The sequence below is a fragment of the Borostomias antarcticus genome (genome assembly GCF_949987555.1).
Source record: "Borostomias antarcticus genome assembly, chromosome: 7".
Classification (NCBI taxonomy): Eukaryota; Metazoa; Chordata; class Actinopteri; order Stomiiformes; family Stomiidae; genus Borostomias; species Borostomias antarcticus.
In genome coordinates, this window is record NC_140240.1 from 5,592,790 (window position 1) to 5,736,968 (window position 144,179).

Consider the following 144,179-nt stretch of genomic DNA (forward strand, 5'->3'; position numbering starts at 1 on the left):
TCAATGTCTGATCATCCTCATAAAAGGTGCCAACATTGGCAACATATCCAAGATGTAGTGTGATTTTTTTCAGAATTTTATGTCAAAATTGTTTTTGTTTTTTTACAGTTTTCTGAATTATACCCTCAAACAGTCAATGGAAAAGAACATATCTAAATGTAACTCCTCCCACATTTTTTTTCAATTGCAACCAAAATGCATACACTGCATCATCAGACAGCCCACACCAAACGATCCAGACAGATTTTTGAAATATCAAAAACTGAGCGCATGATGCATTAAAATGTTTTACTATTAGCAATACTGTACATTTACTACAAATTCTTGCTCAATAAATGTCCAATGTTCATGAAAAATCAGGGCAAAATTGTCATGAAACGGTAGATGTAGTGTTTCTTTCAGAATTTTATCTCAAAAATTTAATTTTTAAAAATATGTTTAATTCTGTCCTCTGAAACCAACACTTCATACTGAGAAAACTACACTACCCACAATCCAACGCAAGCTCCACCAATCGGAGACATCGCTACCCTACCCAGCCCCCGCTGAGGATTACGACTAAATTAATTGATTGGCCACTGACTGAGCACACAGCTGCTAAAGTTAATGTTCAATTAAGCAAACAAAACCTGTAAAAATTAATAAACATATCTCATCCCACATTTTTCAATCAATTAACACCAAACTTGCTACACTGGATCTTCAGACTGTAATTCACAAACTCATTGACCGGATTGTTGAATTATCAAAATTGAGCTTACAATGCATCAAAATGTTTTACAAATGTTTTACGATGCAAAATGAACATTGGAATGTCAACTTTCTTGTTGTCTTCCTATTCTCTCGCTTATTGCTCCTAAACTTGTCTGAAATTGCCTGGCCCCGCCTCATCGCTGTGTAGCAGCTTTAATTTAGATTGCTATTCTTGCACTTTGCCTTCAGCACTACAGTAGATTATGCTCTTAGTCACTTGTTTTAGAAAGGAGATGCACTTGTGAGTTCTGGCAAGTACAGTAGTAGTAGGCTACATTAGCTTTTCCTACGTTAAATGCAATTATTGTAAGTCGCTTTGGATAAAAGTTAAAGCTAAATGACTGTAAAGTAATGTAAATGTAAGGTTCTATCAACCTAATGTGTAGTAATTATATCAAAAAATTTCTGTACACGTTGTACAGAATATGAAAACATAAACCACAGCTAGTGTTTTTATATTGACATTTGATCACGGATTATCAAAGGCAAAGGCAGAAAACTTTTAATGATGATTAAAAGAAGTTAAACCCCCCCTCCCGCCAAAAAAAAGGATCTTATCTTGGCTCATTGACGGGGAGATTAAACCGGAGTTTCAGACAGCCAAATGAAAGCAGACAGTTTCAAGCACAAACACATAAAAGATCCTCAGGCAATATAATGGAATACTTTGATCCCACTGTTACTATTTCTTGTGTATCCTCTGTATCCTGCATATAATGGCATAATGCCATACTGTAATTGTCTCATTGTATTGTACATAGGACTACATAGCACTGTAGTACGTAACAAAAGGCACATATTTGTACTGTATATAAAACTGTGCACATACACACATTGCACATATACCTACATTGCACATAATTTCGTAGCTGCCCTTTGCTCCCTCTATTAATATATATTTTCACAGTCCTGTCTCTGCACTGTCATTACCTCCGCCCCAGTGATAGCCTGCATTCATTCTCAATGGGTGGAACTGAAACAGTCATATCTTTACATGGGAAGGTCACTCATGTGCGAATGCACAGAGTCACAAAATGCATCCATGGGAGGAGGTCTCTCTGTGCACCATTTCTAGTTTACACTGTCCTGTCTAGTCCTTGCACCCTGTTGTCTATCAATCAGTGTTATGCACCTGACCAGAACAAAGTCCCAGTATGTGTGAAACCTACCTGGCAAATAAATCAGATTCTGATCAAATAAAGCCTTATTCTCTCTAGGGGAGATGCAGTATCACAGGTTGATGTGTATGAGGAAAGCTCACAGGAGGTCATTGTGTTCTTTGAGGTTTGTGTCCCAGCATCCTCAAGGATCGTGACCCCATAGCTTTGTCTGAGCCCCTCCCTGCTGACAAGTTTCCCAAACCCATGATCTCACCCTCTGGGTCCTTAGCAGCCTAGCCTTGGTGGAAGGGGGGCTCTGCATCTAGTGAATTCCTTCTCATACGAGTCAAATAAACTCATCACCCCAATGTGTGATACATGTGATAAATCATTCGTCATGAGTCAACGAGGCAATAAAGCTTCAAAGACCAACCAGCCATATCTAAACCTTTGCCAGCAAAGTATTTCAACTTGTTTCCTCCTCGTCAGGACAGAGTAGAGACAAAGACTAGCACATGATTTAGTACTTTGCTATGCAGGAATGTGGACTTGAACACAGGGGGTAAGTGCATTTTGTGAGGGACTGTAAACTAAGGCTGTATTCACATTTAAGTTTGTTTTGTTACACTTCAATTCACTTTGTTGGGTTTGCGAATTGTATGTTCACACCGCTCCCCGAACAAAATAAACCCCGCTCGACTTGAAATGAACGGTGCAGCGTGAACACACCCCGAGAGCTAATGCACAGGAGACAGTACTCAAACAATAGCCTTTCTCTTTATTGAGCCCTTCCTTTCTGGGGTATTTCTCAGCTGTCAACTCAAATGGTAGATAACAGTTATCCGATGCTTAACGGACTGGAGAAGAGTGAAGTGTTGCGCCGTAGCCCTGACTCTGTAGTGATATCCCCCTCGAGGCCGTTTACCAGTGACACAGCTTAGTGTTGTGAGCTGACCCAGTCCATCATAATTATGTGTGATATTGACCCACTGAAGAGTGATTTCCTACATCAGCAGGCTGTATTGCTCATTCATAAGCTGAACAGACCAGCACTGTTTCTAAACAAAGGTCATCATATTTTAATCATCTCTAACACAAAATCAAATTTCAAATGGGTCTAATCACCACAAGCAATAGTGGCACAATCCTGCTATTGAGGCTGGTTAGATAACTAGTAGGCCCTTGGCCAAGTTATCCAATGTCCACATCTGCTACTTGTTTTCACCTGCACATAGATATCTATGGACTAGTAGTGCTAAGCAGCCTGGCAGGAAGACTGCAGAGATGCCATAAAGATACAGCACACAGTAAACCAACGAAGCCCGGCTGAGCTCCGCGCTGCCTGCCAGGGTCGCGGAGGTTACAGTACAGTAGTGCATTATGATCAGTCATCTGCAGAAGCAAGGACGGGCGTTCTGTAGGAAAGATGCATGGCTCTTCTAGTGTTTGGACTATAATGCTCCTCCTCTTTTCGTTCCCCCGAGTGATGATTACAGGGAGTAGATTGTTCCCTCCAGTAGAGGCCTCTGCTCGCTCTCTCCGTCGTCTCCTGGTCCCCCGGATCGGATGGAGACCCATAAATCTCTTCCCCTTCAAGCTAACGCACTAAAAAAAAGCATAGATACAACCAAGTTATATATAGAACAGTCACAGAACAGTCAATAGCACAAAGTCAAACATGCCTGGACTCGATTTCACTAAAACAACTTTCTCTGTCAGACTGACAGTCATCTACTGTATAGTTCGTGGAGCTCCGCTCCACAGGGGAAGCTCCCATTGGCTTGTGAAACGTAGCCAACTACATTGTACTGAAGAAAAAAAAACATACCAACTGTCCTACTAGGTCCGGTTCACCACTGAATAAGCGGGCTTCGCCTGCACAACTGCTCCTAGAAACTTTCAGCTCACAAGAAGACTGAGAAGTAAGAAGAAAGAAAAATGACTACACTGCGACTCACCGTAGAGCCGGCGGCGTCCCTCAGGGCTCCCAGGCCAGCGCCGCCTAGTCTACCTGAGGGATTCTGTGGTTGCGGCGCCATCAACAGCGACGCGAGACATCCACTCTGCTTCCGCTGCAAGGGGCCGCAGCACGCCAAGCCGGGTCTGGTTCCATCTCCCGACTGCCAGGCCTGCCTTCTTCCCGAGCCTATGGAAAGGCTCCACAGAGCGCACTTCTTCGAGGGTCTGCCGCCGCCGCCGGGGAACAAAGATCCTGTACCCACGGAGCGCGTGGTAAGACGAGGGTGATGACGTTGGCGTACCCCTCCAACAGCCGGCGCCGATGCTGTCCCTCCCACCGTCTGATGAAGAAGAAGATGAATCTGAGGCCGACGAAGACTCCGCCTCAGAAGCCCCAGGTGCAAGCGGTTCATCCTCCCGGAAGCGGTTCTTCCTCCCAGGCCTGGGTACTTCGACCGTGGCCTCCCGAAGCTGCTGGAGAGAGACGCGCATCATCTTGATGTTCCCCTCTCGGAGGCTGTAGCTGCGACGGGGACTGCCTCTCTGGAGCTCCGTCTGCTACGGGACGTCCTCCAAGCCTGCACCTCATCTCCTTCCGGCGATGCCTGACCTGGAGACCTTCGTGGAGGCGGGATGGGTGGGCTCACCGCTATCCAAACAGCGTCTCTCCCAGTGGATTTGTGAGGGCATCTCCAAGTCTTACAAGAATGCGGGTCGCCCTCTGCCTGGGACTGTTTGGGCATATTCTCCGAGGGGCGTGGCCATGTCGGTTACCCTGTTCAATGGTGTGTCGGAGGAGGACATTTGTGCGGTGGCGACTTGGTCGTCACTGTCTCCTTTTGTCCGCTATTATCTTTGTCCATGTCGTCTGTCTCTCTGGCGTCGTCTGTGCTGGGCACAGCTGCAACGGGAGTCAGCGTTAGACATGATGGTTCGGGGCAGAACCGCCAGGTGAGTGGTGGTCTGCTCCTGTCCTTTTGCGGCTCTCCCCTCACGTGCCTTTCCTGGCCCTCAGCTGAGATAACTTAAGTGCGGCAGGTAAGGGCCAGTGCTCGGGTTGGGCCAACATTTGGTATGGTCACACCTTGGAGCCCTGGCTTGTGTCCTGGCTGGCCAGTTTTGTTAACTGGTCCAGCAAGAGTGTATGGTGCGGTCGTGTAGCTCCGCTTATGCCAATAGGAGCTAGCCCTGTGGGGCGGAGCTCCATGAAATACAACGACGGTTACGTATTGTAACTCTAGTTCTATGAGTGGAGTGGAGCCCCTCAGGGCGCAGACTTTGCTGAGCCCACAGTCTGGTGGCTGAAAGTTTTGGCTAGGAGCAGTTGTGCAGGCGAAGCCCGCTTAAATACAGTGGTGCACCGGACCTTACAATAGCCAAAACATCATCATCTCTTAATAATTTCAAGCATGGACTAAGAAAACCTCCCAATAGATTTCTCTGTTACTACAGTATGTAGCCTAGTCTTACAGTATCATGTGCACACGCACGCACACGCGCGCGCACGCACACACACACGCACACACACACACACACACACACACACACACACACACACACACACACACCACTCCATTGTATGGTGTACATGTATAACATTGCATATTGTATTGTACTCTACAGTATATGCCATATACTATGGGTTATTATATTATTCACGGTGAAGTACTATTATAAGCCCTTTGGGATTTCAAATCTCTCAGCACCTACAGTACTTCAATAGAACTGTCATTCCGTGTTAAGGTATGCGAAAAAGACTTACTGTATAACTGCAATGCTGGCAATTGTGTTGCATTGACACAGTGGTCTACTACTGTAATGTACACCTTGAGTGCATTTGCCTTTTTCCTATATTCATAACCTATGAAGCAAAGCTTCTCTGCACTGCAGATTACAGGGAACAGTGACACAATGATTCAGGTCTATCTGACAGTATGTCATAGGAAGTGACAATGACACATTAAAGGGCTCTTCCTGGCTTCATCTGAATAAACATGGTCATCCCTGTTGGACATGCATTGAGAGAAACAGGTATTTAGAAAACATATGACTGATCATGGGAGCAATGACTGCAATTGAGGAATAAAGAAATATGGATATCAACCTCTTTTAAACTCTGGCCAACTCATCTATGCAGTTATTTGCATTTTCAACAAAGTGCCCACTTAAGGATACAAGTGTGAATACACACTGAGGCGGCTTGTACTGAACATGTGCTTACCGCCGTTGTACTCTCAACAAATGCTCTGTTCGTGAGAAGAAAATATGAAAATGTGAAACAACCATTGGTATTTAAATCAGGACCCAGCTCACCACAGCTCTCTGCTCTCATCCACTTCTCACAAAATAGTGGATTCCAGATTCAAAAAAGGAAAACATTGAAAAAGAGACATTGTGGAATGATCATTTACAGATGATTTGTCTCTTTAAAATGTCCAGAGCAGAGGGAAGCCATTAATGGCATAATGTTATTCACGTCTGTCACTGCACTCAACAGTGATATAGTGTCATTTGATTGGCAGCGGGACTTGAGCAGGAGGATCCAGAGATGATTATCTGTCCTTATCTGAATCTCCTGCATCTAACAGTCGCTCAAAGAGAGCTGTGCTGACACTTCTCTTTCTCTTTCCCTCTCTCTCTCATTCACATACACATACAAGCACACACACACACACACACACACACACACACACACACACACAGTCGCTATAGGTCACATAGTACTGTGAGCAGTTCAGATGTGTCTTTGAAAACAACTTAACCACATGTACATTATGACAGTGAAAGTGCAATTGCAAAGACAAACATGGGCTGCGTGTCTGTGGTTTACGAGACACTCTCAGTGAAACGTTCCCTGTCTGACAGTTGCACAAAAGCCGCACTGTTCTAAACAGACCAGAAAAATTTGTGCGAGGCCCCAAGATTTCACTTGGCTTCTCCCCAGCCCTCCAGTAGCTCATCAAACGGAGAACAAGGAAGGACCTCCGCTGTGATTCCACGGCAAGCTGCAACACAGATCTTTCGTTTTCATGTGAGGATTACAATCTAAAATGGCTAAGTCAAAAATACATATCAAGGAGGGGTCAAAGCCCGAGGTCTTCAGGTTCAGCCCACACTGAAACCTTTGAAAGCCACAATTAAACAGGAGAGATTACCAACATGTCAATGACGTCGCATCCGTCTGCGAGGCTCAGTTCTCAAACCCTATCTGACCTCACCCCCCCCCCCCCCCCCCAGTATATCGCGTTTGAGTTGAGTTCGCTACTGATAGTGTGGAAACTGAGTGTTTCAGCAGACTGGCTATCTACAGTACTGTTGCTCGCAAAGGTGGAGCTGATGAAGACGGACTGCCGCGCTGCCCCGTGCTGATGTATACGCCTCGCCACAGGGAGGAGCAGGGTCAGGCGTGCGGGTCAAGGCCTCGGGCGTTGTGACGCGGGGGTGTGGGGGTGGGGGTGGGGGTAGAGGGGTTGGGCTGAGCTGCATGGGAACGCTGGTCAGAGAGGATGACAGCTCTAGAAGTCGGACCCCGATAAACCAGTCAGGAGTGACAATCTCCGGACCCCAGCCAGCGCAGCGTCCGTCCTGCTCAGATAATCCCAGACAGGCCATCCATCAGGCCGGCCAGGGAGACCCGGACCCGCACCGCCTAGGAATGCATGGAACCTCTCACTCTCGAGAGCCAGCGGGAGGGAGGGGCAAAGATGACAGCACACGCTCTCAGAGCACGGGGAGATTAATGAAGGAGCGGTGGTGCGAGAGATGAACCCTGCTATGTGGAGTGGACAAAGAGGAGAGACGCCATGTCTCAGGGTGAAGGGTGAGGGCGAGGATTGACAATGGGAGCTGGAGAGACCACCACCAGCGCAGACAGCAGACAAACGCTACTGAAACACATGGGTAATGAGAATGTGATCAGCCCAGCCAAACACATTACAATCACACAATACATTCCACATGTCAGGTCCATGAAAAAAAACAAACAGACAAAGCCGGCATAGTCACAATCTGGTCACGTTAATTGGCCTTCTGGCATGATTCAGAAGGGCGATTAATTCCAATTTTGTTGCCTCTTGAAATCTTACTGGTTCAAAAGACACCCTACAACTATAATAAGTGAATTCAGTAGTTCAACTCTGTGAACAGAAACGGTAACTTTGTCCAAGGGCAGCCTGCCCATCTGTCTCTGTTTTCTCTCAGTGCCACAGGATGGTCAGAGGCCAGGAACATGTCTGAGAGTCGTTCCAAGCGAAACGTAACTCCTGTAAGAAAACAACAATTCCCCTTATGGTGTTTGTCCTTTGGAGGTGAACCCGACATAACTCTGTGATATCTTCCACTTCTACAGTAGTTAGCCGGAAGGGGGGAAGAAGCACAAGTGGGGCTCAGGAGGAGGAGGTACAGTACTACTGTAGGTACGGAATCATACATCAGAGAGATCAGTTACTTGAAGCATTTTAAATGTCCCAGAATTACTTGGCAAATCAATTATTTTGTAATATCTGTCCACTAACGTAGGGACTTAGCCTTCTTAGCTAGCCTCCTCTAATGGGCAGCGATCTTATCTTAAAGAATTCATTGTTTATATTTGACATTCCACAATATTCATATCACATGCGTTTCCAGTGGCTGGTGAATATTTCCTGTCCCATACCGAGTGGTGTGCTGAGAGATGTTGGTGTAACGTGTACTCAGCGCTGCCTGGGGTCCTGTCCCTGGCATCTGGCCTGTGTCACAAAAGCCCCGGGTAGTGTGGCCTGGCACCGAGCTCACACTGACTCCACAGAAATAGATCATTTGCCCTCAGGTTGTGAGCTTATGCCAAGACAATAGCATTCCTGTCACGCCATAACAGTGTTCTCACTGTGCAGTATGATGTTCTGTTAACAGAGGAGTAGGCTACTGTACTATACACACACACACACATATTGATCTTAAACTCTCTTTCACTCACGATGTGTATCTTATCAGCAATTATGGATGGAATTAATTTTGCCATCCATTATTTATCCTCAGCTGCGCATTGTACAATAGCCTGGTCCCTGGTCAGATCTGGTGGAAATATTCTCCAATTGGCCTGTACGGCCATAGAGGCAGTTGAACAGGCTATTCCACACTTTGCAACAGAATGAATGAGTGGAAAGTATTGCTTTGGAAACGCCTCAAATACAACATGCAAGATAGAAACTGTTGCCTAGAAACCTCTGCCATTAATTTGGTGCAACTTAAATGAACAGCTCATTAAACCTGCACACTATGGAGAGCGTGGATGTGAGATGGAGGGAAAAAGAACATCACATCAAATGAAACTCAATATCTCTCTGTTCATAAGAGCTATGAGTTAATTGCCTCTATCCCTTTAGGCGGACACCGATTAGATTTGCCAAATGTGTGTATTGAAAGGCAGACAGGTGCTTGAAACTGTGGCCAAAGATCATGGGCAGATTATGAGATAATGGGCCCTTGGGCACGGACGCGCAGAAAAAAAGAAAGAAAAAAAAAAGTTATGTAATGTGTGTGTGTGTGTGTGTTTGTATATATATATATATATATATATATATACACACACAGACACACTACACTATAAGACAAAAGTATTGGGACACTTACACATTACACCTAAAGAGCTTTTATGACATCCCATTCTTAATTCAGATTCCACCATTCTTCTATACACACACACACACACACACACACACACACACACACACACACACACACACACACATTATTTAAAAAAGGCACAGATCTCAACTTCAAATTAATTTATCATATCAATCAAATTTGACAATGTCTGACAATGTCTTCCATGTTTTAGCACAATAACTAAAAGCTGTTTTTCCCTGCTCGGTTTTGAATTGAGACCTCAACTTGGGAGAAATCCAAAAAGCACTTGCTTTTTAGTTGAAGGGCCCATATTGCATGAAGTACTCAGCCCCTCTAAAGTAAACACTCACTTTAAAGGTATCCTGATGGTTTCTTTCTAGTGACATCGTCAAAGTGAATGTTCAGGCTATTCCTTCAGTTTTTCAGCAGGACTTTTGGAGATCTGTTATTGACATGAATGATTACGCCATTTCACTACAGTATGCAACAAGAAATGCAGAGTCTTTAACAGTGACTTCACGCAGAGGCACTATCTTAGGGGGCCCCTGAGCTCTTGGGCCCCAGGGCCTGAGCCCGGTAGGCCCGTTCGGTAATATAGGCTAACCCTGCCAAGATGGGTATTCCTGTTTCAGTGTGGAAGGGAAGGAGGACAGAGCGATGAACAACAGCTGTTTCTCATTAGAAAACGTCATTTACAGAGAATAGCAGACCCCATAAGAGTGAGAGTAAAGTTGGATGATGGTGTTCTATTGATAAGGCTGGGAACATTTCTTCACTAGATAAATCAGTCAGAACATTTCATTTCTACAATCAATAAGAACGACCACATAGGGCCTACAGTAACTGTTCAGCAGGCCCGAGACATTTTTCAAGTGACATGATCGATACGACACTTTTTATCTGGAAGAGTAATACTGTAAATTGGCTGCACACGCTGCGTGATGTTTGGCTGAGTGGAATATCTTCTCTTTAGCTGCCTCTAGGCTAGCTACAGGACGCGAGCGACCTGGCAGGACGAGCGGTTGGCTCGGAGAGCGCCTTCATGTTCACAGCTATTGACGAGGCAGAGGAGAAATCAGAGGTGCGGCAGAGAGCAGACGGGTTTTCAGCTCTGGCCCCAGGGAGCATCTGTCCCTCTCTTCAACTGATGCCAGACCTTCATCGAGAGCCCATTCACGGGACGATGTGGGCCTGTAACCCTCTCCGGGGGTCAGGCTCGTCACGACAAAGATAACGCGCCGATTTAGTGAGAAGTGTCTCAATCGCTGCCTATAGCAGCGCGATCAAAGACCGTTCGATCTTTTTCATCTAAAGCTTCTTATTTCGAAAGGAACACCAATAGAACCTGTCTGCTAAATGACATATCAATGGAAAATGCTTGAGGTACAAAAACTAAACGCTCGGTCCAAAACTATGCTCCTGTGAAACCTCTCAATCTCCGCTCAAGGGCTGTTGTGTGACGGTAGATTGCCTCATTGTTTGCATTACATTATTTTGCACATCTTCTCACAGGCCTCCCTATTGTTAATCATTTTTCTAACATTCCATCCTCTAGTGCACCGTTTATCCTGTCAGACCCTCTATTCATGGCCCACAGGGAATTCAGCCATTGTCAACCTGTAGCCACGGCGACTGGGGAATAAAGAATGCATAGGCTATGGCCCCTACAGATTCTTTTCTCACATTCATACCTGATGCTGCACCCAAACAATGACCCACATATTCTCTAGCATGCTTCGCAGCATGGAGCACATACTTATTGAGGGCTTCTAGTGCATATTACATTACATCAGTGCAAAACAATTCATGACAATATTCCAATATTTTTAAGCAGTCGATTCTATTTGCGGTAGCCTCGCGAGACCATCCCGATCTCGTGAGCTCAGATTCTGTTTCTCTCCACAGATAGTCTGGAAAGTCTCCGTAGAGATCCGTGAATTTGGTCGGGCCAATCAACGTCCTGTGAGGAGGAACTTCTGGCAGCTGTGTGGTTTAGGCATGCATGGATGTATTGGTTTAGGTATGACGACAGTGAGAAGTCTGTGATAGATGGCGATAGACCTGCCTTTTTTTCCCTTTTTTTTTGTGCCACCATCTTCACTTCACCACCTGGGTGTGATTCTTTTACATACAGTAGGTCCTGATTTTCCCCTCCCTAGAGACTAAATACCAGTGGAGGAATCTAGTCCAGGTTGGGAATGTGGAGACGGGGGGTCCAGCAGGAGCGTTTCAGAGGCTGTCTCCTGCAGAGACACTGCTAAAGTCTGAATGGGGGAGACGTGGTAGGAGACCTGAGGGATTGGCCAATTAATCAAGCCTGTTCTAACTAGCTCTCCTCAGGGATGGCTGACTGCTTACCTCACCAGCAGCTCCTCCAGGGCTTCATTTTACAAGCCTCATCATGAGATTGCCTTCAACCACACAAACCAGTCCTCCAGGGAAGCTGGCTGGTGACATCATAGAGGTGGGGATGTACTTACTGTAGGTGGGGACTCATTGTGAAGGTCGATTGCAAAGCATTCTGACAGAGACCCTGGATTTACTGTGTTACTCTCATCATATTATCTCATGCCTTTGTCTGTCTAAAATCAGACCCACCTCTTTCCTGAGGGGAGGTCTAAAGCACAGAGCAGTGCAAAGCTGACACTAGCATTATGACAACATTATGATAACAAGTTATGGTGTCTGATGGCCTATCAGCTTCTGCTTTTCGCTTCTTCAACATCAGATTGTCTGAGAAACCACATTGTTGTACACATCCAAATCTGACCAAGCGACACTCAACAAACTTCTATTTTCACTTCAGAAGTTAAAATGTCCATGACTCCAAAATTACTATTCTGCTCACACTCCGTGTACACCAATGTTCAAAGAATTACACTTTCTACATGTATTCTCATTACGTAAATCCCAAATGGTCCAATTGAAGGGACTATAGTCGATCTACATTAAACGCAGACTCACTGATAAATACTCAATCTATATGTAAATAAGGGGAACGTGGGAAATATCAAAAAGCAAGAAAATGCATTACCGTCCTATTTGATCAGAGCCCCAGGAGCTAAAGTTATGACTTTTAATGGAATCGGAGGACCAGCGAGTGTCTGAGGGAGAGGAGGTGGAGGTATGAAAGCATTCACAGGGGAGCTGGCTATCTGAAATAACACAGGATAACAGAATGGCCCTAAAAAGATTACACCTTCTGGGGCGAAATGGAATTATTGCGTTTGGAAGGCTCAGCAGCTTTTCTCAGAGCATTTTTGAAAATGTTGATTTAACCTGGAGTTGAGTGGTCAGCTCTTTCATTTTTCCAAACTATAGCTGTGTTCGGAATCGCTCCCTCGTTCCCTCACTCCCTATTCCCTATATAGGGTTCACCATAGTGAACTACCTAGGGAACGGAGAAAATGTAGGGTACATGCACTGTTCCCTGCAAATCAAGGTGAATTGTGGGTAATAAATAGTGGACTATAGAGGGAACGAAAATTCCGTGGAGAATTCGGACACTACAAACAAAATGGCTGACGCCCTATATAGTGCACTATATAGTGAATAGGGAGCGATTCCGAACACAGCTTATTTAGTCATAAATGTATTCACTTAAATACGCAACACAGTTGTTCATGCAGGGCCTCATTAAGCATGCTGGCAACATCATGGTAACTATGCATGCAACCATGTGTATTTTATAGGGTGTAAAGCAATAAAACATGGTGATGTGTAGCATGCGTCTCCATGTTAGTCATGTGGCATTCCACACATAGCGATTAGCCAAATTATGGACCAGGCTGGGATATGAATGAGGTGTTAGCAGATGCCTGTCAAGGTTGGGATTTCAAACCTCTAATCCCAAAACTATAATTGAACAACTTTGGAACAAGTTTTGCTACAGGTACTAAAGCAAAGCAATCACCACCTTTTGGATCCGGGCACAACTTACTCTATGATTAGAGCAGCCAAAAACAGAGGCATTCTGATTTCATATCTGTGAAAGTAGTAAGGTACAGTACAGTGAGTCAGACCAGTAACAATAACAGTGTAAATTGGCAACATTACTGTTTGTGATGGCAGACAATGAAACCCTTCATGATCTCTTAAAATATTCTACTCTTTATTGTCCCTCTAGGGATAAATGCAAAAGTTTATTCATATTACATGTTATTCCTCCAAAAACATAATTAGATTGGAAGCCGGTTTGAAGAAAGTTTACTAATTTCCTCATTTTCATGCACCACCAACTTCACGCACGGGAACTATGACTAAACTTGTCATCAAGTGTAGAGAGACTAATGCTCTCCTCCCTTGAGGAGAGTTCCCTGGCTCGCTAGACCTCCATTAAGCTCAAGAGAAAACATAAGCTTGATGGGGAAACATAACAATAAAAAAACAGAGGCCCCACACCCTTGCTCTTTTTCCAAATGAATGGAAAACAGGACAAGTAGAGTCACACTGTTCCACTCCTGCTGTATTTGAAATGGCATTACAGTATCTCAGGTTGAACTGGCTGTATGGTTTAAAAAGCTAAACACAGCTGCTCAAACAGCGGAGCAATTCTGAGTCCGGTAAAAGTAATAGCATACTAGAATCGAGGATAGATAGCCTAACAGCTCTGTGAACTATTGTTCCTTGTAAGCACCTTTAAGGACAAACTGGAGATAGTTTTATAGATAGCTTTATAGATAGCCTACAGTAGTTACTACTATTCATCCATGAAACAACTGTCTGGCTGGAGTGGGAAGGTAAGAGAGAGAGAGAAAGAGAGAGAGAAGGGGAGATCTAGGGGGATTTGTTTCAGACAGTTGAGAAGGAGAAAGATGAATTGGCAGTGTTGGTGATAATGCTTCAGAGGCCGGAGAGACCCGGAGGAAGAACGTTCTGTCCTCCACACAAAGGCACATGGGAGAATTGAGCTCCACTTTTAAGTGTATCAAAGTGGAACATCGTGTCTGCCATGGCAGACAAAAAGAATGTTTTATAAACGCGTTTCACACTGGAATAAAAATAAATAAATAAATAAAATCGGCAAATTTGCAGGTAACCTGAACACTTAGGTTACGGTTGTTTGACTTTTCTGCTTCACACTACTGTAGAGACGGACTATGGGTGGAATGGATTACAGGGTTGAAATTGAGACTTGTTACACAGTACATTCTGGAGGTGGAGTCATCTTTTGCCTCTCAGAAGGCAAGTTTCCCATATTAGGTCCCCTGCCTGCAAGTGTTACGGATATTGTCCAGTGGCATGAAGACAGTAAGCCGCAGCAGACCCAGATGGAACAAAACGTTTATGGAGGGCTTACCGTATCCCTGATGTTCACTCTGTCAGGGTGCATGCTGGTCATCTTCAATCCTCAGAGGTCAACAGCAGACACGAGGGCAGGGCAGGAGCGTATTCATCCTCCAGCCTCATCCTAAACACAATGCACTGAAACCTGTAAAGTAAAAAGAAAAGAAAAGAAAAAAAGTTTAGTAATGAAGCTTGCTTTGTATGATGAATTGCTCCTGTTGTTCTCATTATCCGGGACATGAGTACCGTGGCAGCCCCATGGAAAGCTGATTTATACCTCATCCCTTCTCTAATTACCGCAGACACCATCAGTCAAGTTGCTTCCCCAGCATCTCGACTGTCCGATGGACCGGATTACCTGTGATAAAGCACTTAGCAGTTACCCAGCTCAACAACTGTTCTCTCTGCCTTGCCTCGATGGTAGTGTGCCATATAGTTCTAGGAGTTGGTCAAAGTGGTGAAACAAGTGGAACAGGGTATGCTAGAAGTGAGCTGGAAACGGTCCCCATCATTTAGGAAATGTTTGACAAGACTAGCATTTTGAAGGAAACCTCAAACCAAACTTGTGCCACCAGGGAGATTGAAGCCAAGCACGAACCATTACATTACTAGTGTGACTGGCTTCATTAATAGTATAGTCATGCAAATGGAGTACATGAATTACATGTTATACCTGAAGGTCAAGCCCACAACCTCATCTGTTAATAAAGTCGTAAACCCTTGTTTACACTGTAATTGTAACCCAAATGTCCCCACTAAATGACCCCCCCCCCTCAACACACACACACACACACACATATATATATATACACAGCAAGAGAGGGGGAGAGAGGGGGAGAGAGAGAGAGAGAGAGAGAGAGAGAGAGAGAAGGGGAGTTCTTGGATTGATCTGGGGGAGATCTTGAGTTGTTGAGGTCCAAAACACTCATGGAATTCATCAAGAACACCTGGATCCATCCACACATCAACTACTACCCAGCCATAAAATAAAACCCACCAGCTGTTCATTAAAACCTGTGTTTAAGAAATTAGATTAATTAAGCCGGTTAGGTTCTGGTTTAACAGGCCGGCCCTTTCTCTAAGGGCTCTCTACTTTTCCAGCTGTGAGAACACGGTTGGCTTTATAACCCCCTAGCTCTCTGTCCCACGTTAGCCCTCATTCCCTTCCTTCAGTATTGGGCTAACAATGATTTTCTTCTAAGGAACACTGCCATGTTGCATTGTGGGCTCCATGAGCTGGCTAACCGTTGATAGAAATATGTAGGCTGATAACCTACCTACCAGAATGTTATACTAATATTTCTATATTTCAAACACCCTAGTTAAGGAACACCCTTGGATAGAAGGGACTGCTTAGTTTAAGGAGAGCAGGTTAGACAGTGGGGACACTGGCATGCTTGTGGTTGGAACCTACAGCTGGCGTGTTAAAACCAACACAAAAGCTGATTAAAACCACAGGAATTCAAGGTGAATGGCAGAATCATACTTAGCATGACTTCCACACACATCACACATAGGACTATAGGTGAAAAAGACATGTTGAGAGTTACAGTATACATTAAACTTAAACCATATCCTTTCGAAGCATGTTCAAATCTGTAGTTTTTAACTGAATTTAAACAGGAAAGTTGTTTAAGTTACACTGACAAATTAGAATAAATAATTATATAATTCTTCAAAGACTGAGCAACAAAATAATGTGCTAGAAAATACTTAGGAAAGTGGGCTTGTATGTACCTTAACAAGACTGAGGGATCCAGACATAAGGGAGACACCACAAGGCACAAATCTCTCACCGAGACTTTCACAGCACTCTACTACCACCTTGTGGACATATAGGCCAAGATTTTCACAGGAAATTCCATATACTAATTCTCAATAATTAAAAATAAAAACACATTTATTAGCAGTCGCAGAAAATTATACAAGAGACACGTACAACACAATTCCCCTGAATAAAAAAATGTGAATTTCTTATTTACATATTCTGCAATTGAATGTGAATCTGTTTAGCACATGCAGATACAAATTCACATTAGGGAAAAGCTTGCTCTTCCACATATAGCCTAATGCTTAAGTATCAAGTAACATAGGTAACAGCCTTAACACAGCCAACACTATAGCCCCTCAATATGACTTGGCCCTGACATGCTGTGTAGATGAGATAAGCGGAAGAAAACATGTTGTGTAGATGAGAGTAAGAAAACAACAAGAAAACATGAAGCACTTTCAGGCTGGTGACAGCACATTCCAGATACAAGTCCCATAATAATAATAATAATAATAATAATAATAATAATAATAATGGTTCATAATAAGCTCTGTACATGATCAACATTGATATTTTAGAACCTCCCCCACCTCAGAAGTCACAAGTCCAGATTAAAGGACATCAAATGCACAATTGGATGTCATTGTCTTTTCGCAGATAATAATTGATGACTGGGGCTCAGTAGGTCTACATCACCATGGATTAGTAAGGCATTGCAATAGACAACATAATTCAAACCAAGGCTTTTAGCTGACAAGCCATCCTTGTTCTGAAAACTCAAGACACCAGAAGAGGGACTGGCTTTAGAAGTGCATTAAATAATATGGGGTCCAGAGTCCAGGTTATATGACAAAGGGTCACATTCCGCCCAAAGACTGCAAATATGAATTGAAATACTGTACCATCACATTAAAATGATCCATGCCTGCTTGGTGATCATATTCTCTCTAAAACACAATTTTGCTTAAAAAAGCAAAATTAGACTAGATTTTGCAGAAGGCACTTAAAACACTGCTGACCCCTCTTAGGATTTAGCTCTTATAAAACAATGTATATCACTTTCCATTTGTCACCATGCATGTTAACTTTTAAACAAAAGTAATTTTGTTACATAAACGGTAATTAAATAATTCCACTTACTAGCAAAACAACAGACTCATGCCTGTCAGTCTGTCAGGATATGAAGCTATTCACACACGGATTATTTTGGCTAAATCCAAAATAAATTACATTCAATCAACATCTGATTAACACCAAAAATGCAGTGCAGACAAAGAGAGTGGACTGGTTCCTGGATGAGCAGTTTGAAGGTTCCCCTCAGAACATACACGGGGGGGAAGGTTGATATGGTGGGAATGTAAATTTTGATCGTTTAATTTCATAACAGCACTGTTTTCAGGGGTCTGAAGACACGACAGAAACACAGGGAGTCATCAAATAAGTTCACAGAAGGTGGTACACAGCGGTGAAGACTAGACTGATTGGTTATAGTTTACTGTGTGCAGGAGGGACTGGAAGGTGAATGGAGAAATGGGCAGAGAGGCCAATGGAGGATTACTGCACAGAGGCAACGAGGAGGACTCAGCAGGACTGATGACCACGGAAGTTGAGGCCGGAGCTAGGACTGGGACTGGAGCTAGGACTGCAGTTAGGACTGGGATTGCAGCTGGGACTAGGACCTCACTCTCAGCTCCTCCGGGACTTGGAGTGCTGGATTAGCCATTGCAGTGTGATATCTGAGGAGTAGAAAGCAGAATATTTGCTTTTTAGTGGGTTTTCTGAAACAGAAAGAGCTGGATACTTTGATTGGGAAACATACGTTTTATGTACACCCTTCAGGCCTGGGTTACACGGCAACGTTTCGAGAACGAGAATGACAACGGAACGAGAATGACCTCCAAACGTTTCCTCATCGTTGCCAGAAGTGGTCAGGTTACGTTATCGCAACACCATTCACAACACTGAGCATGCACGTGCCTGTTGTAAACAGACCCTGACAGTTAGCTATGAAAATGTATTTCAAATGCATTTATTTAGGGCTGCCTGTCTTCAACCAAAGGAAATCTTGGTCAGTCTGTTCTCAGGCCTACATTTCCAAATTAGGGTGATCCCATTCCTTAGTTAGTAATTAACTAGTAAGCTTAATTCATTATTCAGCACAAGTTGTATTACTATTCTTCTTATTGTTTTTATTATTATTATTGTTGTTGTTTCTTTTGAAGTAGGTCTGCTAGACCAGGCGCTTCCACTTGTTCTACCCTGGATCATATTCCATAATAACCTCTCATTTTGTCAATCCATCCAAATGATCTAAATAAATGCACTTTCCAATGTCTGAATAAAATCATGAGTTTTGCTAGACTTCTATTGTACTCACCGTGTGAGGTGGCAATATGAGTCTTAAATCAGTGTTTTTCTCTTGAAGTTCTGGTAAAATCAAACATGTTTAATAGTATCTGAAGTTTTTAGTCTTAATGCAAATGACCTGTATGATCCCAGTCTTTGCAAAATTGTACAGTCTGTGACTAAAAAATAGTAGAAGAACTCTAGTGTTTGGAGATTGCACTTTGTCTAAATTATATAATGCTGCTGTGTCTTTGGAGACTGCGTTTTGACTATTATAATGCATAAAATAATAACACAGAACAGATTACAATAGCAGAACATAATCAAATCAAACAAAATGTATAACAAAATGGAATAAATATACGCCTACTTTTTACAACGCGCAACCATGCATTTTAGAGATTGGGCAGGACTACACACTTTTGTCAGCAGCACCCTGCTCAAAATACGCTCCCGCGGCTATGTATGGAAGCAAAACAGTCTTAACATAAATCATATAATTAGGAAACATCTAGTCTATTTCATTAATGTTATAGCCTATAGCCTATTTTTTGTATAACAAGCTTTATTGCTATAGACTATAGATTTTGAGAATCTTGGTCGGACAAGAGTAGCCTATTTCGACTAAGCAATCACATTGAATCCTACACACATTCTGGGATTTAAAATGATGTTGTGTTATAATTTAACTGTACAATAGCCGAACGTCCTTCATCATTATCAAAACGAGATCGCCTTCGCCTGTTTATACGAGAACGGAATACAAGAAAATTAGAACGAAAACACCCCTCGCGGCGTTCTCTAAATTTCACAGGTTTTCACAACGCTGACGCCGTTTCCGTGTAACTGTGAGGTGCAAACGGGACGGAAAGTCCCGTAAACGGGGGTGAAACGTTGCCATGGAATCCAGACCTAAGCTTTGTATCTCTCCTCACCTATATTATCTTTCTCTTTGCAGGAGACCGAGTAGCAGCAGATCTCTCTGTCCTGGATGGAGGACAAGCTCCTACAGAGACAGAGGAGTTTGTGAAAAATAAAGCAAGTTGATTAGTAGTAATGGGCAACATAAGTTAAGCTAAGGACAGCAGAGTCACAGTTTAAGATATTTAACTCAGGAAGATGTACTACACTGTCAAAATCATCCAATTACAATTTATAGTTTACTCTATGTGCTGTCAACACAAGCATATGGTTTAATGTCATTGTCCTCATGATCCGTATTACTAAGCTTCTGTTCCCGCTCTAATCTGATATAAGGAGATCAAAGAGACTATGATTGGTACTGTATAACCAATTATGAGACAGGGAAAATGCATCCATCTTACATTTTTTCAATGAGCTGCTTTTCATCAAGGGCATTAGGAAGATCTCTTTTGTTGCCCAAAACTAGAACCTGTGGAAAGATAGAGAGACAGAAAGAGAGAGAAAGAGAGGGAGAGATAGAAAGAAAGAGAGAGAGAGGGGGGGAGGGGAGAACGAGGGGAACATGTTTATCAGTGACTCAGATCTATCAGGACAATCCTTACAAGCTGCAGGTGAAAGAAAGAGAAGAAGCGTCCAGGGCTGGAGATGCATCGCACCTCTGGACTGATAATCTAGTGTTACCGTTGTGCATTACTATTTGGGAACATCATTGGGAAAAGAAGACGGACAGCCTTTGGCACTGTCCCAGCAGCCGGAACACTGTCATTTCAATTATGCTGGGAATTGAAGTTGAATTAAAATCTAATTAAAATCTTGAATCTAACCTTAAAAGGTCACATGAACACTAATGCAATGCCATCAAGTCTGAGTCATTTCAACCCATTAGTGACCGTCTGTGAAATATAAATATAAAACATTTTGGTCAGTAGAAGTCAAGGAACAGTGGTGCCAGCTGTACCAATGTTCATGCACTGTCTGGCACTGTATCATTGTCACAGAAGCACTGCCTTACAGCGATTCCTTGAAGCTGAGGTTTGTCCAGAAGATTATGGAGCTCATTTCTGGAGGCTTCTATCTTTTCCCGGTCTGCTGCATCCACCATGTAGCTGAAAAAGACAAACAGTTCTGAACGCATGGTTTTTCAAATCATTGTCATAATCGGTGACACAGAAGAAAGCCAAGCCAAATGGAGAAAAGTCTGTGAGTCTGTGTGTCAGAGGAAGGTCTCAGTGTAAAGGCAATATGGAGTTAAAATGTTTTTGCCATACATCCGATCACAAAGATGTAAATAATGCCTCAAACACCAGTCTTTTGAAACTATTTTTTTTATATAATTTTCTGTTCATGTGGTCCAGTTCAATTGAAGAGAGTGTACTCACACAATAGCGTTCACTCCTCGACAGTAGCGCTCCCACATGCTTCTGAACCGAGGCTGGCCGCCAATGTCCCAAATCTGCACGGAAACAACAAAGTCAGATACGAACACTTGCCCTATTGGTATTGCTCATATCAGCTAGAATATATACTGTTGTGACATCACTGTTCCAGAGAACACATCAATAACAGACAGTTCAAAGAGTAACTGATTTTGACCATATCATCATAGGCCTACCTTTATGGTGACATTGCCTTTGGTAACCTTTCGCATGTTGAAGCCAACAGTGGGGATCATGTCTTCACTGAACTGGCCAGACTGAGAAATAAAAGCAAGAGAGAATGCATGTGAGTGTGGTCCACACACACACACACAGTAGGCTACATGAAGGCATGACAAACACATAAAAACTGCAGCAAGAGTAGGGCAAAGCTGGTAGCCTCGTAGTAGCCCAATACTGTAAAAAATCTAAGAAAGTCGCACACTAAAATATTCTCATTTGCTGTGTTTAATAGACCAATGTTTCAGCACATTGTACACCATGACGAAGACGTATTAAACACAGCAAAAGAGAATGTTTGAGTGGTGACTTTCTTGCTTTTTAATGTTGATGTTCAGCTAGTCTGCACCTCAGAAAACGTTGCACCCATGTACCGTAGGCTATATAGCTATATACAGTAGTAGGCTAATTCTTCCAAATGTAGCCTAGATAGGTTCACAGAGTGTAGAGAAAGCTACTGTGATACAAGCTAAGTATTCTGAAACTGTTAAAGGTAAAAAATAATAATAATAATAATTAGGCCATGATTTAATTATTGGCTAAAGTAAAAAGCAGCACTGCCTTAGTTAAATAATGCTCCATTGAAGTAGAAAAAGAAAATTAAAAAAGCAACATGGCCCTAGTTAAATATAGCAAAATGAATGATACTAACTCACAAAATATGTAATAGCATAGTACTAGCATATTTATATGTGGCACACAAATAACTGCCATGGTAGGGTGGGGCCTATCTAAGAACAGACAGTAGAACAATACGGATAGCCTACATCTAAGATAATTTCATGAGCGGTCTACAGTTGCTCTAGTGTCTAGAGGGCTGTTTCAAAGTCACCGAAATATTTTATGATAATGCAAAGTTCTAATGCATATAAGCTATATGTAAACCGACTAACTTTGGCATTAGGTTGACCAACTGTATCATCAGACCATATCAAATATTTTCCAGAGTTCAATGAGCCAGGTAAAAACAACAACAAAGAAACGGTCATGTTTAATACTGTCTGTAGTCCAGAGTAGACGAATTCAAGGTTTGGTGAGCATGGCTATTGTTGCTGAATCATACACAGCTGTCAACAAAAGGTGCTGACTCACTAGGGTGGGTGTTTCGACATCATGATCATCTATAGGCTCTGTGCACCAGCTCCACTACTTCCTGAAAGTCACTTTGCATCTTTATTTCCTGTTCTATATGATTGGATGAAGTGATTAATCAGGTGTGCGGCAGACCCAGCGCACACCTAATTAATCACTTAATCCAATCATATAAGACAGGAAATAAAGATGCCAAGTGACTTTCCGGAAGTAGTGGAGCTGGTGCACAGAGCCTATTGGATGAATTCATACATTGCCATTATTGACTACTAGCTATACACATGGCAAAACTGATGTCATCACGTAAACAGGTTGTTTACGCTACTTGCCATGATGTAGAACGTTATCAGGAAGCACACAATACCGGGTGGTGAAGCAGCTAGCCAAACCCAAACCTCTCTACGTTGAGAGCATCGTTGAAATTGCCATAATTGTCGCTAAAGACAAGTGTTACCTGTATGTTGTCTATGTGCCAGTGCTACGTATTGAAATCCAGACAAACATTAGCAAACATTCACTAACTCTAGCTGTCTAACCCGAAGCTAACTTACCGCTATCACGTTGACGAATGTGGTTTTTCCGGAGTATTGTAGCCCTACTAATGTAAGCTCCATCTCCTCTTTCCAAAAAAGAGACCTAAACCAGTCCAACAGCCGATTTAGAAGCGCCAGCATCTTGGATGACACTTAAAACGTCGCTAGCTATGTAGCACACTTGCTGTAGTCTGGTTTGCCTGGTCTCTGCAGATTCCACCCGTGTGACTGTAGAGCTGGGCTACCGGAAGTGGCTGGTTGTCATCCGCAATGACCCATCTCCCAAAAGGGTAGTGGCTAGTTCCCATAAACGCAGAGACCGTTTCAGGGTTAAGTTTTTTTAGGGTTAAGATTAGGGTTAGGTTTAAGGCTGGGGTTACTTTTAGGGCTGGGGTTGCTTTTCATACACACAAGGAAACACATATGTGATTGTGTTGTCAGACAGGTTAAGTCAGACATGTACAGTACCTATAGTTCGAGGCCAGATCAGAATCAGTAAATCAAATACAAGACACGTCTGCATGGATAACCATACAGTCTGGCTACACCACAGGGTCAAAGTACTCAATAAGCCTCATGACATCCCTTAAAATAAACAAAAGAAACAACAAACACAATGCAGATAAGTAAGTAATCAGAAATACAGATTCATGATATTATTCTATGTATGATAAAACCTTACCTCTGGTCTGACAACTGAGGTGTAGTGTCTACACTCGTTGTTGTTGTGTATATACGTAGTGTTTCTGGAACACAAGCACAACACGTCACACACTGGCACACAATACGGACATTCAAGTTGTTATGAGACCTATGAATTATATATATATACTGTATATCAATGTATCAGTAAACGTGACATGCACAAATCAGATATCATATTCAGGTTATTATGTTCACCATACTGTAAACATATGCAATTGTTGAATTGTGCTGTGGGGGCAGGTGGGTAGCCCAGAGAGGGGTCCACAGCCCCTGACCCAATATGATGCGAGGGGGGGAGTCTTGCCACCACGCAACTGTCCACGCCACGGACCCCACAAATCAGCCCCTGAGAGGGCTAGAGAAATACTGTCTTCACCGGTGGGGGCAGGTGGGTAGCCCGCAGAGGGCTCCACTGCCCCTGACCCAATATGAACCGAGGGGGAGGAGTCTTGCCACCATGCCACTGTCCACGCCATGGACCCCACAACTCAGCCCTTGAGTGGGATGGAGACACAGGGTCCTCACTGGTGGGGGCAGGTGGGTGGCCCGGAGAGAGGTACACTGTCCACGACCAGCTCTGACCCGAGGGGGCGGAGTCTCGCCATCACACCACTATCCACGCCACGGATCCCACAACTCAGCCCCTGAGTGGTCTGGTGAGTGCATGCTGCTGTGAAACTGGTCAGGAACATGCACAATGACCAACACCCTCTGCATGACCTGTTGCCACCAACGTGAGGCAGCTGCTCTGCCAGGACACTGAGGAACCAGGACAAGCTGGCTGAACCCAGGGCCAAGACTAACAGGCTGAACCCAGGGCCAAGACCAACAGGCTGAAAAACTAAACTCTGCACACTGCAGTTAGACTGTATAATAAAACACAAATAGCATAGCATAGCTACAGTGATTGCTACCTTTCCTTGCTTTTGTTTTTACCCTGAAATATTTTAAACCTTTATAGTTGTTTGTATATGCTAAGTTATTGTCTGTTTTCTATGCATTGTAAAATTCTGCTATTTTTCAGTGGGCCTTTGGCTCCACTGCAAGCATGAATTTAATCAAATCAAATGGAGATTTCCCAGAGGGCTCTGCACTGCGCCTGACCCATTCGGTCCCAAGGGGGCGGAGTCTCACCACCACTCCACTATCCATGCCACGGACCCCATGACTCAGCCCCTGAGTGGGGTAGAGACACAGGGTCTTCACCCCTGGGTGCAGGTCGGTGTCTCAGAGAGGTCTAATTGCTTAAAGCATCATCCTTTTGCCATTCTACTTAATATGCATGCTCTCTAAGGGTAAGCGGAATTTAAACAACTTGATCATCTTTTAAGCTATAGGCTCAGTTCAAAGCTTAAACTACTCAGGCTGAAAAGTTTTTAAATGTATTAAAGTTCTTAGCTTCTTTAAGTAATGCAGTTCCAATTCTTCCAGTTTCACATTTCAGCTAAGCTATAGAAAAAAAATGATGATTTTTTCTTAAAATATTGATATAAAATAGAAATGGCCCTAAAATCCAATAAAATTAGCTGTGTCGTATTGGCCAATGTAGGCCAATATCTGGTAGGTGATTTGGAGTGACTGGGTACTATGCTGAACAAAACTCTTCCAGTCTAAATGTAGCTAAACAAACACTATTGTTTACATTTTATGGTGTGAAGTTATCTCATCTCACACAAATGCAGATCAGATGTTCCACTTGGCTACTGGCACAAACGGGAAACCTGTGTACACCTACCTCTCCTATGTGCTGGATTAGCATTGAAAGCATTGGAACTGATGTGTCCAGGCGACAAGACCTATCTTAATTTATCAGACATCATTTCATATAATTAAAATTCACAGCTATTTCAGTGGCATGACTAGCTTCCGTCCTACCAGTCCTGAACAGAAACAAGCCAGCCACGCACAACAGCCAGTCTGGACCTGGTTATTCTCTTATTTTTATCTACTATTTTAACTGTTTTTAATTTTTCTGTAAAGCACTGTGTGCTACATTTGTTTGTATGAACAGTGCTATATAAATAAAGTTGACTTGACTTTAAAGAGTAGAGGGAAAAGAACACAGCCTTGGTGGGAGCCTTTGCTGATGGTCCTGGAGTCACATGCTTGCCCAGTTTCACGTGCTGCTTCCTGTCAGACAGTGATCCACCTGCATGGAGGGGGAGAGAGAGTCTGGTCTGGCCGCTTTCTGGCGGTTCTGTCTCTTGAACAGACGGTTCACATCCTTCTCTAGGATGGTGAGAGGTTGTGTTGCCATGGGGAGGTAGCCTGGTATGACCATCCCGATCTAGCGAGCAGAATGTGAGCTTGCGAGAACGTGATGGTCGTACCAGGCTAATAGGCTTAACACAAGGCTTAATGCTAATCGGTGAAGTGCCCATTTAAGTACACCCACCAGGCCTACAGTTGGGTGATAGTAAATTCACCACCTGGGTCGTCCTGACCCCGCTTGGCCTGGAACTCACAAATCTGGTGATCGTACCAAGGACAACTGGACCAGAGGCGCTCAGTCCTTAGATAAGGTGTCCCTCAGGAATGGAGCCTCCTGGTCTGCCATTCTCTCAGGAACAGACCAGAATGTCTGCCCTAATCATTAGAAGATGTTAACTCGCAGGGACGCAGGAAGAGGTGGAAAATGACTATTATCCAAAGACATGTAGGCCTATTGTGTTTATAATTAGTGAGTCACTCACCTCTGATGACCCCTTGTGGGGGAAGGAAGCCAGTGGTCAAAGTTTGTTTCAACTCTATACCACGTAAAATAGGAAGTGAAATTACCTTAACCCTAACCCTAACCCAAAGACCAGCCAAAATGTTGAGTCTCAATAATCACAGAGACACAGAGACATATCACAGCATAGCCTACCCTCCGTTCAAAGCATGCAAAGGCCAAATATCAGCTGTTCCTGCCCTGTTCCTGGTGACCACCACACTTTCGCCTGCCCGAACTCCAGCAACAATGTAGTACACTCCTGTGATGATGGGGATTTTGGAAAGTCCCATCACCGCATCCTGAAAGTCTGCTACTTCCTCCAAAGTCTGAGGGAATAAATGTTGTTACTGTATAGTTGCTTTGTCTCTATGGATGTTACAGTCTGCACACCCCTTTCACCTTCTTCACATTTTATTATGTTTCAGACTTACTCAATAGATTGAGTTCATTTTTTGTCTCAAGATTCTACACAAAATAGCCCATAATGACAAAGTGAAAACTGTTTTTTAGACATTTGTGTTAATTTATTTAAAATCCAAATGTAAAATATAATATGCACACCCTTTTATATGACACCAAAAAGTGAACTTTGGTGAAATGTATTTCCACTGATACTGCTTGAGATGTTTCTACAACTTAATTGGAGTCCACCTGTGGTAAATTCAATTGAATGGACATAATTGGGGATTGCCAACACCTGCCTATATAAGGTCCACACAGTGGAAAGTGCATGTTAGAGCAAACACCAAGCAATGGGCTCAAATTAATTACCTACAGACCTCAGAAACAGGATTGTGTCCAGGCATAGATCTGGAGAAGGGTATGGAAACATTTCTGCAGCTTTACAGGTTTCAAAGAACAAAGTGTCCACCATCATTCGTAAACGGAAGAAGTTTAGAACCACCAAGACTCTTCCTAGACCTGGCCGCCCGGCCAAACTGAGAAATCAGGGCCTTGGCCAGGGAAGTGACTAGTCCTGATAGAGGGAAAGATTAATGCAGATAAGTACACCAAGATCCTTGAAGAAAACCTGTTCCCCTGTTCCAGAGCGCTCTGGAACTCAGACTGGGGCGAAGGTTCACCTTCCAACATGACAACGATCCGAAGAACACAGCCAAGAGAACAAAGGAGTGGCTTCAGGCCACGTCTATGAATGTCCTTGAGTGGCCCAGCCAGAGCCAAGACTTGAACCCGATTTAACATCTCTGGAGAGACCTGAAAATGGCTGTGCCGATCCAACTTGATAGAGCTTGACAGAATCTTCAGAGAAGAATGGGAGAAACTGCCCAAAAAGAATTGTGCCAAGCTTGTAGCGTCATACCCAAGAAGATTTGTAGATATCATTTCATACATACACAGATACTTCATAGGCAAAGTTGAGTGCAATGACATCTGAGGGGGTTGCTCCAAAGTGTGAGGCCATTCCATGGATCTCGCCTGCATAGGGTTGGAATGGATCCTCCCAAAGCCGCTGGAGCAAGAGCAGGATCCACCCATTTTGGAACAGTACAGCTGTAAAAGACAAATAAATAAATAACAATGTAATGCTCCTGAATCATGTGTGGGCCTAAACAGAGGTCTATCCCTCATAATCTGAAATAATAGATTATTAGAGCAGCCTATAATAACTGTATAGACATCTTTTTGGCAAACTGAATTAAAAAATGTGCAGTCTTGGCACTCAAAATCAAATTTAAAACTTCTATATTTCAGGGGTAGGCTTGAATAATCATCATCCAACGTTTTCTGACTAGTTTCCATTAGCCTATTCATCACATACAGTACTAGGCTACAATAGCCTACCCTAATATCACAGCTCTGATATGAATTATCAGGTTTTATCATAGACAAAATGCTATAAATAGCCTATGTGTGCATATTGCTTATTGTTTCACCATAAGATGAATTAAAATAGCTGATTCCTGCAATAAGCAAGCCATCATTTGCAACAACAATCATTTGCCTCAAATTCAAAGTTTTACGCTGCGCCACTGGACCATCCTTCAAATCACGACCGAAATTAGTGTAAATGGCTCATAACGGCCTGTGACATACCAGCATTCACTTAGCCTACTCAATCACTTGCGCACCCGCTTTATTCAGGTAGACTTGAAGTGTCAAAGACTTTCAACAGAGACGCCCATCGCAACTCTGGGGGATCGTCCCAGCTGACCAGGTACCAGGTGGGGCGAAGCCTTCTACACATGACACTAGACTAAAGGAAATCAGTGCGTGAAACATGGCATCCCCATGGCAAGAGTCTGAAGTTCAGTAGGCTACGGTCGGGACATTGGTACCAATGGAACTTCTCGAAACTTTTGCGACAACTTCCGTTTCTGCTTAGCCAGCAGTAGCCTACTAAATCGCCTGACCACCGTATCTGTGTAGCCCATATTAAGTAGGCTATGGATGTAGGCTAATAATCAAGAGAACCTGTCAGTTTATCCCGTAGCCAATTAAGCTATTTGTGTCCAAAATGTAAGGCCAAATCCTACACTGTTTGTCTTAATCTGCTGTTTGCAGCAAAATATTTCATACAACCATTTATAGATTATGAAACATTTCGGATCTTGAATGTCCCTAAATAATTAATTTTGCCCAATTTCACCTGTGATGATAGTCTGCTACGCAGAATGCACTAGCAAGATTGAAACAAAAACAATATTACCACAAGGTGGCGCGCGTGTACTGAAGTTTGTGTCATATAACCTACAACGACGCAATTAACATGGTTAGGGTCCCTGTAGAGATTAAGGTTATGGAATGTGAACCAGGATACTTTTTTAATCCTATGAATATTGTAATCAAAAGAATCATGTTAAAAATATTCAGCATTAAATGTGTTTTTCCACAGCATAAAAGGCATACCATTTCCATCCAGTGGTGTGCTATAACATCTAGAAAAAACATTGTCTTTCTGCTACTCAAAGTGGTTTGATAGCTGATATAAACCCTTACACAAATTGTACTCTCTATTGGTTAAGATTGTTAGGTAGCCTAACATAAGTAGTCTAAACCAAACCCCAACATCTCAAATCCTAAAGCTGGACAATATAAATAACTATAAGTCTCTATAAGCACATTTCTCATTTAAATCCTGTAGAGGAGTACCTCTGCCAGAGAAATAGAGGAGATCATGTCTTATAGGCCTATGACTGACAAATACTATGAGTCAAGCGCAACTAAGAATAGCTCAGAAATCAAATCAGTAACTGCATTGCCTAAAGTTGATAAGATTTTGTTTGGGATGTCTGTTAACCATTACACTTGTTCAAAAAAACTCAGACCCCCAAATGCAATGTCAAGTGTGCTTTCTAAATCATCCAAATTAATGTTTAATAGATTTTAAAGAATGATTCACCATCTTGAAATCCAAGATGGCCTCTTGATTTACAGGGGCACTGCTGCTTTATGGGTTACGTAAGTGTTATGTAAGGGTGTGTATGGTATGACGAGCAGTCAGGTTGACTGGCTATGCCATGCAACATGCTTGAGCTGTCTACACAGAAACACATATTTCCACAGGAAAAAAAAAACTTTATTAATATTTTTTTAATGTATCAACAATACTTTATAGACAAAATATGTACAACAAGCAACCTTCTGTTAGGTCCCAAAATACAAATCCCAAGTACCTCGTCCTATACAAAACTTATAGGCCTATATTTTTTAAAATATTACATTCACTCTCCTCTTTGTCACATAGTCAATAATTAATACAAATACATACACATGTCTGTTTTAAATGAGTAAAGGCAACAGCATGAACTAAGATCAGACTTTACTTGAAAGAAATTAATAAAGAGCATGATGCAAATCAGGTCTAGCACAATGCTATGTACACGTTCTCTTGGTATATAGCAAATCACCATCTAAAACTCCCTCTAGTCGCAATGCAAATACACTCAGTGGGTCATGTATCAAAAATAGAGATGTACGAGTAGTATAAACAAAATAATTACAAGTTTACTTCACAGGAACTCAAACTACTTGCACAATATGGTAACGAGTTACAAACTCAAATCTAGAATGCATATCACTCTGCTGTTCACATGAGTGGTACATACTAGGTGTGGTGACACCACCCTGACTGGTAAAAGAACAATATTCAGTGGAGTCCATTTAGCTGCCAGGCTGGTGGATGAAGGAGTAATGGATTTTGTGTCAACTCTGGCCAATGTAAACCAGACACTTATTTGGTTGCGTTCTAGTCTTAAGGACGGTCTCTTGTCTCTCTCTAGTTTTAAGGAGCTACAGATGCAGAAAATATAGATCCTCCCAGTCACAGGTCTATAGCACGTAGAAACTAAAGCAGCATCTACAGGGGTTTGTTCAATCTTTACATTCATTACAGACAGTTGTGTGTGCAAAGGGCAGGTCGAATGGCTGGTTGCTGTCTGTATATCACATTCTGGGCTCAACTATGACACTCAGCACTTTTGACAAGTGCACAGAAGCCATTCAGTGAAATCCCACTTTCAACCATTGACTTGTATTCTTGTCCTTATATTGACCATCTTAACAGTATATCAGAACTGTGCAACAGGTAATCAGAGCTACAGGGTTTGCTTCCTCTCAGTGTAGTCAGTGTATGCTGACAATGGAGGATGGCGAGTTCTTGTGTGTGAGTCGCCGTTTGCCATTGCAGGGAGGACGCTTGCGGGGGGTCTGAACACCTGTCTCTCCAAGGGAGGAGAGAGTTCCTGGCGCTCTCATTTTAGTCTTCCATCCCTCGGACGCTTTCCAGCAGGCGATCTATTCAACACCAAAACATTCTGAGGAAAATATGCGACCGACACTAAAGTTCTTCAGTCTTTGGTTTCCAAGTTCAATGGCGGGACTTGCTTTAAGGCTTGGAGGAGCGCTGGCGAGTCCATGGGAGTCTGGTGGTGGGACACTGGAGAGCTCGCCCTGGGAGACATGACCAGGGACTGGGGTAGCTTCTCTGGAGACATGCTGGCTGCAGAGCCACTCATCCCTGGGTACATGATGGACATACTCCCCGGGTACCAGCACTTCTCCAGGAGGGGCAGGTAGGCGGCGGCGGCCGCTGCTGTGGGTGGGAGGAGGTAGAAGGGCATGCAGAGCGGGGATTGGTGGGAAGGGAAGCTCATGTAGCTGCCATGGGTGCCAGCCACCTGGCCGGAGAGGGACTCGTCCTCCGAGAACTCGGATCTGGGCCTCTTGGCCCGGGGCTCGTCGCACTCCTGCTTGATGGCGCCCGCCATCCTGTCCGCCAGCGTGTACTTCAGCTCTCCCTGTTTTCCGTACTGGCTGGGGTGCTGGGCTTTGGAGTCCCGTTTCTCATGCTCCCCTCCGTAGCCACTGTCAGTGTCTGTGTCGCTGCCACTCTGCTCCCCGTTGAGTTGGGGGTAAGTCCTCTGAATGACAGGTACACAGTTCCGGAACTGGCCCTCGGAGGCCTTAGCAGGCTGCCAGACGGGCTTCTCCGATTTCTCAGGAGCTTTGGGGGCAGGCTCCTCTACCTGCGAGCTGGCCGGACGCTCCAGCACTTCAGATGCTACTTTGTGGATGTGGCTGATCATGTGTGAGGGGGTCAGGTCTCGGCTGCTCTCCTGAGTGGCCAGGTACTGAAGGACCTCCTTGGCACATTTGTGAAAGCCAAAGCGGAACATCTCCTCACTGTTCTCTGAGCTAACACTGCTCTGATCACCTGTGGGGATAGAAGGAAAATTAGTTATTAAGTTGATATTTAGTGATACTACTAACATCACATGGGACTTTTAGATATATTTATGTTAAGGAAAAATAGCTTTGATTGAGCAGACATGCCGCTTGGTCTATTGATAATCAATACGTTGGGCATGGAAAATGTATCAAATAAATACATTTTTTAAAAGTGTAAAAACTTGAATGTAATGGTATCAAACTCACTAATTTGCATGCCATTCTGCAGTGCGATGATTTTCTGCTGCTGCTGTTCCAGGAGAATACCCAGGGCTTTCACGTGCTTGAGGGTGAGTTCCAACACCACCGCTTTCTCCAAATGGCCAAGCGTCTAAAACAGGAAGACCTCCGATAAGCATGTTGATCTTTCTTATGTAACACTGGCAGCAGCTGAACAGAGGACAAGCCTGCATAAAGCGGGAAGCCAGGCAAACAGCACACAAACACTAAAACCCAATGACTCAATGTGTACAATACAATCGATTTTGACTGATTAGGTCAATGTGATTTAACAACTTTAAGATCCATATCAAAACGACAGATAAGCCGTAACATTTGGAAAGTACAATGAAAGTCCATTTTCTGAGGTCAAGAAATCATTACGTTAAAAGTTAACTTCGAAGACACTTGAGTCAAATGAGCGACAAATTATAATCAAGCGGTTGGCGCTTTAGACTTTGCTGTAGGCTATGCGTTCCATATCGAAAACAAAAAAGGCTACTCACTGTGAGTTTCAGATGTTCAGGCAATAAATCCTTCAACTGGGAAATGCATTCGTTGATTCTGTCACGTCTTTTCTTTTCGATCAGTCGGTGAGGTAACTTGTATGTCTCCTGAGGGAACAATTAACATAGCCTATTAATAAACGACAAACCCAAAGAAAATTGTCTAATAATAAGTAAATTATTTAATCAAATCACAGATAGTTTAAATACGATGATATCAGAATCAGAATCCTATCATATAGCACGGGTAAATTCATTAATGAAAAAGTGAATGAAAGGAATATTGCACCTTACCTTGCTTTCATCCCCGCGCTTCATGCCCCTGCGTGGTTTGTACATGTACATGGGGAAATCCATTCTGTAGCAAAACACAATATCGATCAGGTTAGTCATCATGAGACATTTCACTAGGCTATAGCCAGACAATTAACCTTTTTTTTCCAAAAGCAAAACGAGTTGAAGTTGGAAATAAATCCTGAAAAAACTGCCCAAGTCGACTTACCCTTGCATGTCAGCTATCTCAAGCGACGGGTGTTTTGCCAGACAAGGAGGAGGTTGCGCACTTGTTATCCTCTCCATTCCGCGTCTTTTTGAATTCCGAAAATAAATCTCCAAGTAAATTCAATTTTAAAGTCTTCTTCGGTTGTTCTTCAATGTTCAGCGGCACTTGTCCTCTGTCTGTAGATTATTTTTCATGAATTATGTTTATTTATCTTCTATTAAATTTGTATTCGTCGTTTTTGTATATTATTCTCTCAGTATAGCGTAGAGCACAGTCCAGTTTGATGTTGTCACCGAGCGATCTAAGCACGGCAATGGTTTGGTGTAGCTCCACTCCCGAATAAATGTGTGAGAGGAGTGGTATTGACTACGTGTTAAATAAACCCTGTGACTACAGACACGTCTCTCGGTTGGAGACTGGCCTACCTCCGTCACTTGAGCCTCACGTGTTGGACGGCGCTTTCAACCCATCTGGTGTACAACCCATTGCTGTAGTTGAGGAGGATCCGCACGAGAACTGCCCTCCCTCTCACTCTAACAGGCTGTGTCCCGTGTACCACCATGCTCCAGCTACGAGCACATCAAATAACTCGACACACAACGTGCAAGTCCACCATGTTTATTGAAACAGAATTCCCATTCACATGCTGCTTGATAAAATATAACAATAATAATGATATAATAACAATTATCATAAGAACCCTTTATATTAGCCTAACTATTATAGCCTACTCGTTTACTATTATAGTCGTTGTTGTTGTTATTATTATTATTATTATTATTATTGGTAGTAGTATCCTAGTAGTAGTAGTTTTATACTATTACATTATCCTATAGCTTTAAGGTAAGCCTAATTAGGTTATTGGAATGTAATAATCCAAGTAAATAACCAGGTTATGGCTGCATTCACTGGTAAACAAGTGGAATTATGCTCCTAATTTGGTTATGGACATAATTTTGTTTATTTTAGCTGAGGCTATGATCCTAAATTGTGCCATTACAAGCCATCAAGCCCTGCGACAGTAGCCTAAATTGTTAGCCTAACGTTATAGGCTTAGGCTACTGCATGATTATTCTGTCACGCTGTTTGTGTTGTGCTCAAATGTGTCATAGGGCTCAGACTGGACACTGATTTCATACTAAGCGCATTCGCACGTGCGAAGGTCTGCGAGGGATGAGTCGGTTGATAGAGCCGGTCGGTGTGTTTGTGCCGGCTGTACCGGGCTGTCACGTTGAGCTCCTCATGGCAGCGCTAACCGAGGACAAGGAGCATAGCCCTACCAGTGACGTCATCCACTCATCCATAGCGTCTGGCAACACACGCCGATGTCCCGACAGGCAAAAGCAATTCTCATGGCCTCTATTAGCGCTATTACAGGCTTCCTCCCTTAGGCTACATGTACTTCCTGATATTAAAAAAACTTGCATAATGTAGCCTATCATTTACCGCTATTGTATGGCATTCACTGCAGAGCTGTCTTTGTGGCACTATGGACCTGAGCCAGTTTGGGGGGAGCTAAGACGGTTTGTTCTGGTGCCGCTCGTTTCTTGGGACAGGACAGTTATTATTAGGGGTTCTACTGTACGCTGCGTGGACCCTATTGTTCTTGTCAATATTCGTACAGTTATTCCTGTCAATTTTTGATAAAAAAAAAAAGTCTTGAAGTCCTGGACCAAAAACGCTCTACATCACCAGGTCAAAATAGACCATGAGTAACTGGAAATGGTGCTAGGGCAGATCTCCGCTCATGAATGCATGCCGCGGCTCTGCGCACGCGCACGTGGCTTAGCTCAAAGTTTAGTTTTGGCTCTGTGCACGTGCCTGCGAGCAGGACATGTTTGATATTGCTGCATTCATTAGGTCGAGAGCTTTATGCCAGTCCAAAACCTGTCTCCATGGTCTTCCCATGTCGAGATATGGCTGTTTCAATTATTCCTATTGACAATGAATAGGGGGGATTTGAATGAATGGAGGTGAATGGGTGGCCGTGTTTGAGTGGCTCTGTGGTGCCCCCCTCTGGTTACTGCCGCTGGGGGCAGTTTGGTGCACTCCGGGCTCACCCACCTCACCCCCCAGTCCAAACCTCCTGTCTCTAGCGCCCCACATGGGGGGCTGGCTTCGTTCAAAGTTTTATTTTAATTCATGGATCTGCCTCGTGATTTGAATCCCTTCCAACATTTTATGGTTTCTAAGTTGGCCCATGCTACAACCCTCCACCAAGTTTCATGAAAATCGGTCTGGTAGTGTTTGCCTAATCCCGCTAACAAACAAACCAATAAATAAACAAACAAGCCACCAAAAACATTACCTCTCGCCTTGCACTGTCGCTGGGGAGAAGGTACTACAGCAAAAAGAGTCACCACGATTCACCCATAGGTGGCACTATAATAAGCAATTTAGTACACAATGCTGGCATTTTCACTCTGTTTGACGAAAACATATGAAACTTGGTACACATTCCTCATGACAACAAATTTGCCTTTTTACCCCATAATGTCTGTCTTGATGGATTTTTTCTGCAGGTTGAAAATTTTGCAAAACCATCAAAAAGTTTCTTCTCATAAACCGTAAGTCTGATCCATCTGACATTTCACACGTATGGGTGTGGGGCATGTCTCCCTATAGAGTGCCTAGGCAGAAGCAGGAAGCACAGACCCCCATGGACTTCAAATTGGAAAATATATGTAGCCTACAGTAGTCAACGACTAATAAATATTGAACTGAATTTAATTGTGCCATGCATACACATACCATATGATGTTTGTCATATCGCACTATATGCTAAATTTGGCAATTTCTTCTAATAAACTGTAAGTCGAATTAGTCCGAAACTCGTACGTGTATGGTGCATTTCTCCCTATAGGGGAGCTAAGAGATGCATTCCAAGATCAAGGAGAAACTGGTATTTTAATGTCAAGCTAATGCTAATATAGTGCTTTAAAACTTCTCATGAACACTTTACCTGATTCAGTCACCATCGCACACGTGCACACTTGGGTATTCTGTCCATCAATGGTGATAGCGACAAGTTGTTTTGTTAAAAATTGCATGATTTGTGGTGTGACTAAGTTAGCACTTTATGCTATGTACTGCAGTGCACGTTCATAAGGTGCACACAGCGCCCTCTGGCTGCATTGAGCCCGTGGTAAATGTGTGACAAAATCTGCTGGGTTAAGAGATGATCACAACCTCAGTCATTCCTCAGTTTATCTGACTCCTTCAGTTCATCAGTCCTTTAGTTTATCTGATGACTTTATTTTATCACTCGTTCAGTCCATCTAACTCTTTTGGTTCATCACTTCTTCAGTTCATCTAACTCTTTTGGTTCATCACTCCTTCAGTTCATCTGACACTTTCAGTTCATCTGACTAGCCTACTTCAGTTTATCACTCCTAACTCTTTTGGTTCATCACTTCTTCAGTTCATCTAACTCTTTTGGTTCATCACTCCTTCAGTTCATCTGACACTTTCAGTTCATCTGACTAGCCTACTTCAGTTTATCACTCCTTCCGTTCATCTGACTCCTTCAGTTCATCACTCCATCAGTTCATCTGACTCCTTCAGTTCATCACTCCATCAGTTCATCTGACTCCTTCAGTTCATCACTCCTTCAGTTCATCTGACTCCTTCAGTTCATCTGACTCCTTGTCCCTCTGTCTGTCAGTCTGATCCTTGTCTCGTATGATCCCATCTTATTGCTGCTTGCAGCTATATTCATTCTTAGTTATTGTGAATAGTCAATAGCTTACAGTTCACTTATTATTCATTAACATGGCTTACTCCTGATTTGACTTGGAATTGTCCCTGGTACAACTTGAGATTGCAGACTTTGTTGCATAATATTCATAGGCCTATATCTTTCATAGGCCTATCTAAAGTAGCTACTGTAGTTCCCGAATGTGCCTTTTATTGTCCAACCTGAGATTGTAGAATTTATTGTGTATGTTTGTACATTGTTTGCCTTTTTGTGCTGACCTTTTGTGAATTGTTGTGCTTACTCTGCCTTTTTTTGTGTGTGTATTGTTGCTGTTATTACCACCATCCCAGAGAAAGCGCAGGGCAAGAGGTAATGTTTTCGGTGGTGTGTGCATGCGTGTGTTTGTCTGTTAGCAGGATTACACAAAAACTGCTAGAGTGATTTTCACAAAACTCAGTGGAAGGGTTTAGCATGGGCCAACTTAGAACCTATTAAATTCTGGGGCGGATCTGAATCACGGGGCGGGTCCACGAACCACCCATACATGGCAAGCCATTCACCTCCATTCATTTTTTGGACTTGGGGAGCGAAAAATTCTCCCCATTTATTGCCAATAGGGGGAATTGAAACAGCCATATCTCGACATGGGAAGGTCACAGACAGTGATTGGACTCGCATAAAGCTCTCGACCTAATGAATGCAGCAATACCAAACATGCACGCGCACACAGCCATGAAATGCATTCATGGGCAGAGGTCTATGCTCTCTCTCCTTTTTGCTCAGATTGCAATTGCATGCACCACACTAAGGATTCTCAATATGGCTAGTTCACTAATGTGCCTGTTCACTGAGATTGGCAGTTTTTATTCAACCATTTTGTTCATATTTCCCCAGACATCTAATTATAATTTTGAGATGATAGCATATTTACAGTCTGTAGGTAACTGAATTTGAATATTTATGTAAACATCTTACTCCTCATAAAAGTGCACCAAGCATTCTGAAATCAATAGGTCATTATGGCAGTTATTGTGATGACTATACTGTAGTTCTATGGCCTGCAGCAGAACAGATGGCCTGACAGAACAAATAAATGAAGGCAACCTGTATGGACTGAGCCATCAAAAAATGTGTCCGCTTTATTGCAGTACGGAAAGAGACAAAGATACAGCACATGTAAAGGAGAATTAAATTTATTTTATTAAACAATTCTACGTTAATTTACAGTTTTGACAGTGCTTAATTCTTTAAATCAATCATTTTAACATTCATTTTCAGTAACTATCTGCTTTTTAAATCCCTATTGCCTTTCAGAAAATGTAGGTCCGTAAACACAAACAATGATACAAGCAACATGCCATACTGTATGTACAGTACACATTAAAAAAGGGAAACAAAAGAAAAACAATATATTTTGACAGAAAAATGAGAAAACAGCTGTTCTGAACAATAACACAAAAAGTAGCTTTGTTACAAGCAATATATCAGTACTAAACTATAAGTCTTATAGGACAAACATTCTTACAGGCACATAACAGGTGTATATTACAACAAAACCAGGTATACAGTAAATGGATGCAAAGTTATATGCAATTTCAAAATCGGACTAATTATGAACAAAATGTTTGAATGAAATACAAATGTCCTAAAAGTTTAATGTCTCAACTATTTAAGAGAGCCAATATAAAATAAGTTAACAAGATATGACATAATAGTTGCGCAGGGGGAAAAACACAAGACCCATCTTGCTTTCAGACAATACACTTTCTCTATTAAGCACATTTAAAAACTGTACGCAACATGTTCAGATAAATAAACCAAGTAAAATAAAGAAGGCCCACTTACCCATGTAAGTTAATTTGTCCAAGTCCTATCCTACATTGCCTTATGTGAAAATTACCAACAGGTGTGTGTCTATTTTACTTGAAGCAAAAGTTTGAAAAAAACAACATTAAAACATTCCCATTTTGACTCCATTTTAAGTAGACTTACAGTAAGCCTACTTTTATAACTTAAATCCACACACCAAAGAGGTTGCATATTTTTAAGTATTGATATTGCACAAGATACAAAAATAGGACATTAAATACTGCTTGCTATACCAGTAGTAAATACAAAAAGATGTTCCATGTCTGTCAGTGCCTTCTTCATGTGGGGCTACATCTTCCTGTCCAGTACAGCACTGCTGTGTTTCAAGTTCACCCAGTAAAGGCCATGTAACAAGAATTCACTTTCATTCCTACATAGAAAACATTTGGCACCAATCTCAACTGGACTGAGAAAAGGATTGGGTGTTTTCCCTCCATTTGAGTTATACCTTTGTGGGCTATCCTACAGTACATAGCACAGTATCACAATTATATAGCTGTTTCAGAGTGTTTGCTGCTTTTACAGTGTTGACACTCACACTCAGTAGCTATGGGATATGCGGGACCTCTAAGCAAAGACTCTTGAAATCGGTTCTCTATACAAACACAAGGCTGGTACTGAGATGGCTTGTCGGACCTTGGGGTGGGGTGGGGGGGGGGGCCTTATGCAGGTTGTTGGGGGTTGACATTCATGTGCTGAGGATGACCCAAGAGTCCGATGCGCTGTTTCTGTTTCCTCTGCTCTGTCATCTGAGGAGATCAAAAAACACGCTGTGTTAGTTGCTCTTGGCCTCGTGATGGTCATCACGTCCGATGGACTAGAGGTCATCTGTACATGAGGCTGACCCCTCGAGACGCTGCACAACATGTCTTATTCAAAGAAACAAAAGTAGAAGTGCTCTGTCTGCCGATTAATGAACAGAGAATAGTGACTTGGAAAGATAGTTTCGTCTGAAACACCCTCCTACAATACTAAGGTCATCTCCTTTCACAAGCTACAGTATACAAACAAACAACAAATACTGAAACTTCAAATTAATATAAATTAATAAGCTAAGTCATTATGAAAGAGGTTTGTCATCATGTGTCGATGTGTCACCATGTTTGTGCTATCCTTGTTTCAACAAGAACAAATACATTGTTTTAAGGATTTGAAGTAGCAAAATAATCCACAGAATCTACAGAATATCAAACTCGTAATATGACAAAGATATCAAATACCCTTAATAAGAGAACTTTCGCCAAAATATTTTGGTCATAAGATGCTGTATTACACGGCAACAATTACATGGAAGGAGGTACTAGAAAGAACAGCCTTATACTCTTAAAACGGTGAGTGGGTGGACACTGATTAAATTCAGCTGCAGTATAATGTGGGCCTTATTTGTGCTCCTGCAAAATAATTAAGTGAATTTTCTTTGGTATAGTGTAACAGAGGGGGCTGTTGTTTGGCTTAGTTGTTTGTCAAACAAATTTCTTGTTTGTGCATTGCTGTTGAGTGCCGTGGAGCCAGTACAACAGCCTCAGGGGCAGGGAGAGGGTAAGGGGACTGCCCTGACCTCTGGATGAGCAAAGGAATCATGTGTAAGAAACACGTTTAGTCTTTCTGTAGAATCTGTATGCTTATTACATTCTATCATTGAGGCAAACTATAGGGATATTCTATCACCAAATACATGTGGCTGATACTACTGTGTGCCCTCTTCCAAACATTTTAGCAACCACTTCCTCATAGACACTTCTCATTTTATCTCTAGTTTTACAACACTATTAAGACACAATGTACAGTGTCTGAAACATACTTTAACCTACTGTAACCTACTGTAACCAAAATCGATAACAATTAAAACAAAATCTGCGAAAAATATAAATAAATACTGGCAACACTAATGAAAATACTAATATAAATACTAGGGTATTAACTGAAAAGATAGTTAATGGATTAATAATAGGTTAATTGATACATTTTCTTCATTACTTACATAAAAGAAGTAGCAGGATGAATACTTGTGACAATTCTACAATCATTAACATAGTGATTTTGATGCTTAACTTGTGCCCTGGTTATGTTTGTCCCCAAGAAGGTGCAAGCAAACTCATTGTGGAACAAATCCTGTCTTAATGACGCAAATAAGATCAGGTTGAGGACCACATGAGGCGTGTTGTGAACTATGACTCACTGCCTTCTGCTTTCAGTAAGCTCTACATCTACAGTAAAGGGCAAGGAAATGCAAACCCTCAGAGCTAAGCCTAGTTTTTTAATTCATTGCCTCAAAGCATTTCCATGTTTATTCACTTCTAAATCGATTCCATCACCCGGTGGCATCAACAAATAAGATGCAAACCTCACCTGCTCTTTGAGCTCCGTCAGCTGGCCAGAGAGGTTTGACACCAGCTTCATGGTGGATTCCAGTTTCTCCTGCAGGTTCCTGATCTCATTCTGCTCCCCATCTGCATCGCTGCTGACCAGGGACATAGCTCGCATCCGTGGAAACCAGTCCAGGTTGTGCTCCTGATGAACAGAGGGAAAACTCATCTCTCAGAACAAATCCGTAGATGGTTAAAGCTTATGTACTGTATAAGATGTTGGTGTTTAAACAATGAATTGGCCTACAATTCAAACTCTTCCTGTGTTTGATGATCTAGAAGAACCATTTCCTAATTCAATTCCCCCAATAATATGCAAATGTCTTTCAATTCAGAACACAATGCATTAGCAATTACTACTACAACTACTTATAACAATAAAATAATAATAATAATAATAATAATAATAACACACTTTATTTGTCTAAATTTTTTTTTTTACCTGCATTCATACAACAAAGAAATTGAAGCACAGAGTGCTTCACATATAAACAGACATACAAGGAACAGGGAAAATAAGATGGAAGATAAAACCCAATAAAAATAAGATTTAAAAAGCTATACAAATATAGAAATCAAGCAAAATATGACATTTTAAAAAGAAGCGCAAAAGTGAGGAAATGCAAAATTATAATCACAATCCCAAGGCAGGTGGTAATTCCCTTCGCCTCTCTTTAATATAATTACACAAGGCAGATTGTACCTTCGTATCCTTTAGTATAATTTAATAATCAGTGGAAACAGTACTTCCCCTGCTATGCCCTTTTAATATTATATGGGACCAAGGCAGAGTCTACATAATTCATGTAGCCACAGTTTTTAGTCTATGTCTTCTGATGTTTTCATTCCATGTCTTCTATGTAGCTACTATGTGTGGTGGACAGGGTTGCAAATAGTGCTGGCGTTCAAGTTAGATAACTAGCTAGCTAGCTAAGACACAGCAGCAGCAGACAAGCTAATCCAGCACCAATTGGCACATAAGGATCAGGATGGCGAAGTCAGGCTAACATAAAGCCAGGACCTCAGACATCTAGCTAAACGCGTCCCCCACCCAGGTATGGACCACCAGGCCTGAAAACATTTCTAGGAGGAACACTGCAGATGATAATTCCCATTGCCTCCTTTAATAAAATTACATTTTAAAGGAAGCGAAGCAGTCAGCGAGTGCAAAATCATAAGTAAAACCATTACAGTTTAAAAAAGAAAAGAAAAAAATAAATCAAGTAAAATTTAACATTTTTAAAAGAAGTGCAGCAGAAAGCAAGTGCAAAAGAGTTTCAGGCCTGTATCAGGAAAGTCATAACTAGTTAAAGGCTAACATGAATAGATACGGTTTTAGCTTTCTTTAAAAATGTATATAGGCCTAGCAAGCTGGCTTCCCTGATGTGTTTAGGTAATGTGTTCGATAGCTTTGGGGTGTAATTGATAAAGACTGCGTTCTTCCGGCTGTTGCTGGGAACCTCCAATAAGCCAGCAGCATATGGTTGCAGTGTTCTTTTTTTATTTTTTATTATCACCTTTATTTAAACTCGAAGATCAACTCATTGACAGTAGTAGTAGTAGTACAGTAGTAGTAGTAGTTTATTCACATTGCCAAACAACATACAACAACAATTCAAATACAAAGAGGTAGACATGAATGATGGCCTGTGAAAGTGTCCCCCCAAATAAGCTAGATCCGCTCCTTTTGGGAGGGGGCCCAAGGAGAAGTCATGTTTCTCAGACACATGATCACCAAGCGTGACGTAACATTTTCTCTTTGATGGATGTTCTGAACCAGTTTAATACACCGTCAGAGAGACCAACCCAATTTTCTAGAAAATTGATTAGGATATCATGGTTAATCATATCAAATGCTGTGTTTAGGTCCAAGAGGACAAGAACTGAGACCTTATTCGCATCTGAGGTCGCTGATTATTTTAGTAAGAGCAGTTTCAGTACTGTGGTATGTTCTAAAGCCTGATTGAAATTCTTCTAAGATGTTGTTTTATTTAAGAAAGGAGTTTATTTGCCCTGAAACTATCTAATAATGTGCTACATTCTGCACCTCAGACTGACAACAAATGTGTAAGCTACTGTCCCACTTGGCAGCCCAAGGCCTCTTTGACTTCTGTTTCTAACCAATACCCTCTTTGTTTCTTTGTCTATGAGCACATTGACAACAAGCCTACTTTCAAAACCTAATCTAACTAATCTCTGGGACTTTCCATGTCAAAATCACATGGGACCTAAGAGCAATCTTACTAACACTGCATCCTTTTAGGAGATCTTCAGCAACTGTATAGTGTCATTATTTCCATAGACATGGTCAGTCTAGCCCTATTACCCTCATATTGGCTTAAGGGTTAAAGAGAGGGCATGGGCGCTAGTACAGAAAATTGATACACAAGTCAGACGGAGATGAAACGAACATCTCTTTTCAGAATGTGCTGTGCTAGACTTCAGAGTCTAAGGGCCCGCATATGGTCACGCAAAAACACTGGCACAGAGTTCAAAGGCTAAGGCAATAGATGTTTTGGAATTTTCTGTGCCCCCTAAAGGTGCGTTTACCAAGACTGCGCACATTTTGCCTTGTTCATGGGAGTGTCAGGAGACAAAGCTCAACCGTTCTTGCCATCATGAAAGATGAGTAGAAAGGGACTTATGAACTATTTTTTCACAGGGGGTGCAGGAAAATAAATAAATAACATTAATTAAATAAAACATTCCTGAGAACGTTTGCATAGGTCACTGTGACCACTGTTGTTATGATATCCAAAAATCATATTAAAGGACCATACCGTGATAATATGAGTTGATCTCCTTAAACTAATCACCCAAAGTATCACATTACCAAAATCAATTTTCCGAAGCAAAGCTCACGTTAAAAGATATTTGCATTTTCGCGTTTTACTAGCCTACATTTCAAAAGTTGAACGTGATGGCTTTAAAACGTTTTGATGACAGCTCTTTGCATGCCAGAAGCTTAAAGGACCATACCGGTATAAATATGATTTGATCTCCTAAAACTAGTCACCAGACATATATCACATTACCGCATCCATTTTCCAAAGTAAAGCTCATGTTATAAAGATATTCGCCTTTTCGCGTTTTGTCATGTTATTTAATAAAGTGTTGAAACAACTCAATAGACTCGAATTTCAAGAGGACGATTTATGCTGTCTGGAAGAGGGGGCAATGTATGGCATAATAACTGAAGTCTTTAATGATAACTACTGTCTCCTATACGCCACCCATCCAGAGCCAGTAGGAAGAGAATAATTCCTATAATTCTCTCATATTAATGAATCATGCACTGAGCCAAGATCATTTGCGTCACCAACCACCTAAACATTTATGGAGTGGAAACCCTTGGCAGCTATGGTACCATTATGAGTGGAGCGCATGCAACTTGAGTGTACTATACAGTATACAAGTAATGTAACCCAGCCATCACCATGTCTTAAGACATCTTGTAACTGACATTTGAAACTGTGGATCAACAAAACACAATTGCCAAAGAACATGGAGATTTCTTGCTAATTCCAGATGTACAGTATATGCAGCCGCTTAGCAAATGGTACCATACTGTTCCTGCTGCTGTTACGAGCGACCGTAGCATCAAAGCCGTCAGCCAGCGTAAGGGTTGCTGCGTTCATCCAGACAGCAGCCAAGGGTCACTCTGTTCACTGCATTCTTTCACCCTCTGTCTCTTCCAGCACTGGGCCACCACATACCGATGTTATTGTGTGCCGTCTAAACCTGCCGTCAAACAAGCCAGCCGTGTCTGTCTGGAGTTCCCTTCAAACACACACAGACACATGCACACACCAAATAACAGAAATGCACTCCCTCAGCTGCGTACTAATGCATACTGTAGTGCATTCGTAATTATACTGCTAATGTATTTGACAGACCCAGCTGAAGCATATCAAGCATTGTAAGAGTGAATGAATTGGAAGGTGCTGCAGGCCCACCGGCCTGTAGCTCGCAGCTGATGTCAGCACAGCTGCGGAGCTGAAAAAGTCCCTGGGTTTCAGTGGTGTAGTCTGAGACACGGGGGCGTGAGCGGCAGCCACAACGGGCCACAGGCTGGCCCTGGGTCTGACAGCGGGGCAGGGGAATCACACAGCGCATAGATGATCAGATAAGACACTCATTCTGAAAGGAGGAAAGGACTGCTGCGTGCGTGTGTGTGTGTGTGTGTGCGCTACCCTTCTACCTGCTCCACCATCCACAATCGATATGCTTAGATCACCTTGCAAACAAATGTGAGTAGGCCTATCATTTTACAAGATTCTGTAACTTTCAATTTGACAAAAAGGAGTAGGTCTAGTCAATATGTTTGTTTTATGGTATAGAATAGATGCATTCTGGAGCAGGTAACCAGGAGGGCCAATGGGCAAAGTTGCTGCTGCCAGTGGTCTCTTTCCAGTGGTGATGCAGTGTTTTGTTGGGCGTCAGTTTGACAGGCTTACGATTCAGCTCCCCACGCACCTTCCTCAGTGTTTACAAGTGAAAACACTTCCAGTAAGTCAGAGACAGCCGTCACGCCTTTAAACTGAGCCTCGCGCTACTTCAATGGAAACGGCGGAAGTACATTTTTCATTATTAAAACCACAGAGGGCCACGACAGAGAAACAGGATGCACTGCGGCTTTAACAGCAGCACAGACGTCACAGTGAGACCACAGGCCTCCTGACATCCTGACAACCCACCTCCTCTAGAACCCGTGCATGCTAATGATAGAAAAAAAGAAAAAAAACCAGCTCAAAATACACCAGATGAACATCAAACGGTGATCCCCCCCCCCAGACATAGAATATGTAATATAAAGCTCTCTCATTGACACATGCACTGATGTCCTCCCATCAGCTGATTTGAATTAAATTCAGTAATAGTAGGCAACTTGAGTCGGAGTGTGTTGGTTGCAATAATAATGAGGGCAACAGAGATCAGTGACTTTACACCCTCATCCTGACACATCCAAAGCCTTCTGCCACGTCAGTCCCAGTCATTGTTAGAGTAGTCTGACTTCTACTCCCCCTCCTCCAGTCATCTCCTCAACTCCAATTAAATACACTATATGGCAAGAGTGCTGCGTGGACCGAGAGAGAAATGGAGACTGAGAAATAAGCAGAGGTAGGAGGTTGATGTTTCACAAAAAGAGTAATATCACTTATTTATTTATACCTTAGCCTACCTTAAAAACTGTTTATTGCCGAATGGCTACAGCAATCAAAGTGTTGGTTTGTGTTCATACAGCCAATGCTGCCAGTCAGACATAGCCAACTGGGGGTGGGGGGTTGGCTGCGAGAGGACTTGTTTGATTGATTTGATTTGTATGATGTCTTGCTCAGCCCCACGGTTGTAAACCTCAAAACCTTAATAAAAATATTGTTGAAAAAAAAAGACATAGCCAACTGGACTGTATTTTACCCCTGCCTATAAACTTTCAAAGTTTTCATTGTAAGGAAATTGTCATTTAAATATTTGGGTGAATTATTCCTTTAACATTGAGCAGCTTCATAATACAGTTAATGAGCGTAAAGCTGTTAAATTAAAGACTTGACACAGCTTGACACATTCACTCAATCGATATTATCGAGTAGTCGAGAAGTAATGTTGCCATCTAGCAGAAAAAAAAACCTTTATGCTCACATTAGGATACTGGGTATATTCCACATTGTGAATTTGAAGTGCATAAATAAAGAATAAGTCATTAACCACTTTAATCAGAGCGTAAACGAATGTGTCTCATGGACATCCTAAACAGCTAGGGCTACGTTCTCTGAACTGAGCTGCTCGTGACAGACAAAGCATGCGAGATTGGTGAGACCTGCAGACACCACGTTTGGTCTTTGCATGTGGAGCAGAGGGGTGGCATTCCGGCTGGCTGGGTCCATCGATGGGTCAGTGAGATCTTACCAGGGGGTCACCAAAAACCTGTTGGCCACAACGTGTCCCTGACGAGCTCTGTTTGCTTTATGAGGGTGGAGACTAATCAAAGGGGGTGTAGGGGTTAATCCTGAATCGGGTGGTTCCTCACAAGACCCAGCAGCTTGCACCAGCACAGACAAAGAGCTGGGGCTAGGAACTGGGCCAAATTGCAACTGTTTAGAAAGTGTGTCGGCAGAAGAACTACGTCAAGAAAGTAACCGTCTCGGAAGCGGGGCTTTCCTTTTGACGGTTACAATTCTCTGTCTAATTGCTCAAAGGCAACGGATGGATACTGCCTTTTAAGAAGCATACCAAGCGCACCTACAGTATGAAATCCATATTGATGCATTTTGACTTACCCTCAAACTTACTAACAGCCAATTGATATTTGTTGTGTGTGTGTGTGTGTGTGTGTGTATGTATGTGTGTGTGTGCATGTGTTTGTGCGTGTGTATGTGTTTGTGTGGAATGACTACGGCAAGATAGGGCTGATTTGGGGGATTAACACATTCCATGCCAAGGGCAAGGGGCGTTCTGAATCTTAAATCTCCATTCACAAAGCTGACAGATGTGATAATACTTTTGGGGGGATAGAAGGTCACAGAGGCCGGGATAACTCTATAATGCTGTGCTGGTGCTTGGGGGCTGAGTAACAGATTTACTGCCAAATAATTGGAGGAGAAAAGTCTCCACTCATGTAGTCAACCTCACTCGACCCACATAACCCCACTGCAGAGGTCATTCAGATTAGTGAAATCTAGACTGGGCAATTCTACTAAGCTGTAAAGGTTCCATAAAATACAATATACAATGGTGCTTAGATAGTGTCCTCAGCAGAAGGGAAATGTTAAAATACTTTCCTACCATCGAGTATGCAGAACAGAGTACAACTGTTTTCTCGGGAGATTAAATTGAAGCCCAGCTAATAAAGTCAGACTGTGATGTGATGCGTGACTGTCAACTCCCTGACCGAACCTATTAATAACCACATCCTGGCTGCTCTCATTCGCACGGCAAAGAAAGGGACTGAATGCAACACTTCGTGTCTGCAGCTGACGCGGACATGGCCCTCTTACCCGGATCATCTCGGCCACGTAGCTCTCTGGTCCTGTGTACTCGGTGGAGTCCTTCACCTTCACCAGCACGATGAAGAACAGGTAGTGCCACATGTTGTGCTCGACCTTGATGTGCTCCTCGAACGTCACGGTCTTGTTGTCAAACTTGTCCCGCTCCAAGCCTGCGCACGAACAGGACAAAACAAATGTGACTGTTGAATAAAGAGACACACGCGACTATTGTTACATTTGGTAGTTATGTTAAGCCTCTCGTTTCAAACTTCCAACCAGTGAACGCATGAGTGAACGTAATGGATCATTCATTCTCATTAGTCAGTGATCGTCATGGCCTTAGTCCGGATGGCTAAATACCAGCAGAGGGAAAGCAGGTTCACAGCACACTTCAGAGAACAAGGCCTTTAAATGTTCTACATGGTCTCAATGTTCTCTTTATCTGATACAATTAAGGTCAATTCCCACAAACATTTACGACTAAGAATAGCCCACAGTATAATAGCAGTGCACAAGAGGAATTGTGTCGACGTGAGTTTTCGTGCGAGTTAGTACATTAACCTGGTCAAGTCCAGCATGGTTCAGTAACCGGAAGAACTCCCCCACAGTGCAGCCATGACTAACCAACCTTTCTGGGAAGAGGAGGCGTTGCGTCGTTTATTCTAGCGAGCGAAACGGCCCCCATTTTGCAACGAGCCAAACATGAGGCGTGCGTCGCTGCAGCTGCCAACTCTAGACGCCGTTTCAGACCCTTCCTCTGAGCTTCTCATCGTCGTCAAACATTCTCTGCGCTGCAGACAAGGCATGTGATATGGCTTGACTTTCTATTCACCTACTGTAAGTTTCGTTCTGACTGTTGTGACCCTGCCACATACTTGTCAGTCATTTCAGTCTCCTAGGAACACAGCGATAGGTGCGATAGGATCCAAGGACACATTCTCTGTTGGGGAGCAGAAATCCCACAGGACATGACAGCTAGTTTAGCCCGGCACGGCACCGCGCAGGTCAACTGAGTTCGGCCAGACCGACTCACCACAAATGAAGCACGTGGTTTTCAGCACCTCCTCCTTCTTCTGCTTCTCGCTCCTCAGGTCGGCGAAGGTGTCGATGATGACTCCAAAGATGAGGTTGAGGACGATGATGATGACCATGAAGAAGAAGAGCAGGTCGTAGATCACCCTGGCTGCAAACAGAGGCTCCTACCCAATTCAAACATACACAATTCAAATCATTTAGTAATATACAGAGAGCCATCCAGTAGCTAAGCGAAGTCGTCTTTAATTTCACAGAAATTATCACAGTGTGGCGGGTGGTAAAAATAGTTATCGCTTAGTGTTGAAACTGAAATAGCAGTTGTTTCCGCCCCCTGTTGAGGTCCAGTTTATAACTGGATGGGTTCCAGCTGGACCATTTCTAAGTGACGTTCCACGTCCAAACCTCTTTTGACGGCTTCCGCAGGACGTCTCCAACGCCACCTCCGCTCCTCAGGCCGTGACTCAGCACGGTGACGATGCACATGAGCAGAGAATCGCACACCCGCTCTTTGTCCTCGATCACCACGGCCGACGGCTGGGTGGCGACAGCAGCTATGGAGGGACACACACCAGAGAGGATATCTAGCACATAAAACCAGAGCGATTTGTCATTCTATTCAATATTCTAATTCATAGTAACTGTTCAGGGCTGAGTTTCCCAGAGGCATCGTAGCGCTACGTTCATCGTAAGCTATGGCGTTCATCATAGGGCTACGATGAACGTAGCGCTACGATGCCTCTGGGAAACTCATCCCAGTGTGAGCTGTATGACTAACATCCCCTACAGATCAACAATAAGACTTGGCCTGATCTTAGTGACCATAATGTCCATGTACAGTCAAGGTGGAAGTGTGCACACCCCTTTCACCTTCTCCACGTTTTATTATGTTACAGACTTACTCAATAGATTGAGTTCATTTTTACTTTACACAAAATATCCCATGATTACAAAGTGAAAACAGGTTTTTTGACATTTGTGCTAATTTATTAGAAATCAAAATGTAAAATATCATATGTACACAAGTGTGCACACCCTTTAATATGACAGTCAAAAGTGATCTGAGGTGCATTTTGTTTCCTCTAATACTGCTTGAGATGTTTCTACAACTTAATTGGAGTCCACCTGTGGTAAATTTGATTTATTGGACATGGTTGGGGATTGCCAAAACCTCAGAAACAGGATTGCGTCAAGGCATAGATCTGGAGAAGGGTACGGAAAAATGTTTGCAGCTTTACAGGTCCCAAAGTGTTCACCATCATTCGTAAATGGAAGAAGTCTAGAACCACCAAGACTCTTCCTAGACCTGCCCACCCGGCCACACTGAGCAATCGGGGAAACGGGCCTTGGCCAGGGAGGTGAGCAGGAACCCGAGGGTCACTCTGACAGAGCTCCAGCATATCCTTGTAGAGATGGGAGAACCTTTCACAAGATCAACCATCCAGGCAGCACTCCACCAATCAGGCCTTCATGGTAGAGTGGCCAGATGGAAGCCACTCCTTAGTAAAAGGCACATGACAGCCCGCTTGGAGTTTGCCAAAATGCACCTAGAGGACTCTAAAACCATGAGAATCAAGATTCTCTGGTCTGATGAAACCAAAATTGAACTTTTTGGATTTCTGAATACCAAGCGTCATGTCTGGAGGAAACCAGGCACTGCTCATCACCAGGCTGATACCATCCCTACAGTGAAGCATGGTGGTGGCAGCATCATGATATAGGGGTTTTTCAGCAGCAGGAACGGGGCGACTAGTCCTGATAGAGGGAAAGATGAATGCAGCTAAGTACACCGAGATCCTTGAAGAAAACCTGCTCCAGAGCGCTCTGGAACTCGGGACTGGGATGAAGTTTTACCTTCCAACATGACAACGATCCGAAGCACACAGCCAAGAGAACAAAGCAGTGGCTTCAGAGAAAGTCTGTGAATGTCCTTGAGTGGCCCAGCCAGAGCCCAGACCTGAATCCAACTGAACATCTGTGGAAAGAGCTGAAGATGGCCGTGTACCGATGCTCTCTATCCAACCTGATGGAGCCTGCAAGGATATGCCAAGAAGAATGGGCAAAAATCTCCAGAAAAAAAGTGTGCCAAGTTCGTAGCTTCTTTCCCAAGACGCCTTGAAGATGTAATCGCTGCCAAAGGTGCATCAACCAAGTATTAGGCTAAGGGTGTGTACAGATATGTAACCCCTAAATGACATACTGTATTTTTGTCAGTAAAATACAATTGCATCTTTTCTAAAAACCTGTTTTCACTTTGTCATTATTGGCTATTGTGTGTAGATGTTTGAGGCAAAAATGAACTCAATCAATTGTAGAATAATTCTGTAATGTAATACAAAGTGGAGAAGATGAAAGGGGTGTGCATACTTTCTGGCTTGACTGTAACTTTTGAACTGGTATTGGAAGGCTTGAAATATATAAAAATTATAGTATATAATTTGAAGGCCTGAAATATTCTCTATGTGGATGACGTCAAAGTTCCTTCAGTTTTAACTTCACTCAAAAAACGAAATCTGAACCATTCTCAGCTGCTTTCCGTCCATCAGAGACGACCATGTCAGTACTAGCATGCCTCAAACCACCCCAAAACGCTTCCCACAAAAAAATCAAGTCACCAGACAAGCATCATTAAGGTGAATAATTGCGATGGTGAATGAGGAAAGCTATGCGAGGCTTTGGAACCCAGACGGCCGAAGGATGTGATAGGCCGCTCAGCTGATCTCATTAAAGCCGGTGGTCGGGTTCCTCTTTGAAAGGGGACAAGCTGAACGGGGTCAGTTGGGTTCGTTAGAATCTCGTGGATCCTGGTGAGCTGCCCCCTACGCCCTCCTGGAGTGGACGCGTTTACTCGCTAGGGTCTGGCGGCAATTAACCTCTGACCTCCCTTCCCTCCAGCAGACACACATGCAGTCTAAGCCCCTGTATGCTGTGCTCCCCTTCCCCCCAGCCAGTCAGCCAGGTCTAATCTGGTGACCTCTGAACCCAGCGCCCTGCTGATGCTGATTTACAGCTCAGTGCAACGCTGGGATGCAACAAGGAGAAGCCCTTGACTCAGGGGTTTTATGTGAACCCGGAGGAACCCATTGACACACTTATTGATGAACCCATTGACACACATATTGAGGAACCCATTGACACACATAGACGCACGCGTGCGCGCACTCCCACACACACACACACACACACACACACACACACACACACACACACACACACACACACACACACACACACACACACACACACACACACACACAACCACACACAATGTAGCCCGTACCTTCCACCATAGCCTCTCCAGAGCAGTTCTCCCCACTCTCCTTCCGACACCCTCTAGCAGAGAAGAACTCTCCCACCATGCTGGCTCCGGTCTCTGCCGGAGGAGAAAGGAGGGGTTGGAAGGAATGACCCTCGGACATATGGAGGCCTATGAAGACATGCCACTGAAGAAGGCTCACGAGGTGTTTTTTCAAAGTGTGACATGTGAGGGTGGGGAGGGCACAGAAGGCAATTCTGCTGGGTGAATGTCACCGGCCAAAGGCCAGTAGTGCTTGCTCTTTGACCCCTACCTAGAGTTTTATTAGGTATTCTGTCCACGGCCAGGATGAAGTCGTCCTTGAAGAAGATGTAGCCGACGATAGAGAAGAGGTAGACCAGGATGAGGGCCAGCACGGCGGTCAGCACGATAGAGCGCCCGTTGCGGGTCACACTCTTTATGACGTTCAGTAGCGTTTCCTCCCTGTACACCAGGTCAAAGAGCTGCCGGGGGGGTTAAGGTGAGACAAAGAGAAGTCGAGTGTGTGAGAGCGTGTTCAAGATAAGATACGCTTGACCGTTTGACTGAGTACACGTAGCTGTCGGTGTGTGATCACTGTATGTGTGTGTGTGTGTGTGTCTTACCAGCAGACTGTAGAAGAAGACGTGCACAAACACCCCCAGGCTGCAGATGATGAGATAGAGGAGGTGGTAGAGGAACTCCACGTCCATGATCATGGCCTTGTAGCCCCGCGTGAACGTTCCCCGGTTCCCCACGAAACTCATCAGGAAGATGATCTTATTACACACCTGGGAGACAGACAAGACCAGGCATCTTAGCTATTAACCACAACGGGACTTCGTTTTTCCAGCCTTGCGTCTCTTTCTTTTCACACACACCTAGTGTGCGCTGACTGCGTAACTATTTCAGTCATGTCAGATCTCATTGTCATTAGCGGATCAGATAGGCAGCCGGCCGGTCTCACAGGACAGGCGAGTGTTCATTTGGCCTGGTCCACACAGGAGTAGCGCAGCCGTGCGGAATCTCACGGCGACGCTCTCCATACCTAACGTCTATGAGTGACAGGGTGGGTGAGGGGATATGAGGGCACGGGGGCTACTGGGGCGAGACCCAGTGACCACAAACCCACTTACCCGTCATGCGCGCTCACGGCGTCACATGCTCACTCTTAGCATGCACTCATGCACGCACCTACAGATAATACTACTGGGCAATAACTATGTCATTTTAAGATTCTTCTCCTTCTTAATATAGTACTTATTGTATATGCTCTATATATATATATTTCTTTTATATGTGTATTTATTTGAATTATAGGAGCTTGCTCGCGTAGTGTGCCTGCATTTTGTTGTATACACCTGTGCAATGACACACACACACACACACACACACACACACACACACACACTCTCTCACACACACACACGCACACACACACACACACACACACACACACACACACACACACACACACACACACACATCCAGAAGAACACACACACACACCAACATGCTCCTAGACTCACGTTGAACGCCCCTAACAGGAAGAGAGTGGGCTCCAGACCCACAGAGAATATGAGGCGCAAGATGGTGGAGGCGATGAGGGCCCTGATACCGTGGGGCTGGGGCAGGACGATGACGATGGCCAGGGACACCAACATGGCCACCCACAGCAGGGCAGACAGATGGGGCTCCAGGGTACCTGAGGGAGAGGAGAGGAAGGCATGAGGGGAGTGGGTAAGAGAGGGGAAGAGGGAGAATGGCACTGGAATACGACAACATTCAACACACTGAACATCCGTCTCAGGAGAGACACTACTTCTGCCTGATCGAGTCATATCGATGTGACAACATAAAGGGCCACGTTGCAAAGCGAACAGTACTTCCTGGTCCTCTGGTGCAGGGCTTTCCCTCTGCTCTGTAGCAGTGTGAGCTGTGGAACATGCTCAGGTGCAGCCGCTCCTCTGGGAGCCCAGCCCCAGCCAGAGAGCCCAGCCCCAGCCAGAGAGCCCAGCCCCAGCCAGAGATACCAGCCCCAGCCAGAGATCCCAGCCCCAGCCAGAGATCCCAGCCAGAGAGCCCAGCCCCAGGCAGAGAGCCCAGCCTCAGCCAGAGATACCAGCCCCAGCTAGAGATCCCAGCCCCAGGCAGAGAGCCCAGCCCCAGCTAGAGATCCCAGCCCCAGCCAGAGATACCAGCCCCAGCCAGAGATCCCAGCCCCAGCCAGAGATCCCAGCCCCAGCCAGAGATCCCAGCCCCAGCCAGAGATACCAGCCCCAGCCAGAGATCCCAGCCCCAGCCAGAGATACCAGCCCCAGCCAGAGATCCCAGCCCCAGCCAGAGAGCCCAGCCCCAGCCAGAGATACCAGCCCCAGCCAGAGATACCAGCCCCAGCCAGAGATCCCAGCCCCAGCCAGAGATCCCAGCCCCAGGCAGAGAGCCCAGCCCCAGCCAGAGATCCCAGCCCCAGCCAGAGATACCAGCCCCAGCCAGAGAGCCCAGCCCCAGGTAGAGATCCCAGCCCCAGCCAGAGATACCAGCCCCAGGCAGAGATCCCAGCCCAAGCCAGAGATACCAGCCCCAGCTAGAGAGCCCAGCCCCAGCTAGAGATCTCAGCCCCAGGTAGAGAGCCCAGCCCCAGTCAGAGATCCCAGCCCCAGGCAGAGATACCAGCCCAAAGCAGAGAGCCCAGTCAGAGATCCCAGCCCCAGCCAGAGATCCCAGCCCCAGGCAGAGATCCCAGCCCCAGCCAGAGATACCAGCCCCAGCTAGAGATCCCAGCCCCAGGCAGAGATCCCAGCCCCAGCCAGAGATCCCAGCCCCAGCCAGAGATCCTCGCCCCAGGTAGAGAGCCCAGCCCCAGCCAGAGATCCTCATCTGTACTGTGGCCGTTACGTAATACTGTACAGAACGTGTGACACATCTGAATGTGTTATGGCTCAGTGGAGCGCTATCAGGAGCTTAGCTGGCACAAAACCCAGCTCTATGGGTAATGTAAGGGCACGAGTTGCTTGTGTGTGTGTGTGTGTGTGTGTGTAGGTGTGGTTGTGTGTACAGTATGCATGTGTGTGTGTACTGTATGTGTGTACCGTATGTATGCGTGTGTGTGTGTGTGTGTCTGTGTGTGTGTGTGTGTGTGTGTGGTGTGTTTTTGTGTATATGTGTATGTATGTGTGTGTGTACTGTATGTGTGTGTGTATGTGTGTGTATGTGTGTGTTTGTGTACAGCATGTGCTTTTCGAGAATATGACTTGACCATGTGTTCGCCAAGTCAGTCGGGTTTACCGGATCCCCTCGGAGGCCCCGAAAGGCGAAATCTCAGACGCCTCCGTGCAATCCCTCCCGCCAGCTCCCTCCCCTCTCCGTGTACAGATCACATGACAGGTGCTCGTGACATAACACCGCCCGCTAAAAATACCGCTGGCTCCTGAGAAATTCATGGGAGCTGGTCTGGGAGTGATCTCAGGTCTGCCGGCCAACGGCACACCGGGAGAGCTGGATCCTCCGGACGCGTCGGGCTGGATGTCACGCTCTCGCTCTCCTGACCCATTCATCTCTCCAGGAGACTCCGCTAGCGAGCTGCTGTACCCCAGGAGCGAGCGGGATTCCGCACACCTCCTCCGTGCGCGGGAATGTCTCCCTGGTTTTAAGGGTGAGAGAGACTGGTCTGCGGGAACACTCCTAGATGGCTCTACCATGCGGGGGGGATCTCGTCAGGAACGTGCTAAGATGTGATGCTAGCTACTCCCCTGTGCATTGACATGCAGCACACAATGGCCTGCTTCCTCTTATCTCGTTCCCATGATCCCATTCCGGCAGTGCCTGTGATGGGGGGTGAAACGGGATGCAGTCAAAATGTTGCAGGTCCATAAACACACTTCTAACTGACAGACTGGGACCAGCCCACGCCAGAACGCCTGGCTTCCTACCAGGTCCCTTTATAGGACCGCAAATGTGCCGAGCTGGCAGCACTGGGCCAAACAACCAACTGTCAACACTTTTATCTGCTGTGCTGAGGGGGTCTCTCACAGATGAGTCACCTGCTCTGTACCTTCTACAATAACAACCACTTACCACTAGTTTTTATGTCAAATTTCCATACGACGCCTTGAGAAACAGTAAAGGTTTCCAAGACCAAGTGAGCTCCTGGTTTAGAAGCAGTTGGCTTGATTATTAACAACGAGCATATGACGGACATCCAGACGAGAGCAATAACGTCTTTGTGTAAAGATTTACAACTGGGCAATAACATTGCCTGAGGGGTTTCATCCCTGTGATAGCTAGCTAGCTACATTGTTAGCCAAACTTCCCCTCCATTCCAACACACATGCCCTCACACACACACACACATACGCACGCGCGCACACACACGCACACGCACACAGACGTGTCCTGGAATGAACTCACTGAAGCAGATGCTAAGGTTTCTGGAGACCTTTGACACTCGAAACCACATGAAAGTCTCTCACATTAAGCCAACAACTTTTTCTTTTTCTTTCTATCTCCATCTCTGAGGAAGTTCAAACAAAAGGGACTGCGCCGCTTGACCCCAGGCAGAACAATAGACGCCGGCGACAATGTGGGTCTTCTCTCTGCAACTCTGACTGGGAACAATGGGGGCCTTAATGGCCATGGCTTTCCACATCACCACAAACACTGGCCTTTAACACAAAAGAGAGAGAAGGGGGTGAGACAGAACAGACAATCGATATGTAGTGTGTGTCTCCGTACAAATATTCACATTTCAACCTCTGTCTCGGCGGTAACAGTCACTTCCCTTTGCTGTGAGCGTGCCTCCTCAACTACACAGATTACAACAGCGAGCGCCGGGCCTTCTTTGACTCAGGGCAGAGTCTACGCCTTGCGCTTTGCACACGACAGCTTTTGTCTACCTGGGGCGGCGCTGGAGCCTCATGGCGTCCAGGGTGACGGGGGCCGGGTCAACTGTGAGGGTCGATATATTCCGACCCTATCAAAGTGGCCCTGTGAGGTTCTTCACTCATGAATCAACTGGTTTGGTTTAAAAAGTAAGAGGAACACTAATGGATTCCTCAACTATCATACAATTGTTTTCTGCATTTATCATATTTATTAAACTGTGTGCAGTTGAGAAGAGCGAGACGTGCTGGAATGATGTAATGATGAGCTGTGAAATAAGAGGTTTGACGACGGGGCCCCACCCCGGGCTTGGTGGTTTGTTATCGGCTAGGTGTCACTTTTCAGGGTAGGCCAAAGACCCGGGCCAACGCACCAGCGTCATGTTTCCTGCCTGCTGACACCGCGATGACCGCAGCGAGGCAAGCACACACACACACACACACACACACACACACACACCCACCAGCACGCGCACAATCATTTACAGGGGTGACAGTGACAAGAGTGACAGGGCAAGGCAGGGCAAGGCCATCGCCGGTGCGGTGAATGGAGTCTGGTAACGTGAATCAAGTCATGCGTGCGTATCGGACTCGCACAGTGAGTATCAATAATCAGGTCACGGCCTGATTGTGGCCCACATCCGATCTGTCACTTGCTGACAGCAGTGAGAGAAAGAGAGATCCGGACGATGAGATTAGATTCCTTATAATCGCTGCTCTAGGTGTGATGAAACCTGACTGTGAAACCACTCCTTTTGAGAGGGTGTGATGGTACACCCGAACCACAGGCGTATAGAACTCCAGTCGTAGATTTCCTTCTCTCTTAGAAAGCTCAGCTAACTGGTAATACAGTACAGAGATGAACATGTTTAGGTTATGAGCACTGGGGTCCACTCACATTTTATCATGGAGTTACCTACAGTACATAATCTGGATTAGATTACCTCATAGAAAATACAGTAGCTGTGGGTCTAGCAGTCATGAACATGAGTAAACAGGACTGAATGTGGTCACCGACTGTGATTCTCGGTACAGTATGACCCAGCGGTATCACAAGACCTTTGGGAAAGAATAACATTTCAAAACACTGGTGACCCAGTTAATACTCCTTCCAGTTTTCTCAAACTGCCTCTGGCGGGTAATGTGCATTGTATCATAGTGCCCCCTCCCCTTCACGGTCCCTGCTGGTGTCATTTTCTCCTGTTTCCTGTTTTGTAACAGTCACACTCACAACATTAAAAACAGTCACATCACACCGAGATCAGGCCCTGCCCCTCACAGACCGCAGGCCGGTCAGCTGAGCGGCGCCGGCGGAGGCGGAGAGGCGGGTGAGGCGTGGGGGAGGTGGAGAGGAGGGTGAGGTGGAGGGTGAGGTGTGGGGGAGGTGGAGAGGAGGGTGAGGTGGAGGGTGAGGCATGGGTGAGGCGTAGAGGAGGGAGAGGTGGAGGGTGAGGTGTGGGGGATCTGGAGAGGAGGGAGAGGTGGAGGGTGAGGCGTGGGGGAGGTGGAGAGGAGAGAGAGGTGGAGGGTGAGGCGTAGAGGCAGGTGAGGTGGAGGGTGAGGTGTGGGGGAGGTGGAGAGGAGGGTGAGGTGGAGGGTGAGGTGTGGGGGAGGTGGAGAGGAGAGAGAGGTGGAGGGTGAGGCGTAGAGGCAGGTGAGGTGGAGGGTGAGGTGTGGGGGAGGTGGAGAGGAGGGTGAGGTGGAGGGTGAGGTGTGGGGGAGGTGGAGAGGAGGGTGAGGTGGAGGTGGAGGGTGAGGTGTGGGGGAGGCGTAGAGGAGGGTGAGGTGTGGGGGAGGCGTAGAGGAGGGTGAGGTGTGGGGTAGGTGGAGAGGAGGGGGAGGTGGAGGAGGGTGAGACAGAGGTGGGAGAGGTATAAATGCACTGACCTCCGCGGATTCCCTCCAGGGGGTAGAAGAAGGCCACCAGCAGGTTCATGAGCACGGCCAGGTTGAAGGAGATGCTGCTCCAGAAGGACATGTTGCGGGAGCACCAGTACAGGACGGGCTGAGCTGTAGGGGACGGGAGGGGACGGGAGGGGAGGGGAGGGGGGGGTTGCCGGCACAACAGCTGTCAGTAAACAGTAAACACGGCATCATGAACACGTCTGCACCAGAAACGGAATCATGCATTCGCAAACCACGACGGCACCACAAGACACTGCATTCCTGCAACTCTCGACGAGGATCACAAGAGCGCATCACAGTATACAGTACAGCTACAGTACTGACGATGTACAGTAGCAGGAAATGCACTCTGCAAGGGTTTGTTCCACTAATGCCAAAATGCAGAGATTCTAAACAGTCTACCTGCGGAATCTGTGTCTAACGCTAGACAGAAAGACATGAACCACCAGGTGTTAAATATATCTCAGAAATGTCTTGAGTGTTGAGTTGAGTGTTTGACATTGGGGGGGGGGGGGTAGTTGCAAGATAAGGCAAAGATTGTCTTATCAGGGACCAAAATGAACATTTTACTTTCACTTAATCTGTGGTGTGTACAGGTACATTGCTAGCAGCCTAGTGGTAAATGTCTACTGCTGACTTAACTACTTTCTACTGTTGCAGGAAGTCATTCAGTTTTTGCCTTGTTTTGCCTGTTCTTGAAGTCAATTTCCGATCGCATGCCATTTTGTCAGTGTCTTAATACTGCACATGTATCCAAATTGAGCAGAGAGCCAACTATAGTATACTGTAACACTGACCCTAAAAAGTCTCTCTGCTCTTAAATACCACATAAGGGGGTGAGGCAATACACCCAGAAGGGTCAAATGCAGGCCAGTTAACAAAGCAAAAACCAATCAGCATGCCTATCTGGCATGAAACAATCCTGTGGGAAGAGTGATGTCCAGAGCTGGGAGGGGAACTGATCTCCTGACCCCCCCTCACACACACACACACACACGCACACGCACACGCACACGCACACGCACACGCACACGCACACTCATACTCTCACTCTCTCTCTCACACACACACGCACACGCGCACACACGCACACGCACACTCATACACTCTCTCTCTCTCTCACACGCACACGCACACGCGCACACGCACACGCACACTCACACTCACACTCACACTCACACTCACACTCACACTCACACTCGCTCACTAACCACATGGCTGTTGGTCAGCGGGCCGGATGTCATGGTCTCTGCTACTCTCAAAGTGCATTTTTACATTGTAAAAGAGGAACTGAGGTTGGAGGACTTTTAGATAGAGAAGCTCCTGCACTCATGACTTGGGGTTAGTGCCAACGGAACAAACATGGCCCCCCTCTCTCACAGTGCTGATTCATTCAGATAAGAGGCAGGCTGTCACGTGTCGACAAAGTGCACAGCACGGACCACCTCCTGCAGCACTCGCACAAGGACAGGCCCAAACACGCTCCCAGAGCGGGAACAAAGACGGCAGTCACACTGCACCCCACAGGACGAGAGAGGGAGAGGGAGCTACTGCAGGGACACGCCTTTAAAAACAGGGAGAGGATACGAGTGGACTGAGGGCCGCTGGCCTTTCTGATCAAAACACGAGAAGGCATCACCTCACATTTGGGATTTCAAATCGGTTTCCAAAAAATGCCTTCTGAAAAAAAAAAGCTCACTTTCATCAAATACCTGAACAGGATCAATATCCCACAGCTCCCTTGTCATGGCTTCAGATCCCACGCTACTATTATTACTATTACTACTACTACTACAGGTACTACTACTACTACCCATCACTACTACCCACCCCTCCTCCATAGCTCCCTGCCCTCTCTCTGACCTATCTTTGCCCGCCCTGGCCTCCTCTCCTGTGGGCTTGGAGCCAGCGGGGGCTGCGCCCCCCATGGGGGCGGCGTTGCGGACTGTCGGACGTTCAGCCTAGCGGACAGAGCCGCCGGAACGTAGCCTCGTGGGACCATCCCGACCTAGCGAGCTCACTTTGGTCTCTCTCCACAGATCAGTCTGACCTTCCCTCCGTCTCAGACGATTCCGGCCGGAGGGAGTACTTGCCTCGACAGACTAACTCCCCACGCTCAAACCCTCCTCGAACCTCAAAGAGACAGGTCGCGCGGGGTCAGCTCAGGGAAGTAAACAAGTCAACGGCTCTCCCTCTCGCGTGCGTGTGGGTTCGTGTTCTTTTTGATGGTTACAGTTCTCAACTCTTCTAACCCTTACAACAAAGTCCCAGAGCCAAAGGCGTGTGGACTGACATGGCTGGTGAGAGAGAGAGAGAGAGAGAGAGAGAGAGAGAGAGAGTACAGTATCTGCTTTTACATTCCTGACCTCCCGGCGTCTTGTGCTCGGGCCTGAAGGCATCAGTCAATCAGACATCATCTTGATTATAGGTTCTCTACGTTCTCACGTACTGCATCTGACATCCTGCCAACACGTCATACCAGTCTTACAGTGTTTAAAACTTAGCCTTAAATCACCTTATGTCATGAAGTCTAACTTATCAGGTTTACAGGCCCTCTCTCCTGCCCTCCCTCCAGGCGTCAGGGTTAGGTCGGGGTCGTACCCTCCCACCAGGCCTTGAGCCTTGCCCTGAGGGGCCTGGGGGGGTCGGGGAGGGGCGAGGGTGTGTAAATCAGGTCGCTAAGGTAGAGAGGAAGGGAAAAGGACGCACAGGGAACCGTGTTTGCGTTACCAGTAGCCTCTTGAGTACCTCGCAGCTTCTTCTGCCAGTTCATCTCGTTGAAGAGGTCCTCGGAGCGCAGGAAGAAGTCATTGATCTTGCTGCCCTGCTCGTCGCGCTCGGTGGTGTAGTACACACGCAGCTTGGACTCGTTGGTGAGGAACTCGCAGATGTTTGGCACGGGGAAGACTATCTGCTCCATGGTGCGATCCAGCCGCACGATCTGGACACAACCACAGCACCACCTGTCACAGACACTCTCTCTCTGGGAGGAATAGGCTACTCTAGGCCTTGGTCTGACTAGGCCCAATACTTTATAATCAGCTAGTGTCACTTGGCTGTGTAAAGAGGTAGCCAACCCTCACCAAGTGTAAGGGCTACCGTATTAACTGGCTTCTATTTGTATTTATTTTTGTATTTTTTAAGTCTGATAAACTTTTATAGATATGTAGAGCTGGGATAGTTTGTTTTTTTGCGGCACATGACACTTCAGTCAAAAGGTTTGGAGCATTGTAAACCAACAGCATTCTTCCAGATCCCTGATCACACACCAGGACACGTGCAAGCATGCCATGTCTCCAAATGCAACAACAACGAAAAAAAGTCTCACATAGCAGGCCAAGAATAACAGCATGACTGTCCACATGCTGAATGGGAAACAAAATGTCAAAAACATTCTAACGGTGCAACTGCGGTTTACTCAAGAGATAATCAAACAGATATTACAGTAGATCATAAAAAAATATATTAAAAAAAAATAGCACGCCAGTCAGAATTGCACAGAAAAACAGTGCAGAGATAGGCGACTGGCGGGAGCAGAGCCAAGATGGCCGGGTCCACGGCCGAGGCCAAAGGGCTGAAGGGACTGACCTCGATCTGAGCCGTGTGCTTGGCGTAGAACTCCAGGGCCTCGTCTCCCTCTCCGTACGTCCCCCCGGGCTTCAGCATGGCCTGCAGCTCCTTGTTGTGACGGGCCAACTGAAACAAACCCGCAACGACACGTTCGCTCACAACAACCAATGATATCGACAGCTCGGCGGGGCACAGACGCCAGACGCCGCCGCCGGGAGGGGGGGGGGGGGGGCGCTCCTCTCCCAGTGGGGGGCCCAAAAAAAAAAAAGACCCCGGCTCACCTGATGGGCCAGGATGTAGATGTTGTGGCCGACGTTGCGGGGGGAGGCTGCGTGCTCCTCCTCACGGTCCTCGTCTTCCTCTGGCTCCTCCACCTCCACCTCGCCCTGCATGTAGGCCTTTTTGATCACCTCCACCTGTCGGAGAGCGGACAGTCAGCCCTGCGTCACCGCCGCGGGCGGTGGTAGGCCGTCGCGCCCGGCTGAGACTCACCAGCTCTTTGGGTCTCATGTTGTACAGTATCCTCTCGGCGTTCTCGCTGTCGTGGCGACTCTCCATGATGGCCAGCAGCAGTTTGGAGGCATTATTCTGGGATGGATGAGGAAAAAAGAGAGAGCAGGGGAGTTGGGATAGTAGGACAGGAAGGCCAGTGACAGTGAAATAAAGAAAAACAAACTATGTACTGTATGTTATTCGACCAGGAATAAGGACTCAATGTTACCTTGAGCTCCAGCACCAAGTCCATCCTCTTCTTTCCCAGAGGGTTGATGTCATTGAGGATCAGAGCAATGATGATGTCGATACCGTTGCATTCATGGGTGGCAATGCAGTTCTAACGGAAACATAACCGGCGTTGAGTTTGTGGTGGTTATGGAGTTGAGTCAGAACATCTCGGCAAACCTGACAACTGTGACAAACTAGGGGCTTTTGTTTAGTCTGATATGATCCTACGGTATTTGTGGCATTCCATCTATGGAGCGTTTGCTGAGGCATTTTCCCTCACAGCCTCAGAGCCAGGAGCCTGTGAGACCAGCCGGCTTCACACTTACAGTAGCCGGAATGACCCTGCTGCAACAGGAACAGAGGGTGCCACCATCATGTGTAAACAACGCTAATCCACCCAAAAGAACAAACACAGGCATGGTGCCATGAGTAGAAATGGCGGTGTCAACGGAGGCGCGAGGCCTGGACATCCTGCTCTGGGTGTGCGGGGCTGTGTGCTGTTGTAAAGAGCATGAACCGTAGTTACAGCACTGCATCAACGCCAACCCAGCAATGACTGAAACAGCGACGCTGCTTTCAATTTCATTTAAAGTAATCTGATACAATCTTTCATTATTCTGTGTCCTGTATGTGAAAACATGCCTATCCACAAGAGGAAGTGTGTGTGTGTGTGCGCGCGTGTGTGTGTTTGTGTCAGGTGTGTGTGTGTGTGTGTGTGTTTATGTCAGGTGTGTGTGTGTGTGTGTGTGTGTGGGTGTGTGTGCGTGTGTGTGTGTCAGGTGTGTGTGTGTTTGTGTCAGGTGTGTTTGTGTGTGTGTATTTGTGTCAGGTGTGTGTGTGTGTGTGTGCGTGTGTGTGTGTGTGTCAGGTGTGTGTGTGTGTTTCTCTACCTGGTTCTCATGGCAGGGCCCCTGGCAGTACTCGGTCAGGCTCTCCACGGTCTGGTTGATGAGGCCCACGTTCTTCTCGTTGATGTAGAGGCCCAGCAGGCCCAGCCCCCCTGTGGTGCTGCCGCAGATGCAGTCCAGGAACTGCAGCGTCTCGCACACCAGGTTGTAGTTGTTCTTGTTGTTCTGACAGCGCAGGAAGTTCTGGAGGGCGAAGGAGGGGAAAGACGGACATGCTGTGACATTATCCCTCACACTGTCATCCTATCATCCTAAATATCCTAAAAATGTAGTCTTTTTATACTGTTTTTTTTTTTTTTTTTTACTGTTAGTAGAAAGGCCTTGACCTACATACAGGTCTAGGTCTCTGTGACTGAATGAGATATATGTGTGTGAGTGTGTGTGTGTGTGTGTGTGTGTGTGTGTGTGTGTATCAAGTCATGCAGTATTGGCAACTGTTCTTCCACACTTTTACAATAGCGCGCAACTACATTTCTCTTGCTGTCCTGTTTACCAGAACGAGAGCAGGATGACCGGGACGCACTGTGAGAGAAAACAACCACATAACAAAATTAGTTGAATTGGACGCCGGTTGGCGCTGTCCTCTCTTGAGGGCTTTAGTTCAGAATCCGTCTGTGTTATCAGGTGACGAGTCAGGGCTTCGGCCATGTTTCTAAACATCTCGATGAGATTGGATTAGATTATATGCTTTGAGGGTGGATCGGGGTCAATTGGGCCCATCCTTGGTGGCCAAGACTGATAAGTCAAAGTGATTCAACTATCTGCCATCTAACAACAAGGCCCGTACACAGGAAACTCTGGAGGGAAGTTGACTGAGACATTAGACCATGCCACCTCCAGACACCACCACATCCATCATAGTGAAACTAGACCCAACACCACCACATGGAAAGACTTGCATCATGCTGTTCCACTAGAGATGCCATTCGGCAGACATCTGGTTTCATTTCTGTATTACATGTCTGGTGATGAAATTCTACAGAATTACATGGAACTACAGTAAACGGGTAAAGTTCAACTGAAACAAAGGAAACCGGCTTGCGTGTGGAGCGGGGCGCAGCGCCCCCTGGTGCGGCGACTGACCTGCAGCTCCCGGTTGTGGTTCTCGCAGAGCAGCTGCATGAGGCGCAGGATGGGCTGCATGATGGTGATGATGACGCTCATCTCGCCCTCCTCCTGGCCCTTGTCGGCCGCCGTGGCGGCGGGGCCGTCGACGCCCGCCAGGTGCTCGTCTGACTCCGCCTCGCGCCGGTAGGCGGTGAAGGCCTTCTTGGTGACCGCCGACGCCTCCGCCAGCTGCTCCTTGGCCTCCTCGGTCACCACTGCTGCCGCCGCGACCGCCGCGTCTTTAGCTGCGAAGCACGTACGCAAATGAGTCGGACACACTCGCAGAGGAAGACGGACATCGCATGCACGCGAGAGAGGACCCCGCCGGACTAGGCTGTAGCTCCTAAGACCTTTACCATGGTAAACGGGAAATGGTAAATGGACTGCACTTATATAGCGCTTTGATCCAAAGCGCTTTACAATGGCCTCTCATTCACCAATTCACACACACACACACACACACACACATTCACACACCAATAGAGGCAGCTGCCATGCAAGCAATTTGGGGTTTGGTGTCTTGCCCATGCACACTTCCGACATGTTGACGGGGATGTGATGGGAGGAGGCGGAATTCAAACCGTCGACCCTACGATCATTGGACGACCCGCTCTTCCTCCTGAGCCACAGGCGCCCCACAATGGGGCCCTGACCTGCACCGGCGTGTGAAGCTACTGCGATATGTGTAAATGTGCATGCCTACGCAACAGTACATGATTGGTGTTTATTTTGTGAACAGCTGTGAGCAGGACTAATCCTGGCGGGTGGCGGGGTGACCCTACTGCCCACCCCCCCCGCGCGGCCAATCAGGCCTGACCTTTCTTGCGGGCGGGCGCGTCTTTGTCGGGCGGCTCCTCGTCCTTCTTCTTGGTGCCCAGGTCGCTGGTGTTGACCGTCACCGTGGACTTGATCTCCTGCTGCGCCAGCTTCATCCTCTCGTAGAAGACCTTGAAGAACTTCTCCGACTTGTCTCCGGTCAGCCGGCAGAAGAACGAGCGCTGCGGACGGACAGGGGACACACAGAGGACAGTGGACACACAGAGGACAGGGGGACACACAGAGGACAGTGGACACACAGAGGACAGGGGGACACACAGAGTACAGGGGACAGACACGGACACCTTTACCCGAGGTTCTGAAACTGGCTGACCCGCCGGCCCTCTATGACCGACTATGACTGCGTCGTTTGCCCCCCGCGCTACAGGGGAGCACGCTGCTACAGGGGAACGCGCTGCTACAGGGGAACGCGCTGCTACAGGGGAACGCGCTGCTACAGGGGAACGCGCTGCTACAGGGGAACGCGCTGCTACAGGGGAACGCGCTGCTACAGGGGAGCGCGCTGCTACAGGGGAGCGCGCTGCTACGGGGGAACGCGCTGCTACGGGGGAACGCGCTGCTTCGGGGGAACGCGCTGCTACAGGGGAACGCGGTGCTACAGGGGAAGGCGCTGCTACAGGGGAACGCGCTGCTACAGGGGAACGCGCTGCTACAGGGGAACGCGCTGCTACAGGGGAGCACGCTGCTACAGGGAACGCGCTGCTACAGGGGAACGCGCTGCTACAGGGGAACGCGCCGCTACAGGGGAACGCGCTGCTACAGGGGAACGCGCTGCTACAGGGGAACGCGCCGCTACAGGGGAACGCGCCGCTACAGGGGAACGCGCTGCTACAGGGGAACACGCTGCCCCGTGTTAGTTGGCAGTCTGTCCACGTCTCAGCGGCGCCCGCTGCCAGAGGCCCTTCCTGCGGAGTTGCATAACTCAGCTCACTGCCAAGAAAACAACCTGGAGAAGCTCTCTCCCTCTCTCACCTGGCTTCACCCCCTCGCCTCTTTGCACTTCGGGCACCACAACACACTGGCACTCTTCAGTACCCCGTGTGCACACGACACACCCACACACACGCACGCGCACACAACCACAAACACACACACGCCGTCTGCCAACGTAACTCAAAGCAAAGTTCACTTTCCGCAATTCTACTAGAGATGTCTGACAGAAGCAAAGTTTGTGACTAGTCTGAGCAAGCAGCAACCTAAAAGTACATTTCATTCGTAGAGTGGGTCTACAAAACCAGGACTTGGGGACAACCGGCTAACTTTGCAGTCCCGTACAGGCTATACGGTCTCGTGTGAAAGGCCTGGGGTGCATGCGTGGAACCGTTGTTTTTTTCCAGCCTGGTATATCCTGTCCCATTCCTTTGACAATCCTCCTTACATAAGAGCTGTAATCAACAGAGTGGTTACATGGAGGGCATACTGTAGCACCTCAGCTCAAACACTGTTACATCAGCCTGGGGGAGGGGAGGGGAGGGAGAGGGGGGGGCGTCCTGCCCTATTTTTCTTCGCCAGACCAGAATTAAGTAAGTGTGTGGTGTGAGAGGGAGGGGAGGACCAGGGGGGAGGGGGGGGTTATCGCATACTGTAGATTCTATGGCGGTTTTGAAAGCCTGTTACATAAACAGCCTTCTTTCAAGGCTGAGCTCATTGAAGTTGAGTTGCTGGGAACAGCGGGGCGTGCACACACGCAGCTCACACACATAGTAGTGGTACTGTACACACACACACACACACGCACACACACACACACACAATAGATAAAGAACACTGATTATGCAAACTCTACATGCATGGAAAAGTGGACCCTAGACGATCACCTGTCGCACGCTCAAGATATGAATCTTAAGGAGCAGGTTAAATCAAAGCGAGTATTGTCGTCTTTCTATGTAACTTCCCTGAGAACCCGACGGGGAAACGCACAAGAAAACAGGCGGCGCGCAGAACCGAGATGAAAACAACATCCAGCGATGGTGATCTGATAAGCAGAAAGCAACGCTTATGTAAGCAGGCCGACCAAACAGCCTCGGGGTTCAGCTCCACGAAAGCAACTTTATAACATTAGCGGATTCCAATGAGAAGCCCTCATGACCGTGGCCATAAACAAGCAAATTTCCCCTTGCCGACCAGTAGGATGACGGTAATTATGTCGACACCTGACTGCCATATGACAATATGGAGAAAACAACCTCCTTTGCAGAAGAGCAGCAGGCTGGCCCAGGGGTTTATCAAGGCTTCCCCCCCCACACCTTTAGTCTCTCATGTCTGGCTTTAAGGGACTTCTCTGTGCTTGTTCTTTATATAGTCTAAGCCGCCAAGACACGGTGTACAAATAGTGTCCTACTTCTCGCGTGCTAGGTATGCACAGTAATTGTGTCTGCGGTTCAGAAACTCCCACAATGCCTCGCATTGGAAACGCACTCCTCTCTTTGTTTTCGCCGCCTTTTCTGTCCGATAGCCAACGGCTTGTAATCTCCTCGCAGACTTAGCGTTATGATGGAATATAATCATTTAAAGACGTGTTATGGGTGAGTGAGAGCGGTCACCGTCACCTGGAAACCATCTCGCGCTCAGCGCCGCACACTCATAAGCCCCGCGGGGCTCGGCGCTGCTGATTCATCCCAGGAAGTGGCCAGCCTGTCCTTCTGAGGGAGCTTAGTTCCCGTAGGGCCCACTACAGACCGTAGCAGGACCCTTAAGCCCCCCCCCCCCGGTACGGCAGCCAGAGGCCCCCTCTGACCCAGGGAGCATCCGTCACATACAGTACAGTACAGCAGGCAGCAGCCCAGTCCTGGGCCTCTCTCGGAGGGGGGGGCACAGCCGGGGGGGCAGGAGGGCTGTACGCTAGGAAAACAAGGTCATTCTGCATTCCTCTTTCTCTCCCCGCCCCCCCCAACCAACCCCCCGCCCCCCCACCCCTCAGCTGCTGTCCCGGCTCTTGGCATCAACAAGGTTCGGTTATGTAAGATCTATTTATACCGCTATACTCTCCCTCCCTCCCCCCTCCTCTCCCTCCCTCGCCCCTTCTCTCTCTCCCTCCCTTCCTCCCCACTTCTCTCTCTCCCTCCCTCCTCTCCCCAGACACCCCGGCGAGCGACGGAGCCATCGCTGTGATCAGAGTAGGGCTGGTAACCACGGAGACCCGCGGCAGTCGCAGATGGGATCTGCGGGGGTGTGTGGGGGGGGGAGGGGGTGACACCTCTCTGTGCCGCTCTCACGCGCAAGCGCGTCAACACGGGCCAACCGGCGGACCGCCAAACCGCCCGCCGCTGCCATCCACAGAGCGGAGTCGCGGAAGGGCGACAGAGAGACCGCTTAATAACAGCGACCGGGGCGTCAGAAGTGTCTGATAGCAGTGGAACTAGGCGAGAGCCTGAGGGGCGGAAATCAAACGTGCAATCATGATGCGGAAAAAAACACACACACAAAGACAAGCAGTCTTTCCGGAGGAGCCAGAGAGTGACAGCTGAAGTGTGATCAGGGTGCAAAGGGAGGGAGGAGTGCGCGTGTGTGTGTGTGTGCGCGTGTGCCTGTGTGTGTATGCGTGCGTCTGTTTTATAATGGTGCTCCTGGTTAAGACCACACGAGAAAGACCGGGTCTATGAGCTTTCAGGAGTTGACTGAAAGTAAACCTTAGGTATGAGCAGAGGTATCAATCAAGGCCGAGCAGCCGTGGATGACGGTGTGCTGCAGCGTGCCTGCGATGAGTAACAGGGTTGACACCTGCTCCACTCCGTGACATGAAAGAGTCAGGGGTCACGGGGAGGCTGGGGGAGGTAGAGCTGCCATGGCAACGTCCACTGTCATTACATAACACAGAAAATACCCCCCTGTGGCTTTGAGGAGGCAACGTGTGTGTGTGTGTGTGTGTGCGTGTGCGTGTGCGCGCGCGTGTGCACGTGCATGCAAATGTGTGTGTGGGTGTGTGCGTGCGTGCAAACGTGTATATGCGTGTGTGCTCGACTTATACATTATCTATTCTGCAAAGATACCTCACACCATCCTATTTCTGTTAAGTTATGTAGGCCACAAGCTAATGTTTAATACAGTTGTGAGCTCACACAGCAGAGATAGCGCAGTAACAGGTGCGGAGCCACCAGAGCTCTGTGAAGAAGGACAGGCCGGTCCGAGAGGTGGAGACATTCATCATTAGAGGATTCTTCCTTTTCATCAGAACAAAGCATATCCTCAGAGCACAGCACACATTTGAGATCTCCCAACGCTGGGCATCCATTCGTTCATCCTTATCTCATGAACAGACTTGAGCTCACATACAAGAGCCAAGACAAGACTCTAGTTTTAAAAAATGTCTACAGTACGTTTGAAATTGCCAGTCACAAACAATTAAATGTTATTAAGCTGCTAAAAAAAACGCCTTGGCTGTTTTGATGTGAAACTAGCTAAAAGTGGTCCCCCCCCCCAATCCTGTCCGGGGAGTGTGCAGTAAAAATCTGACAGCAAGTGAATGATTTCCAGGTAACCTGATCAAATCAGATCCTTCTCCCTCTCAACCTTTCTGGTACTGGTTAAAGTTTCCCAAAAAACTGACCCTGACCGCCTTCTTGAAACCAGAGGCAGCCAGGCGTAGCTGGCCCGATATAAAAAGCTTTTGTTTTTGAAGAGTTCTGATTCCAAGGAGCACAATGAGCATCGATTGGACCGTCTTCAAGGGAAATCTCTAGCATGCGTCACACGCACCGGATAAAGGGCGGAGCGCTGTCGAATCAGAGCCAGGAATTAAGTTATGCTTCCATACAAGAGTCTGATGTCAGCCCACTTTACCCACTGCCAGTGGTGCGCTGGCCAACAGCGTGGGCACCGGCGCCACTGGCTGAAAAGCTGCCAGGAACGCTAGCAGGCAGACAGAGGCAACCGATTGGCTCTTCCCACTAAGCTGAGTTACCAGAGTCGCACTGGTAATGCCGCTGGAGCGTTTCCACACAGGTGACATCATCAGGAACATCCTGTTGTTTCTGAAGACTTGCTCAGAGCTTCGGCCTGTTTGCTTAGAAGCAGGTACAGTACGTTGTGTACGGATGCCTAAAAACATAAAGGAACTTTGTTTCGTTTTTTTTCCATCATGAAGCTTTTCTTTGTGTGTTTGGTCACAGTGTTCCAGAGACTGGGGAGCCTAAGACAAGGCTACTGTAATTCAGTCTAGCAGAATATCTTGTGTTCACAAAGAGTGGGACTACTTCAAAAAATATATAGAAAGAAAAGGGAATTCAAGTGGATCTTAAGTGATATGGAACCTAATTCCAGCTTCATTAGCCAAGGAGAGGAGAGGAGAGGAGAGGAGAGGAGAGGAGAGGAGAGGAGAGGAGAGGAGAGGAGAGGAGAGGAGAGGAGAGGAGAGGAGAGGAGAGGAGAGGAGAGGAGAGAGGAGGAGAGAGGGGACTGGAGAGGAGGACTGTGACCTGGCTCACTTGTCTCTGTGTTCAATAACAAACTTATCTTTCTCACCAACGCTCCCTGGCACATCCAGCCTGTCCCTTCATTACCCATCGTTATTTAATCCTGTTGGCGTAGCTACGCCAATGGATTACCTGGAAAAACAAACAAAGTCCAAGGGGAACTCTGGGGCTATGTTTTTGTCCTGTTTTTCATTTCGACAACAAGAGCCCCTCTGTCCCAGAAGAGGGCCAGCAGGCCTGCAGTTATGTAAGAGGGAGAAATGTGATGCGTCTGCTGATACGTCTTCGATTCACTCAGCACCATACGTGATCCTGCTACAAAGCTCACTTGTCTCCCTCAATAGAGAAGAATAGAGCTGATGGGAATTATGAGCTCCACACCCAATAACACACTTTCCTTCTATGAGCGGATAGTGGCTGACGTGTAACTTCCTGCCAGAAGCAGGTTTTCCGACATGGGGTGGCATAATGTTACGGATTGGGAAGAAATTGTTCTTGTCATTCGTGGACAAAACTAAGCTTGGAAAAAATAAAATAAAATAAAATGTAGCTGCCAGCAGCAATAACGGGGGGCAAGCGCAACGAACGCCTCAAAGGCAAAAAGCGAAACATGCCATGGCCACTTTTGAGCTATGTGGCCAATGAAAATGTCAATGAAAATGCCATAAAAACACAACGGGTGCTTATATCTACATAAAAATCTGGCGATTTCGAGTCCAATTACTCAGTTGCAGAGCAGGCCATGACCTACCCTTACAAGCAATAACCCCATTTGGCCACAGGGTGCTACAGCAATAGATTGTGTTTTATCTACTTTTAAGAATTTTAGGTTGTTATAGCGCCACCCTATGGCCAATCAACTTCCTCTTTCTCCCGTGACCATTAGGCATGGCCCTCTACCACTGTACAAAGTTTCAGAAAAAACGGCATGGTGGTTAGGCCTATACCGGAAATTAGCTCTCTAGCTCCCCAATTTTATTTGATTGGGCCAATAATGGAGCTTTATCCTCCCTTTATGGGCGGTGATATACTTACAAAGTCTTGTGGTGTTCTATCAAATCGTTCAGAAGTCATAATGTGAAAAGCCACGCCCTCAGCAATTTTCATTAGCGGATAGTGGCTCTGTCTTTTTACTTTTCAAACCTTTGCCGAAATGTAACTTTAGATATTGGTCCCTATATTGTGTGAACCCAGGTTCATGCAGATTGGTGAAACATACTAGGAGGAGATAGATTTTAAGCGTTTGAAATATTAAAAATGGCGGAAAATTATTTCCATGAGGAGAGACATCAGTATGCAAAGTTCCATGACTCTATAGGTTAAAGAGCATGCCTGTTCAAAGTTCGCAATTTCATTCGGTGTCAGATGTGTTCCAAGACTTCCAAGTGTTCCAAGCACAAGCCTCTACCATTCTGCCAAGTTTATAAGAGACCAGTCGGATATACTGTATTGTAGGTGCTGCCAAAGACTTCCATTGTGGAAAAATAATAAGAAAACTACCAATTAAAATAGGGTGCCTCGCACGTCAGTGGCGGTGGCTGCCAAATCTCCCAGGAGGGGCAATTCATCTACAATGAATGAATATGAATGAAAAACGAAGGAAAATTTCACAGTGATCATCAACAATATGGGTTGACATTCATCAGTTCACCCTCAAAGACACCTTTGGATGTTAAGGCAACTACTTTACATTAATTAAAAATAAACTGACTCTCACTCTCAGTTATCACATACAGTAGGCCTACATTTTATTTAGGTGTAGGAAATCTTGAATAAAGAGCAGTGACACTGGGGCTGATAATGTGCAATGGATGAAACTATTTAGGCTACTTATTACATTTACATCTAAAAGTGGGGAGTATTTTTTGTGTAGGCTACTTTTATCTTTCTATTTCATTTGATTTGACATAGCCTACTGCTACATTTGGTCAGGCACTGTCAGAGGTAGGCTGTAATTGACGCATGTGAATAACCTGCCTGTACAGTAGCTAGTTGTCCATGCAAGTTGTTTTTCCGCAATATAGGAAACGGCTACATTGACGGTGATTTCTTAAAAGGCCTACACATGTGATTTAAGCATTTAATCCAAATAATTAATGACTGAATTGAGTTTGAGTTGCTCTTAAAGTCGCACTGAAACGGACATTTGAGATCATCCAACTTCCCTAGTTTGACGTATTTCCGACACAAACAAGCTATGAGGGTGGGACATATGTTTAGAGGAATTTGATTGGAACATTGACAAGTGGACGGGTTTTAAGAACTTTAGACAGATTTGATAGATGGATAGCGTTGATTGATGGGTAAATGTCGTGAGATTATTGGCCTAAAATCTAAGGTACCTGTTGTCGTCATTGCACGTGACCTACCGTTTTCCAGGAAGTAAGAAATTATATACTTTGATATAAGATGACAACAAAAGTAGAATTTTGTAATTTTTTTGGCATACATCGTTGAATAGGTGAACACTATGACCAATTATGTGAACCAAAATGGGACAGAATGCTTTTTTCATTTCAGTGCGACTTTAAAGCTAGCCATGTTGAATATGACTCTAGCTTGGAGCGAGCTGTGTTATTGTATGTACTGTATGACATAAACACGTTAGTGCTGCACCTCCAGAACCCATAGAGATACATTACAGGGCCTATAATACGAAATAAAATATTTTACATAAGTCTGTCAGAACAAGCTGGACAATTTTCAACAAGACTGCAATCAAAAGGGGCGGCTCTCCACAGAACACCACTTGACGCTGATTGGACAATAATATTCAGAAGCAGGACAAACTAGAAGCTACTAGTGTAACCAGTAGAATGTGACAAATGTGAATGTGAAAAATTCCTCTCTCTTTTCCCAGTGACATCCGTCACTGTCGCACGTTCGTGCTCGGCCCTCTAATGAACAGTTCCTTCACAGAAGAGAAATATGAGTAATAGAGGTGGTTTCCCCGCTCAAACACACACACACACACACACACACGCACGCACGCACACACACACACGCACACACACACGCACACACACGCACACACACGCACACACACGCACACACACGCACACACACGCACACACACGCACACACACACACTTGTGAGAAACTGCAGACTTGGCATCAACACCCGGGCTGGGCCACCACCGAACAAACACATGACTTTGCAAACATTACCAACTAGTGACCAGGGTGCAAAGAGAAGGCACACCCATGAAACCCACAGTGTTTATGCTGGATTCAGCACACCGGAGCTCATGCCTCTTGTGCAGTGTTGGGCAAGTTACCGAAAATTACCGTTACTAGTTACTGCTTTCAAAGGTAATTGAGTCGGGTCTTTAGATTTAGATTCTCTTTGTAGAAGCGTGAAGTGGTTTTACTAGGTGCTTGTAAAGATTATAATTACTATTCTTTGATGTGGATAAAGTTCTCACACCTGCACATGGACTACACTTCTCTGTAGGCTAGAGATTGAGTAATTCATGGTGCTACAGTACCTCAAGGTGCCACCCCTTAAGCTCGGGTGACGTTAGAACATACAGGAAATCTGTTGTCTGCAGTTGTCGTGGCTGTCCATTTCACAACGCCAAATTAACTAGTAACTAGCCCATTTAAAATTTGGTAACTGTAACTGTGTTACTAATTTGGAAGAGTAACAAGTTACATTACTAGTTGCTGCCAAAAGTAGTGGAGTTACTAGTTCCTTTGTAACCTAGTTACTCCCGACGCTGCTCTTGTGTAATACCGAACAGAGGTGGGGAGGGAGTGGTGGGCTGTGGCCATCTCGAAAGGTGACCCCAGGGGATACGGGAGGCTCTGTGTCACCTTGGGGCCCCTCTGTACCCTCTGTCCCCCAGCACAGCCTGAACCCGTCCAAAAGCCCCGGAGGTAGATTTGGAGGCTCACTGCCCTCGGGCATGTTCACCCAGGCGAGATCTTGTGTAACAGCAGTCATGTGTGTGCTCCTCTCCACCCCAGGACTGCCCAGGTAGGGCAAACACCAGGCCATTAAGAAACGGACCTTTTTGTGCAAAACACGATCACACACAATCACACGCTTACACATGTAATTGCCCTACAATCAGCCCATGCCGTTCTCTCCCTCCTCCTCCTCCTCACCCCGTCCCGCTCTCAACCTCGCCAAGGGGTTAGCAAAGTGCTGCGTTGCCGTAGCAACCCCCGGGCTGGCTGGCTGTCGGGGAGGGGCGATGGCGTGTGATGTGGCTGGCTGCAGACGGCGGACACGTGACTGGACTGGTTCTCGCTCCACCCCCCCCCCCCCCCCCCCATAACCCCCACCCCTCTCCTTCTCTCACACCTGGGAACAGTGAAAGGAACTGGGACAGGCGGGGCGTGAGCGTTCACACAGTCTTCTCATCTGCTCTGTGTTTTTCCAGTCACTGTTTGCTTCAATTTGAATGAACACTTAAGAAAACTGTCTCGGTAATAATAAAAGCTCATTCTTTTTTTAGCCGGCCATTTTACTGGCCCTCGGCAGATGCTTGCATAGCTCCAATGCCATGAATACATGTGCAGCTTTAAAAAGGCACAGATAACATCCACCTGTTGAAATTCCAACCATCCAGTCACATTCATCAAACCTGGGGGCTTTTGCTCGCGAGGCTCTGGTTGACCTGACCCTGCCCCTGACCCTGCCCCTGGCCCTGCCCCCATTGGGCGTACTCCCTCACCTGGATGACCGTGTTCCCGCCCTCCAGCAGGGCGATGGCCAGCAGGATGCTCTCCTGGAAGATGCGGTCGCTGGTGGCGTTCATGATGAGGTCGATGACCAGGTCGGAGGCGCCCTCCCTGTCCAGGTGGCACTGGACCTCGGCCAGGGTCATGTCGCCTTTCCCCGCCACGCCAGAGCTGACCACCACTGGGGAAGAGGAGGAGAGAGAGGTCTGTCACAGAGCCACCGACGTGATCCGCTATCCGGAAGCCCTCGAATGAGTGAGTGAAATATGAATGACAATGTGAGGGTTCAAGAGGGGACGCGGTTCATGGACAGGGCCCGGGTATTGGACACTATAATAGGGATCGTCAGTCACCCTCCCCTGAAATGCGTTTCCTGTCTGTTTCTAGACCCCCTCCACACCTCCAGTCCACCCCGCCACCCAGGCAGGTGCTGTAGGAAGCTGTGGAACAATGGCCCCCAGAGGAGCTCTCTGCCTGGCTGAGCAGGTGTGTCCACAGCCCTCTCTAATCGGGAGCCGCTGCCGGTCGCCTGGCAACAGCACGGTCGGCTCTCGCCTGAGGCTGGAGGAGGGGGGGGGGGGGGGGGGGGGGAGGCCGGGTCTGGCGGTCCGAGGGCTCAGAGGAGAACGAGGCCAGGAACGTGAACAGGGGCTGCTGGGAAAGAGCCGTGACTCATCCCTGCTGTTCGAGCGAATGGCAAGTGTATTTTTATCCCCCGAGGCACCGACTCGTGTCCGTCAGTCTGGGTCGACGAACACTCAGACGGACAGACAAGGCACAAAAAACATGCACACGTGCACATACAGTACACACACACACACACACACACACACCTGCAGGAGTCTTCCCTTGTCCTCCGGGGCTGAGGGGGCCATTGCTGAAAGTCGTCAGGCTGTCTCTCCTCCCTCCGATCTTGAAGTTCCCGTAGTATCGATTCACCAGAATCTGCCGCAGGGCTTCCCCCTGATGGAGACAGGGGCCGTCAGTCCAGATTCCACACACACTTATCACGACACAAGGAGCTCCGATATCCGTGTTCTTGTGACACCTTAGTGGTAACAGGGCTATTTGGATATACCCGACATGTCGAGAATATTTGTGAACCACCAACATTATGGATGTATGCCAACTGTGACAAAACATAACAGAACAGCGACATGAAAGTTGGAGACAGGCAGAGAGATAGGCATCTGAGATAATACTGACAAAAAAAAACACATTCAGCTTATTTGGGATTTCTCCCAAAAATCTGTTTGTTGAAAAGCAGAGCAGGATCAATCCTGAACTTTGCCCCCCTGCTCCGAGCTGCTAGCCTAAAGAGATGTTCCTCTGAGAGAGGCAGCGGGGTTAAACCCAGCCGGACCTTCCTCATATTCAACCTTTGACCCGGGGCCTTGCTGAGCTCATCTGCCCCACCGATCTGACCCCTCTCTCTCTCTCTACAGTATGCACGCTCACGCTAAGTGGACTCATCTTTGACCCTGCACTGGTGACGTCCACGTGCTGCCCCATGCTAGTCGGTCATGTGAGGCCGTGTGCTCTCTTCTCCTCGCCACCGCGTGGGTCTGAACCGGCTGGGTGACCGAATGCAGGGCCTCTGAACGGGCCATCCCCCGCAAGTCGCCGGTCCCCTGTGCCCAGTGGCTGCTTAGTGGGAGAGTGACCCCCAGGAAAGGACGGGGGGGGGGGTGCACCAGCGCATCAGAGCAGCCGGTCATGGCCCAGAGAGAGAGAGAGAGAGAGAGAGAGAGAGAGAGGGAGGGAGGGAGAGAGAGAGAGAGAGAGAGCTTGGCAGGGACTCCCTCTGGCAGTCCAGACCAGGCTGTACTATACCTACCCTTCTCTGATCCTCCAGCTGCTTCTGTGGTTGGTTGGGATCAAGCTCCTGAGGGTGAGGTGAGTTAGCAGATGCAAATAATAAAAAATAAATTAGGAAAACAAAACAGAAAACAAAAAGGGAGGTGTGTTAATGTTAATACTGTGCAAATTAGTCACTTTCTTAGCATGCAGGGAACTGGGGCAAATTACATCATGCTGTTAACAGTGGGTGGCTGTAATGTTGGGGTGGGAGCAGGGTAGGAACATAATCATGCAAGGCTTAGTGGAGGAGAAATGGTTTAAGAACCCATTAAAGAAGTCTGAAAACGAAATGAAAACCGATTTGCTGGAATAAATAAATACCCTCTCAATATGTTTGCATTTCAAAATCCAGTCAAAATTGGACTTTCCTGCCCAGACTTGGCGTTTGGACGGTTTCAGTCCACAAACCTCTCGGTGCAAGCGGACTCCCTCGTTACTTTGCAGTCGCAGCGAAAATGAAACCATGTTAATTACGTAACAGAGTGACAGGCTGCCAGAGGGGAGAAACGCAAGCCACGGGAGAAAACACGCAGGCCGACCCAGGTTACATAATGGAACCGGCGCGCTACTGACACAGTGTTCCCATCTGCCGTGGAAAAACACCCTGCCTGCATCACCAGCAAAACCGCTACAAAGACCGTCAGGAAACTGGAGTTCACTCATAAAAAAAACGGAGGGTGTACAAAGGGTTGAATAGCAGGAGAAGGAGGGATGGATGAATGGAGGGCGGTGCAGTAAGGTGGGATGAACGAGGGTCAGTTCACAGCAAAACAAAAGGTCCACGAGGGGAAATATTCAGTGTTTTGGTAAGAGGAACCGGGATTAGGAAAGATGAGCGGAAGGATTTTTCCATCTACATGAGTTGGTGACTAACACCGAGAACGAATGTAATGGACAAACGATCTACGACGACCCATATAGGAGCTGGGAGGGACAATATGGGTGTTGAACACACCTCTGCAGGGACTTCAGGCTCAGGCGGAGGGGCCAGCTGATTGGAGACAAAAAGGGGTTAGTGAAACATTTAGACGCAGCGTTAGTGATGTTGGCGCCTATCAGGACCCCCACCAAAGAGCAGCTCCCTCTCTGGGCACACCGACTACAGTACAGGCATCTTTCGGGACACCTGTCTGCGGGAGCTAGCGGAACCGGGTCCTACCAGCTTCTCCAAGGACTGGCTGTGGCTCATCGGGTGACCCATCATGTGCCCGACAGAAATAAAAGGGCATGACTCAAAGCCAAGCATATCCTTAAATGACTGCATGGTTTTAAGCAGTGCTAATGTTGGAGCACAAGTCTGGGTTACACAAGGCTACTAATCACTATAGGCCTATACGGTATGCTCCTTCGGGAACTGACCAGAGAACATGGTCTATGGTACAGTAGGTATGCATTAACTATACAATAAAGGCCACCTGGTCAGCTTCATCAGCCTAGCAGTGAACAGGGAAGACTATGTAATGAGGGCAATTCCACTGCTACTGGGAGGATCATTCATTCATCTGAGGAACTTGAGGATGGGTGTTTATTAGCTAACACGAAATGTTATTTGGGATATACAGTACTGATGGCCTGCTGTTAAAACAAGAAAGGCAAACTGACCTTTCTGAAGCAAACCAGACATGCAGATATGGTACATCATAGAACAGTAGCAGCGTGTTATCAATGGGTCAGCCAGTACATGCATACACTCTAACACATGCAAATCCAAACAAACATCAATGGAAGAATCACACAGGATGACACAATAACTCAGCTGACACTCAAGACTCCATACCAGTAGAGCAAACAAAACCAAAACTCTTGACTGACATTTAAATACCTGTGGTTATATGTGGGAGACTGAAGCAGTGCTAAGTGAAAGGGCAGATGTACACCACAGTAGGGGTTCACCATAGCTCAGTAACACTGTCAAGCTGTGTCTGAGTAATATTGAGACTAGACAAGAATCTCCCCTTATTGACTATTGACGTAAACGCATTGATTTCCACAGGAAAGGAGATAATGCCTACAAACAAAGGCAGCGGTTGAAGAATAATATTCTTCTTATTCCTTAGAAGATGACCTTACGTTTCTGGGCTGGGGGGGAGATACAGAAACTTAAGGTCATCTTCTAATCCGGTTACAGTTCCGACGTCACTGTGATGTTGTCAAGCTGCACTTCAGCTGCGCTCCCGGACTCCCGGTTGTTATTGCGTTCCCCATCTGACCAAGTTTCTGGGCTGGGGGGGAGATACAGAAACTTAAGGTCATCTTCTAATCCGGTTACAGTTCCAACGTCACTGTGACGTTGTCAAGCTGCACTTCAGCTGCGCTCCCGGACTCCCGGTTGTTATCGCGTTCCCCATCTGACCGTCTGTTGCCTGCCTCCTAATTGATTCCAGCCACTGGGTCGCCCATGCTTTTCCCATGGAGCCAACGGCATATCAGCTGGCAGCGGCGCAGGACACAGCTGGCCGGACCCAGGGAGGCGGACTATGAGCAAACCAGCGCATGCAGGGTCGTTCATGCGAAGGGAGTCGATATGAACGAGACGGGGCCAAACGTGAGTTCACCTTTTAGGGGGCTTACTACCACGTTTCTCCACAGCGAGATTAGCCGTTTCCTCTGAGGAATTTCCACCTGTTTCTGGTCTTACAGCGGAGCCTCCATCTGTGGGGGTTCCGTGTCGGAAGCACGCCGGCAGTCGGCCGTTAATATTACATAATCGGGCCCCTCTCCTAGTGACAATGACTATCATCGGCCTTCACCATGGAAGGTTCCGGGCCATAGAGACAGATGACTACGGAGAGAAACAGCAGACAGACAAACACGGGGGATGAAGGACTGACACGATGACACTTTGTACCAGTAGCAAGCTTGAAACAGAAAACAGATGAGGTCTGCAGCACACCTCCCTACCCACCCCCCCCCCAGCCCCCCCAGCCTGGCTCCCTGTCGATGCTGCTCGGGGCCCAGCCCTACAGGCCGGGCGAGGTGAGGGTCTGCCGACGTCCCTCGGTAAACAGTGCTGCTGCGCTTTTATTGGCAATTACTGCTGAAGGTCACACATCAGTGGAGATCCTGAAATCCGGGCGGGGGAAAGAAAAAAAAAAGAGCCCCTAGCCCTTATGTAACCGCTGCCTGAGAGCTGGTTCTGGCTCAAGAATCGTGCAGCGTGGAGGTACAGAGGGGGATAACTGGGACAGTGCTGCATGGTGCACAGTAATGTCTACAGCTCCCCCTGTTGGAGGGAATAAGAGATGCAGGCCAGGGTCCCCCCCACCCCACAGACACACACCTCCACATACACACAGGAGCACAGAGGACAGACGACAGCGACGCCGGGAGACAGGCAGTGAGGAGAGGAGAGGAAGGAGCACGGACAGAGGTGATAAGAGAGGGAGAGAGGGGTGAAAAGAGAGAGAGAGAGAGAGAGAGAGAGAGAGAAATCGGCGTGACAGCGGCTCGTCGGAGGGAAAGAGGGAGCGAGAGAGACAGACGGGGCGAATGAGAATCCGCCGCGCGCTCGGTCCTTCCGGGATAACGATGTGATTGCGATCAGCTGGCCCACGCTGCGCGGGGGCGAGGCGGAGAGAGGGAGGGAGGCGCACGCGGCAGACACACGGACGGCCGTGCTCTCCCCTGCATAGAAATCATCTCCGTTATATAACCCCCCCCCACCGGCAACCAGCATATCGGCGTCCCAGAGCCATATTATCTCGGCGGGACCCTGTTACATCACCTCCACAGCGTTATACCTCCCTCCCCTCCCATCCCCTCTCCTCCTCACACACACGCGCGCACGCACACACACACACACACGTACGCACGCACGCACGCACGCCTTCTGGCGAGCAGGCTCGGCGAGAGAGAGACGGCGACGTTACGAGCGCGGCCATTTCCAGGGAGACGGTGGTGCGATGTGGGGTGGGTTGGGGTGGGGGGGTTGAAGCAGCGGGCTCAACGCTGCTGTTGCGTAATGGCCCCCGGCGGAGCACTGCCTCCTCTGCTGACTTGCCCCGGCCCCCCGCTGCTGCTGGGGGGGATGTGAGGACTCCGGGGGCCCCGGAGGCCGGGACATAGCGTACTGCTGGGGGGCCCGGCGAGGTTCATGCGGCATGCACGGCATGGGCGCGGCGTGTGTGTGTGTGTGTGTGGGGGGGGGGGGGGGGGGTGAGTGTGTACATTCTTGTGTGGATGAGGAGGGGCCGTTCAGGCTGCTTGACGGGGGGATTTCCACGGCTATAACAGGAGGGGGAGAGGGAGCCAGAAAAAAGGCTCTGAAAGCATGTGACCTCCTGGCAACAGTTCTGAGACGCTTTCCAACGGTCTCTCTATCTCCAACTGACATGTTTACCTTATCAACCTCTACCACTCCCTTGTTTGTCTACCCTGACCCGGTTCTTAATCGAGGACATGGGCTTATTTAGATTGAAGCATGCTTAATCACAACAGTTGCTCTGTTGTTTGTGTTCTATAGGCTTTATCAATGAGACTAGCTGAGCAGCATCTTGCACCATTATGCTGTGTCTGACAGGGACGCATGGAGAGTGAAAAACTGGTGGTGTTCTCACATTCACAACGGGAACTTATAAAGTCACGCAACCTCCTGGAACTATAAACACTTCTGGGTAAGAGAGGTGTCTGTTGGCACCCATCATCCGTCAAACTGTAGTGCCATACTACACCCTCCCACTTGGCACTGCCAACCACAGACTGGAGGAAGGATATCTTTAGTACCCACTTCCTCTAGGCCACACACACAAACACACATGCACACGCCCACACACACACACAAGCGAAGAACACACACAAACACACATACTGTGTACACACACCCGCGCGCGCACACACCCACACAAGCGCAGCGCACACACAATCACGTACACACACACACACACTCACACAAGCGCAGCACACACACAAACACACACGCGCACACACACACGTACACAGCACGTACAGCCGCAAGCACCAACAGCCAGGGGTCCGGGGGGCAGATCTGGTTTCCGGGGTTGCTATGTTCATCGGATAGCTGCAGTTATATATAAAGTACGCTCACACCTGTTGCGCTAATGATGTTTAGGAGCTAAGGACAAGCTGGGCTAGACCCCCACTCTACTCCCCAACCAAACAAAGGGGGTCTGACAACATACAATACCTAATACAATATATTATCATTATAATCGACTATTATTATCGACTAACCGGCCTCTGCTCACACTTTCACAAGTACGTCACCAGCGGCTGAGCTACACAAGCAAGTACAGTAGCAGCTACAGTACAGCGCGGCGAGACCAGGGCCTGGCATGCTAGCGGAGACGTGGAGCACGACGACATGAGGAACTAGCAGGCGACGCTAACCGTACAGACACAGACAGGGCCGCGGGGTCAGGCCGCTGGCAGATGGGGGACAGACAGTCTGCTGGAACAGGCACGTCTACACCACTGGCGAGAGGCGGATATCGAAAAACGTGGGGTCACAAAAGATATAAGGAAAAAGGATCAACCTCAGCCACATCCATTTCATCATCAAAGGCAATCAGCTGGAAGAGAAGAGTAGAGGGAGAGTTAGTAAGGGGTTAGGGATGAGCTGGAAACACACACACACAGAAGAATACACACACACACACACCGCGTCAGTTAGTACGTCCGATAGACATCGCACCATTCCAAAGCAGATAACATGGGCCCTTAAATGACAGTATACATGGTGTAACTGTATACTGTAAATGGTGTATTAGTGTTGGGTTAGAGTTAGAGGGTTATAAGTTAGAGCATGCTGGTGCCAGTGTGGTGGGTGCTCGGTCTCTTAGAACCAAACCAGAAACGGGACTACTGACGGCGCGTCAGCGAGGGAAAGGGATGCGAGAATTCAAAGGTTGAAAAATGAGGTTGTTCGAAATGTTAAATGTGAAAAACATTGTGTGATTACCAATACCGCTGATGGTACCTAATAAAGGATCTTGAATCTTGGGTACAGTAACCATAACCCTTGGAAGCCATGGACTCCATCAATCAATGAGTCCGTATACCTTCAGTGTGACATCAGAGAGTAGGCTGGGACATAATATAGGCTACACTTCAGCTCCATGGATGCTTTTTAACCCCTGCCTCTAGTACAGAAATCACACAGTTTCACAACAATGGTCTCTCCTCTCTCGGTTTTATCTCCTGACACACCTGCAGTACATGGGGAGACAACCAGAGGAGAGTGTGTGTGTGTGTGTGTGTGTGTGTGTGTGTGTGTGTGTGTGTGTGTGTGGGTTGCGGAGAGACAGCGAGGCTACCTTCTCCCCATAGCCGCGGTCTTTGGTCATCATCTCCCTCAGGGTCTGCAGAACCTTGATACACAGACGCTCCTCATTCTCCTCCAGCAGCTGCTTGGTGTGCTTGATCAGCCTGGCGGGGGAGAGCAGGTCAGGTCACCTCACTGGACGCTCAGGCATGGGAGATGGATCACACGTTTTAGACAAGAGATTTGTTCACTAGTCTCTCGTATCATTCGTAAGCTCAAACCGTTACATCTTGATCAAGAGACAAAGGTTTGTTTCCATTGGCAAAATTTTATCAAATATATATATTTTTTTATGCTGAAACGCCTAATTTCCCCCTGGGGGGGATCAATAAAGTCCCATCTTATTTTATTAATACAATTTCTGGGTAGAGAATTCTTGTCCCTCAGGTACTTTATTGAAGTACTAGCCAGGGCAAGCCCCCTGGAGTCCTAGTGAAGTCAAGTGTATCAAACAACTCAGCTTCAATGAGAACCAGTGGACCCGGTCTCCTCCAGGGTCCTCAGGTGTCTCCCGCCGTGACATGTCCCCATGAAGGGTGTTATCGTACACCTGCCCCTGTACTGTAAGTCACTGTCCTGACTGGGAGGTGGCGTGAGCTCACATGCTACTCCACGCGCTAATCCACCCAGCCTTTGGAGTAGGCTAATCCCTGAGCCGCTGGCCCCTGTTCAAAGGGCCCAGACGCAGCCAATGTAATCCAATCTTAGCCCTTATCAAGCACAACAGGACCGGGGCGGCGTGTGAGAGCCTCGCTCAAGGCAGGAATTGTGAAAAGAAAGCCTAGGATCACTGTTTAACCCCTTGGCACTGGCTCACCCTTCACAGTGTGCGTTCGCTTACGGTAAACTCGCACAAGAGGCGATTACGTACTGCAATTTACATCCACGGTAACAATCACGGGTGAATGTATTTCCCGCTGGCACCGAGTGGCATGGCGGGGCTTGTGGGTAACGTGGCCTTACTTGGAGATGAAGCCTCCGCTCTCACACTTCCTGCGCGCGTCCGTGTTCTCGGGGAAGAGCAGCTCGGGGCGGTGCAGGACGTCCACCAGGACAGACAGCTCGGCCTGGACCAGCGGCCGCAGGCGGTCCTCCAGGGCCGACACGATGTCCTGCGGCACACGGCAGAGCAACGCTCACACGGGGAACGCACCGGCGGTTTGTCGATTGTTGATTTAAAAGGATCCCCGTTAGCCAACACCCCAGCGATAATCGCTAGTCGTCCTGGGGTCCACACACGTCGAACGTTACATTAAAAAAACACACATTAATACAGTAACAATTTATACATTTCCAATAAAATTGAAACAGTTGATTTTTTAGATGAACTTTAATAGGGGCGTGGTATTCTGACTCACAGTAAAAGAAACCTCTGAAACTCTTATTTTAGGGCCAGACTCTTGAATCTGTGCCGAGTTGCCATGACGCCATCTTGTTTTGATTCCAGGATCCTAAGCATAGGATCATTGGCTCAAGTGCTGAATGTTCTGGTGAACTGTGGCCGTGGTGTCTCAGACTGTTCCCTGGCCTTACGTGCAACCACAGACGTAGACTGGAATAGTAGTGAAGCTGACTTATGTGTGACCCAAAACCACACGGTCCCACCCCCCCTCACCCACGCTTCCCTTCCCTGTTATGAAGCTCATTGGCATGGAAACATTACTGTACGTGCAGCTGTGGGTGGGAGGGAGGGAGGTAGGGGAGGGGGAGAGGGAGGCTAGTTACTGTACAGTTACAGTGATAACAGATGTTGCGACACATTGCATTATATGTCAAGGGAACGGTGCAAGCAATGAATTCATGCAGGGTTACTCTCTTGGGAATAACAGATCATTCCTTTTCTCATTACACATCCATGCTTTCTGGAAGTGGACCGGTCAGTTATTCCAGAGGTCGAAGACATCAGTCATCATCACCACCATCATCATTAAGAACTGATAAGAGCATCTGGATAACGGATGAGCCTGGCTCGATAGCTTGACAGAACTACTGCTCTGCTAAAACCTGCCAAATCTACACTCAGAGCTGTATTGAATACTGAGTCATGTTTTGGGAGAAATGGCGTATTCCAACATGCCCTGCTTGTAACTTAAGGGAAACTCACCGGTTGTGGAACAACCTGGCTCCTGGTGGTGGCGGCGGAGGGCGGTCTTACCTGGAGCCTCTCGATGATGTTCCTGTAGTCCTTGGAGGTGGTCAGGCCGGAGTCTCGTCTGGAGGTGTTCTTGGCTGACAGCCTCCAGCTCAGGATGCTCTTCTGCACAACGTTGTTGGACTTGACGAACAGGTTGTTGACCTGGCTGTCCAGGTCCACTGGGATGGCTATGGCTCGGCTCTTGGCTGGGAAGGAGGTGCACTGTTAAAAAAAACCTGGGCGGGACTCCTCGACGGTGGCATTTAGGTCTAAAAGACAGATGACGGGTTCGGTGTTAGTGCTGTAGGTATCTTACCCACGTCAGAGAGCACCTTGATACAGGCCTCCACGGAGGCCTTCTGCGCGGGGGTGAGCCAGTTGCAGTGATACACCCTGAACACGCCCTGCAGCAGCTGGACGAACACAGGCTGGCGCGTCTACGGGAGAGAGGGAGACGGACATACAGACGAACAGACAGGGGAGATATAGAAAGACCGATGGGTCGGTGGCCGCGTGATATCACACCAGCTAGAGTTCCCTGACCATCTTCGGAACCTAGTTACACGGATTTCAGGGGGCTACCCCATCACTGCCTATTAACCACGTACGTAGGAGGGTCTAAACGCAGGTCTAGTATGCCTGACGGTACTCCGACCAGGTCCCAACCAGGCTCACTAGACCAGTGTCAAATACCAATGACCTATTCACTACCACCTAGACCCAACAACACCACGTGGATCAACAGTAGAACGACCAAAAGCACGACAAATACCTCGGTTATCTTCCCCAGAATGGATGCCTGTCACAGGACAAAGAGAGGCATGGATATCATCATATGAGGCTTCGTTTACAACAGTAGCGGTGTGGGAAGGTTGGGAAGGGACTAGAGGGTTTGGAAAGGAGTGCAAGCTAACCTGGAAGTGACTTGAAGATACAGTAGCGCTAGTATCACTAGCCTACTAATTGTGTGTAACTGGGAGAGTTTCAAGGAAACCAGTGAGACACTCATCCACAGTATGGACAACAGCACACAGCACACCACACTCTGCGTGATCATATTTGTGTATTGCAGCGGAAAGCGTTTCTTGCGAAATTGCCTTTTTCGGTAAATCTGGGAGTGAGTTCTAGGGAAGCACTGACTCAGTGAACCGGAATGCAAAAGCATCTTGTGGAAATCTATAACTGTTGGTGAGGAACACACCCAGGAACAGGAAACCAACAACGTGGGAGTTTCCGGTACTTACATACATGCAACGGGCTGCCTACAAGAAGAAGAATGTCAAACGTGTCAATGTGGAACCTCAATCCCTCCACAAAGACAAATAAAAAGTGCAAGTACTGCAAACGATGACAACAAAATACGCCATTTCACCAAACAAGATGTTAATCGTAAGCAGATTATTCATGACCGCACATGTTGTGTGGAGGCTGGCTAGAGGTTCTGTAATGTCGCATGTCTGCGTTTACCTGCAGACTGGTGCTCTGGTCAGAGAAGGGCGAGCTGAAGAAGGTGGTGACGATGTTCATGACCGTCTCCGTTACGTATGCCTCCAGGATGGAGTCTGCATGTTTCCTGTCACTAGTGTTGTTGCATACCTAGACATGGACAGACAGCATCAGCCTGGTTCCCTGCTCTAAACTGGATTCAACTATAAACAGTCACTGGCTCATGCTTCTTGGATCTTCAAAGGATAGGAGAGAGTGTCACTAATCCGCAGTGTCATCCTGGAAGACACCTAGTAACATTCACTTGATACCGTCTCAAGTTCATTCACCTCTCATGTTCATTCAAGTCTCACAGGAGGAAATGTGTGCTGGACAAGTGTGCATAATATGGCTTTACCCTGCAGATGTCCACCAGGAAGTTCTCAAAGAGCTTCCACATGTGGTTGCTGGTGTAGATCTCCTTCATCTCCACCTCCGTGTCCACGTAACAGTGGTTCAGGAAGTTGATGTAGGCAATCTTCACCTGCAGATGAACCCCGGACACATGCCTGGATCAATAACTCAATCACAGCCTCAGCATGGAAGTCCCGCAGAGCTGAAAAAATGTGCCATTATAAAAGCCAGATGAACAGTAAACATGTTGACCCCCACCCATTATGCATTTTAGGTACTAGTTTATTTGTAAGGGACAATGCAAGCAACATTGTAACAGGTTACAATAACATGAAACAGATGTGTTGCATTTGGGTTTCTAGCCATGGGTAATTTGCGACGCCTGTCCCTGGTTAGGCTTTTCTAACTCTACATGATGTACTATGTTACTTTGTGGTAATGAAGGAGTGGAAACTTCAACTTGATATTTTCTTCATGAATATATGAAATGTTTAAGTGTTATTAATTTTGTATGCATAGTATTTAACTCCCGGAGCTCTAAACTCGTCGTAGAAAGCCCCCTGAGCACTTTCTTTCAATTCTGGAAATCCAAGAAACCGCACAATCACTCAATAGCCCGGCAACCATGCAGTGTACACCAGTTGCAAAGCAGATGTCGTTATGCTGTTCCTGCATCTGTGAAATGTCCGACCATCTGCAGTTACATCAAAGGATTCAGTGTAATATGATACATGTGTCGCTACTGTCCATTGGGTTTCATTCGTCCTGTTTCTCATTCTGAGAGTTTCCCGATTATTGAACATGTTACACCGCACTGCTATGTGAAGCTTCGCAGAGCTGTATTACATGTATGTTCGGCCGCGCTTCAAGAGAACTCAATTTGTCTCAAGTGCCAGCCTCTCAGCGCAAACCTATCAAAATCGCAGAAGTGGAGAGCCCAGCTGTCAACACTACAACCTATCCCCACAGACTCCCTACCTAAAGGCACGACGAGCTTCCACACGGTTGGACACGTACTGTAATATGACCTTGCCATACTTTATTTCTGATCTATCCAACATGATTGATCTGATCTATGTTGTGAAACATGAAGACTATAACTTGAATTGATTATTGTACCCACAATGCACCTACCTGTAACCTCGATACCAACCTATGAGAATCCTAACATTTATAACAAGCACCAAAAGAGCTACTAAACACCTCAAGCTCTGAACTCTGCGGATTTAGAAAGTAGACGGATTCCTGAGAAGAATCGCCTATACTGTTACTGAGACACCAAGCCACTTTTTTTTTGTACAAAGCAAAATGTACTTGTCAAAGGGAAAAAATGAATTGCGACAAGCGCCCCATGGTGGTGGGCTGGTACGCGCGTTCCTAACTCCTCCCCCACCTCCGGTATGCAGTCCTCATGGGTGACCACGCGCACGATGTCGTCCAGAGGCAGCAGGGAGTTGCACTTGATCTCGGTGTAGACGTTCTTGCCCTCGGTGCAGACGGCCAGCAGCTCCACCAGGTGGATGTGGTACATCAGGTGGCTGTTCTCGTCCATGCGGTCCCGCTCCGAGCGCATCATCTGGACCAGGGTCTGGAAGGACGCGCGGTCATTGTAGAAGACCAAGACGTCTTCGCCCGAGTTCACCATCTAGGCAGGAGAAAGAGATCGGGTTTCTCGTCTGAGACAAGAGAACAGGGGAACTACAGCATCACACTATGAGTGCTTTGCCGATGAAAATTTTTCGTGTGTCCATACGGCAATTCATCTCAAGACCCTGTCCTTTATCATTCAAAGGTAGAGGTAAAAAAAAGAGGTACTAATGTATTTTGGGGATGAACTGACTACTTGAAGTGTGTAGAAGACACGCTTTTCCCACCTCGGCCATGACGACGTCCTGACACTTCTTGATGAACTTGTTCTCAGCCTTGACGATGGTCTGCAGGAACTTGAGGTACTGGACGTGGCGGCCGTGGGACTCGATGCAGTGGACGAAGTGCTGCACCACGCGCTCGCTGATCTCGCTGCACAGCTGGAAGTTATTCATGAAGATGTGCTGCATGGTGACCGCCTCCAGAATCTAGGAGAAGGGGGAGCGTCCGTTTAACCGTCCGTCTAGCCGACGCTATTAATGACAAGATGATAAAGAGGCCTCGACCCAGGCTGCCCGGCTCAAGCCTATAGCTCCCAGGAAGGTCTGCTCACCCCTGGGTTGAGGAACAGGTTGATGTGCTTGTGGAGGAGAACCTGGTTCTGCTGGTTCCCCGCACAGAAGTTCTGCAGGAACTCGTGAGCCAGTTTCATGATCTCCTGCATGCGGACGTCCTCGCCCTGGGTGCGTGCAGATGAAATACGCAAACCAAACAATGTGCAGGTTCTTTTCAAGACCAACTGAGGTTTGTTTGGGTTTTGAGATGTACCGGGACCCGGCGCTGTACTGTACTGTACTGTACCTTCTCATAGGGGATCTGCAGTAGCTCCAGGACCACAGAGTGGGCGCCCATGTTCCTGAGCAGTCTCTGCTGCTGCTTCTTAGTCTTCTTCCCTGACGCTCCCTCCTGGACACACAGCCTACTGAGACGCAGCAGGATCTGAACACACACACACACATCATTACTACTGTATTATCTTTCTCCATGGAGTAACTTTTTTCTTTTTTTTTTTACAGTGTGGATGAAAAAGTACCTCTTTGACTACTCTGTAGTTGTAACTGCTGGTGCTTTCTGTCGTCTTCTTGTCTGAGCCTCCCAGGTCGCCCTGCACCGAAACACAAAGAATGTCAGGAGCTCGAAGCTCGCTGACTTGTGGACTCGTGAAGACAAAACATTCTAAATGTAGGTAGTATAGAGTACTGAGGTCTGATGTCACTTTGTAGTAGTCTCTGTTAAACTTTCTCAAATCCTATTCATTTTTCCCATAAGGATTTTGAAGTACACACCAATATGGCGTCAATGCTAACTTAAGGCCTATAAAATGACACCTCACCACCCTATAGGCAGAGGACGAGAGGGACAGTACCTTCTTTTTGTGGTCAGACTCTGGGGGGGGTCCGTCCCCTCCATCCATCCCATCCTCCCCCTGTCTCTTGTAGACCCACAGCTCAGACTTCTCCACGATGGAGCGCAGCTGGTCCAGGTCAGACTTGATCTGCTTGTAGTTGTCCACATCCTGGCTGGTCACCAAGAGCTGGACCTGACGTGGGGTTAGGGACCAGATACAACTGTTAACAAAAACGTATGGTTACTGATTACCATAACGGAAGATGTGAGACTTCGGTACCTGTTTGAAGGCCATGAGGACCTCCTGTCTCTGGCTGAAGTGTCTGAACAGCAGGTGCAGGGCTCCGGACACCAGGGGGGGGTAGTCATGCATGGTGAGGTGCAGCAGGACCCTCAGGAAGGTACGGCCCCCGTGGTCGTCCAGGTCCAGAGGGGTGTTCTCCTCACTGAGTGGGAGCAGAACAAGCTGACCGACTAGAAACACTTTCACAAGACTTAGGACACGTGTTCTAAGAAGACTGTTTACCTTCCTCCAAAGATCCCTTCCGCCTGCTCTTCAATGTTCTCAAAATCTAGTGTTCCTGATGGAACAAAACAAAACAAAGCAAATTCAATCAAAACAAAACAAAAGAAACCGAGTTTGCTACAGACAGAAACCCATAATAGAGGGATGTGTATTTAAAAAGCTAGTTTGAGACTAACCACACAGGAACAAGGCATCTGACCTGTGACGTTGTTGGTTCCGTCCTGACTAGCAGATGTTGTTTCGGTCTGAGGGTTATTCTCATCAAATTCCCTCTTGAAGATGCAGAGCAGGCAGGAGATCCTGTAGTCCAGCCGCACGTTAAGGATGAACTGCAGGACAGGGAGGAACACAGGGACTCTAGTTACTAGGTCACTGGGTTCAGTACAACAACAACGTCAAATCAGTTCACGCACGCCTTACCTGAAGGATTTCGATGATCTTCAGCTTGGTGTCCATGACCAGGATGTCCTCCTTCTCGGGCTCAGTCTGGGTCTTGACCACATCTCCCTCCGGCTGGTGGGTGGGCGTGGCGGGCAGGAAGCCCCCACCCCTAAGGACCACCTGGGTCATCAGCTCCCCCACCCCATGGATGGACCTCATCACGTTACTACCTATATAGACAGAAAGCACAGTAAGCTACAGACATCTCTTCACACGTAAGATGTACTGTACTGTATAGTTTCCAATGTGTTATTTTGATACTGGCAAAGTTAACTGAGAGTTTACAAACTGTGATTATCACCTTTGTTTTCCTCTCCCTTCTCCATCTTGTTGATCGGGTAGATGGTGATGACATGAACACAGTCCAGGATGTTCAGTAAGATCTTTGTCAGCCTCAGCAGGTCGCTGAAGTTGTAGAAGCCGAAGTAAATAAGGTTCCTCGCCAGGTTCACCACCTTTAAACAGACATGGTGACGAGAAGAGGTGAGGGTTTTAATAATGCCGAGTTCGCTAGCCATCTGTTTATGCCGTCTCCAGGGCAACCCTAGCCTGACGCGGCAGGTGGTTTGTTCCACTCTCCACACTTGTTCCACAAGTTTTGTTGGAAACTGTTTGGAAAAGGGCGGGCACTTTCAAAGCCACTCGGCAGGGGATTGGATGAACCATCTGTCTATCTATCACCTTCTATCACAGGTAAATCAAATTCTTACCAAAGCCAGTCGGGAGAAGAGCGAAAACATCTTTTCAGCACAGAAAAGCGCCGTTCTTTGATTTTATTTCAGTGAAGAAATAGAATACTCTCCAGTTCAGATATAACTAATGCTATAACAGCATCTACGCTAGCCTCCGCCACCGCTGTTTTAGAACGAACAGTTGCTTCTCGCTGTCATCACACCTAAACCCCGTCCAGCGTAGCTGCTAGTATTTCCTCAGACAGCGCTGATTGGTGGACAGGAGCGCTGATTATTTTCTGATCGGCGAATCAAGCGGATCCCTATCAAGATTTTCCGGACTGATGAGTGGAGCGACACAACGCAAGCTCGTAAGATCAGGATGGTCTCACGAGGCCAAGGCAACCTACCTCAAAGGTGAGCTTGTTCTTCTCTTTATCTGAGAAGGGGATGTTCTGAGACACCACTTCTCTCAGGTAGTTCTCCACAAACTCCATGGTGAGGCAGAACCGCTCCTTGATCTCATCTCTGGTGTTTCCATCATTGTCATAGCTGAGAGAAGAAGAGAACAGGGTTTGTTTTTTAAGGCTCAGCGTTTCGCAGTAACATTAGAACATTGTGTGACTGGAACAGGAAGCTGCCGAGCCAAACTCACTCGTCTATGGCAATTTTGGAGGGGATCTCCGACCAGAGGCGGGCGTATTTGACGGGCGTGACCTGCTCCTGGGGGTCGCGGTCCACGTGCATGTGCAGCATCATGCGGCAGAAGGAGGCGCGCAGGTCGAAGGGCAGGTCCTCGTCGGACATGCAGCGCAGGATCAGGTCCACGTCCAGCTGGCCGGAGATCTTGTTGATGGCCAGGTACTGGCGGTCCAGACACATCCTGGCGAACAGGTTCAACTGGTACCTGGACAGAGGGGAGAGAGCGGAGCTGAACACCCTCACCCCGCGGGACGGGACATCTCTGACCATCACACCTCCGTCACGTCACATCCCCTCCGCGCAGGTCCTAACCTGTAATAGCTGACGACCTCCTGGTCCTCCTTCTGGCCCTCCCTGGCGTCCTGAGCCAGCTCCCTGACGCTCTTGCTGCGGATCTCCTTACCGTTGTCCTTCCAGAAGAGCCACACCTCCTCCTCGTCCTCCTCGGCCGCCTCCAGCGCCGTCTCCCCCGTAGTCACCGCCTCGATCTCGAACCTCGAGAGCACCAGCCTGCCGGGCAGCAAACACACCACACAGTCACCAGACTGCAAAGGAGACAGAGCCTGATCAATATTAAAAGTGAGGCGCGGTACAATACTGAAATGATTGCATGCGGTTTCGTTTAAAAGACAGAACGGTCGTCATTTTGAAAGGAGGGGGTGGGGGGGCTGACTTGGTCTCGATGAGGATGTCTGCGTTGGTGGGGTCCAACACTGCGTTACAGATCAGCTCCTGGGTCACGGGGATGGACTTATTCATGGACACACACAGGTCGGACAGGTAGTCCAGGAATCTGAGGGACACGGGACAAAGAACAGGGCATTCTCTGTGAGCGAGACACTGCGTAGGCCTCGGCCGGTGCATGGGCGAACTAGGGTCTCCTCAGTGCAGTAGCCCCGCTCTGCTTGTGGCCTGCTTGTGCCTGAGGCCTGTACTGTGTCCTACTGGAAAACTGATGGACCAGGGCCCAGTCATATATCAGACTGTAAAGGCCCTCTTTATCCCGGCCCCTGGATCAGCGAGGCCGCTGTATCGCGGACAACACTAGACTAAGGTGTAAGCTCAACACCGGCACACTCTAATGACAGCAAATGACCTCCAGTGCCAGGCTCCTACACAAACACCTCCAGTGATACTCCGGCGTATATATCTGCATAAATCTACATCTGCTTACATTCCCTGGCTTCCGTTGGACAAACAGATCTGTCCCGAAGCTGCCCGCAAACCGCCCTGTCTCCGACTGCGCCAGCTCGGGGTGCCAGGCAGAAACACTCCCCCCCCCCCCTTCCTCCTCTCGCAGTCTCACCTGGGCTCCCGGTTCTTCCTGACCAGGCTGACGAAAGTGTCTATCTCGGCCGCGGTGATGTGTTTCTCCAGCAGCTTGCGGTTGTTGTGGAGCAGGGCTGTTATGGTGTCCTCGGCCAGCACGTCATAGCCTATCTGCTTCTGCATGAAGCGGAACTGCTTGGCGATGTACTCCTACGGAGAGGAAGGGCAAAAGGTAAACCCTGTGACCACTAGGTCGACGAGGTCAACGATGTGTGCAATCCTCAGACGTGATATCATCTGCGTCCCATTGCCAGACATGATATCATCTGTCCCATTGTCAAACATGATATCACCTGTGTGTGTGTGTGTGTGCGTGCGTGCATGCTGAGGAGTCAAGGCCAAGCACCTGGTTCTTCCTGTAGTCCTGCTGGGAGTGACGCAACACCCGATAGCACAGCCTGCAGATGTGCCTGAAGGGGGCGTGGCGCTGGTCGCCCAGCTCTTCCAGGCGCAGCATGGGGCCGTCTCCGCTGTCTGTGAAGGGGGCCTGGAGCAGCTTGAAGATCTGAAGGGGGACAGGTGGACGAGGACAGCGTGGATTGAGTACGCGGGTCGCGCTGCGATCACCTCCGCTGTGTACTGATGGTCTCAAGGCCTCCTGGGCCACGTCTTGTGCGTGGAACCCACCTGCTTCAAGATGTTCTGCTCTCTCATCAGTTTCTGTCTCTCTCTGTTGGGCTTGTTGACCATGATCTCCAGGACGTCCTGGCCGCTGTTGGGGATGTCCACCACGAAGAACACCAGGTCCTCCAGCAGCTTGGTTACAAACCTGGAGATAGAGGCTAAGAGGTGAGGCGAGCTGCGTCGGAATTCATACCTCTGACCGCAACTTATTTACAGACTACGAAGTCGAGAGAAAAACGTCGGTAATGGTTGAAGCCGTTTAGGAGTCGGGGGCCTTCGGCTCGCATCGGTTCATCCCTACCTCCTCTCGTTCTGGGTGATGGTGCCTTTCTCCAACTTGCCAGCGATGGATGCCAACACTTTACTGGCGTCGTTGGCGAAGTCTAAATCCCTGACTTCGGCAGGGGGGACTGGCACGATGGCAAAGGCCTCTTTGTCTTCTTTAACCGCCGACGTGCCGATCTAGAACGAGGGAAACGGCGGATCTCGCTGCTCAGACGACAGTTTGTGCGCTGTACGTTAGCCCCGGCGTATGTCCCTATTCAGAGATTCATTCATTGCGTTCTGTTTCGGCAGCAGCGCGAGGACGGAGCACGGGGAGGTCGCGACCTCTGCTACTCACCCGCAACATGACGGGCTTCTCCTCCTCCTTGTCGATGGGGTTGTTGGTGCTGTGGACCCAGGTGTTGGTGCACAGGTGTCTGAGACGCACGTACGAGCTCCTGAGAGAGAACGAAACCAAAGACCCTCTGGTGAGCACAGCCGGTCCCGAGATAACCCGTCACGGGCCGTATATCGGACGGTTCTGTCCGTAGCGTTGGCAGGGGTGCGTGCCGATAACGGTTCAGTGTAACTAGCGACTCTACAGTGGTTTTACTCAGGTGTCACACCCATCAGCTCCTACGGTACTGTACTTCCATCACTGTTTGATGAATGAGGTACAGTATGGTCTGACGCATGGCCAAATCCTTGCCAGAAGGACATAGACAGTCACTCAAGGACATAGACAGTCACTCAAGGACATAGACAGTCACTCAAGTGACGGTTTGTGTGGATTCGGCGTGTGACTCCAGATCAATACCTGCGGTAAAAAGTCCTTTATTTCACTCTCATGATCTCTCCTAGGCTCATGAACCTGAATGACCTGTGACACGCAGCCAACCAACAGGTAGCCGACCCGACCAGCCCGGTCATAGACAGATGTCATTACAGATCACTAGCATTATCCCTGCTACTGCTCTTCCTTGTGGAGGTGTAAAGATAGGCCTGAGCAGAGAACACCCCCCCCCACACATACACACACACCTGATGTCTGCACTCTGAGCATGTGTGCGTGTGCGTGTATAAACCTTCCCTGCTACTGCTCTTCCTGGCGGAGGTGTAAAGACAGACCTGGGCAGAGAACACCCCCCACACACACACCTGATGTCTGCACTCTGAACGTGTGAACGTGTGTGTGTGTGTGTGTGTGTGTGTAGAGCCTTCCCTATTACTGCTCTTCCCGGCGGTGGTCTAAGGACAGGTCTAAGGACCTGTTTGCCAGGATGTGTCCTTACATGACAGACCTGAGCAAAGAAACACCCCCACACACACCTAATGCTTGAACTCTGAGAGTGTGTGTGTGTGTGTGTGTGTGTGTGTGTGTGTGTGTGTGTGTGTGTGTGTAAACCTTCCCTGGCCGTCAGCACGGACACCAAACACTGCCTGCATTATTGGCATGGTTGCGTAATCGCCGGCGGGTATAACAGGCTTAGCTTTATATGGAAGGTGCTCACTTGTACTGTAGCACTAATTACTCACACACCTCACGGGCCCGCTCGTGTCCCTGGGACCAGAGGTTATTTCAGGTAGGGAGAGGATAAGGGGATGACAGGGGGGGGAGGGGGGGGGGGGTGCGCGCTGCCAAAAGTAGCCAGCAGCAGGCACACGTACACACGAGGACATGACACAATGCAGGCTTTGACACTGAATGCACCGGCCTTATCTGATGGCCATGGTGGCGACGGAGAAAATCGCACCGTTGCAATCTAAAAGTAGCACTCCCTCTCTCACACACCGGGCAGTCACAGAGGTGAAGAGATACATGTAGACAGTGTGTCAGCTCAACCACTTCTCGATTGAGATGAGACCATTACCCGCACAAGGGGTTAACTGTTAGTACAGTATACCAATCCCTGCTGTAGAATAGCCATACACAGTAGATCAAAATGACCTGACAGGAACTCTGCGCATGACTTCATCAGAAAGATGTCTTCCAGATGACGGTGGTGTTTATGTGAGGGGGGTGGGCTCTGAGGCAACATCTGGCTTCTGGTCTTAGCTGGGCTATATGACAGAATCCTAACACGACATGTTGTAAGGTCTTCTGCGTCTGGCTCCCCGGCCGGTGTGCACACAGCCCACTCTCCACGGTTTCCTAGTGGAAACCATGTGGAGACCTTCCTGCCTATCATTAGGTAGTATAAATAAACAGCAGTATAAACCAGTATAAACACACATGCACAACGGGGAAAGATTCAAGGATATTTCCTCATCGCAGCAACAAGAGTCACAATTGCATCAGATCTTCCAGCGATCTGCTATCCTCCGACAACATGAGAAATGGCCTTGGCCTAGTGCTTTTTCTTTTAACCGTTCAACTAACCTTAACGTGGTGATTTGTAGCCTCTATGCTAACCCCGTATCTGGTTGGCCTACACTGGGGCCTGTCCTCTTTGTGACTGCCTGCTTATCCTGCGCACCCCGCCGGCAGGGTTCACTGCCAGACAGAGTATCCATGGAATGTGCGAAGAGAGACCTCATCAACAGAGAGTGGTTTGTCATTTCACAGCTGCCTGTCAGCAACACGTGACCCCCCCCAGCAGCCAGTAGAAGGGACATCGCTGGAGCAACCGGGGTGCCGCTCCTCCCTCGTCCGTCTGACCCAAGCTAACCCTGGAATCCTGTTATGACATGGGGGGGGGGGGGCTGGGAGCAGACTGAAATAAAACCAAAAAACCTGGCTAACGTGCAGGACACCATCTTAAACTTGATGAAGAGACAGGGGTTTCAGTACAATTCCAATCAGACATCCATTTGATGTGTGCTGCCATGGCTTAAGTAATGCAATATCCACAATCTCCGCGCTGTTGTGATTGTGAGGGCGTGTACTGCAAAAGGCTCAAAGTGAATTTGTATCAAACATTTTGACTGTGGCTGTTATGCAAGCTGGGTCTCAGCATGTGTGTGCGCGTGTGTGTGTGTGTGTGTGTGGTGGGGCTGTGTGTGTGTGAATGCTGTCTGTACAGTACCTGGGGACTTGAGAGTCCCCCCCTCTCAGAGTGGTAGGGTCCAGCTCAAAGATGGAGGAGATGTCCATGCCATCGGGCACGGAGACCAGGGTGTACATGACCTTCTCCTGGGGCGTACGCAGACGACTCCGGAGGGCTTCATGCTCCGAGTCCAGCTGGGGGGAGAGAGGACACACTGACGGGTGGAGAATGGGAGGGACTTTCATATCACAGACTGGCACATGTATGGTATATGGTGTGCTCATTCCCACCAATCTAACTGTACAATCTAAACAACATTACAGTGCTATAAAAGTGCAGCCTTTTGACATTATACGGGCCATTGCAGGAAGTCATATTGAATTCAATGATGGAAATAAACCATACTGTATTCCACTGTGGAAAGTTAGTTTGCATAATTCCACACTTGAACCTGTCTCAAGCCGTGGTAGTAAATGGTTTGACACTGCCATCTGGAGGTGATTTTGCAGTATGACTGGGTATGACGACACCCAGTGGTGGTTATTACAACTACCATTCATTTAGCAAAACTAGCATAAGTAGCTTCTGAAGTAGTTTCTTCTCAAATAATTTCCCCAAGAGGTGAAAATCCCCTCTTTATCAATCAAACAATGAAGGTTGGAGAGGTTGGAGGACTGAGGCAGATACAGTACTCACAGACAGTACTCACAGACAGTACTCACAGACAGTACTCACAGACAGTACTCATAGACAGTACTCATAGACAGTACTCATAGACAGTACTCATAGACAGTACTCAGACAGTACCTGGAAGTTAAAGGGGACAAAGTCCACCACCTAGACAGGAAAACAAGACCCAGCAAAGAGTTTAGATCAGTAAATCGGTCAGTTAATCCCGAGGCTAGCAGAGAGCAGACACAGATTACTGTAGGGCTCATATAACACAGGAGAGGAGTGGAGTGGAGTGGAGTGGAGTGGAGAGGAGAGGAGAGGAGAGGAGAGGAGAGGAGAGGAGAGGAGAGGAGAGGAGAGGAGAGGAGAGGAGAGGAGAGGAGAGGAGAGGAGAGGAGAGGAGAGGAGAGAGCTCAGGTTGACTTACTGAGGGCCGTGGCTCCCGGCTCTCCTCCTCATAGTCTGGATTCACCTGCAGAGATACGCACATCCAGAGATACACACATCTAGAGATACACAAATCCAGATACGCACATCTAGAGATACGCACATCAAGAGATACACACATCCAGAGATACACACATCCTGAGATGAACACACACATCTCGAGATACACACATCCTGCGATGAACACACACATCTAGAGTGGGCTGCTCATACACACATCTAGGGTGGGCTGCTCCACCCAAAATAACCCACTGTGCAGAGGAGGCATTGCTGCTGTCCTCCAAAGGAAGGACTTCCTTGTTATCCTACAGTGGGGTTGGTTGGCGGTCCACCGATATGAGCGCAGAGTGAGGAGAGGATGAAAGGATCCAAGGGAGGCAGACACACCTCACTCACCTCAGCAGCAAGGTAAGATCCGGTGGCCAGGTGCTTGAACCGGAACAGGCTGTTCCAGTACCCGGCTCCGCCGCGACACGGGTCGTGGTGCACCACCTGGCGGGGTCAAAACGTCAAAATCCTCGTCTTATCTGGACTAATAACATCAACGACTCGCCGACAACACGTCTGGAGACGCGGCTTCCCCGCCTCTGTGCTCACCTCTATTTCCCACAGTGCTTTGCTGCTGGTGGCGGAAGTGGCGGACTGGCGGCCCGTGGTCCTGAGGAAGACGTACTGCTTCTTCCTGTGGTCGTCGCACGTGAGGAACTTCTCCTGCTCGGCGTGGAACATCCTCACCACGTCGCCCTGGCGGCAAAAAAACACAGCGCGGCGGTCGGCGTCACGGCGCGGGAGAATCGAGGCCGCCTGTTAAAACGTCATTGCGTTCCAACTCCTCCGAATCGTCAGAGCACCCACCCCTTTCAGTATGGTCTCCTTGTTGTCGCTCCATTTCATGAACAGGACGACTTTCCAGCTGGTGTTGCAGTTGACGGAGTTTACCTGAAAAAGCAGAGGATGAGGGTGGATGAGGTCTGTGGAAACGGTGATTACGACTCTGCCGGAACAGAGACGGCAGAGACTTGCTCGCATCATTAGGCTTCAGGCCTGGCTTCTGAAAGGAAATGGCCCTGCTGAAGGCGCAGTGTGCGTATTCGTACGCATGCGAGGAGATGAAAAGGTCCTGGGGGCATCGGGCTGCTACTGCAAGTTTATTTGTCTTTAAGAGAGTACACTTAAAACCTAGCGTAAATAGGCCTGGCTTTTCAAGACGAGAGGAGATAGGATTGCCAGTGAGTTTGTGTCAATGTGGCTGTTTCGTATTACTGTATCATTGTGATGAGACAGTGTTTGAGTCACCTGAACCTGAACCCGAGTGTGAGGCGCAGTAGCTATACTGTGTAGTTGAAATGTTTCCTGTGTCGAAGTTCCACATGCACAGTACAGTTGATCAAGTGAACCACGGTTTATTGTTCGTGGTTCGAGGAAATGAAAGATGGGTAAAGAAAGAACGAAATTAAAGAGGCATCTGCTCCACATGCACGCCATGTACCTCGTTGCATCCTGGGTTGTCGACCAGCTGGTGGCTGCTAGCATGCAGGGGCTGTCCAGCATTCACAGGGTTAAGGACCACTTTGTCCCCTATCACCACCTAAAGACACAGTCCACAAACCCATAAAAACATATTAGACAGACACGCACGCCCATACACACGCACACGCACACGCACACACACACACACACAGACACACACAACACACACAACACACAGAGGGGATAGCTACTGTACCAATCACAATGGCTTCAGAGCAGCATTTACACAGGCCTCGACAGGAAGTGATTACATCAGAACAGAGGCAAAGTGCCCTTTAAGATAAACTATTTAAAACACCATCTCAGACGTTGGCAATAGCCCAGAAGTAATGTGAGAGAACAGCTGTGAAAAAAACACAAGAAAAGGAAGGTGAAGTTGCAGCAGCACAGACAGGACATACCAACCAAAACCACCAGAATTCATGTCAACAACCGTGACGCTTCACGAGAACCAATGTATTTTCCTCCTAACTCTCTTCTCAAACTTGGAGTAGGCTCATCGGGTGATTTAACATGTGGCAAACATAATTGATACATAGGCAGTGGTGTACATGTTCATTCGAGACCTTGTTTGCCATCGAACACTAGGGGGCACATTTGACCATATCCTATCCTAACAGTGCTACTTCAGCCAGATATATCACTTAAAGATCACTGAGAACACTCTCATTTGAATGAGCTAAAGCGGAAAGTCTTCTAGGCTAACATGTGATGCAAATAAATGGTGCATCATCATTCTATTAATATGATGCTTCACCTGCTGAATCTCTGTCACTCCCAATTGATTACATTTCCGACGAGCAGGCTTAAGTGACAAGCGTCAAATGACGAGTCCTGTCCTAAAGATCACCAAGCTAATAGCCTTTGCTGAAGCCACTGTCCCTAAGAGCTTTAAAGGTCAGGTGAAGTCTCTCAGAGATCTCGACATGTAACCCGCACTAAACACTCTCTCTCCCTCCACGCCTGGGACCGCCAGGAATGGACCTCAGCACTGACACGTCACGCCATATCAAACATCAAACACACACCAATCAAATACCATTCCTACACAGGAAACCTTACATAGCAAAGCCTTGATGAGCTCATGTATCCATTTTATAATTGAGGAAATTCTGATGTCCGGTGTTCAAGACGAAACTCCTGTCCTCACCAGCTGACTTCCCGTCTGCCCTCTGACCTCTATCACGGCCCGACGGGCCCACTCACACTGTCTCCCAGGGAGCGCAGTTTGTAGAAGGGCTGGATGTAGAACCAGGAGCCCTCGTTGCCGGCCGAGTCCAGAGTCACCCTCATGGCGTTCTTCTCCAGCAGCGCCGGCAGACGCTTGTTCACAGTCAGGTACTTGTTGCTTTTCAAGTGCAACAGCTGGAACGCGAAGGAGAAGGCAGAGAGGAAGTCGTTACGGTACGGTATGCTTATGGCCAAACATCTGCGGCCCAACAGTGACCCTATGGCAAATCAAACTAACAATGATGTTTTGTTTTCAAACCTGGCAGAAATCTGCTATCCTTGGCATATGATGGAGGGGTACAGGACTATTCAGTGTGTCATGAGTGGAAAAGTTTAGAATGTAGAGACTGAGGTGGATAGATATCAAAGGATGACAGTCAATATTTTCAGATATCCCCAAAGGACGCTTTCAAAAACATCAGAGAATAAATTCTTTGTGTCCATTTCTCTTTTTTTAACCCCTGGAATGTTTTAATACTCCACGGCTTGATTCACATAATAGTTCTCATGACCTCCACTTCTCCACAGTTGAACCCGGAGATTAAAGCATGTTTACGTGTGTCTAAATTAACCATTGCACTGCTGATTTAGGAAGAGTGACAAACAACTAACGGTTAGCTTTGGAGAGGGGAGAGAGCTGGGACTTGAAAATGGAAAACGATAAACGTTTTAGACGTTCAAAACCCTCACACCAACTGACAGGGTGCAGTAGTACATATTGAACTGAATACTAAGCCTTTTTTTTTTTGTTCAGATCAATCTTGGTCAAATGTGCAGAGCGTGATAAGGCCTACAGTAGGCTAATTGGGTCCAGTGTGCAGGAGCTGGCTCTGCTCCAGTTTTAACACTGATGTTAGTGCTTCCTCCCCAACCTCATCAACTCTGTGACACTGCCGTATTGTGCCAGTCCCACTCATAAAGCAATAACTCTCCTGGACAGCTTATCAGCGCGCCACCTCCCTGTCATACCTGAATGACATTTCCATACTGGATGACCGATCCTAGCAGCTTTCGGTTCTCCGACTCGTTCTGCTTCTTCTCCAGGTCAGCGGCGTGCTAGAGCGCGGGGCAGAGGAGTCGGGCACGTTAGAGGACACAATAGAGACCTAGACGGCGCCGAGTGTCTCATAAATTACACATCCAAACGATGCCTTGCCCGGCGTTCTCTGGCATGAGGCTTAATGGGAGAGCATTTCACTGGGTGTGCCAAGTATACGTGTGGGCAGCGGTTTAATGGGAGAGGAGACAGGGGTGAGGTGACGGGTGGAGGGGGCAGAGGAGAGGCTACCCACGTGGAGTTTGTTGAGGAGAACTGTGTCGGTGGTGCTGTTCCCTCCTGGCTTTGCTGCCTTCCAGAACTGTTTCTGTGCCGAGTACCTGTTCATGGGGCACAGCTTGAAAAGGCAGTCTGGAAAAGGAACAGAAACACAGGCGGGTGACCATGACTGACCGTGCGATCCAGATCTCAACACCCGGGAGGTGTTTCTGACCTGTATAACCCTGGTCCCTTCAGTTTTGATTTATAGTGATAACTTGACTGTCTGCATGTTGGGGTAATTTGCCTTCCACCAGGGAAATGACCTTGTGGGAGGGTGCATCAACTGATGGGTCGAATATTAGGACAAGGGAAAGAAATCATAACAGAGGCACGATTTACAACTAATGCCTGACAGGGCGTGGGATGGTGATTTCCGCAATTAGATTCCCTGGGTAGGTAAACACATTGGGGCGTTCGTATTGAGCGCAACTCTCTTTGATCTGATATCACTGTGTTTCTCGAGGGACGACGTATTCTTGGTGCGCCGCAGGTTCCAAGGTCACCAGCGAGCTACGGTGAGAGACCTGATTATCTGGGAGAGGCGTGAAAATAGCCTCCCAGGAGAGCGCAGGAGGGGAAGGCGGGCGACGCCGCAGCGTTCGGGGATTAGCTGTCATGGAACGCAGGGTGGAAGAGAGGGATGGGCTCGCGGAGGAGGGGGAGGGGGAGGAGGAGGAGGAGGAGGGGAGGAGGCGGAGGAGCAGGGGAGGAGGAGGAAGTGGGGTCAGTGGGAGACGGCGTTGGTCAGATGAGTGAGCTGAGAGAGAAGGAAGAAGGAACGGGGTTAAGGGGACGGGGGCTGGAGGAGAGACGGCAGAGGGGAGAGGAGGCGTGTGCAGAGGAGGACGTTAGTAGGCCGGGCCTGGTCCGCTGCATTGGCCTACATCTTCCAGCACGCTTTCTCCTGAGACCCTCTGTGATCGTGGTTTAACAGGTCACATATTTCAAATACCGCAGCCCGCTCTCCTTCGCGACTCACAGGATCCCGGAGAGGCGCGTTAATGAGCTCTCCTCATCACCGGGAGAAACATCTCGCGTAGCACACGCTAGTGTCGGAGGGGACGCCAAAGCGATCACCACTGCATGGTACAACACAGCTCCCGGATCAGACAGGAGGAAGCCAGGTTACACTGAGCTAAAGCTCTCTGGAAAACAGGCCTTTTAAACAGCTTAAGTAGGCTATTAATACCCGCAAAGCATCCTAGGGTTTAGCACTTTTCGCTAGCTGAGGCTGAGATGATGGGTAGAGTCGGGGAAGGGGCAGTGGGTCTGGGGTCTGCTGGCCTGGCCTCGGAGAGGGTGGGCCAAGCTGGTTATTATAATTACAGGATCCAAGGGGAGGGGGTCTTTATTAGACCACACAGTGAGAGGGCGACGTGGAACACAACACACACACATGCAATTCTCGGGTGTCGCCGGGTGGAAATTGTCCAGTGCATTTATCCCATCCCAGCTGTCCTCCTCCAGGGGCAGCCAGGAGCAGTGGGCAGCCATCGTTCATGGCGCCCGGAGACCAATTACAAGTGCTCAGTCCAGGTCTTGGTCAGAGGGGAGACTCTGCTCCACAGGTAGGAGCGGCCTGGAGAAGACATTTTGAACCATTTGCCGTCACTGTTCTCATCTCATCGTGCAGGTGAACTCCAGGAGGTCTTTAGTATTTTATTAGGATCCCTGTTAGCTGTGGCTATAGCAGCAGCTTCTCTTCCTGTGGTCCACCCAAAAGGTGACCTGGTAAAGTATATAAGTGTTCCTTTGTTCTGGGTCTCCTCGTGATCACATACAGTCAGAATAACTAACGATAATTCCAGGACCTCGAAAGTCGTTTATTAGCTACACCGCAGTTACACACAAACACACATGCGTGAGTGAGCGGCGACACAGGACACACACACACACACACACACACACACACACACACGGTCGCCGGTGGAATTAATCCTCTGCATTTCTCCCATCGAAGCTGTCCTCCCCCAGGGGCAGCCAGGAGCAGTGGGCGGCCTCGCCGGTGCTCAATCCAAGTCCTGGTCAGGGACAGTGACTGGACTGACGAGCGTCTGTTCATATGTGGAGGGAACCCGAAGGAGCACAGGGAGAACATGCAAACTCCACACAGAAAGGCCCGGGAGAGGTATAGAACCCAGGACCTTCCTGCTGTGAGGAGACGGTGTAACGCACCGAGCTACCCTGCCACCCGTTCATTTGGTTACTCAATAACACAGCCTACTTCTTACCTACTGTACACAGAGTCCAGACAGTCCTTAACAATGAGCTTGATAGCAGTGAACAGTTAATGTATTGCAGACAGTTTACGGTTGTCTTTTTTGAGTGTTAGCCACCGCTGTCAGTTTATGGTCGAATGCACTGGCGGATGTGAGACTTTGGCTTTGCATATCATTTGCATAGGTCAGTTACGGAGACAGAGCAGAATGGACTTGTTCTTCTGTTACCTCGAACAGAAATGTGGTGTACTGACACATTTCTGGAAAACGTTGTCATGTTACCTCTCCTCCACAAAATGCTACACTACTAGTCATTGACTGTAGGCCTTCGATACGTCACAAAAATATATACATATATGAGCTCACTGTCCACAAAAACACTCTAGAATCATCTTTCCCTCAGCATACTGCATCAGTTCAAGCTCCAGCCAGGCCCAGAGTGCTGCTGCTGCTGTTGTTGTTGCTTCAGTTCCATCAAAATCTACCCCACTGAACACCTGCTGTCCTATTATAATACAATCATGCACTGCCAGAAATAACCAAGAGTTCACAAAGAGTGGGAGAGCGCTCTCCTTATTCTACAGGTGCACAGTGAACCTGTCATCCCCCACCCAGGGATCAAGCTTAAGGATGGTAAAAATAGAATTGGGGAGGATGTAAAATCATTTCGGGAGGAATTTGGGAGTTCGGGAAAAATGATTTGCATCAAGGATGTCAACGGTGAACAGGCAATAATATTTTGACCGCGTTGCGCATGTCGGTTAAAGATAGTTGGCAACACCTTTCATCGATTTGTTGGGTCTTATGTTGAACTGTGTATTTGAAACGGTTTTGATGCTGCACTTTCTCGCTCTAACTCTCCTACAGCCAGTTGAAACACACACACACATGCTGCAGGGACGGCAGTGCCCACATAGCCCCTCCTCTCTCTCTCTCAATTCAATTCACTCAACGTCTTCTCGTCACTCTGCTCGTCTCATTCATATACTGAGCTGTGTAGCGTTTCAGAGCGGTTGTAATTCCAGACTATACATCCATGTTTCAGACAGTGACTGTTGTGTACGATAGCTTCTACAAGCAACCTAGCTAACTAACGTAACACTAGCAACTATCTAGCTAGTTGACCTCCTAACCAAAGCTAGTGTAGCCAGCTAGCTTCTGTGGCTGCAGCTATGTAGCTATAGGCCCTCATTAGCCATGACTTTCAACTTAGCTATAGGCTAGATCAGTGTTTCTCAACCAGGGTCCATGGACCCCCTGTGGTCCCTGGCATAATTACTGGGGGTCCTTGGGAAAGTGTTTAAAATATATTTTTTAAGTGATATTTTTGTTTAAAGTAAATAATAATGTATAAGCCCATCATATTTAAAAAAAAGAATAATATTGTTTTAAAATGAACCAATAGGCTAGGCATATTCACGTCAGAATGTGAGGTCGTTACACTCGCTGAAATCTTCAAGAGTCAGTCACCTTGGGTGGAGTGGCCGTATTTGAAAGTCTGGACCCAGGTTAGGGGTGGGGGGTCCTAAAGGATTTTTCAAAATATGCCAGGGGTCCAGAGCTCAAAAAAGGTTGAGAACCACTGGGCTAGATAGATACTTATATTGTCGTCTTCATGAATCAGTCACTGACTGTCTAAGCAGCTTGCTATGCATTTCCTAGTTAGCTAGCTAGTGCGAAAGCTTTATGTATCTGATGATAAGGCTATCTTAGCATTTGCATTACACACATTGTATTAATTGCCATCATTTTATCAGCCAGCTACTATAGGTAGTTCTAGCTTAATTGATGATTTAAGAGCTTGGAGACAGGACATGGTTTAAAACTCTACATAGGCAATGCCATCCACACCTCGCTCTGATAGACACAGGCCGTGTCCGAAATGCATACTACCTACTATATAGCAGGCGAAATGTAGCATGTTACATCAAAACTGTACATACTGCATCTCGCCCACTATATAGTAGGTACTATATAGCAGACGAAATTGGCTAAAAAACGGAGGAAAATGTTAGGAAAAGGCAACATTTTTGTGGATAATACACAAAATGATCACAGAAAACACCAGATAATTCTACCACAGGTTCGCGGTCTGAGTAAACAGTATCGTACCCCGTCGTAGCCCCATCACTTCCGCTGGATGACTCGAGTAGCATGCTGTATTTTCTCGCACACTAAACGTGTTTTGTGGAACAGTACGTACTATATAGCATGTAGTATGCATGCTATATAGTACCTACTATATAGCATGTAACAGGTAGTATGCATTTCGGACACAGCCTAGTTGCTTCACTCTAGTTCATTCCTCACTACGCTGAAAAGACAATAATGCCCCAATGCCATGGAGCACTCACACAATAAGTATTATTATTTACTCAGTCACACTTTTTCATTTTGTTTTATTTAGGCTATATCATATTGTGACTGTATCGTATTGTGAACCATGTATCGACAAATACTGTACATATTATCGTGCAGTGAGTGTATCATTCCATCCCTAGTTTGATGCTCAAAATTCCATGGGGGAGGAATACAGTACATGCATGGGGGGACCCCCAGACCCCCGCTTAATGGGTGGTACTCCAAGCCTTTCTTCAAGGTTCGCAGGTCTGTGATAATGTAGAAAAACAACGATTTTAAATGCAGGACAGTCCACATCCATTTCGGGACAGTTTAGATTGTATTTTGGGACGGTTCCGGGAGGATGGTGAAAAAAGTTAATTTAAGAGCCCTGCCCCCACCCATGTATGTCTACTAATTAGTGGATTAGCTGTGGTGTGGGCTATAACAAGCCGATATGGTACTGGTGTGCAAATGTTTGTGGACATTTTTGTGGACCGACCAACCGACTGACTGACAGAGCTAACTATAGAGCAGCTGGTCGCAGCTAAGAAGCTCATGAGTTCACATGAGGATATGCGTGAGGCGCAGGAAAATTAAACACAATATTCACAATATAATGTTATATGTATGTCATGCAACGCTGAACCTTTCAGTCAAGGTGCGAGCAGTCAGACGTCACATTTGCAGAAACAGTCTGATATGTAACCCTTATAGGCAAATATGCAAATCGCAACACTAGCTCATTATGGCCAGTAGTACTGTATGCATAGATATGTTAACTGCAGATGCTTCGAATGAGATGCAACCTAAAAAAACACAATAGAAGTCTGAATAACGGACTATAAAGCTAAAATGGTCAAACAGTTAGTAGCAATGTTGCTTATCACCAGGGCCAGTAGTATCTGTTAACAGCAACATTATCACTACAATGAACAGTTACCATATCAGATTATGCATCAGGGGTATGCAATTAAAGATCAAAGAGGTCCAGATAGAGAATAATTCCTGAAAAAAAAGTCTGGAGGGGTGTAAATCGAATTGAAGTGTTTTTTTGTGTCCTTAAATTCAAATGGTTTATTTCACAGATTCCTTGTGTATTCCTATCAAATGATTGCGTTTCCTGTGATGTTACAGTGCGATACTCAAGTCGAGTATGTGAAGTTGAGTAGGCTATCCCATCTCCTTGGGATAGACAGATAATCCTGAAACTGTGATCCCAGTGCTCGTTTTGTCGTACTGACATTAGTGAATGAATGTGTCAGTATTCTGGTAGATATCGATCATATTGGGCTCTATAGTGTATTTTCTATGGTTTGAATTTGAGTGGGTAGGCTTGCTCAAGCTTGTGCTTGCTCGAAGTGACGCTTCACATTAACCTGACGCGCCAGATGGCTTTGCTTCGCATAACGATCTGGGAACTCTCTGAAAACTGCGTGGAAAAGGGCAGGCACAAAAATACTTGGCAGGTGATTGGATGAACCATCTGTCAATCACCATCTATCACGCGCTTACTTCAACCGCTCCTCGCTGTCATCACACCTAAACCTGTAGCTGTTTGTATTTCAAATTCCTCATAACCAACACTGATTGGTGTGATCGTTTTCTGATCTGGCATAAACGAATCCCAATGGAGAGTATCCAGACTAATTTGCGAGAGAAACAGAATGTGAGCTCACAATATCAGGACGGTCTCGCAAAGCTAGCTTCACATTGCTCCTTTTAATAATCGCTATGGTCTCGGAACATATACTGCCTGTGGGAAGAATGAACATATACTGTAAGTGTCTGTACATTCAAGATTGAAGATCTGTTTATTTGGCCATGTACATGGTTTACACATACTAGGTATTTGACTAGGATAATGGCATACACTGATGGAGACGACATAGGACAGGGTGCAGTACAGGACAGTGCAAAGACATGACAGATGACAGACTTGATTAAAAGCTCTATTTTTCTCTTTCAGCATGTGAAATTACTTTCCTCTCTAGCTGCCGTCTCGTCTTGTCTAGTCCGTACTGTGTGTGTAGCTTACTCGGAATGCATATATATTTTTTTTTAAAGGCATTTCTGCTTTATTAGGATAGGACAGTGTAAGGACAGACAGGAAAGGTGGGAGAGAGAGAAAGGGGAGGACATGCAGCAAAGGTCATGGGCTGGATTTGAACCCACGTCACTGCGGTAAGGACTAGCCTTTACATGGTACGTGCCCCAACCCAATGAGCTACCGGGGCGCCCCCAGAATGCACAGATTTGATTGGCTAAGTACTGTAGCATCACCTGAGATTATTTCCAACAAATTCAATGGTCTGCGAGTTCTTTTTTTTCTTTTTCTAAACATTGTAGTTTTCATTACGTATTTTTTGTCCAACAGAAAGTTACAATTTCTTGAGGTTATATTTATATTACATATTTTAATCACTGATATTTTAATTCACTACTTTCAAATAAATGCTTACATTTTAGGCCAAACCAAAAATATGATGGGCCTGTATGCCAGCTGTATGCCGGCTCTATAGATGACACATTCAACAACTGTACATGCTGACGACATGATGGGTGGGGGACAACAGGTTCATTGTGCACTTGTTATGTATACATACATTAAGAAGCAGTAGAACTAGAGTATGATACAGACTACGATGCAAAGTACAAGCATGAGCTCATAGCCTTAACCTATTCAAAGACTGATCGACAGATAGTGTTTTAAATGGAAAATTAAAGGTGACCATCAATACCTGGTATTGGACAGCAGGACACAGTACAGATTTGATGTTGTTTGTTCTACCCCCTAGAATCCATTGTCACGGTCGTGCTAAATATAGGCCTTGAACAACAGAGCTGTTCCCGTCTCAGGGATGAAAAAAAAGGTAAATTGAATTTCCTCGGACTTGAAGAAAGTTAAACTTACATTGGCAATTGCGTCATTTCACTCAAGAATTCATTTACAAAGACCATAGCTCTGGAGGCCTTCCAGGTTCTCATTTAGAGAGAGCTCCATTACAGCGATCTGGCAAACAGCAGCCCCTTCAGGAGCCCATCAGCTAGCCCCTCACACACTCACAGACTGCTGCTCCCACTGCTGCCAAGTCTCCAGTAACCTTGAGAAAGAGGGCTGCAACACTCACTATGGACAACACCACACTCCCGCTCCTATACTGCATTATCACAGATCTGCATTGTTACATCATTTGTATTGTGGTACAAGGGATGCTGCAACAAGAGGACAAACAGAGAGAAAAGCCAGATTGATGTTACAAACTGCAGCCAATCATACAAACCAGCTGGTACATATGTGTATGTACTGTACATATGTATATGTGGAAAAAAAAATCCTTCCAAACAATCAAATGTAAAACACTTAGCAATGAGCTACAACCAAAACCTTTGTGTTCAACATGAGCTAAAAAGAGCCTTACTGAGAGACAAACAATACCATGTTTTCTACAATTGACATCTTCATCTGGAAAAGGTGTAGAAAAAGTGAAACACTGTTACTGTGGCAACCAGATGGACCTAGTGCCCGTTCCACATCCATGTCATCACTGACAGACAACTCTGGCACTTAAGGAAGACTGCAACATCTTGAATTGCCTTGTCTAAAATACCAATGCATGAAGCACAATGGGTTTCTTTGAGGACAGTGTTGCTTGTGGATTCCGAGGCCGGAAACACTTTAGAACAGCTATCCCTTATAAATAGTTAATAGATCATTTGCAAACTGTTAGCTGATTAATCACGATGTGTTAAATGTTTAATAGTCAGTTAATGATTTAAAACTAAACCTTATACATAGTTAATACAGTATATCATTAACAAGTTATTAGTAAACTACTTACTAATGACTTGTTAAGTCATTATTAAGTAGTCTCTTAATAGTTGATCCACCTACAGTTGGCCCCATCTGGTCTTCCATCAGGGGACCCATATTAACCTAAGTATAGTTCCTGCCTTTTTACACAAATAATTAGCTGTGAGAACCAGTGGCTCTCAAGCTTAGTGGCACATAGGCTCCTGCCCTATCTCCTAATTCCTTAAGAGGGGCCACGTTCCTATTGGCCAGTCTCTTGGGAGTCGAATTCAACTGAATCATTCATCCACCATGGTCGATTCACCGGCATAGATGCGCTGCGTTATTTGGGAGCGGAGACTCCAATGTTTGGGTAAGATGATGACACACAATTCGATGGGAAGCTAGCTGAGCAAGTTGGTTATCAAAATCATTCCTATAATGAATCCCTTTTCTCAACTAACGTTATTTTACCAAGATTGTGTTATTAACTGTACAGAGTCTTTGACACTAACTTTTAACCAATTCTTAACAAATATATTTACTAACCTCTACATAATGATGTGTTACTCACTTGTAAATATTTATTAATTTGTATTTAGATAGGTCCCATGATAGAAGTAACCTGACGCGCCAGATGGTTTGCTTCGCATAATAATTTGGAAACAGCTCTTTCAAAAATACCTGGCAGGTGATTGGATGAGCCATCTGCAAAAAATTTGAAAAGGTCTATTACACGCTAACATCAACCGCTCTTTGCTGTCATAAATCCGCCCAGTGTAGTTGTTTGTGTAAAAATTCCTCAGAACCAATACTGATTGGAGAGATCGTTTTCTGATCGGGCTCAATATTTCTCTATCTAGAGTATCCAGACTGATTTGCGAATAACATGAGCTTGCAAAATCAGGATAGTCTCATAAGGCTATGATGGAAGGCCTGATGGGGCCAACTGTAGGTGGATCAGCTGTTAATATATACTGAATATTTAACAAATCATTGGTAAGTAGTTTACTAATCGCTTGTTCATGATCTATTAACTATTTATAAGTCAGTTTTAAATAATTAACCAACTATTAACAAACATTTAGACAAACATAACTAATTAACTCATTAACTAACCGTTTGTGGATGACCTATTAACTATTTATAAGGGGTAGTTATTCTAAAGTGTTACCAAGAGGCCTCCTGCAATGATAAAATCTCAGAGTAGGTGAGGTAAACGTGAGGTTCAAACACATATCAAACTCGTGGAACCCTGGAGTCTGCCTCTGTCTTCTCACACGAAAACCATCTAGCAATGTGTTATAACTGAACCTCATTGAAACAAAGAAATTCTGACCAGGGGGTTGGTTTGAGCATTAGGCCTAGAAATGAGCAAGAGCACCCTATAGTGAGATCTCATAGTTATCTCATAGTTATAGTAGCAGTAGTAGTATCAGTAGCCCTGGTCATAGGGTTAGAGGTTGTAGTAGCTATAGACAGGTAGGCTAGAAGTAGCCAGTCTCTGACCCACACACCTGCTCTGGCCTCCCCTAACCCCCAGCACTTAGCTCTCTAGCTGTAGTCCCAACTGCTTACATTGGCAGGAAATGGACAGCATAGTTGTACGTCAGCCTCAAGAGCTAAAGAAACATGGCACACTGCCAGAGTGCTTTACACGTTTCACGGTTTGGACGGCCATATTTGAACATTACAACTTTAAAAAAATAAATGATGTAATGACAAAAAATATCTTTAATGATGGAGAGAACACTTTGCATTTCTCCCACTTGGGTTCAAAGACATTGGCAAGTTTTAGCTGAATAGGATCTTTCTACCACAGCCAGTGCAGGATACACAAATACAGTAGTGTTGGAAAGGTAACCCTTTATTTTATGCCAAGGTATTTAAGCAAATATGCCAGAAAGGGTGTGATTTAATATTGTATTATGTCTCAGTCAGATACCTAAAGCCAGGAAATTTTAGTCCAGGTTACATGGTAATTAACTTGTTCTTGTACTAGTAGTAGTAGTAGTAGTAGTCGTTGTAGTACTTGACAGCATATGCTTCAGAATCTGTTATAGCATCAAAACACAGCAAAGTAACAGACTAGAATACACATTTTAAAGACTAGATAAATACTTCTTGTTAGTACTTAATTAAAAGGCCATCAAATAACCTATCTCTAAAGCAATGCATCATGGTGCCACAATACGGTCGGGGGAAGGGCAGGTGAGTGCAAGGTTAATTAGCTGGAAGAGAGCTTCATTTCCACTAAGACATCAAAAACAAAGTTCACATTTCATAACAAAGGGGGTCACGGCACCATGTCTCAGCAAACTCTGCACATCATGTACTGCTCTGAGCAGAAACCACGCATTTGTGACACCATAGAAACATTGACCTCATAGCTGGAGCCAAATCTTTAGTCAACTTTAGAAGGAATGCTGACTACCATGCTGACAAAAGATATTACATCAGACAGATATATCCCCCAAAAGACTATGACATTACAGAGTACAGTGACATCCAGGACTACAACATCCCAGCACTGTGACATCTCAAAGGACTATGACATCATGACATCACAGAGAACTGAGCCATTTAAATGACTGAGACAATAGCTGTGTTTGAAACCGTTCCCTATTACAGAAATAGTGGACAATAGTGTGTTCTCCATTTTCTTTTGAGCTGTGTTCGAAATCGTTCCCTCGTTCACTCACTCGCTATTCCCTATGTAGTGTTCCCCATACAGTATAGTGAACTACATAGGGAACGATTTAAAGGTTTTTGGACACTACATGGAACGTCGCGTTGCGTCGGATATTCATGGATCACGTAAACATATAAAACACAGAGCACATAAAACAGTCAATAATTTATCAACAAATATGGTGGGCGTTGAGGCGACAGTTATTTGGCAACCTAGCTTAATGGTTTGCGGACATTGTAGCTAAATCTGTTGATGGAAAAAATATATATTTTAGCAGATATCTTAGTTACATCATGAGTGAACTAGCTATCAGTATTTTTTTATTATATGTGTGGTAATTATCAAGTTTGACGAATTTACGATGTAGCTAGCTAACTAACATTAGCCCAAGTTGGATGCTGCTGGTCAGCGATGAGAGACGGAACTCCAGCCCGGCTGAGAACTGTCATAGAAATTTCTCAGCCTTGTCTTTTGTTTTACAGTTTCACTCTACCTCCTGTATGCAATCCCTCACCTTTTCACAGGCAAAACCCCTGCCTGTGCTAACCTCATTTATAACAGGATAACATTTCCAGGAGGTCGATACACCCAGACTTACTGTCTCCACTAGTGACTTCCCATTTTCTTCATTGTCTGTTCATACCCGTTTGTTAATTTTACTGCCCTTTTTGTCTGACCATTGTTGGCCATTGTTGGTGACGTGTGACACTAAGATGACGTGCACGTGGTTTTGAACACAGTATGGCATTGCTATACTGTACATGGGCATCAGAGGAGGCATTAGCCAGCATTGTTCGTAAACATCCAACACTGCCTTCTTGCACACTATTATGACTGCCAAAGCAGAGTTCTAAAGAGTTACATTTCACAGTTCTGAATGCAGTTCACAAGACACAGTGAGAGGTGCCATCATGTTCCAGATTCCCTCCTTACCTCTGAACTTTTTGGGTGGGTTGTTGAGGTCCCCTGTGTCTGGCTGTACCACGCAGCGGTCATCCACAAGCCTATGACAGAAGGAGCAATGACAGCTGTCAATCAAAACCGTAAGGAACCAATCATTTTCACTACACATCAATCTTACATAGCTCTCTGTGCTAAAATCCAGATGCCAGTGATGCAGTCACAGAAACATGTTTACCCTTTTGATGTCTGTGCATAAACAACACATAAAAGGCGTCATGCACATTTCGTCTCAAGCAGAAATATAGCCTACTTCTCTCTCAATTTCCGATTGGTCTTTCTGATTTGACCTCAAATACAATGCAAAACTATAACAATTTAGAAGATAGTATTTTTATTTTTTTTAATTCTACCACATCGCATCAACAACTAGAATTATGTTGAAGAGATAAACTGTGGGAACTGCTCATCAAATGTAGTGATTCTGTATTCAGAAGCTGTATCATTTTGGCAGAGGAGAGTACACAATTTTTGCAGAGTACACAAGCCATTAGTCTCCAGAGAGAAAATCTGACAGGTGTCACTGCGTAGCTCGTCAGTATCGCTCACTTGACAACGCTGGGTTTGATCTCAGGTCCTCTGACTTGCCAACGCACATGATCACCTCTCATAAACGCCTCTTTATGCCGGGCTCACACTACATGATTTTTGGACCGATTTATCCCCGATTCACCACTCCCGACAATCGGAGGAGAAATCAGGCCTGGAACGTTGGTCGGTACCAATGTTCGACCCAGATTTTCTTGTAATGTGAGGGCTTTACAGATCCAATCTTAAACCTCCCAATCGGTTCGCAGACCCATTGGGGCGGCCCCGCTAATATCAAACATGTTTGATATTTAAGATTATTACATCACTACTTTACAAGCGAGGTAGGGGTTCGTTGCTCCCTCGGGCACGATAATATCCTGTAGTGTGTGATGAGACGTTATTTTCACATCTTGTAGTGTGTGCATGTTTGAGATTCCAGTGAAGAACATCTGTGCATCTCCTTATGTGCATGATGCAAGCCGTTTTTCCAAATCAGTTAGGATTTTAAATATCCTGTAGTGTGAGCCCAGCATAAGCCAGCTACACCACCGAAAAAGCTAGCGATTCGATGGTGCGGGTGGGCGGTATTTATTCTGAGGAGTGAGTTTAACCAATTCAACTCGGTTACGCTCGCCCCTCTAAACTCACTCCACAGCGACCCCCAGCTGGTCGAGCTGAGCCCAACTGTGTATCCGGGTCACGGCACCACTGTAACGGGTGTCACTGCGTTTGCTCATCAGAATCTCTCCCGCCTTCACTCGCCAACGCACATGACCACCTCTCATAAGCACCGCTTTAGCCAGCTACGCCGCCGAAAAGCTGGCAATTCGATGGCGCGGGTGGCCATCGGTGTTTATACTGAGTGAGTTTAACTAATTCACCTTGGCTACATACGAGTAAGCAAAGCCATTGTTGTGGGAGACAGCCTGCGATCTAGCAGTGTAAACAGCGGATCATCCCAGTCTCAGCTCCTCTTCCTGATAGAGCTGTTGACAGCTACATTGAGCCAGCCTGCACAGACTTTAAGCCAAACTTTCCGAGGCTAAAAATAAATGGAGCAAGAACAGCTTTGGCTGAGATTTCCCCTGTATTCCTGTCGGAGATGTGTATATTCGGGGGGTACTATGAAAAGAAACACTCTGTTTGGGAGTAGCTGTCATAGATGAGCAATTTCAAAGGATGGAGATTTAGTAGTTAGCTGCGTAGCGATTTTGCTGGTCTCAGGAGCAGATGACTCAGAAGCAGATTCCTGTTTCGGCCTTATGATTCGCTTAATTACTTGTATTCGATTCGCTACTAGGACATGGATATAGGGTTCCCCAGGTGTAAATGATACTGTACATACAGTGCACCACAGTCTTTAATATTTGCACATCATTATTTTCCTGCAAAATGCAGCAGTTGGAAGAGAGTCGGGTGGGTAAACATCACACCTCAATGGGGAACGGGAGTCAGCAGTTTCCTTTTATAGCTGTATGTGTAGGGTACTGAGTACTGGGTACTGGGATGCTGTTCAAAAGACGCAAGCAAGGCCTTTACAGCATCATGAATTGGGTTAAAGGGAAAGTACTCTATTTACTGTAATTCCACAGAATATGCAGCCCGCCTGCAAAGAGAAAAAGTGTCAACCGAGCTCAGGACAGCGGCCCTGCCCTCTCTGCTCTGTAGCCTGTCTGTCCCAGGACTGTTTCTAGACCGGGCCTTTGGGTCCAGTCCTCCCTGAACCAGCTGTCCCTCAGGGGCCGTCACATGCACAGAGACAACAGTAGCGCCTCCTCTACTGTATGCTGCTGCTAAATATAGCCCCCCCCCCCCCCCCCCCCCGTACGCTCATCTCTCTATGTTGCGTCATCGCGGTGGGGATGGAGAAATATGATTACCTGGCCCAACAGTGCCAGGTGGGCAACTTGACAAATGGGCTCTGTCAGGTGCCGGCCTTGAAAGCCACGCGTACTTTTGTTGCCATGGCGGGGTGACGCACAACATCAAATTTGTGTGGGGGGGGGGAGTGAGGTTTTGCGAGGGACCCGTGAGGGTGCCAGTTTCTGTCTGAGTGGGACATGGCGTGTTTGAGAGGCAAAGAGGAGAGAGGGAGGAGAGGGCGACGCGGTTGCCTGTTCATGTTCACTGTGGGAGAAGAAAGACAAACACGCACGAGCAGAAAATAGAAGAGGGAGCTGAAGCGAGTGCCCTAACAAGGTAGCCCGCCAGACACAATACATGTGTATCATATCCACCCAGATGAGCGTATCAGACTTTGTGAATCCGGTCACGCTTACCCAGAATCTCCCATCTCCAATGCGGCTGCCACAGATGCTGGGATGCAAAATCTGATAAATGGTTATGAGAACTTGAGAGCTCTCGGTGTGAATTAAAACACAAGGAGTCTCTCTCTCTCTCTCTCCCTCTCTCCCTCTTTCCCTCTCTCTCTCCCTCCCTCCCTCCCTCCCCTCTCTCTTACCGCCCACCCCTCTCTCAAAGACTACCTCATCTTAGAAAATACAGTTATGTCCATCCCACAAACATGCCTCCATCATGAATACCAATCACTCTCTTTACACTCACTTCTTAACTCCCTCCCTCTCTCTCTCGCTCTCTCTCTCTCTCTCTCTCTAAAACACGCAAAACACGCCTTCCTCTTTCCCACTCTCTGCTACCCAGTCTACAGCTGTTCTCTAAAATTGCCTGTGACCCTTGTTGCGCCTCGCACACCACTCCAAAACATCCGCTCACGCACCATGTCTCAGAATGCCTTCTAAGGGCATGATGCCAGAATATCAATTCCAGGACAAGCAGCCTATTATGTAACCTGACTCTTCTATTCCGCACTCTACTTCCTTTGAAAACGGTATGACATATTTTGTTTCAATAACAACAGAATGATAAAGGGTTTATACGGCTTATACCATGGGGAAACAAAGATTATCTCTATAACAGCCTAAACTGTTAAATAAACCCAGTATACCACCTTATCCCCTTGGATAAGGCTCCAGCTATCTTCCTGGCCACACAACACCAACATAGTAAATCAGTTTATATGGCCAATGCCTCATTTTCCATTAGGTGCTTGTATGACTGTATGACCTCACGTAGCCTATAGATCATCTTAACGAGAGAGTCTACACAAAGTCTAGTTGAGAATTGAGTTTCAGCAGAATGCAGAATGCAGCCATACTTACCCTAAAGTACTGATAAATCCATTGGTGGACCCCTCTGCGTACAGGGAACAAATGTCTCCTATGTGGAGGAAACTGGACATCTTCTCTGACATGGCTCCTCACACTTGACTGTACCTGTGGAAGATTGAGCATTTGAGTTAGCTTGTGCAATATTATAATATAATCTCAGTTTCACATGTGTCAATAGTAAATGAGTGGCATGTTCTTTGTCACAACACTGTATGCTATTTTAACTGTGTAATCACAAACAAGACATACATGTTTGAGATAACATTATGACATGGTCTTGTACAGTTCAAGGAATTTGTCACAAAACTATTCGGCATAAAGGACAGGAGTTTATCAGGGGAGAGAAGAATGTGCTCAGGCTATGTGGACTGTTTAACTAGATCAACTGGACTTGATTGGAATGCCTTTCCTGACAGTAGGAATGGAATGTGAGAGAGGCAGTGTTGGATGTGTATATGGTGCAATTGTGAGATCAGCGCTCATGTTTACAAAGAGAAAAAACAAGGATCTCTTCTGCAGAACGTCATGTGCATGGTGCAACCATCTCAAATGCAGGTGTAGGCCTATCAATATTATGTGTTTAACCAATTCAATACGTTGCGATGCAGAAGAAGATAACATTAACATTTGTAATTTACCAGACACTTTTATCCAAATCAACTTAAAATCAATAAGTACATGTGTCAAGAGTAACAACTGTACATCCCAGTCATTGTGAGTAAAGCATTCTAGAAGAACAAGTGACACCGGTAGTCACAGTGCTACAGCTAGGAAGATTGTTTTTCCCCACCACACATAAACATGATGTTGGGGGGGTTGGCCCAATGGATACGAAGCCAGTTTAGGGTTAAGGGATGCGGTTTTCATATATGGCCTACGTGTACTGACAGTTAAAGTGAGATAGGGTATCAGTGAGAAACCATATGGGATAATTACGCAATGGAGCGGTCAGTTGAACAGGAGCCCAAGTGAATTTTGGAGACAGCAGGATAGGAGCCCTAGCCTTAACATGGGGAATAGAAGTAATGTCCATACAATAGCGAACCCCAGAGAAATTGTACCAGAGCCATCTAAACAGAGAAGGGCCCTCTTAAGGAACAACAAACAATGCAAAACAACCTGCAACTACCTGACACTCTTTAACCTTTTGTACAGCACTTCATCTAAATGGTTTTTGCTCACATTATCACCAATAATACTGCAATATGTATCCTCAGTTCATTCAAATGACCCCACGCTTTAACATGGGCAATAGATCACAAGTCCTTTTATTGAATATGTCATACTCAAATCCTTCTATGAACCTATGAACAGATCATAAGACACTTCGGGAATTAAGCAGTCACTCACTCAAATTAATGATGAAAAAGAGAAGTAGGCTACACAACTCTTTCCAGTCATAGTCTCAATAAATGTTATGGAATAGGCAGCATAATGATCAAGTTTATGGCAACCAAAACAACTTTAATTTCTAGAAATATCCAGATGAAAAGGGAGCATACATCTCAATCATTAGGTATACTCAAAATTCTCAATTAGCTAGAAAAGGCATTGTTACACAACTATCCAATTGCGAACAAGTTCATGAGATAACCTTGCAATAGCCTAAACAGCTAAATACATAGGCCTACTGCAACTCTACTATCTGAACCAATGTGCCAAACCTCCTTTTAGGCCCAGGTGCTATTCAGATGAACCACGACAAATAGGCGCGGTTGATACATTGTTACAATGTCCACAATGACTACCTGTCATCTCTCGCAGCTCATGCAGCTCATTACACGACAAGAGTATTGCGAGTCTGTCTACCCACTGAACGACAGTCCAATCACGTTTATGGTTTAAGTCTAATTCTACGGCAATTTGGACGTCCGTGATGCAATAGCAATGCTCGAAAGAAGGCAACAAAATGCATACAAACTCCAGAATGTCGGTGAGCACGCGTGGGCTACAGCAGCTTACTTCCTATGGATGTCTGATGTCAGCTACTGACGTTAGATGCAATGACAGATGATGCTTCGCTAAAAACTACGGACTGAGGTCAGAACTTTACCTTTCCAGGTGGAAAAAGGCAGCTATAACAGAAGCTATAGCGAATGAATCAGCAAACGTGAATTTCCACTGGCCCTTCCTCGATTAATTCCATGATATAGAAAGTCCAGTTAGAAGCCGCGGCGTATCTCTTGCAGATTTGTCCTCAGTGGTACTCGCAATCCTCCTCTTACATCCTCCACATGCTCTTTAAAGGAACGCCCCTTTCGTAAGTATATACTGCAGCAGTGGTTTCTGGGAAATGCGGTTTCAAAGTGAGAAGTTGTTTCAAAGTGAGGACCAAAGTGTGTGATGCCCCCCCCCCCACACACACACACATACGCACACATGACAGTGTGATTGCATGAGATCAACTGTACCCTACTTTTAACTGATTAGAATAGAATAGAAAATAGGGCATAGGGTTATGTCCGTGCAAATTATTTGTACGGTGTGTCAGTGTTATTTGTTATACCCTATGCTGTAAGAAAGCTTTATATGTCTGTCATGATCTGGTCTAGCATGTAAAACCCTGTTAGAGTTGATCAATTTACGACAGAGAGAATGTCCGCACACTGTGAGTACAGTAGCTCCCACAGTGAGTTTAAATAGGGCATAAGGTTTCCACACAAGCCCTCTTCAGGTGCAATACTGAACATGTAATGGGACAGGGTATATACAATGTGAAAAGGAAGTGGGTGTGACCATAGTGGGGTCAAAGTTTAAAAACAGGTACAACCTATACATCTGCACTGTAGTGCTATTCAATTTCAAAATTACAGATGTAGTTGTGTACACAAATACTTTACATAGCCTACTTCTAATACATTGGAATAGTTCACATGTTACATATGCAAGTATACTGTATCTTTAACCATAAGTCAGCAGGAAACTCAGAACATGCGCTATGACACAATTTGAATAACACATCAAAATGGTTTGATGTCAAATTCTTCATTTAAGCCGTGAGGGGACATCGTGTTGAGAGCATAAATGTGGTACAGGAGGCTTATGTCTCACGTTGAAAAAGTAAACATACATGGTTACCGCCTCTAGAAGATCTGTCCACTTTCTCAATACCCATGTACTGTAGCCCTTGGGTTGATAAATGTCACAAATGGCATATTCTATGAATGTAATACAGTGGATGAACCAATCATTGCCATGATCTTGATGTTTTTGATAGTAGCTGAAAATGTCTGTGTATTTGTGTTGAGAGGGCTTTCCATGTAAAAACCAGAGAAACACACACTACCCTATAGTTCGGTAGTATGCTGTGCATGCCAGTGATTGTAAGGAGATGAGTGAGAGCAAGGAGGCTAATTGAGAGGATATCCAGCTGTCAGAAACACCATGGTTGGAGACCTCTGCTACCAGTGAGATTTCAGGGTATTATAAACCCTGTTCATTTGTTAATATACATGCTGAAGACCTGTTTCTCATAGATAAGACAATGATTCGATGCTGTCGTATTCTGTCCTCTCTATATTAACTACAAACTTTTTGCAAGAAAGAAAGAAAAAAGAAAAACCAGAGTGATCTAGTTTATTAGCATTTGCCCCATCAAAGCTGTGCCACATTTTTTTCAGTGGCTCAAATTGGAACACAGATCCATCAGCATACGTTATCAGAAAGACTGAAAAGCATCCACTTGCGTTACTGAGTCACTTAAACATCTCCCAAATGAAGAGTGTGAGGATTGGAATGGAAGGATTTAAAGATTTTTTATCAAAGTTGTGGACCAAACTAAGCCCACGATCCACAACTTACGCAACATGCTTCAGTACTAATGCTGTATGACTATTACAGTCCTTTGATTATTGACTGTCCTATTACTCATGCATTAGTCCTTTAATCTTTTAAATGATTAAAGCAGCAATAAGTGCATACATACATACAAACAAACAAACACACACACACACACACACACACACACAAACACTCACACACAGATAGTATATCTTGCATGTTTCAGCAAACTTGGTGCCAACAATACATCTTGTATTAAGTGATAATTTTAAAGAGTTTCAGAAGGGATGTTGAGTGAGGCTTAGGATATGTGGGAGCTCAGGAGTGTCTATTAGCATAATCTACCACTGCCCCCTACATTCCACATCCACCGAGGAGTAGTCTCGCCCCAAGCTCAATACAGAGGTCAGAATCTACCACAACCAACCGCTAACAAGGCACAGGTCCACCACTCTGCTTGTCTCCATATACCTGTCAAGAAGTGATTCTAATGTGACTGATCCTAAATTACACTGGAGGTGTAAACTTGGTGTGATTTACAAGAGCTTACATTCAGATCAGCATTGGTGTCATGTCGGTAGACTCTTATACTGTGTCTACAAGGGATTACTGTACTGTATCTTACTGTGTCCAATTCCATAGACCCAACAATAGATACAGACTTGACCTCCCATATAAGTGTATACGTGTTTAAGATTGAAGAAGTTTATTATCATATGCATGGTTAGACACAGTGGTTACACCACACAATGACATTCTTACTTTGCTTTGTCCTCCAATGCACACATCCTAGGTCTACTAAGTAATAATACTATAAAACAGTACAACAGTAATAACAATAAAATAACAATAAAATAAAAATAGCAATAACTCAAAATGTAAGGTGCAAAAACACAATACATATTGTATTAATGTACTATGGAAATATAACTATAACTGTATACTACATTATGTAATAAGTATGTATGTATAAGTGTATGTTCAAATCTGCAAGGTTGTAACAAAATCATTACAAGTTCTCAGTTGGCATGGATACAGTGTATCAGGGATTTGCTACATGTTCTCAAATCCATTCTAAACCGAGTGCCCACAGTCAACGGAGCGTACTGTTCGTCTTGGATGTGTGTCCCCATGACCAGCTTTATTTACCTGTGGCTACTGTACAATATCTGTAGTGGTCTGCTATATAACTACAATTGATGAATTGCATGGCAATCATGTAGAGTACAGTATTATTATTCTGAAGATACATAACATGGTCAGCCCTAGCCTACTGTATTTCAGAGTTCTTGCTGGTGCACTATATGAGGAGCTGGTTCAATGGATGAAAACACCATATTAGACTAAGTGGCACACTCCTGCCAGAAGCCTAGGCCTCCCACACAAAGCAGCTAATTCACAGTTCATACAGATAGGCCATGCATGGACACAGATGGCCATGGAGAGGTCATAGACAGCAGATAGACAGTGGGAAGCAATACACCATGTTCTGGTGGTTCTAGCTAGTGTGGATATGGACTCTGGGACTTTGGGACATGGGTCTGTTTCTGATAGGATTTTCTGTTCCTCATCCGACACAGACAAGAATACAGCAACTATGCATGCTCAGAATGTTAAACAGAGAGTGGGTACAAAATGCATTGACCATCTGCATGGGTGTGTGTATGTGACATTTGTGTATGTGTGTGTGTGTGTATGTGCGCGCACGCGTGTGTGTGTGTGTGTTCCGCACACTCATGCCTGATGCCTTTTCTCTGCCAATCTTGTGTGGGCTTGATGGATGATGGTTGTCATCCATGCAAAGTGAATTTAAACAACAAGCACTTTAAACAACTACTCTTTGTACATCTGTTATGCTATACTCATGTTTTATGAGTGATACGATTTAACGTTGAAACTATATTATTCCATAATGGAAATGACTGCCTATGTTGAATGTCTGAGTTTGTTAATCCTCATTTGAAATGGGTGGTTTACTACAGTATTTATGTGGATTAGCTATGCTAAATCATATGTTTCCAATTCCTGATGCTAAAAATCCCCTGACATGAGCAAAACAGTGTGATGCCTGCTGAAAGCATGAAGAGGATGTGGTGCTGAAGTGTCTCACACAGCTGTTCTGGATCTGGGACAGTGAACCACAGCAGGCATGACACTGCTGAGGGCAACGACTTGAGAGACACTGCCTCCCTTCTCCTGCATTTCTCAGATTAAATAACGTCTCAAGGAAACTATGTGCTGCCTGGTTATTCTAGTTCAGTCTAGTGCATATCCCATGTTCTACACCCCCCCCCCCCCCCCACACACTCAAATAAACTAACTTTCCAAAATAATGTCAGTTTCCCGGAATAACTTTGTGTGAGGGTCTTTCTAGACCTAACACTGAGGGCAAACCAGGACTGGCACAAGAGAGAAACACGCAAGTGTGTCATTTCATCAATGGAATTTTGACTTGGCTTTGTCATTAAAAAAACAGACCTTGATTAACTGCCTCTGACAGGCTGTACACAGGTGCGTAAATCAACAGTCTTGATCTACTGCTCCCCCACAGTCCCTCATCTCAATGAACGGTTGTCAGGCTACCACTATCTCATCTAGGGGAGGGTCCAGACTTCATTAGCCTTACGGCTTGAGGGTAAAAACTGTAGGCTATTCGGGCCTGTCTCTACCTGTGGAGGAACAGCTGCATTTTCAAAGCTATTAGAGTTTTGTGACTCCAGATGCCGCCCAGTGAGCCTTGTCGTCCAAAAGAGCACAGAAACCAGCATGAGCAGCATGGCCAGTCGGTTCTCAGAAGTGCCCCCTCCACCAGCAGAGCCTTGCCCGTCCGGCTTCCATTTGCATCCCATCAACTGAGTGGGAAATATAAAAAATAAATGCCAGATTAAGAAGAGTGCCACCACTGATAACGTCTGACCATCCGCAGTGCTGTGGGCAGAGTTGTCTTTGAAATTTGACATCTGTAAGTAAGGCAAGTGACTGCTGCTTTTTCAGTGCCAGCTTCTGACATAGCTTTTTTTTCATGAAAACCACTACCCTCCTCTTCAACGTAGTTCTAGAGTTCAGTTTCACTTGTCTCCTGTACGATTGTGAAGAGTACATGTACCGTTGCAGCGCCCTACAGGGTAGACTTCTACCGCACTAAAAATAAAAGACAATTACGCTGATTTAATGGCCTTTGTATCCCCAATGGAAATGTGCTTATTAACCAGCTATTGATATATTCTAATTAGGCCCAGCGGTTTGCACTAATATACTGCATATGTTCAAGAAATAAGTCACACATTTCTCACTGAGGATGGAATCTTGAATTATATTACTGTACTTTTAGTTAAGATAAATACCTGGGTCATTTGAAAATAAATCATGATGACACTGGAATTGTGTTAGGGATGATGGGATGATGTCAACATTCATTGTCAAATATTGTGAAAAATCATCCCTTCAAGACCAAATCATTGGAACCCAGTGCGAGAACCCTTCCGTCATAGTGCATCTCCTCATCCTTCCCCATGATTTCATCTTCATCAGAATGACAGCCAGTATGATGCGCCGGCTCCAATCATCTGCCGAGGTGTGCTCTTCTGCCAGGGGGATATTTCAGAAAGCGGGTTTAGTGAAAAGTCTGAGTTTGCTGAGATTGAATTGAATCTCAGGGTTAGCAAACTCAGTTTGGAGTCTGGAGTTTTCCATAAACCTGCTTTCTGGAATACCCCCTGGTCTCCTCTTCTCCCAATGACAGTCTCCGGATCAGCGAAAGAAGGGATGGCAGCTCCTTCTAGACCAGAAGAACATACCAGGTGACCAGAGGTGATGCACCTACGTACCTATTTTACCCACATCCATCCATCCATCCATCCATCCATCCATCCATCCATCCATCCATCCATCCATCCATCCATCCATCCATCCATCCATCCATCCATCCATCCATCCATCCATCCATCCATCCATCCATCCATCCATCCATCCATCCATCCATCCATCCATCCATCCATCCATCCATCCATCCATCCATCCATCCATCCATCCATCCATCCATCCATCCATCCATCCATCCATCCATCCATCCATCCATCCATCCATCCATCCATCCATCCATCCATCCATCCATCCATCCATCCATCCATCCATCCATCCATCCATCCATCCATCCATCCATCCATCCATCCATCCATCCATCCATCCATCCATCCATCCATCCATCCATCCATCTTCATCCGCTTATCCGGGGTCGGGTCGCGGAGGCAGCAGCTCCAGCAGGGGGCCCCAGACATCCCTTTCCCTAGCAGCATCAACCAGCTCTGCCTGTGGAATCTTTAGCCGCTCACAGGCCAATGCGGAGATGTAGTCCCGCCACCTAGTCCTGGGTCTACCCCGCGGCCTCCTCCCAGCCAGACACACCTGGAACACCTCCCTAGGGAGGCGCCCAGGAGGCATCCTCACTAGATGCCCGAACCACCTCAACTGGCTCCTTATTTTACCCACAGGACCAGTTTATTCCCTTTGACTGCAGGCAAATAGCATTGCAGCCTCACAGTGTCTTGATGTTTGGAAACAGCATTCATGTATAAATACATACTGTACAATAAATTATTGCATTCATGTACTTTGGGGGAGGATTATGTTCACACCAGAACCACAGCTCTGATACACAAACATTTAGATAAGTCGGGTTCAGCCCGATTTGAATCATTCTATTTGTACATAGTCCACAACAGTAGCACCAACAGATGCCACAAGCAACACAACAAAGTTTGAAGAGATTTTTTTCTCTCTCTCTCTTTAAAATTAGATTTGTTCCTGCATGTGCCAGCTGCGGCAGCAGTAAATGGAATCTCTTTAATCTGGGTTTAGATTTGGTGGCATGGACATCCGTTTCCTCCTTAGAGGGGCGCTCTACTTATGTGGGCTGTCAAACCTAATTTCTTCACTTGTCACTCATCCTGAAATAGACTTTATATTTCCTTTTCTCGTTGTCTGTATCATGTGGTGTATGTAGGTAGCCCTGTGTGCATCATGAAGTATAGCACTGTGATGTGATGGTGTAACCATATTACACCTTCATGTTACTATAGTGTCAGAGTAGATTGATGACACCTGTTGACAATTCAGATCAAATGGCTATGGCTTGTACAGGTACCAGAGAAGTATCACATACCAAGTAAGTAGCTAGAGCCAAACAAATATTTGGCCGCAGAAATGTTAGTCTTGAGCGAATGCAACTGGTTAAAGCAAGTATCTAGCAAAACAAGACTGTTGAGCTGCAAACATTCATGATCCTGGCACCGTGGCATGCATACATACAGTATTTCACACAGTCAACTGAGACAGCATAGACTGTAGCCTGCAGACCTGGGCAAATCTAAAACTCTCCAAAGTTCACTTGATTACATTCATGAAGGGCTGTGGTAAACACTGATTGTAGTAGCCTAATTATCCCCCTGCAGCAATAGGCCTAATGAGAGTATAGTATTTCTTTGAACTGGTAAATCCTGTCTGTTTCCTAGTGTGACTATTGCGAACCTCACAGGGGGAAGTTTGCTTAATGTAATTAACGGCTGGTTGCTAGGTGACTATCCTGGGGAGGAGGCATTCGTCCAACAGTGTAGAAAACAGCATGCACCTGCTCTCGTATCACTTGTTGTACACATCCTGTTGCCATAGGGATTTCATAGGGGAGTCACAGATTAGGAGGATTTGATTTGTTTTGTCTCTGTCATCTCACTGTCAGTTCACAATTCACTGTTGCATTTGTCTGAGGGATTATAGTAATTGTTAACTCATATTGCAGTTAACCCTTTTAACCCTGAAAGTACAGTGACAACATTTTGAATATTAATTGGATTTTCCCTATAATACTAGAAAGCGCAGTTTCTCAGCTTGCAGCAAGTATTGGAGTGAGGAATTTTTTAGATTTGTTAGATATTTTCTTTAATATTATTAAATATTTGTTCGATATTTTTTAAAATATTGCCGGTGACGTGGTCGTATCGAAAGGATTAAAAGACACAAAACTCTGATCACAGAACAGTTGCTACACCTCCATCACCACCTCCTGCTGGGTCCCCTATACCATAGTGATAAGACCGCATCATACCCAACATCCTAATCATAATCAATTTCAAAATGTATTTAAACCAATATAAGCAGAATAATATTTTTTTTGCGGTTTTGATTGCAAACACTTTCACACCAATCACTGCTAAATGCACATAAACTAAACAACTGGAGCAACGGAAACCCAGCATAAGAAAATGGAGGTTGATGTTGTGTAAAGTCCTTCATAGTTCATATTTCTTACAGATATATGGTCTCATTTCTGGATGGAACGCTGGTCTCCCTTCTAATTAACCCAGATGATGTGGATATTAATAAGGAAGCACAGATGAAAGCAGGTCTAGACTGGAAATGGGTCAGTTTGTGGGGAGAGGGTCCTGATTTCAGAATGGTCACAGTAAAGTGGGCCACCTTCGCCCCTCCTCTGACAGGGGAATGAAACCCTGTTACTATATAAAAATACCCTCTGGCCGTTTTTAATTGCTCTCCCCTCCTGAGATTTCAATGGAAATCTTAAGATACTTTTCTAGGGGACACAGTGTTGAAAGAAGACCTGGGTCAAAATACTATTTGCAATCATTTAAATGACTTACCTGAGCTTAATTGTCCTTGTCTGGCACAATGGAACCAATGGGCTGTTCACAAAAATGCTAACCCCACCCACCTGACACTCCAGGCAGACTCAGGCAAATGATAAAGTACTTTTGTAACTGAAAAGACTGTAAGTAGTATTTCGACCCTGATCTGGTTGGAATAATACAAGATATATACCACTAACCTTGTGAGACCATCCTGATCTTGCGTGCTCACATTCCGTTTGTCTCGCAAATCAGTATGCATACTCTCCATAGAGATACGTTTATGCCAGATCAGAAAATGATCTAGACAATCAGCGTTCTAAGAGGAGATAGACAGCGATAGACAGATGGTTCATCCAATCACCTGCCAATAATTTTTGAACAACAACAGTTTCCAACAGATAGTTCCCAGATGGTTATGCTAAGCAACCACGTCCACCGCATGTGCACCCTGGGTCAGTGCTGTGAGGTGTGCGCAGCAATATACAAAATGCATGTGATTTATTGCGATCGCACGAGTTTAACGTTGCTGCAGTGTACTGCATGTGCCTGCCCCTTGTACTAGACAACATCTGAGTGAGTAGAAGGATCTTAAATCCATATCCTTGTTTTCTGTGAAAAGTGGGACAGGGGGCTTATATAGGCCACAGGGAGGTGACACTGTGGACTGAAGTGTTTTGATAGCTGCAGGTCTGAAGGGTTGTGCCCTATTTACCAGTTACTTCCCTGATAAATGAAATAGACAGTAACACAAGGAACAGACTTCCAGCTGGTCTGCTCCTCTACACAGATGGAGTATGGTTGTTTAGTGAATGACTGGAAATGTCTGTACATTATCTCAATTCAGCAATGCCGTCAAGGAGGGGACAGTGAGACAGTGGGTTTGGGTGACAGAACAGTGAAGGCTCATCAGTGAGCCAGATGGGCCCACTGTGACAAGAACAGGGATGACCAGACTAGCAGACTGCCACCAGCGTGTCATACTGTTGATATGAACAGGCTGATTCTCCTAGCAGAGAACTGAAATGCTATGTGTATGTAGGAGCGCTACAGTTATATGCACAATAAATAAAAAACTGAGCACCATATCAACATAAAGTGTGTCAATAATACAGTGCCTATCTTTCATTTCACAGTACAGCAGGCCTAGATGTTCCACCATGAGCTTCAAAACATCACACATGAAAGCCAGTTCAAACTGTGGTCCTCTTAACTGCCGAGAACAGAAATGTCCAACGGAAGGAATCTGACACAGTTGTTCGCACCACAGCGGCACGGTTTCCTCTGTGGTGTACCTGTAGCTGTGCCGCTAGCTTCTGCCCCGGGGTCATTGTGCACCAACGTTTGCCTCTCAACAGCTGTCTTGTTGCCATAGCATCCTGAGTAGTCAAATGTCAGTTCCTCTTGGGCGGCGATGTCACTCCCGGCGAACAGAGCCAGCCTGGGTACAAGGGAGTGGACTCGGACAGGCACCATGACCAGGTTAGGCTGGCAGGAGTGGTTCAGAAAACGGCCCACATTCCCCACCATCGCTGGGTCCACAAATGTCTCACTGACAGGGCCTTGTCCTGCGTGCTCCCTCACAGCGATGATGTAGTTGTTGTCCTCGGGGCCCTGTGCTAGCTGCCTGCGTCTGGCCTCCTCGCAACCTATAACCTCTCCTGCATATTCACAGACAAAGGTGCCACAGAGGATGGGTTCCAGGGCCTTCACCCCCCAGCCCCTGTGCTGTGTTGGGTAGACCCCCAGCCTGATCCAGAGGCCTCTCTGGACCACCCGGTTACAGCAGGCCTCGCTGCAGCCGCACAGGGCGTTGCACTCAAACACAGGCCTGCAGTACCCATGGTCTGTGCTCCCCTGGGCGGGCAGCCGGCCATGACTGTCATATGTCCGTCCATATCTCTGGAGGCAGGAGCAGCTCTCTGTCAGACAGGAGTGGGAGTGGCAGGAACATCCAGGAAGAGCACACTCACTGGGATCTATGTTGCATCCTGGCCCCTGAATGTTCTCTGGAGAATACTGAAACAAAAGACAGTTAGGCTACTTTTCAGATCTCGTCTATGACTCAATGTGAGTACTGTGCAGCGGAGGCACAAGAGAAACATAAAAGTATTGAGTCATTATTTGGGATGATCCATCTCACTTTACAGTAGCCTATAGTTTAACACTGGTCAGTGGTAATGTGCTGCCCTCAGGTGGCAGTAAGAAGTTCAAGCATGAGACAAGACAAGCATGAGAAGTGTCATAGAATAAACTGGCTACCAGTGTCAATGACCAAATCCAATTCATCCATTAAACCAGAGTGTGAAAGTGCTGAACCCAGCACCTCTTATGTACTGTTTCAGGTCTCGGTTATATTGCAGAGCCCTGTGAAGTTGCCTGGGTCTAGATCTTTGACTACGACATTTCTGTCTGATTTATCAGGCAACGGAGTGTGGGCGCACTGGACTGGTTGTATGCAATATCACTGAGGACTGAGCCCTAAAACAGGTCTACTGTCCACATAGTTAGCTAAATTACTACGTTCCTACCAGATGGCGACCATACTTTTACCTGAAATGTAGGATATTCCTCTTTGGAGATATTGCCCTCTATTATAACGGGAATATTTTCAAGACCTTTGCACAGATCCCGATCCACAAGCACCTGTAAATTCATGTTCAACTATTCAGAATATATTTTTTTACTCAAGTTTTGGACTCTCAATCGCTATCTTACGGAGCAGCCTACTTCCTGGTCGGGAATCCTTCAAAGTAAAAGTAAGCCTAACCTAAAATGTGTTTAGGCTACATTGGTTCATCGTCGATACACATAATTGGATAAGTAAACACAATCCGGGCATTGGGAATATATGTATAGTCTATCTTGTCATTCAGATTCTATATTTTTTTCTAGATGGCTCATTGATTGATTAGATAGAACATTAACGGACCATTCACACGCATTAGGTGCATTCATACGGCAGATTTTGTCAACGCGTTTGCGCGTTGCTTTTCATTGTTGTCTATGGAGCAGCGCGCTTGGAGTCTGCCGAAGCGAGGCATCTCGCGTTTTATCAGGGCCGAAAGGTTGAAAATATTTTAACTTTTCCGCGGAGGACAAGTTAAAATAACCCTAACCCTATGATTGTTGTGTTCTATCGATTGGCAACGAATAGCGCCGGCCGGGGACAATGCGGTGCGCCTCGCGTTTTTAGCAGCTTGCAAACTCTGTCGTGTGAACGCAGCCTGCAGCGTTTAGCTTACACAAGGTGGCAGTAGTGTCATTGAGGTGAAAAAGGCACTGCTCACATGTAGCATATCTGTGTACCCTTGTAAATAGTTGGGACATAATGAACTACCCACCTACAATGGGTGGGTAGGTAGGTAGGTAGGTCGGTCGGTCGGTCGGTCGGTCGGTCGGTCGGTCTGTCTGTCTGTCTGTCTGTCTGTCTGTCTGTCTGTCTGTCTATCTATCTATCTATCTATCTATCTCTGTCTAATCAGTGTGTGATTGACTGGGCTATGAGCTAATAAAAACATGGCCATGAGTGAGTGTTCCCACATTTTAAGAGCTCGGAGAAACCAGGCCTGGCCCAGCTGGGGGGAGAGGGGGACAGCCTGACACAGCAGTGCCAGTGAAAGAAGGGGGGCAGGCAGGGGGTGGGTGGGTGGTGTAAAGGGACCCTCCCTTCCACTGCAGCAGGGGGACTTCTGTACCCACGTTACCTAGGTGATATACGCCAAATGGACAACAATGGGAGTGAACCTAGCGTCCTCCCAGTGACATCATCTATCTGTGTCATACTGATGGGGCTCTGGAACCTCCATGCTCCATCTGCTCCTCAGAGCCATGGGGAGAGAGGAGGGAACAGGGAAGCTACAGAGGGGAAGCCATGATCAGGCTTTTGACTACACCTCCTTGCAGGCATGATGCTGAGGAGAAAAACGGATGATTATAGCTTCAGACAATGTTACAGCATCAATTTAAGTCATTTAAGGTTCTCTGGAAATAGTGCTCTCATGCTGTAGGCTATTGGAGTTTGGCAAGACACGCTCTGGAAATATCTTTCTAAATAGTTTTCTCAAAATGAATGCAAGTTGTGTTTTATTTGACATTAACAACATTTGACCATGCTGGGATGAACTCCTTATCACATGTGCAGTTCATGGGGAAAAAAAGTTAATAGTTTTAGGAATGTCACATATTGCCTGGGGAGCTTTTCTAGGCTCAACCTTGCCGTGATGTTGTTTCCATGTTGTCATGTATAATTGATGTCCAGAGGTTGATTCTCTGATGGCCGGGGGAGCAGATGGGGGTGGGTCACATTGTCAGCTGGTATTTCAGCAGCACACAAAACTGACCCTTCATTATCTTCCTCTGAGAATACCCCCTCTATCCTCATTTTCACAATGTCCTTGTGCACATTTTTTGTCTGGCATTCCCCTGTGAATACACACACAATGTTTCCACTTAAAAGAAGGAGTAAAGAGACATCTAATCTGTATCTTATATTTCACATTTAAAAAACATTTTTTGTGCTCCTGTATCACATTTTATATTCCTTCTTTCTTTCTTTCTTTCTTTCTTTCTTTCTTTCTTTCTTTCTTTCTTTCTTTCTTTCTTTCTTTCTTTCTTTCTTTCTTTCTTTCTTTCTTTGCTGTGCATTATTGGTAAGTGATTAGTGCTAATGAAATATGTTGCTTTGAAGTGAGTACCCCTTTAGTGAGCCATCTCTTGACTTATATGATTTGACAGTCTCTAGCTCTCACAATGGTGTCTGACAATGGAATGAAGCATGTCTACCCACACCACTCCTCCTCTCTTGATGAGACAGGTTGTTGGAGGCCCTTATTGGCTGCTCAACTCAAACATTCTGTGGATTCAGTGAGATCACAGCAGCACAAAATAACTGAACTGAGTGGAAATCAGCTTGAGAGCCAATGAACCAAGGCATGACAGAACATGTCTTAAGGGGTGATAAACTACACCCTGGAGTTCCCACTGCTCCTCTGCTGTGGGACTTAAACTCAAATTGAAAAGAAAAAAAACAAACTAAGAAAAAAACAGAGAGAAGGAAAACAACAAATAAAACTATCAACCAATGCCAAAATAGCGCATTCGCAAACTTTCCCCCGCCCAGCTCTAGTGAAGTGACATCCACGCTAGAATGACTTCCGCTTGCATTTGCACGCCCTGGAGCAAGCATCAGCTCCCATGGGACTGGCAGGGTGACTTCTTCTGCTGCTAGGCAACTGCAGTGGTAGCATGATTTACTCACATGACAAGATTCCACAAAGCAATTAAGAGGAGTCAGGGATGTTCATCCACTCAAGTGCCAAGGAAGCACTTTTTTTTTTAACCCGTCATGTTCGATTTGGAACACAAACTCCATTTCCCTCACACATTGGGTGTGACATCTGTTAATTACATCCAGCAAAAGTAGTTTAGAGTTGAAAGTAATCAATAGCTGATAAGAGTGTATTTTCTATTTGATTCGGCATACCACTTAACTTTCATTGCTGCAGAAAAACACAGAGGAATGATCCTTTTTGGAAGAACCAGCCAGGGTTGTTATTATGGTTTTGTAAGTCTGGGCCTACTGAAAGACGACCTGGTGGTGATACCGTGTTATCCACAGCCCAGACCTAGGGTCATAGTAATCTTTTAGCTCAGCAGTATGATGGATCTCCAGTCTGACTGGGTGCAGGTTAGAACTACCTGCTCATACCCTCACCCTGTTAGACTGGCTGTGGCTGTACTTATCAGATAACGGAAACATTGTGATGGGAAAAGGAGGCATTCCACTGTGAATTAAGAATTGCCTCTTCAAATAAACAGCATACAGAATTTCATAATGTCCTTGCCTTTTGATTTCCGCAATTGATTACAATACAGCAGACTTACTTTCTGGTACCAACTGAATAGGAATCATTCCCTTGCTGTTTCATGGGCACAGTTAATCAATGACTTGAGTAGCATACAGCCAGGGGCATCACCCTGTAAAGAGCTTTATTCCCTCAAGAGGCTCTGCTCTCTGAATCCAATCGATTCACTTTGTCTACTTCCACTTACCCTGCGATAGGTCAGAATCCCTATTTCAGATGGGATATAATAACCCCTGTGCTGTACTTAGCCAAGCAGTGTAGAAATAGCAGAGTTCTGAGGAGATAAATAGACTATTGCCTCATCTGTATGTGTTTGACCTTACATTCTGGAAGGATTCTGGAAAGATGTATAGACCGCGCTTAGTATCTTCAATGTGGGATGCCAAATGAGTTAATATTCTGAATAAAGTCATCCTTACAAACATCATATACGTGTACGGGTATTTCAACATTTTGAAAACGCTGTTCTTCTCAGGTTCTCCTCCCATGTTGCTGGAGTTCCACTATTTCTCTCTTTTGTATTTGGGAATTTGGTCTAAATTGCCCAGGAAGTTTCTGCATGGCTGCTGTCCATGGTGCTGAACCCCTCAGAAGAAATGATGCGCAGATTTTGGGCTGGATCAAGATGAGATGAAGATAATTGTGAGCACTGCGAGCTATCGTGTGTGATTGGGGTGCATAACACACAGAAACTCCTTTCAGGGACCCTATATGTTCAGAAAAAAAACAGACATGGTTTTCTAGACATGGTTTTGGAGGACAATATCAGATGACGGTTCTCTGGCCTCCTGTTTTGACAAAGGAAAATAACATTAATGCACTAAGGGACAGGTCATGACATGCTCATCTGACCCCTTTCACATCATCGCTTCTAGCCCCTCACCCACATGGCTCATTATAAGAGGCACTCAAGGAGGCAGCCATCTAAATCAATACCTACCTACACTGGGAACTACACACACTGAGCACGGTTAGGAACCAAGGTTTTTAATCAACATTTCTTTACTCATATTTTGTATTTTGGGCAGTGGCTGTGGTGGATGAAGCAAATTAATGCTGATGCATAGCTACTGTCTGTCCTTTGTGTACTGTATGCTGAGCTGAACAGGGGCCCAGCCATTAGTCAGTAATCATCTTGCAATCACAGTGGCTTCATACTGCTCAACAGGGCTGTCACCTGCACTCAGAAATCACATAAGCATGAAATGGCCTGTCTGGGACAAGTTCATTTATACCAGTCACAGAGGAGAGTGAGATGAGTGTAGCACACAAACACTGCTGAATGTTGTCAATTTCATCTGTACACACACTATACCAAGCAAGCAAAATCAACAACAACCCCTACCCCTGCCTCTATCTGGGCCCAGGCACATTCATGCACACACAGACATACACCAGTGTTTGCCATGTCTCTCCTATGATGTTTTTAGCCTCTCTTACTCTGAAAATGTAATTTAATGTAATTTATTGCTTTATAAATGTTCTTAGCCGGTAGACAAACATACTCCTGGAGCTTGCTCGATCGCCTTGTTGAGAGGGGTCAGGGAACCGGATGATACTGTTTTTTTTGCTTCCCTCTGGAATATGTAGGGGTGGATCGTATGCCCACCTCCCTTGTTCTCTGTAAAGCGCATTGTGTTGCCTCTGGGTATGAAATGCGCTATACAAATAAAGTTTTGATAGATTGATTGATTGATTGAACATATATTGTTAAATAGGACGTGTTCCATACAGTACATCCTAGAACCAATTTTACATCATAGATAGAACTCTTTTATACCCAGGATGTGCATGCCCTCCTGGCACAAACAGTGCGATTAAGATTGAGCTGTTTTTAAGACAAACAAAATTGTAGCGTTATGGAAGAGTACAGCACATAATGCATTCCAGGGACTTATCTATGAAAGTGAATATGTTGCTCTCAGCATACAAGACTAGATATATTGTGATTATGAATGATAACGTTTGCCTCTTCCTTACCCTGTTGTTATGCAGAGGTGAGTGAGTGAGGTGCTGATACACACACACACACACACACACACATACACACATGCACACGTACACCACCAACAGGTATGCCATCTTTGATTTTAAATTTCAGTCTATATGCCATATCAGTTGCCACTTTGAAAACATTTCCGACGAGAAAGGGGAAACAGTTCATGACCTGGTTGTCAAGGCAGAATGGGAGAAATTAATGAGTTTTTATCTGGCGGTTTTAGAACCTAACACAGGTTGCAGTGTGCTTTAGCACGCAGGCTACAAGCCAACTGAAGCTTTTAATTAGGCCCTCGGAGAGAACAGCACTAATAGTACAACTAGTCCACCAATTCATTATGCATTTAGCACATGATTAATGCTGACGAAAAATGATTCTGTTTCCATATGTTCATTTAGGTCTTATTTACTCTATGAACTGTTTAACACAACATGGAGAAGATACAGTTTGAACTTCATATCACTGAAACCTTCTAAGTCTTCTGAGCAAGAGATAGAGAGAGAGAGAGAGAGAGAGAGAGAGAGAGAGAGAGAGAGAGAGAGAGAGAGAGATGTGGGGGCAGGGTAGAAGACAGGTGGCCTCTCTGCAGGTCACCATACTGCACTCTGGGCTGACACCCACGCTGTCCCCAGGATGGAAGAGAGAGATCCAATCAAACATGTTTTTCATCAAGTAAATATTTGGCTTAGTGCACGGACCAACATACTGTACTGTATCTGATATAACCAAAACGTCAACATGGCTTATGTGTATTAGACCTATGTGTTAGTAGTATTGATGGAACCCATCACATGAACTGTATCTATGGTCAGTTAGTCTCAGTCACAGGCTGAATCAATGCACCTTACTGCCACTGTAAAATCGGCAGTGTTGCTCTCCACTGTTATTGCTGTAATTTCAGAACACTTAAGCTGTCTCCGCCTGGGTTTAGGGTCAAAACCGCACCACGGCAAAGCTGGGTCCCTGTTATTCCCACGACTGTCCATTCCCACGCCATGCTTTAGATTGATTTTACAGAAAACTGAAATGAGATGAGACTTGTTTATTTGTTTTAAATCAATGAAGCAAACCTTTTAAAAAACGTACCTTCTTCTTCTCCCCAAACAAATGCCTTTTTCTAGCGTTCTACCTTTCAGATCGAGCTGAAAAAGTAAATAGACACCAGCCTGTTGACGCGAGCATAACTGATCATGGCTGGATCATGGATGTATTATAAGAAGTGGATAAGGCATGCAAAGATGGCGGCCCATTCAATCCAATGAAAGTTGCTCAGTGGCGCATGAAGCAAGCCCCCATGGCCAGGAATAGCCAGTTTTTGGCGTAGTGGCCAAGCTCGGTATTGCAAGTGGCGCCAAGAACCTGAAACCTATGAGGAAACTGGAACCTAAATCCCCCACTACACTGAAGTTACAGTAATATGGGTACTGTAGAGACACCTAAGAATGAATCATGGTCAACATTTAATGGTGAGTTCCTTGGCCCATGATGCATCCCTCCACCGAGTTTCATGCATATCGGGCCAGTAGTTTTTGTTTAATCCTGTCCTCATGCAGACATACACACACACACAGACAGGGGCGAAAACATTACCTTCCGCCCTGTGGGGCTTTGCCCCTGGGGCGGAGGTAATAAAATGTCCCTGCATCCTGGGAAACTGGGTATTGATGTTGCCATATTAACCCCTCCACTGGTAGTGAGGCCAGTCATGAAAAAGAGCCGATTAGCCGCCAGTTCTGCTGTGGTAGCCTACTGTGTGTCAGTCGAGACTGGGTCATTAGTGTAATCAGAATTGTAAAAAAAATACATTGTCTGTCTCTATATATTTGCTTGAAGGCACTGATATTTTATATTATAATAAAGAGAAACTATTTATATATCTACACAGCATAAAAACCTCATTCAGATGTGAGAGTAACTGAGCTGTCGCCCAAGATTCCATGAAGGTCAATTTGTTTTTTATAAAACATTATATAATGACATTGTGAAAACAAATGAAAGCATAATGCTTCACACAATCTTATGTAAGTGATTGACATGATGAAACACATCTGAATAAAACACGTGTCTTGACTTTAAAAAAAAAAAAAACATAGACAAAGTCTTAGCGTTTTGATGCACAATGCTATCTGCTCTCTCTGCTAGGGGTTCACTCATTAATGGATAAAATCTCTGTCTGAAGTTTAACCTTTAAGTTCTACTCTGCCTTTTGACAAAGTAGATCCCAGTCTTAAGAAAGCCAGCCTAATGGAGAGTGTCAGGTCTGTGCCGCACGGCTCGGCTTCCCCTTCACGCTGGGCGGGGAGATTAAATTCTGATTAATTTCTCTCGGCACAGTGGGTCTGATAACTCTGCTGAAGGAGGGGGTGGTGACAGAAGGTCACCCTGGCTCTGGGCTGCTGGGAGCTCCACACTCACACCCAGGGGCAGCCACCTGCAGAGACATGGCCACCAGCCGGCCAGCATAACGGGACCTGCTCTGGGCTGGAATATCAGGAGATGACAGATCTCTCGACACTTTCAAAATTAGTCTCATGTTCCAGCTAGGGCACACTGCCTGCGGAGAGCTTCACCTGATTTCAGCTATGATTCTTGAGTTACTTGATGTATCTCTTAAAACCTGATCTCAAATTGTCACCATGGTTTTGGGGTGGCCCTGTGAGGTGTGAGAGATGATAATCAGAGACCAAACTCAGCTGTCTGCTTGAGGCATCTGAAATAGCCTTCTCAGTGATTCACTCTATTTCAACTTGTTTCCATTATACAGCACCTTTGGTTTAGAAATGTGCTTTATAAATAAAATATACTTGCTTACAACTGCTTACTTTGACCGGTCAGTTTTTTTCCCTCTCCACTGAATTTAGGTAGGATATTGACTCCAACATGAAGAGGTATTGGTTTGTTATTTAGTTAATTCATTGCCAAGGCAAAATTAGCCCCCTCTCTCTCTCCCCCCACACCTTTGAAAGGGTACATGGTGTTTTTGTGGTTTGGTGCCTGCGGGGACTTGACCTTGTCAGTGGTATTTCAGGCACTGTGCCTTGGGGGCTTTTTTCAGATTGCTGCCAGCTTCTGCAGGTGGGAGCAGCGCCGGGTTGTCATGGAAACAGGCCGCTGGGATGGCACATGGCACTGACTCCTTGTACACAGTCTCAAAAGCCTCCATTGATTGGCATCCAACGAAACAAGTTCTCTTCCAAAGATCTGAAAGCAGCCGTGGACACAATAAAGAGGAGGGTCCATGGCTTTGAGATTAAAGGGGAAGTAATGACATGGGCGAAGTATAATACCAGTGTACAGGGTTTGGGAAAGGCCAGTTCCTGCTCTATCTGCTCATCACTTCAGCACACAGGACCCCATGTCTCCCAAAAGGCTCTCTGACATTCAATGACATTTTCTCACATCCTCTCCTGACATCTCACAACTCAGGGAAAAAGAACAATGTAGCAAAGAGATTCACTTACAACACTGTCCAAATGCATTATATAACACTATTTAACATTAATAGCAGTTTGTTGCTGCAATTCAATGATGAACAGCAGTATAGCCATTTTGTTTCCTCTTACAAGGGTTTGAAGTCAGCTACAAATGGTGTCACTGCAACCTTCCATAGCAAACTAAACAGCAGAATGAATAGCTCTCTTGTTTTCTTCCCCGTCACCGTAATAGATCAGCTTCACCCATCCAGGGAGGGAGGAACAGAACATGAGAGAACAGAGTACTGAATACGTTGTCGGGGGAACATACACAGAAGGTCTGATTTCCCTACAAAGCCACCAGCCGTCAGTCAAACATCAAACACAAAAAGAGCCTTCAGCCAATAGAGACTCACTTGCCAATTGAGGAAGATAATAAAACTGGGATTGTGTTGAAGTAGAATTGTGGTTCTCTTTGGAAAAGGTGTTGGGAGAAACCATCGATTCAGATTCATGCTCCTTCCCTCTCACCTGTTGTCTTTAGCATCTGTCACTATGCTTTTCTGAGAGAAGTTGGGATGGACACAAACATGTCTACTGTTTGATTATAGGCTATCGAGACTACAATGATTCATGTAAAAAGCAAGTGAGGAAACACACAAGTAAGCTTATTGGTTCCCCCTAAGACTTGTGTTCTCAACTCCACCAACAAAGCAAGTGCAGACAATTTGGATCTAGAAGCACCTGGTTGATTAAAGCAGAACTGCTGACTGTCAGATAATGCAGCATCTGTGCTAAGTAATAATGCCCCATTATCCATAATTACTCCCTTCTTTTGCACTCATCTGAGACTGTTGGAATGCATGCCTTTAAAGACAATGGAAAGCATGTATCGGTTCCCTTTTCCCAGAAGATGTCAGGGATTTCTTCCAATATCTTTCTCCTGATTTCCAAAATCTGTCATCTGTGGTTTGAGTTTTTATGTGCTCCTGGTGTTTTACAGCAGCATTGGAGACTGATTCTATCTAGTTTGAATATCTCCCTCTGTCCCTTTCCTATCAAATGATCTGTTGTGTCAATGCCTAAACTGAAACAGAACTGTAGTTTTTAATGTCTGACACTAGTCTGACTCAACGGATGTATGTTTTGGCAATAAACCTTGTAATTCGTTGTCACACTGCCCAATCAGTGGCGAGACTGGCAACTCAAATTAATCTGATTCGGGCCGAGATTCTCTCGGCACCAATCAGATTCGATCCCGATTATTTTGCAAGAGCACCGTCGCTGCGTCCGGGGCTGGCTCCGCCCAAGACGACTGTGATTGGTTTAAAGAAATACTGTGTTTTTTTCCCCCCTATTGCAGAATGGTAATATGTCCAGCCAGACCTGTCTCCAGCGCTGGCACAGCTTAAACGAAGTGTGGAGATTGGTCTGGCTATGCAAGACTAGTCTGACACAGACATTGTTTGGAGAGTTCCCACACGTCCTATGGGAGATCAGGCTTCAATCCCAATTTCAGTCACATCTTCATTCTTACAAAGTTCGTTTTGAAAAGTTTGATAAATGCAAATAAAGACACATGACCTGAAAATCATAGTGTAAAAAATAGGAGGAAAAAAGTAGTTTATTTAGCTTGCTCCTTAATATACAATGTGTGTGTTGTGTGTGTGTATAAATCACAACAAAACCAGTGATTATTGACAGATTTTATCAAAATAAAAAATAATATTTAGATCATTAAAAACGCCTTAAATCTACTGTACTTACCTAATAATTACACGTTCATATTCCTATTGCTGGTTTACAGTATGTCCTCTGCAAACTGAAGTTCTAAATCAAAATGACTGCTTGTTAATGTCATAAAGTAGGCCTAGTTCAAATCATAGTTGATAAAGTTACAACATTACAGAACAATCGCTAACTTTATTCAACAGACTGTATATCATCAGCTTATACTGAAGTCAATAGACATAATCAATGTTGTTTATATATTTTTGTGCACAACAGTTAACAGTGGAACTGTTTTACAAGATAAGGAAACATTGCATCTCTAAAGAATACTGCCATAGATACAAATCAAAAAGGATCTGATTTCAGCTCCTGCATTCGTCGCCTCACACTGAATCCATGACAATATCCATGCTGTGCTATCAAACAGGTACTAAAAATAAAGCACAGTGACTACCAAGTCCTGGAGGCTACACAAAGCTGCCATACTGAGTGTGAGAAAGAGGGGTGAGAAAAAAGGCAATATAAAGTCCTGCGATATCAGTCTATCGTTCACCTCGAATGTGCAAA

The 144,179-nt window shown here is 46.1% G+C and overlaps 5 protein-coding genes across 6 annotated transcripts in view; all 5 read right to left on the reverse strand.

The window, feature by feature from the left end:
• Window positions 1-16,672: 16,672 nt before the first annotated feature.
• On the reverse strand, window positions 16,673-23,727 carry arl8bb (ADP-ribosylation factor-like 8Bb; the record flags this gene model as incomplete). 2 transcript variants are annotated; one of them, XM_084441168.1, is made up of 7 exons in its annotated part: window positions 16,673-18,212; window positions 19,758-19,828; window positions 20,148-20,215; window positions 20,759-20,852; window positions 21,126-21,199; window positions 21,359-21,439; window positions 23,709-23,727. In XM_084441168.1, the coding sequence occupies 6 exons, from the start codon at window positions 21,416-21,418 to the stop codon at window positions 18,163-18,165; spliced, it is 417 nt and encodes a 138-aa protein (XP_084297294.1). In that variant the 3' UTR covers window positions 16,673-18,162. The 2 variants fall into 2 exon arrangements, with proteins under 2 accessions (XP_084297294.1, XP_084297293.1); XM_084441167.1 differs by lacking the exon at window positions 23,709-23,727 and adding an exon at window positions 23,045-23,167.
• A 6,239-nt stretch (window positions 23,728-29,966) lies between these two features.
• bhlhe40 (basic helix-loop-helix family, member e40) lies at window positions 29,967-33,756 on the reverse strand. The gene is made up of 5 exons (XM_084441138.1): window positions 33,360-33,756; window positions 33,152-33,215; window positions 32,858-32,965; window positions 32,340-32,463; window positions 29,967-32,118 (listed from the first exon to the last, which is right to left on the reverse strand). Exons 1-5 carry the CDS (start codon window positions 33,434-33,436, stop codon window positions 31,253-31,255), a joined length of 1,239 nt encoding a protein of 412 aa, XP_084297264.1. The 5' UTR covers window positions 33,437-33,756; the 3' UTR covers window positions 29,967-31,252.
• A 5,814-nt stretch (window positions 33,757-39,570) lies between these two features.
• On the reverse strand, window positions 39,571-120,267 carry itpr1b (inositol 1,4,5-trisphosphate receptor, type 1b; the record flags this gene model as incomplete). Its single annotated transcript, XM_084441244.1, has 60 exons — window positions 39,571-39,674; window positions 41,275-41,436; window positions 48,287-48,447; window positions 49,311-49,476; window positions 49,715-49,863; window positions 52,590-52,682; window positions 52,879-53,068; window positions 53,210-53,374; window positions 54,113-54,288; window positions 59,351-59,473; window positions 62,117-62,309; window positions 62,957-63,064; window positions 63,220-63,354; window positions 63,431-63,526; window positions 63,660-63,770; window positions 64,552-64,752; window positions 65,653-65,921; window positions 66,494-66,674; window positions 76,607-76,784; window positions 77,443-77,576; window positions 78,451-78,498; window positions 79,429-79,464; window positions 83,966-84,001; window positions 84,746-84,857; window positions 85,717-85,865; window positions 86,909-87,093; window positions 87,204-87,324; window positions 88,355-88,483; window positions 88,731-88,856; window positions 90,120-90,371; window positions 90,601-90,801; window positions 90,927-91,052; window positions 91,175-91,312; window positions 91,407-91,478; window positions 91,740-91,913; window positions 92,001-92,166; window positions 92,247-92,301; window positions 92,446-92,575; window positions 92,667-92,853; window positions 92,973-93,142; window positions 93,769-93,910; window positions 94,014-94,265; window positions 94,373-94,570; window positions 94,734-94,853; window positions 95,367-95,539; window positions 95,736-95,894; window positions 96,017-96,158; window positions 96,315-96,475; window positions 96,636-96,735; window positions 99,304-99,458; window positions 100,364-100,408; window positions 100,780-100,875; window positions 100,981-101,127; window positions 101,239-101,322; window positions 101,873-101,971; window positions 103,120-103,278; window positions 104,113-104,199; window positions 104,436-104,551; window positions 116,439-116,509; window positions 120,176-120,267. 60 exons carry the CDS (start codon window positions 120,265-120,267, stop codon window positions 39,588-39,590), a joined length of 8,289 nt encoding a protein of 2,762 aa, XP_084297370.1. The 3' UTR covers window positions 39,571-39,587.
• Window positions 120,268-131,811: 11,544 nt separating this feature from the next.
• Window positions 131,812-133,260, reverse strand: setmar (SET domain and mariner transposase fusion gene; the record flags this gene model as incomplete). Its single annotated transcript, XM_084440995.1, has 2 exons — window positions 131,812-132,621; window positions 133,156-133,260. 2 exons carry the CDS (start codon window positions 133,258-133,260, stop codon window positions 131,812-131,814), a joined length of 915 nt encoding a protein of 304 aa, XP_084297121.1.
• A 10,238-nt stretch (window positions 133,261-143,498) lies between these two features.
• Window positions 143,499-144,179, reverse strand: part of lrrn1 (leucine rich repeat neuronal 1) — a gene marked incomplete at its 5' end in the record, with an annotated part of 2,896 nt that continues 2,215 nt past the window's right edge. Inside the window, one exon of the mRNA XM_084440996.1 lies at window positions 143,499-144,179. This exon is cut by the window's right edge and continues 2,215 nt beyond it.

Excerpts from the sequence above, each read along its gene's own strand:
- bhlhe40 (XM_084441138.1), bottom strand. The coding sequence starts at position 33,436 with ATGGAGAGGATAACAAGTGCGCAACCTCCTCCTTGTCTGGCAAAACAC. Across the intron at positions 33,216-33,359 it reads GAGATAGCTGACATGCAAGG|AATGGATTTCCCCATGTACA; the intron begins GTAAGTCGACTT and ends GTTTTGCTACAG. Across the intron at positions 32,464-32,857 it reads CTGAACATCTGAAACTCACA|ACGCTTGGCCATTTGGAGAA; the intron begins GTGAGTAGCCTT and ends TTCCTGTTTTAG.